This window comes from Ambystoma mexicanum, chromosome 7q (assembly GCF_040938575.1).
Source record: "Ambystoma mexicanum isolate Mex_15411 chromosome 7q, UKY_AmexF1_1, whole genome shotgun sequence".
Taxonomy (NCBI): Eukaryota; Metazoa; Chordata; class Amphibia; order Caudata; family Ambystomatidae; genus Ambystoma; species Ambystoma mexicanum.
Window position 1 is genome coordinate 772,882,045 of NC_090941.1, and position 144,179 is coordinate 773,026,223.

Sequence of the window (144,179 nt, forward strand, 5' to 3'; positions counted from 1 at the left end):
CTGGTTTCTGCGCCATCCCTGCATTGGACCGTGACAACCTGTACTTGAGAAATGGCCTGACAAATGGACACCTAACCGGGAGCCCAGTGGGCCAAGCCACTCCCCTGTGTTCTACCAGCTCAAAGGGCCGGACAACAGGGGTAGCACATTTAACATGCTGCCAGCCCTGGAGCACTACAGGGGGCAGCTTGGTTTCAAAACCTTGTCATGAAGTTGTCCTCCATCCCATGTTACGATCGAGGGCTCTGACGGATATCACAGGGCATGTAAATGCCCAAACTTCTTTTGCAGGTTCAGGGGTGAAGGACCAGGTATTATCAGTGTCTTCAGACACATACTTCCACTGGTTTAGGGGTGAAATCTGGATTTTAAAGTGTACAACCACAGGACAGACTGGCGTTGAAACAGGGGTTTGTGTTACGCTCACCTGGTTCCCACAGGGGAGTCGATCGGACCCGGACAGCTGCGGTCTCCACCAACGTGATGCGTAGTGAAGAGATGACAGTCTGGACTGGCCCGCCTAATCTTGTCTGCTGGACTCGTAGAAGTATTCTCCTGCAAGTGGAGAAAGGGATTTAGCCACCCGTGGACTTTAGTGATGGCCCCCCCAACTGTTCTCGTTCTCCCCACTAATCACCTCCGAAATCCCCTCTTGGTAACCTCACCTTATGTTTTTAAATGATGAGCTCTCCATCCTGCATGGCATGCAGGGGCGCGTAGATACCAGTTACTTCACTGGTTTGAAGGTACTAAAGGAGTTCCGGAGGAATATTGACTCAGTTCAAAGAGTTCAATATGTCCGATGTTCACTCTTGTTCCATTCCCTCGTTAGGTTGCAGCTGGGTCCAAAAGAATATTGCCTGGAGGCAGCTGATGGCGTTCAGGTAAGAGTCTTTATTACCAAACACTGTCCGGTAAAAGTTGCATGAGTTTAACTTGCTGTTTTCTCTCCCTTTATAGGTGCAGCATAGAAAGATGCAGCGAATTAAAGGATAATACCTCCGGTGGTAAAGCAGGTAAGCCTATAGTGGCAAAGAGATTGTCTTTGTCGGTTTTCTTGGCTCACCTTGTTATTCCTTTTGTTTTCCCCCCAGGTGCTGGGTTTCGACGAAGAAAATGATGGAGGCAGCGCCGAGTTGAAAGATGCGGTGGACTGGTGAGTATAACGCGGCGCTGCTGCTGGCGAAGCGATGCATGCTGAAATAATGTCCTTTCCAGGCTCGGAGATGTGCTGGGTCCGGAATCAGGTAAGGAATCAAATAATGTCCGTGATCTAACCTCTTGTCCTTTCTTTTCCTTTTGTCTAGGAGCTCCGGATTCGAGGCGGGTGTGGCAGAAGAATGGATGCTGACTTGCAGACACGGTGAGCGCTACGCTGCTGGATGCAGAATAACACGAAGCATGAGCTGCTGTTCGGGCGTGGTTTAAATAGCCTGCAAAGTAGTCCCAGGTAAGAAGTTCCCCAGAACCACACCCGAGTAAAAAATAGTCCCTGTAATAAAATAGTCCCATCCAGGCCTCACGTTGGCTTGGACTCATTTGCAGCATGGTCTGCATAAGGTAAGTAAAGTCTATGAGCCTGGCGCGTGTGGCGCCAGGACTGATTTCTATGATGAGCCTGGCGCCTAAGGCGCCAGGACTGAATCCAAACAGCCCCCAGCCGGGGCTGTTGGGGTTTTAATGAATATCTGAATGCCTGCTCCCGGGGCTCACGGACTCGATCCGGGTGCCCGGGGGTAGGCATCATGACAGCACTCCCCCCCAAGGCCCCTCCTAAAGTTGTTCTTCCCCTTGGCCCTGGCTTGTCTGGGAAGTCCCGATGGAATTTTTTCACAAATCGAGGAGCATGAACGTGGTCACTAGGTTTCAATGACCTTTCTTGTGGTCCGTAACCCTTCCAGTCGATTAAATAAAATAGTCTTGATTTAACCATTTTAGAGTCCAGGATGTTTTTTACCTCGAATTCAGGTTCTCCATCTATTAGGATGGGGTCAGGTTGTTTGGTTAATCTTGTCCCGGGTTGAACTGGTTTTAGAAGTGAAACATGAAAGACAGGATGAATCCGCATATTAGAGGGTAATTCTAATTTGACGGCCACCGGGTTGATAATGGCCTTAATGGTGTAAGGTCCCAAATATCTAGGATTAAAAGTCTGAGTTCCTTTCAGAGGTATATGTCTTGTAGCCAGCCAAACTTGGTCTCCGATTCGATATGGTGGGGTCTCACTTCTATGTTGATCAGCATGTTTCTTGTATTTCTCTTTTGCTTGTTTCAAATGTTTTGCTGCCTCTTTAAAAGCTTGTGTAATAGTATAATGCAGATGAGTTACTGCCGTCATTTCTAAATGCTGGGGCGAATCGAGTTCTGAGGTTCGAGGATGATGTCCATATATGGTATAAAAGGGGCTTTGTCCGGTTCCTGAATGTGCAGAGTTATTGTATGCGTATTCAGGAATCCATAAAATGTCCTCCCAATTACTTTTGGTTTGGTGGAGCATACAACGTAGGTATTGTTCAAGAGTCTGGTTGGTTCTCTCCGTCTGACCATCGGTTTGGGGATGGTGACTGGTTGATAACCTTACGTCGATTTGTGCCAACTGACAACACTTCTGCCAAAATTGCTAAATGAACTGACTACCTCGGTCAGAGATCAATACGGAAGGAAATCCATGTATTCAAACAATATTTTCGAGAAATTCCTTGGCCAAGATTGAAGCAGAAGGCAATCCTTTTAAAGGAATAAAGTGGGCCATCTTGGAAAAAAGATCCACAATAACTAGAATGGTGTTGAGTCCATTATATGGCGGCAGATCTGTAATAAAGTCTAAAGACAAAGTGTGCCATGGTGTGGGTGGAATATCTTAAGGTTGTAAAAGACAAGTTGGTTTCTTCTTTTGACTTTTGTTCTGGGCGCAGATGCCACAAGACAGTACAAATGACTTTACATCTTTCGCCAGGTGGGCCACCAGAATTGTCTTTTAATTTTAGCTTTAGTTTTTGCAATACCTGGGTGCCCTTCCATCAGAGCTTCATGGTAATTGGAGATGACTTGTTCTTTTAGATCCTTGTATGGTAGAAATAGACGCCCTTGATAGTAAAATAGGTCATTGACAACTGAATAATCTGGGCCCTTTTTAACCCAGTCCTGCAGGGCTGCTGAATCGAAAAGTTGTTGGATTTTTAAATGAATATCTTCTAAGGTCTGTAGAGTAGTTATCCCAAGAATTCTTTGTTCAGGAATTATAGGCACCGGTTCCGGGTTCGAATATGCTTCTCCCATCCCAATTCGGGATAAAGCGTCTGCCTTACCATTCTTACAACCTGGTCGATAAGTGATCACGAAATCGAATTCGGCAAGGAATAAGGCCCATTGAAGTTGACGCGATGATTGGGCCTTAGCTGTTTTTAAATACTGCAAGTTCCTGTGATCGGTGATTACAGTAATGGTATGCCTGGCACCGAGAAGATAATGCCGCCAAGCCTTGAAGGCGGATTTGATGGCTAACAACTCTTTATCGGTAACCGCATAGTTTAATTCGGGGGCCGAGAATTTTCTGGACCAAAATGCTACTGGATGAAGTTGACCGGTTTCCGGATCCTTCTGGGACAGGACAGCCCCCATGGCTAAACTGGATGCATCGGTTTCAACTATGTATGGGAGCTCGGGGCGTGGATGCTTTAAGACAGGTGCCGATGTGAATTTCAATTTCAGTTCTTGGAAGGCTTTTTCAGCCTCTTTGGTCCACAAGAAACGTTTGTTTTTTCGCAAAAGTGCTGTGATGGGGTGTACAACATATGAGAAGTCAGGAATAAATCGGCGGTAGAAATGAAAAAAATCCAAGCATGCTTTGCACCCCTTTAACTGAACTGGGTGATGGCCACTTGAGAATTGCATCCACCTTTCGAGCATCCATTCGGACTCCTTTTGGAGTCAGGATAAATCCAAGGAATTCAACTTCTGTAGCATGAAAAAAACATTTTTCCCATTTTGCATATAACTTGTGCTGGCGTAGTTTCTCAAGGACTGCACAAACGTGCTTAACATGGTCTGATTCTGAGGAGGAGTACACTAGAATATCGTCTATGTATATGACAACACAGATGTCAATGAGTTCACGAAGGACATCGTTCATAAAATACTGGAAGGCTGCTGGTGCATTGCACAACCCGAAGGGCATCACCTGATATTCGAATAATCCGTACTTGGTGCGAAAAGCAGTCTTCCATTTGTCACCCTTCTTTACACGTACCAGATGATATGCCCCTCGGAGATCTAATGACTTGGTCTAGTAGTTCGGGGATCAGAGGCAATGGATATCGGTTCTTCACCGTGATCTGGTTTAATGCGCGGTAGTCTATGCACGTTCTGAGGTCACCTTCCTTTTTGGGCACGAAGAATAAAGCTGAAGATGCGAGGGACTTAGATGGACGAATGAAGCCATTAGCAAGGTATTGGTCTAAGTAGTGTCGTAGGTGATGGTTTTCAGGTTCCGTAAGGGCGTAGATCCTACTGCATGGAGGTTGTGCACTGGGTATGAGGTCGATTTGACAATCGTATGATCTATGAGGTGGTAAGGTGTTTGCCTGTTCTTTTTGGAAAACATCCTGGAATTCTTGATATTCCTGAGGTAACTGAAAGACTGGATTAGCGACTGTGGCCAGGTGTTTGTTCAAGGTTTTTTCCGGGTAACAGGTGTGTGCACACTCCGGGAAGGTTACTCTCTTCTCTCGCCAATCAATACAAGGATTATGTGTTTCCAACCAAGGTATCCCCAGTATTATTTGGAACTGCAGGGCTTTGATTAAGTCAAACACAATAGTCTCTCGATGCCCATCTTGACCCAACAGTGTCATCTCTGTGGTGGAATGAGTTACAGGCCCAGAGGCAATTTCAGTTCCATCGACTGATAACATCCGACGTGGTCTTTTTGCAGAGAGGTAGATTCATCCTAGAAGCCAATTCGTGGTCCACATCGTTTCCTACGGCCTCGCTATCAATGTATGCCCTAACTGCATGCATACGTGATGGCTGCCTTGGATCAATAAGGACCATTGGTATGATTAGGTGCGAGGTCAGAGTGTTCTTCTTTAAGCTCAGCAAGCGGACCTCTACGCTTGTCGGGAGTGGTCATTTCCTTTCTCTTTCTTTTTGAGTTAAGGGTCCCTTAACCCCCCTGATCTGCATTGGTTCTGATGCATCTGTTCCTTTGGGAGTGACATTGGGTTTAACCAATACCCGATTCTCGAACTTAGCTCGATCAGCTTTTCTATTCTGAAGTCAGTGGTCTAGCTGGACCACTAAGTCTATATATTCTGCGCAATCCTGAGGTGGGTTCACAACTTGGGCCAAAACATCTTTGAGTTCACCCCGAAGTCCACGATGAAATAATGTAATTGGCTTTACCTCTGGCCATCCGGTTTCCACCACCAACCTATTGAAGGTTGCGATACAAGATAGCAGGTCCTGGTTTCCTTGTCGGAGGGATAGAGGTTCGTTATCCAGGGCCTGTCCCGGTGAATGTCTGGCGAATAGTCTTTCCATGCTCAATTGAAAACCCTGAAAATCCCGAAGAAGAGGGTCATCCTGGTTGACTAATGGAATTGACCAATCCGCTGCGCTGCCACTAAGGTATGACAGTACAAAGGCTACTTTGGCTTGGTCGTTTGGAAAAGCTCCTGGTCTGCATAAAAATTGCAAGCAGCATTGGTTCATGAACACAGCAAACCTTTTCGGGTCCCCAGCAAAGCGTTCGGGTGGGGCTAAAGGAATGCTTCCTGGTAGAACCACTTGCACAGGGCTGCTCGATGAAACAGGGGTTGAATTCCCCCCAAGTCCAGGTAGTGGTGTTTGCCCGGCTTGGTTTTGCAGCAGTTGTCTGGCAAGATCATCAGTGCGCTCCTTTGACACAATCAGTTCTCTCCTGAGGACATTAGTTTCTTGGCGCGCAGAGTGCACTTCTGCCCTAAGTTCTCCTAACAATTGGGCTAGTTGGTCGGTTTCTGAGGTCTCCATTACACCCGGGTGGGGATTTGTAGATAGGCTTCGTGTTCTGTTACGCTCACCTGGTTCCCACAGGGGCGTCCATCGGACCCGGACAGCTGTGGTCTCCACCAACGTGATGCGTAGTGAAGTGATGACAGTTTGGACTGGCCCGCCTAATCTTGTCTGCTGGACTCGTAGAAGTATTTTCCTGAAAGTGGAGAAAGGGATTAAGCCACCCGTGGACTTTAGTGATGGCCCCCCCCAAACTGTTCTCGTTCTCCCCACTAATCACCTCCGAAATCCCCTCTTGGTAACCTCACCTTATGTTTTTAAATGATGAGCTCTCCATCCTGCATGGCATGCAGGGGCACGTAGATACCAGTTACTTCACTGGTTTGAAGGTACTGAAGGAGTTCCGGAGGAATATTGACTCCAGTGTCTATAAAGTTCAAAGAGTTCAATATGTCCGATGTTCACTCTTGTTCTATTCCCTCGTTAGGTTGCAGCTGGGTCCAAAAGAATATTGCCTGGAGGCAGCTGATGGCGTTCAGGTAAGAGTCTGTATTACCAAACACTGTCCGGTAAAAGTTGCATGAGTTTAACTTGCTGTTTTCTCTCCCTTTATAGGTGCGGCATAGAAAGATGCAGCAAATTAAAGGATAATACCTCCGGTGGTAAAGCAGGTAAGCCTATGGTGGAAAAGATATTTTCTTTGTCGGTTTTCTCGGCTCACTCTGTTTTCCCCCCAGGTGCTGGGTTTCGACGAAGAAAATGATGGAGGCAGCGCCGAGTTGAAAGATGCCGTGGACTGGTGAGTATAACGTGGAGCTGCTGCTGGCGAAGCAACACGTGCTGAAATTATGTCCTTTCCAGGCTCGGAGATGTGCTGGGTCCGGAATCAGGTAAGGAATCAAATAATGTCTGTGATCTAACCTCTTCTCCTTTCTTTTCCTTTTGTCTAGGAGCTCCGGATTCGAGGCGGGCGTGGCAGAAGACTGGATGCTGACTTGCAGACACGGTGAGCGTACACTGCTGGATGCAGAATAACACGAAGCATGAGCTGCTGTTCGGGCATGGTTTAAATAGCCTGCAAAGTAGTCCCAGGTAAGGAGTTCCCCAGAACCACACCCGAGTAAAAAATAGTCCCTGTAAAAAAATAGTCCCATCCAGGCTTCACGTTGGCTTGGACTCATTTGCAGGATGGTCTGCATAAGGTAAGTAAAGTCTATGAGCCTGGCGCCTATGGCGCCAGGACTGATTTCTATGATGAGCCTGGCGCCTAAGGTGCCAGGACTGAATCCAAACAGCCCCCAGCCGGGGCTGTTGGGGTTTTAATGAGTATCTGGATGCCTGCTCCCAGGGCTCATGGACTCGATCCGGATGCCCGGGGGTAGGCATCATGACAGTTTGATAATGTAAATTCTGGATGCTCCAAGGGGCAAAAGTCACAGCACAATGTTGAGAATAATTTTGACATCGTGAGACAGGCCCGTTGTCGTGGGTCCCCATTGCAGCTCAGAAAAAAAATGGTCCCAAGCGCGAGACATGCGGTGTTACACCTGAGCAGGAGGGGGCGGTAACTACAAACAAGTGTGCAGCGTTGGGGGCTGTGTTGAGCGATGCACTTGGGATTAGTGACGACGATGAAGGTGCTGCACCAATAATTAATTCAGGGTTCCAATTCCAGTGGAGCCCTATGGGACTCCACGGGAATGGGAATTTACCGTTCCTTCGTGGCCTGTAACATCCTGGGAGCATCGGGATATCAGGCAGTGGAAACGGTAAGGCGAGTCTGCCAGTAACTCGTAATGAGGGCCCATGTCTACTAGCTGTTATATATCCCTTGAGCGGCTTCTTAAGGATGCTGACATTGTTAACATTGTTAATACCAGTGAAACAGGTGCAGGTATCGATACTGCTGAAACTCAAGATGCTGGTGTTGTTAATATTGCTCCTGTTGATACTCAAGAGGGGGGTTTGAATATTGATGGGGGATACAATGCTGGTGTTATTATTTTTGCAAATGACCAGGTGGTGTGTGTAGGTATTCCAACTGATGCGTTTGATGTTCCCCTGAGCTTGCATCAACATCACACACTAACCAGAATACAGCCTTTAAAACACCTCTTAACAAATCCCTCCCAATTCTACGTAGTGATAGTGATGGCACGCCTGAAAAGTTGAGATATGTTACAGTGCCTGTATTCAATGTTCACCAGTCGGGTCAAACGTATACTCAAAACCCAGGGGTCAGTAATATTAGCAGCAAAACAAGTGCATATATGGTTGCAATGCAGACACTCAAAACGGCGGTACTAATGATGTGGGAATGGCACACAATGGTTTGTATCGTTAACATTTCAAACACTGTCAGCTCCAATAATATTACCACTTGTACATGTAGGTGTGTATCGGATATTAAAAAGAATACGAAAAAAAAACACTTTAAAACAAAGTTATAAGAAAATGCTCACTGTTGTCAAAAGTACCATCTGTTGTTTGGGGTGCTTTTGAAGATGTGGAAGGGCCGTTTTTTAGACTAATAAGAAATGTGATGGGTGATCCTATTGCCTTATTAGTGGGGACTTGTGAGTCAGCCATAGGTGTGCAGACCGACATCACGGTAGCCAGCAGGTCAGTTGTTGAACATAACACACCACTCATAGGGGGTCTTGTAATGCATCTTGTGAAACATCCACAGGGGTGCAGCCTGACACAAGACTAGAAAAGTCCCAACCTGTGGAACACAGTGCACTAATGCCTGAGAATCGCAGGGATTCAGGGGATCGCACCACAACCGATGTTCCACAGATACCCGTTGTTCCTAGTACAGCCAGCTCCCTGTCAACACCCATTCCGGGAATATCCTAGTGTTTTTTTGTTTTCTAATAGTGCCGGTTTAAGGTGTCACTAGTTGCTAGTAACAAGTATTTGTGGTCGCCTGATATGTTTGATATTTGGCATATTCCCGGAATGGGTGTTGAGAGTGGGCTGGCTGTACTAGGAACAATGGGTATCTGTGGAATATTGGTTGTTTTGTGATCCCCCAAATCCCTGGGATTCTTGGGGGTGAGTGCTTTGTGGGGCAATAGCTTGAACTTTTGTATAGGCTGTGGGAAACACACTTTGCTTATAAAAGTGAAATGCTTTCATTATTTCAAAGAAACACACATTGTCAAAAGCCATAGTTTGGACTTTTGCATTAGCACTATAAACCACACATTGCTTATAAAGTCAATTGCTTTCATTGTTTCAAAGAAACATGCATTGTCAAAGGACATAGTTTGGTGTCTTTTGTATTAGCACTATACACCACACGTTGCATATAAAGCAAATTGCTTTCATTGTTTATGAAATCATGGCGTCATCTATACTATATACATAATTTATATCTGCTTCCTATAACCTTGGGGTAGAACCCTTCTCCTGCGCCATCACCACATAATTCTGCAAAACCCTAGGTTCGCAGTCCCCGTCATCAGCGCTCACTTCGCCCTCAATACTCGTACAGGCAGCACTACCACTCGCTGCTCCAATGTTTACATCGTTTTCATAACTTTTTTATACCTACTTTATATCAAATATAATTTTTTAATATCAATTGTATATCAAATTTATATTCACTTTATATCAAATCCATATCAAAAGGGGGAGGGACCAAGATCGGAAACATAGGGCATGCCCACCTGTCAACCTTTTGATGTGCATGAAAGGGGGACCCATACACTACTGTCCTACACTCTCCTGGCAGTAGTTGTCCCTGATTTGGCAAGCTAGTTCAACACTTATCAGGTTGAGGCAGAGCCCTCTGTTCCATTACAGGCTGCTCCGGTTGGGACTGTTGAAGTGGTAAGGAATAACTACCTCTATGCTCATGGCAAACTGCTGTTGTAGTATACCATTTATCACCCTCCTGCTGTGGCGGCTGAGTAATCTCGCTGAGGTCAGATATAGGTGCTTGCAAAATAGGTGGATTAGATGTTTTAAGGCCTTTAAATGCAACGTAGTCTGAATACCATCTGCAATACCCTTAGATATTCTATAGCCATTACTATGTATAGGATGGCTTTTATGTTTATGCTGCGTTTTACAACAAAAAAATCCTTGGGTATGAATATCTTTACCTGTTTCATTATTAACCAGTCTTCTAAAATGGCCTCTATTTCATGAATTGATAAAGTAGCATCAACTATCAGTGTCATTCATTTGGCTGTTTTTCTTCTCTCTCCATCTGGGGAAATCACAGATGTTGCTGTGGTGCTAATTTGAAGTGCTATGGACAAACGTGCTTGAGTGGGATGAGAACTCCTAAAGTGCAAATGCAAATTGTAGGAAACAAATGATTAATTGCATCAAAGAAATACAATATACCACTATGGTTATATTATATAACAACACACTGTAAGTGAAAACACAACCTAAACATAATCTAAAAGTATGGGATATTTAGTGAAAAAAAAAGGCATATCAGAACCCCTGATCGTTGGTAATTGTACAGTACCACCTATTTAAAAATCATTAGGTTGTTAGTACAAGCAGGATCCCAAAAGAGTTCAACAAATACGGACAAGAAATTGGCTAGGGAAACCTGCAGAACAGAAAGGGCTAATAAAACAGACAAAAGTGACCCTGCTTTCAGCTCCTTCCTGGGGTTCACACAATATAAAAGCTGAGAGGGGAACACAAGATTGGCTTGAGGGGCTGCCTTGCTCCATCTCCCCTCACTCTAAACACGGTCCTGTATAGCAGGCCAGGTGTTCTTTAGCGGGCAGCCCGTACTGGCTCTAGAAACCAGCAGAAGCTTGCAAGAGAGAATGTGCTATAAACAAATAAAATAACATATACAATTACAGCCCTTCTCGCAGCTCCTTATTGCCCCACTGATAATGTTTTTAAGCCATCGGAGGAATGCCCAATTGGCACAAGTGGCCACCTTCATCCATCTCCCCCCTCTGTCCTAGATTCTGCCGAAAATACCCTAGTTATCTCAGCAAGCTTCAACCACTCATAGGTATGCCTCAGGGTGATGTTATCCAGGATCTGCCCAGGTTGATAAGTCAGGCAACAGCGGACACTTCTCATTAATTATATTTACCGAGGTTCATACCAAGCGTGGTAATGGAGCCTGTGGGCCTCTTCCTATGATAGGGCCAACAATCAAAATAATGCAGGAAAGCTGTTTGCCTCGAGCCGTACTGAGAGTAAAACTCCTGTGTTCCGTTAAATCGTTCACCTTGCCGAACATGCCAAACAGCACCACTTGAACGCTGACTTAGGTGCGGCGTTGGCGCGATATGGAAGCCCCTTTGAAATGCCAGGCTGGGGCGGTAAAAACAAGGGCCGCGGCCTCAAGAACCTAACACGCAGTCCTCTGGTGTCCAGCCCCACAGTGTGGCTTGAGGATAGGGTTGATGAATACGTTATGTGGGAGAAAAAGAATTATCCAGAGAAAAGAAGAAGAAAGATATGGCACTCTGGGAGGTGAAAAGGTGCATGATGGGAACCCCTAGGGAATGGGGAGGAGACGGAACATCCAGAAAAAGGATGATTAAAATCATCAAAGAAATGGAGCACGTTTGACCAAGCCTACAAAAAGAGGGAAAGATTGAGACAACACTAAGGGCCCAGTCATGGTGCAGACCCAGAATGGCAGGTAAATTGGGAGATGTAGAAAGTGACACAGTAGTGCAGATGGGGGAGACAGTAAGAATGAAGAATGGTTATGCTCTCTGATAAACAGAGAGAGTGAGGGAGCATGCAGGACTCGTTTTTGAAGGATGAAGGCACAGTGTGTGAGGTGGGAAGGGGAAGAGAGAAATTGAGAGAAATGGCTGGTTTCAATCAGTGGGGCAGCAAACAGGTGGAAGTTGGATATGGTACAGGAAGGGAGTGATGTGCTCACCAGTCCAACTGATAGCGAGGCAGTGCAGTTAAGAGAGTCCTTGAATGTGAGGACTAATGAATGAAAAAGGGGAATCGAGGAAGATGATAAGGGGGTGGACAAGAAGAATGATGAGCTGACCAAGACAGGTAAAACGGATGTTATGCTAAGATGCTTACCCACTTGCATCTAAAATTAGATTGTGAACTCCATTCCAATGGTTCAGATCAAACTCAAATAGGAAGCTGATTATCCCTAGGTATCGGAAGGTGGCCATACTTTGGTAGTTCAAGCCCCAGACTTTGGAATACTATTCCAGCCCAATTTCCGAAGAGAGGGTAATCTTTTGCACTTTCGGAAACATCTCAAGACCTTTCTATTTAATAAGCCTTAACATTGAATTCATATTGTTTCAACCTCCAGAGCCTTATTCTAGCCTCTATAGCGCCTTGACACCCGCAGGTATAGACACATTAACATAACAAGCTGCCTTATATTGGCACAGATGACACAGGTAACTAATGGAAGAATATGTGCGGGGGAATTTGTGGACATATTCAAGCTGCTACACAAGGGAACGTGAAAAGGAGTGCGAGAAGTTCCCTGAGTGTTCTATAGCATCAATTTAGTATATCGCTTTTCTTTACTATGATGAAGAAGTGAGATCCAGAATGAGCAACAATCAAAGTGGAGCCGGGGTGAGATTGATTCAGAATTGGCTGCAATGGATGGCACCAATGAGACCTGTAGCAGGCCTGCACATGGGTAGTCAGCTGCTGGTGCCATATTTGTTGTTTCTGGCCCGTCCAATCCAGAGAAGGATGGGGGACCAGATGAGAATTGGGTCAGGGAAAGGATAAGTGTGCTGGGCTTTCAAAAGGGGATCATGTACAGGTGCTGCATATAGGTACAAACACAAATGGACTTTGCAGGTAGGCATCCGTTGGTTTTGTGCTACAGACTATGGGATGGAGTAGGTAAGTGGGCTAAGGGCAATCAGGGGATGTTTGGAAAAGGGAAGTACAACAGTTAACATTGAAGGGCTGAGGGAGTGACTGGACCACAACCTAAACAGATTGGCAGCATATTAGTTTAAAATATGTTTTTCTGAAAGCTTCAGGGTCCCTGATAAAGCCCCTGAGAAAGGTGATGTTTAAAAGTTAAGACAATCCAGTATTGGTGAGAGGAAAGTCAAATATAGAAATATGGCACAGCAGAATGGCGGGGCTAATTACCAATGAAGCCTTGATTATATCACCCATGCGGATTGTGTCAAATAAAGAAAACAGTGAGTACAGGCTGATTCACCATCTGTCATCGCCAGAAGGGGAATCCATTAATGACTACATTGACTAAGAAGATTGTACGTTGACATACTCTACTGTGAATGAGGCAATTGAAAAAGTGGAGACATGCAAGGACAGGGCACAAACAGAAAAATGCAGTGCAAAATCTGCCTTCAGGCTGTTGCCAGTTCCCCCAGACGAATTTCAGCTTTTGCGTTGGCAGTTTGAGAAGAAGATATTCTTGGACAAGGCATTGTGGATGGGTTTCTCCATCGCCTGCACTTGTAAATGTTTCAGTACGTTTATCTAATGGACCTTCTCATAGTTGCCTGGCTCAAGACAAATATTGCACTACTTAGACGATTGTCTGTGAGTGGGTTGTTAGAGGTGTGTGGGGTCAGAAATGGGAGGCAGACACAAAGTTGTAATATTCTCAACATCATCCGTTTTTATGAACAGAAAGGGGTTTGGATAAAGGCCCACCTTTCCCTATCCTAAGGAGATTCTCCCTTCCTATTGAACTAAAACTAAATTTCAATTCCACAAAATTTTACAAAAACCTAAACATATAACTCCAACAAAATAATCCTTGTGTCTAGGGTTGGCTACCTTCCCCTGAATTGGTTCAGGAAAATTCTTCAAAATGTTCTGTTTCAACAATAGTCTATTAAAGGGAATGAAAATGTCTCTTTCACCTAATACCGCAGGATGGCAAAACAGACATCTCTTCCACAACACTGGTTGGAATATAGCAAAAGAAAGTCTTCCCTAGATTTTCAGGATGACAATGCTGTATGTCTTTTCCACAATACATATTGCAGGCAAAGGAAAGTATTTCCTAATTTTCAGGATGGTTAAACAAATGTCTTTTCTCTAATATTGGTTGAAGTATGCCAAAAGGCAAGTCTCTTGTAATTCTCTGGTTGACAAAATGTTCAGTTTAAACAACAATTTGATATGACAACGTTTTTCTTTAACACGCCAGTTCAAAATTGGGTTCCCGGTATACTTTCCTGCCAGGAAACATCTCAACTAAATCTCTAGGTATACTGGTATACTCCCCTGCCAGGAATATCTCCCTTTTGGTTCATGCAGATCGCCTGGTGTACTCTCCTGCCAGGTATCGGTTCCCAAAAAGGTTCACTACATGATGTGTATCTCTCATCAGGTCTTTCTGTAACATTCACATTCCTCTTAGATATAACATAGTTGCACTTCTTCAATAATAAGACTTTGTTGACTTCAGGTATTACTTGTTCCAACTTCCCCCATATGGACATCCCATATGTAAGGGTTGGTTCAAGCTCTGTCTGTCAACCTTTCTCTCAGTATTGCTTGGCTCTTGGCAATGCTTGTTCCAGGTTTCCCCAAATCGACATCTCATATTAGAAGAATTGTACCACGTTTGCCTGTTTGTTTCTTCTGTAATGTCTTTTGGCTCATGGCATTGCTGGTTCCAAGTTTCCCCAAATTGACATTGCATATTAGGAGAATTGTATCACTTTTGCCCTTGCTTTTCAATTTAACTTGGTCGGTTTTCAAAAATGCTGCCCAAGAGTTCATTAACGTGTTGCCACGTCCCAAGGCCCCCTACTCTTTTAGGCTGACTCACCGGGGTAACATGCAGCTGCAGCAAAAAGCTTTTGTTGGGCGGTGTGAGAATTCTGAGGGCAATCTCCAATTTAACCCTCTGAGGGCCCCTTGTCAAATGACTCAGAAAAGGGTGTAGCCACCAGATCTTGACGTCACGGGTAAATTCACAAGGGAGGAATCACCCGAGTAGAGGGTTCTCAGGAACTACAGAAGGAATACCCAAGGATGAGTCATGGCATCCCTCTTTCTCTAGCATTGACCTATCTGAACCCCCCTTAGCCTTCATGGGATACTACAAGTCCCAGAACATCTACTTCCCCCAGTACCACTCAAGGACTGAGACGAAGAAGAGGGAGTCAGAAAGAATGCCAACTTCCTGTGAGAAACACCATTATAGTACTGAGAAGAAAAAGATGTAGATCAAGGCACATCAACCTATTCACTTTCTATGTCCCACTAACAAGGCCAGGCAAAGTCAGGCACTTGAAGTTGATCGTGCCCACCTGCACCTTGTTACTAATACAAAACAGTTTAAAAGGAAGAATCACAGAAAGCAAGTCAAAAGAGTAGGAGAGTGGATGGAAATCACAGCTGAGCCGGAGCAACACCGGACCACAAGGCAGAAAGCGGGATGCCAAGACGCTTGCCCTTGCAGAGTAAGGCAGGGAGGAGGTGGCGAGGCGAGGGAGCCGTGTCTCCAATGAACCAAAGTCCAAGAGTGAAAGATGAGGCAATTCCTAGAATATCCAGAAAGTTACTCATTCCCCTGGGCAGCAAGGAAGAGCCCAGGAGTGTCTGAGGGGCAGGAAACGAGACCCTGACCTCACTCAGCCATAGAAGTAGAAGCCAGCCAAAGCAACAGCGTGACCAGTGAGTTTCACTGGATGAGAGAAACCCGGTACGCATGTAAAAGTTGCTATCGTTACAGTGTATCCAAGCGAACGCGTGCAGGCAGCACACTAATGAAAATCTCTTAGTTGAAGTGAAGCGAATGAGTAAAGAAACAGACAATTGAAGTAGGAAACTTTGTGTCAGAGGGGTCATGCTTGGGGAAAAGCATTCTTGAAAGCCTCTGACCTTTAAGGATAATCAGAATGTATCCACATTCTAAAGCCACAATGAATCGAAGGGATTAAGAGAGACTGACAGTATGAAACAGCAGATGGGGAGCTGTGCAAGGAAAACGAAGTGTGAGCAAAATCCCTGAAAGGTGGTTTAAAGTGGTAACTAAGTAAATAAGAAGTGTGGAAAAACGTGAATAAGCGTTGGGCTGGCCTCCAGGCGGGAGATTGATCCAGGAGGGCTGTAGAGACCTCACCATAAAGAAGGGATAAAAAGACATGTGTGAAATTTGTGACAAGTTGATAACAAGTATCTGAGGAGCAGGTGGTGAGACACTGACCTCAGAGGAAGTTGAATATGGGGAAGGGAACCCCGGAAGAAACCAGTTGAACTTTGGTGTGTGATAAAGTGCAACATTGTGAAACCAAAGAGGGGCTTAAAGCTTGGGCAAGGGAATCCAGAGAAGCTCATTGTCTCGGGAGGATAGCTCAGGGGCAACGCGCTCGCTTTGAAGCAGGACAATGCGGAGCAACACAGGTTTGGTCCCCGGGTCCGCGCTTAGAAACCTCTGTGTATTCATCGCGTTATAAATACCTAATTACAATTACAATGATCCAATGACTTTTGAATGCAGGAAAGGGGAATCTGTAGAAACCCAAGCAACTTTGGGGCTGATTCATGGAATTTGTGCGCCGAAAAATGGGGATTTGTCCGCCATTCTGCCCGCAAATCCCCATTTGTTAAACAGGGATTTGCGGGCAGAATGGCGCACAAATCCCAGTTTTTCGGCACACAAATTCCATGAATCAGCCCTTTGTGTAAAGTGAACTTTGTGACACTAAGAGGGGTCTGACCTGGGAAAGGGAAGCATGAGAGACCCACTGTGAGAAATAAGGTACTGTGAACTTTTGAGACCTGAAAAGCCTGTTGAACTTTGTGATCCTGAGTGCCTTGAACTTGGGGAACGAAACTATAGAGGAGGTCCATGGTCAAGCTAACTTTACTTTTAACACTACCTGAGGGTCTTGAACTTGGGAAGGGGGGCTATGGAAGAGCTTCATTGTCACATTAACTTTATTTTGAACACTATTGAGTTTATTCAGTCCCCTACACATTGTTGTCATATAGAAGTGAGGGCAAGCATAGGTTTTGATACAGACAGTATTTTATTTTGACAGACAAACCTAGACATCCCTTAGTTTACCTTCAGGTAGGGAGCATTCGCTCCTTAGAGTTAGGGCAAGTTAGGCATTAGACCATCCTGGTAACAAAATAAAGGTTTTTGAACTGTATCACTTGTGTCTGTGTCATCTCTTAATACCACGCCTTTCTCATAGCAGGCATTGCCTTTTTGGCAGAGTCTCCTTCGGTTCCTGTGTCGGTCTTTCATTCTTTCACCGATGGAACCATTGCCGCTCTACAGGAGTGTGTCTCCTCTAGTCATTTTGTGCACAGTTCACCTACAGCGGTCCCTCCAGGGCACCCGCTATGACTTCAGTTCCTCTCAACGGGTCCGAAACACCTTAAGACTTTTACCGGCAAACGTTTCCTGCTCTCCCAACAGCTCGTCTCTGTAAGTCTGGCTATGCCTCTGGGTTCGCTTCCTGCTCCGCGCACTTTACAGATTCTCTTCTCTCTCTCTCCGATCTGATACTTGCAGGTGATTTCCAAATTTAAATGTCCCGCACAGCTGACTTTTATCCTGACAACTAGACTGCACTTTGTACTTGATGTCACATTCACTTCATATTGACTCCTTGCTCCTTTTCCTTGTCTCAGTACTTGAGGCTTTCTGGGACATTTCATATGATTTTACGTCACATTGTTGGACAGTTTTATTTAAATAACAATCCTCATAAGCATTAAATGTTAAATGTGTTTTAGACTTATTATGCCCATATGAGGAGTGAGCAGAGTTTTGTTTGAAATACTTGACAAAAGTAGGTTTAAGGTCTTTATAATTAAATGGTTCTGAATAATGACAACATGCCATCAAAAACTTCAGAATCAAGTGATATTTCTCACAAGAAAGGGAAGAACACCGTTTCTCTGCTGTTGTAGTCACAACTCCCTCTTGACAACCATCTCCTCCCACATGATCCGCCCTCGAAATACCACCCCCAGGGTCAGAATCAGGTAGCAGCTGCCTTTTCCTGGCCACATGGGAGGAGACTTTAGGCTTGGGATCAGTGATGACTCTGCAGGATTCATCACAGTGGGTGGAAGGCAAATGTGTCAAAATACTGAAGGATTTAAAAATGCTGGCAGAGGACCTAGGCATCCCATTGGCTCCAGAAAAGACAGGAGGACTGGCAAAGGTGTTGACATATTTAGGTATTCAACTGGATTCTGTGGACATGGAATTGAGACTACCTTAAGACAAATGGCAGACGTTGAGATATCTGATTGATGAAGTGTTGAAACTTAAGAAATATGAGGTGAAAAAATGTAACAACTGGCCACTTGAACTTTGTTTGAGGGTGATAACGCCACACAGGGTATTTTGTAGGCAACTGGCTCTGACTTTACCTGGAGCCAGAAGGCCCCGCCATAGAATTAGAATGACGGCAAGAATCAGGGATGATTTATTACTGGGGTGCAAGTTGTTGAGAGACTGTAATGAAGTGCCAATGTGGATGATAGCAGAGTTGAAACTTTGGAATATCAACATGATTTGAAACAGCGCAGGTGGCAGGTGTTGATGTCTGCAGGACTGAAAGCAGTGTGCAGCTGGATGGCTGCTTCAGTGGTTGTCAGAAAGACACAGCATAGCATTTTTGGAATTCTTCCAAGTGTGGTGACATTGCAGCTGTGGGGGTAGTGTTAGCAAAACTAGATAGTTATATTCAGTATTAACAGCAGAAGAGTGACAGCTGTGGTTAACAGGCAGTCAAGATAAGGATAAATGTGTCCTGAAGTTGCTCTGGAAAAAGATGTTGACGTACCTGAAATGGAATATCGTATTTAGAGCAAATCACATAGTCTTTGAGAGTGCATTACAGAAATGCTTCGGAAGGTTTAAAGGAATGTGGAGTCAGGCCTGGAAAGGGTAAAGAACAGATATGTGGGAAAGGTGCAAGACTTTTGAGACTTATTGAAAGAAATTGTCAGGAGTGAAAAAAGCATGGATTGATTTCTACGAGAAGTGGTTTTGGGGATACAAGCCGTCAGCTGGTGAACTGGGAAGGAGACAGAAGGTTGAGCCAAACAAAGGGGTGCACAGAGAAACTGGTGCAGGCATTTAACAGTGACACGGTTGCATGAGTTGATTGGCGTTACCAAGAATTTGTGCTATTAAGGTTAAAGGTCTAAGGTCAAGCAGCCTGTTTTATGGTGCTTTTCGAGTTTCTGAGTTGGTGGGGAGAGCAGATGTGCATGGGTTACAAGCTTGTGACATGGAATGGTAGAGGGACTAAAGGTGGTGATGGTGGTGTTATATAGGTCTGGAGAGCAGTTGTCTTGCCCAGGGAGGGGATTGGGAGGCTATTGGGCTAGAGTGTTTGTGCTGAATATTCATTGGATGATTTACATGACTCTGTACACACTGCAAATCAAAATAAATAAGGAATGGACTTATAAAGCACAAGAGAACTCTGTTCACCATATCCAGTAACATGTTCACATGACTTCCACATTTGTTTTATTGCTATGTTACATTTCATCTGCAACAGAAATGGTCCTCCATTTGGAGAAGTAGAACAAGAAACCTTTTTCACGGTTTAGTGACTTTGGCCCTCATTACAAGTTTTCCGGTCTGGGCAAAATACTGGTAAAAGTGCTGGTAATTCCGTAACTGGCACTTTTCCCAGACCGGCAAACTTCAGGTTTGCCAGTGGGGGTTCCCCGTTGCCGGAATCCCCTCCATGGAGTCCTATCGAATGCGGATGTACTGCCCTTTCCTCTCCCTGTAATATCATGATATCAGGAGGTAGGAATGGTAGGTCAGTTTGCCAGTATCCTGCTGGAATTACCGACGGGATACCGGCAAACTTGTAATGAGGGTCTTTATCTTTAAAATACATCTATTTAGAAGATTTGTTCAATGGAGAAATGTCTCATGACCTACCATCTGCTTATACAACAATCCATTCCCAACCCAAAATTCTGGGATGAGAAACAGAGTGTTTTTATTCTGAACATTCTGTTTTATTTAAAATGCACCAAATGCCCCTCTCATCAGGAAACCTCTGGAAAAAGTCATACATTTTCAACTCTAGGATTTCATCAAAACAAACCACTTCCTGAATGAGGCACAGCATGGATTTTAGACTTTATAGGAGTACAGAATTGGTTCTGTGCTACATCTAGGATACATTTAGAAACAATGCAGGTGTAAACTCAGAGTGCGCTCCTCCTGCTAGACATCCCAGTCACTTTTGACACCATCCATCACAAGATGCTCATAAAAAGACTGGAAGATATTGGCAAAACAGAATTACACTGGATCAGCTCCTCATGGGTAGAGCAGAAACTGCTATCTCTCGACCCCTACAATTCCCACCCTTACCCACTTACCTCTGGAGTACTCCATAAATCCACACTCTTACCTTTACTTTTCAACAGCTACATGACACCCCTCCAAGACATCATTAATAGATCTGATATCTCCTGCTTCAACTACATGACTGACACACAGATAATCTACAAATGTGTGAGACAACCATCACCAAATGCTCTAGACATTAATAACTGCCTTGGTAGACACATGGGTGACAGCAAACAGACTAACATTCAATCCTAGCAAAGCAGAACTGATGATCTGCAACCCTACAGCTTCTAACTCCACCACAAGCCTTTGGCCTAACAAGATGGTCCCTTGCCCAAACCCTTTGACCACAGTAAGGAATCTTGGAACCACAATAGGCAACACTGTAACTCTTGATCCACACATTAGAGCAATCGTCAGAATCTCGACACTTCCCAGCAGTGCATGGTATGCCACATTTTACCTTACTTAACATTCCCTTACAAGGCTATGGCCATACTTTCTCTAATACTATCCAAAATAGACCATGCCAACAACCTCTATCTCAGTCTCTCATGTTACCCAATGGGGAAACTTCAAAGAGTTAAAAATGCAACAGCAAGTCTACTTCTCATGATGAAGCGATTTGATCATATCACACCAGCATTACATATTACCCACTGGTTAACCACTGTATTGTATTGTAGTCGTCATTTATGTAGCGCCATTTCCTAATTTTTATGGTCTAAATGCGCTTTGTGGTTGGAATGCTCTCGTGAAGCGAAGTCCATGCATGTGAAAATTCGAAGAGTTTACTTCAAGATGCGGGTATGCATTCTGACAGGTTATTTATTTTATTCATTTGATATTTATAAGGTGCCTATACAACAAAAGGTGTATCAAGGCACTGCAAGCCAAAAAGGGGCAGAACAAGGGAGAAAGATACAATAATGGTCCTACTAGGCCATGTGACATTCGGAGCATGCAAGTGCAGAAAAAGTAGTTTGAGGGGGGTGGGTTTGGGGGGAGTGTCGGTCTGCACAAACAGTGCTAAGGTGGGAAGGGAAAAGGGTGAAGAGGCGAAGTGCAAGTGCTAAGGGGAGGACAGCGGGCAAGTGCCATGGAATGCTGGTAAGTGCAGGGAAAGGGGTACTGGGAGGGGGGTCTGGAGCCCTGTAGTACTTAGAGGGAACCAGGTAGCCAGTCAATGGAACAGAAGAATGTGTTAGCACAGGAGAGGGAGAGTGAACGAGGAGAAGAAAAGGAGGGTCTTGAGGAGCTTCCGTAACTTAAGGAGATCTGGATCAAGCCTGAGAAGGGCAGGGAGACCTTTCCAGAGGGAGGCTCCTGCAGAGGAGAGACATCTATCCCCCAACTCTTTGCTTAAAGAAGCATCTGATTCGCAGAGAGTTGGAGCTAGCAGACTGAAGGGCTCTAGCGGGGAGGTATTTAGGGAGAGAGAGTTGGATGGAGCAGGGTCCCAGGCCCCAGAAAGCCCTGCAGATGATGCAGAGGGTCTTGAATTTGATGCTAGCAGCAACCGGGAGCCAGTGGAGAGAAATTAGGGCTGGAGAGATGTGGTCCTTGGGCGTGAGGCCAAGATTAAGTCTTGCAGTTCTATTCTGGATTAGTTGAAGGGGACGAAGGGAGGAAGAAGGCAGATTGAGGAAAAGGCTGGTAGAGTAGTCAAGCCTAGAGAGGACCAGAGCTCTGGAGACATTGAGTTTCTGGGGGAAGGTGAGGAAAGGGAGAATACCTCTAAGAAGGTGCAGCTGATAGTGGGCCTTATTGGCAAGGTCCACGATGTGAGGAAAGAAGGTGAGAGAGAAGTCAAAGATGACACCAAGGTTTTTTGTCTCACAAGAGGGTGAGGAGAGGCGACCCATAGAGGGCGACCTGAGGGAGGGAGGGAAGGTGGGAGCTGGGGTCCCAATGAGAAGGCTCTCATTCTTACTGACATTAAGGCAGAGGTCATTGGCAGCACAGCATGACTGAATAGCAATCAGACAGTCAGGGATGAAAGAAGAGGAAGCAGAGGGAAGCTTGAAGGAGAGCTGTGTGTCATCTGCATAACACTGAAAGTGAGGAGAGAAAGAAGAGATCAAATGGGCCAAAGAAGCAAGGTAGATGTTGAAAGGCCATGGTGAGAAGATAGAGCCTTGATGGACGCCACAGATGGAGAGTGATAGGGGAGAGAAAAGAGCAAAGTTGAACCTGTGAAGGTCAGATGGAGAGGAAGGAGATCAACCAGTCCAGTGCTAGGCCCATGATGCCCACGGTGTCACAGAGCCGATTTGTCAGGATGGCATGATTGACCGTCTCAAAGACAGAGGAAAGATCCAGGAGGATAAGAATGAATGGGGAGTAAGAGTCAAAATTAGATAGCAACTCAACATGGGTGTTAGGACTTAGGTGGGCTTGTTGGGCCCTGGTAAGCAACCCAGAGATCAGACACATGGGCGGTGCTGTCAGTGGTTTAAGATAGAGTGCTATTGTAGGAGATTCGATGTGTGCCCAGCTAGACCGAATTTTTACATAGTTTGTCACTATATACTAATGGCAGGGGTGTTGGGCCACGGCAGGGGTTTCCATGCGGATGGCTATGCGAGCTGCTAAACCGGATTGGTCGTAGCCGTAGATGCATTCTAGACTGCATGGATGGGGAGCAGTGGCTGCGGCGTGGTGCGATTTATACATACCTTAGACTCGGATGGATTTTATCTGTGGTGTCGTTTTCTGAGGTCTCTCATGGCGACAGACTGGTCGTTCGAGTGCATCTTCTGGTCGGGTTAGCATACTACCTTCGGACAGACCTAGCTCGTGGCATTTTGAGTGCAATAGGTAAATAAATTATATAGATCTGCCACCTTTGGCCTGATATCAGTGTTATAGTTTTCCGTCCTCTGCAGAAAGAACGTCTAAGTGCGGTCATTGGCAGCACACCATGACTGAATAGCAATCAGACAGTCAGGGATGAAAGAGGAGGAAGCAGAGGGAAGCTTGAAGGAGAGCTGTGTGTCATCTGCATAACACTGAAAGTGAGGAGAGAAGGAATAAGTCAAATGGGCCAAAGAAGCAAGGTAGATGTTGAAAGGCTGTGGTGAGAAGATAGAGCCTTGATGGACGCTGCAGATGGAGAGTGATAGTTGAGAGAAAAGAGCAAAGTTGAACCTGGGAAGGTCAGATGGAGAGGAAGGAGATCAACCAGTCCAGTGCTAGGCCCATGATGCCCACGGTGTCACAGAGCTGATTTGTCAGGATGGCATGATTGACCGTGTCGGAGACAGAGGAAAGATCCAGGAGGGTAAGAATGAATGGGGAGTAAGAGTCAAGATTAGAGAGCAAGTCAACATGGGTGTTAGGACGTAGATGGGCTGGTTGGGCCCTGGTAAGCAACCCGGAGATCAGGCAGGGGCGGTGCTGTCAGTGGATTAAGATAGAGTGCTAGTGTAGGAGATTCGATGTGTGCCCAGCTAGACTGAATTTTTACATAGGTTGTCACTGTATACTAATGGCAGGGGTGTTGAGCCACGGCAGGGGATTCCGTGTGGATGGCTATGCGAGCTGTTTAACGGGATTAGTCGTAGCCGTAGCTGCATTCTAGACTGCATGGATGGTGAGCCGTGGCTGCGGCTTGGTGCGATTTATACATACCTTAGACTCGGATGGATTTTATCAGTGGTATCGTTTTCTGAGGTCTCTCATGGCGACAGACTGGTTGTTCGAGTGCATCTTCTGGTGGGGTTAGCATACTGCCTTCGGACAGAACTGGCTTGTGGCATTTTGAGTGCAATAGGTAAATAAATTATATAGATCTGCCACCTTTGGCCTGATATCAGTGGTATAGTTTCCCGTCCTCTGCAGAAAGAACGTCTAAGTGCGTCTTAGTGCATCTCTATTCCTACCCCCAAACGCCATTAAAATGCGTTCCATGCCCAGTAGCCCCAGTCGAATTAGCACATTTCCTTTCTACCCCTAGTGAAGCCTATGAGTGAAGCACTCTGAGTGCTTGGGTAAGCCCTTTGATAATTAGGTAGGGTCATCCAACTGAATGCGTGACCAAGCCTGTCCTTATTCCAAACTGATCCCGCTACCGTCGCTGCCTCTAGCCATCTAATTGAATGAGCATTCCATCCAAGGCATGAGCAGATGTGTAGGTGTAGTATGGAAACTACATACTACGGTGCGGACGAGGAGGGAATGGGCCGGTGGGGGTTGGGATGTATGATAGTCAGTAGGGAAGGAGCAGAGCAAGTTTATCATGGTGTACCGCTGCGAAAGCTGTGGGCGTCCATTGTGGTATGAAGGTGTAGGTGTTTTGTTAGGTCTGGGCCAGAATGAAAGCATAGAGTGGGAGAGGAATTTCAAGCGAGGAAGGAAAATGCCAGGTTTTGAGGGCCTTTCTGAATGTGAGGTGGTTGTCAATGCTGAGGATGTGGAGAGGCAGAGTGTTCCAGATGGTTGGAGCTTGGATGAAGAAGGAAGATCCACCCAGTTTTCTAAAGTTATATGGGGGGATAACTAGGTGAAAAGCTACGCTGCATTTGAGTGTCCTGGAGGGTTGGTAGCATGTGAGTTTGTCTTGGAGGACTTTGGGGCAGGTTTTGTGGATGGCACAGTGAATAATGCACATGGCTTTGAAGGTAGTTCATCAACCAATAGAGATCCAGGGAAGGACTCTCAGTGTAGGGTTGGTGTGATCTCTCGGAGGGAGGGCAATGAGCAGATGGCTGCAGCATTTTGGATTCTTTGGAGTTTCTCAAGTGTGCACCTAGATAGAGGCAGTTTGAATAGACTACATGGGAGAGGATGATGGTGAGTATAGCAGAGATTCATTGTGGATAGGTGAGCTAAGGGAAGATACGCCGCAGGGTGCGTAGGTGAATGAAGCAAGTTATGGCCACAGGGTTGAAGTGTTTGGAAAGGGATAGATTTGTATTCAGTGTGCATCTAAGGTTTTTCACTGAAATGGAGGTTGTCGGGGGTGGGCCTAGAAAGTGCAGCCAGGGTGTGGGTTATGATATGATATGGCATTTATCGCACGCCTATACAAAAGTGTTTCAAGACGCAACGAGGCAAGGGAGGGGGAACAGAGAGAAGACAAAGACAACAATCTTACTAGGCCATGTGACATTGAGATCGTGCAAGTGCAGGGGAGGGGGGAAAGGGAAACGGAAAAGTGTGCGGGGATGGAGGAAGGGGCAGTGCAAAACATAGGATCAACAGTAAATAATTAAAATAAATAAGAACAGTAGGTAAAAAGTGCAGTCAGCTTGTGGCAAGTGCAGGGGTAAGTGCAGAAATCAAGTGTCAAGAGCTAGGGGATTGTGGGGATACAGAAACAGCCCCAAAGTGCAGGTGTTGCCCGGGAGGCAGTGCAGGTGTGCAACTGGCAGGGGAGGGGACCTGGGCCCAAGAAAAGGTTGGGGAAGGGTTAAAAACAGGGTTAATTTCAAAACAGTAGACATCACCCATTGTTCATTCAATGGAGTGACCCCTTTGTCCTTCAGAAGTAAGTTTCAACACTACACTCCCCTCGCCCCATAATATTTAGGTCCAGCAATGCTGCACTAGCGAAGAGGGGTAGATTCTCCTTCTCTCTGGTAATAGACAGGTGAAAATGTCATTCAGAGCATGTGCCCCGCCTTCCTGTTCTACATAAAAATTAGAAGCATTGTCCATTGAGGCAGCCAGGCTGCCTTTATTATAGGCAGGTACATTAGAAAATAGGTGACACTGCACACATTTATTTAGGACAACATAAAACATAAAGACATGCATACATTGCGAACAACATAATCAACACAGAGTATAGATTTCTGATATAGAATATAAATCAGCAAAAGGCAGCCATTTTTCCCAAAATGAATGTCACATCATGTATTACAAATAAACTGCAGGACTTAAATCTACTGAACATGTAGAAATGTTGAGCAAACAGAAAATATAGTGCTGTGTACCAACTCAGGAAGGGAGTGCTTGAGCAGATGCTAATATGCAGTGATTCAGCAGTTTAAATAGCAGAATATATTAATTTTCAACAGTGTTGCTCACAAAACAAAACTGGCAAAGAGTCAGAAATAGATAAGGAAGAGGGTTTAGCCAATAAGAAACTAGACAGCTTAATATGTGACCTTGCCAGTTGTCTGGAGCATGTGTCAATTCCAAAACCTGCTTTTTCCAGTTTTAAAGTTGAAACACACGTCTTGTGATCTAGAAGATGTGGAAAAACAACCAGTCATGCTAAATTAGCATAATATGAGGTCATTGAATTATTGTGCAAAACTTTATTTTCTACAAAAGGGTGTTCAAAATGTACAAGCTCTGAGTCTTGCCGTGTTATTTGACATCTCTGGCATAGGAAACTGCTACCAGCTGGTTGAATAATAAATGTTTTGCTCTATGCACAATTCGGTCTCTTAAAGCGCTGTCATTGAGTTATGACTGAGAAGACACCTTCTCAACATTAGTAATAGACTGCAACTTCAACAAGAAACCGCAAGGAGGATACTCTTTTTCAGTTCTGGACACAAAACTATAGAACACTGTACCCAAACCTCTCCACCTCAAAGTGAACCACCGACCTTTCAGGAAACAGCTCAAGACTTAGCTTTTGATCAACCAATTTGAAAGAAATGAAAGATAATAACAACCAACGTAAGACTGTACAACAGAAACATGGACTACTTTAAAATGAGCCGAAGTGAAACTCTTCTTACTACCATCTCTTGAATGATGGATACTCTACTGTGTGACGCTTGTCCGCACCTGAATCTCAGTGAAATCTACAACCAAGAGCCAGGAGCAACACTCTAACTCCCCTCCCCAATCCATCCCCTTTCATCCATTGTCATGATCTCTGCTTCCAAAAGGTCAGGGTTTTCCCAACTCCCTTGGAAGCAGATCCATAACCCAGGTTCCGAGTGCCAACCAGTCCCAATTGGGACCTTTTGGACCCAGTCCTGGCGCCAGTGGCACCAGGCTCATAAATATGCCCAGTCCCAGCGCTGGAAGCGCCGGGCTCATAATGCTTGGGTGGACTTACCTTCAGCAGACCATGCTGCTTACTTGCCTGCCAGTTGAGCCTCTGATCCTCTTCTGTTTGGAACTACTTTTCCTGTTGGGTGGGGCTGGAGCCACTCCCTAGATTCAGAACACTGGAACTCTTCTGGAAGGCAGGAACTCTTTTCTTACCAGGAACTCTTTTCTTACTTGGGCGTGGCTGTGGAAGGAGACACCTAAGCACTACAGGAGGCTATTTAAACCACACCCGGTGGATGAATCTTGCTTTGCGTTATTCTGCAACCTCTGCAGCAGAACGCTCATCGTGTCTTCTGCATCCGGTCCTGGGCCTAAGGAAAAAGGCTTACCATCCTGAATCCAGTCTTCAGCAACACCTATAAAGACAAGAAAGAACAGGTTAGCATTCCGGCATCTGAAAGGCAAAGGCTTACCATCCTGAATCCAGTCTTCAGCAACACCTATAAAGACAAGAAAGAACAGGTTAGCATTCCGGCATCTGAAAGGCAAAGGCTTACCTACTCTTCGTGCGCTCCGGAGGTCTTCACACTGCATTCCGGCATCTGAAAGACAAAAGTTTACCAACTCTTCGCACGCTCCGGAGGCCTTCGGCGCTGCATCCCGCATCTGAAAGACAAAACAAGGTGCGTTTAAAGACATTGGGGAACTTTAATACTCACGTGCCATTACTCCTTTCCACATCTAATCCAGTGGGTATTCCGGCACCCTGCAGCCGCTCCGAACTCGTACCTGCAAAATAAAAAGACAGTTAGAGCGCATAGTGAAGCAGGCAACAAGCGCTTACTTACGTGCTTCCAGGCGCTTCTATTCATCACACGGGCTCCATCTTCAACTCACTTCAGCCCGTCATCCGCCATCGCCGGAACCCTGCAAAACAAGAGACATCATTACTAAAGACTTTAAAGACATTTGAATGACTCGAAACTTACCGTTCGTGCAGTAAACGACGGACAGCAGTCCTCTGAAGTCAAGAGGCCTGCGCTACCTATCCAGTGAAGAAACTGGTTACAGCACCCTGCCCTGAGGCAGATGGAGAGCTCGGCATTCACTTACCTAAGGTGAGAGCGTTAACCTTTGGGGGTCTACAGGAGAGGAGAAGAGGAAAGAGATAGGGACACCCCAATAACCCCAGTTCATTAACCCCATATTTTCTATCTGCAGACATCTTACTCTACACGTCAGGCATACAGTGCACAGAGGTCCAGCCCAAAGAGCCAACCGGGTGCTACACATCACCTTTGAAGATACGGTAGTCACCCAGTCAAGACCGGCGCCTCTGCGAGAATCAGGTGAGCGTTCCAGAACGCAAAGCCTACCGCAAAACTCTCGCCCAGGCGCTATGGAAACCTCGGATACTGACCCCCTAGCCCGGTTACTTGGGGAACTAAGGGCAGAAGTGCATGCAGCTCGTCAGGAAACGAATGCTCTAAGAAGGGAACTAATTATTTCCAAGGAGAGAACAGACAATCTTGCTAGACAAGTGCTACAGTCACAAGCCGGACAGACCCCGTTACCCGCATCAGGGGCAAATCTTCCTTCAACATCCTCTATGAATCCAGTGCAGATCAACCTACCTGGGAATGTACCTCTGGCTCCGCCCGAACGATTTTCTGGTGACCCAAAGAGGTTTGCAGTATTTATCAATCAGTGCCGGTTGCACTTCTTATGCCGGCCAGCAGCCTTTCCAACTGATCAAGCAAAAGTAGCTTTTGTACTTTCGTACCTTAGTGGCAATGCGGCAGACTGGTCGATCCCTCTAGTTAATCAAGATGATCCGGTTCTCCATGATTTTCAAGCCTTTCAGCTTAGTATGAAAAAACTGTTCGCAAGACATTCACAGGGGCAGGCCTTGGACAATGAGCTTCTTTCGTTGCGACAGGGTAATCAAGACCTTTTGGCTTATATTGCATCTTTCAATAGACTAATAGTGGAAACTCAATGGCCTGAGGACAAAAGGATTACGCTGTTTTATAGAGGTCTACGTGGAGAGCTCAAAGACGTTTTAGCCCAAGTAGTGAATCCCCCACAAGACTGTTCGGATTATATAGACTTGGTCGTTCAAATAGATCACAGGCTGCAGAACAGGAAGGCCGATCGTTCCAAGTTTGATGCTCGAGTATTTTCCAAACCGCCAACTCCTTCCAAAGGAGTAGACTCCGGGGAACCCATGCAAATAGGGGGTCTGAAAGGTCCTCTAACACAAAGGGAGCGGGAAAGGAGGAAACAGTTGCAATTATGCCTATATTGCGGAAACTCAGGGCACTTTCTTCGAGACTGTCCGGTGAAACCTGCCAAGAAGGCAGTAGGAGCTGCAGTTACCAAAGTTACAAACTCTGAGCAGGGAAACGACCTCGCCCGACAAGAATAGAGGTCCTCTTGCCGAGCGTGAAAACCAGTTCCGTGACCTCGCATTAACATGCAATTGAAGCTTACGTCGACAGCGGTGCCATCGGCAATTATGTGGATCATGAAATGGTTTTGAGGATGAATCTAACTCTTTGTCCCAAGGCTGTAAAGGACGTCATTACTACGGTGGATGGTACGGAGATAGCCTCCGGGCCAGTAACGCATACCACTCAAGAGGTGACGCTAGTAAGTCAAGATGGACACCATGAGAAGATCGTGTTCGATGTGATCAAGGCCCCTCAGTTTCAGATTATTCTAGGAATACCTTGGTTAGAGAAACACAATCCTCTGATCGATTGGCGAGCAAGAACGGTCCAGTTTCCAGAATGTGTCTCTACTTGTCACCCTCCACCTGGTGTTGCACTGGCCGCAATTTCTTCAGAGACTCCCCAGTTACCTCCCGAATACCTAGAATACCAAGATGTTTTCCGGAAGGATCAGGCTAACTCTCTACCTCCTCATAGGTCTTATGACTGCCAGATAGACCTGATACCTGGATCTACTCCTCCTTGTAGTAGAATTTATGCCCTCACCGAGCCTGAGAACCTTCACCTTCGACAATACCTGGATCAATACCTGGCAAATGGGTTTATTCGTCCTTCCAAGTCCCCTGCTTCTTCAGCTTTGTTCTTCGTTCCAAAAAAGGAAGGAGACCTTAGAACTTGTATCGATTATCGCTCCCTGAACCAGATCACCGTTAAGAATAGATATCCGTTACCTTTGATCCCTGAACTCCTGGACCAAGTCAGAAAAGCATGCATATATACAAAGCTGGATCTTAGAGGAGCTTACCACTTGGTACGAGTAAAAGAGGGCGATGAATGGAAGACGGCCTTCCGCACCAAGTATGGGCTATTTGAATATCAGGTCATGCCCTTCGGACTTTGCAATGCACCGGCCGCCTTTCAATATTTTATGAACGATGTCCTCAGAGAGCTCATAGATGTATGTGTTGTTGTTTACATTGACGACATCCTCGTTTATTCTTCATCGGAATCTGAACATCGGAAACACGTGAAAATGGTCCTCGAAAGATTGCGTCAACACAAACTTTTCGCTAAGTTGGAAAAATGTGTTTTCAACGTGACTGAAGTTGAATTCTTGGGATTCATATTATCACCTGGCGGAGTGCGTATGGATTCAAAGAAGGTCGATGCAGTTCTCAAATGGCCATCACCATCCTCCGTAAAAGGTGTGCAAAGCATGTTAGGCTTCGCTAACTTTTACCGCAGGTTTATCCCCGAATTCTCTCGAATAGTCCAGCCCATCACTGCCTTGTTAAAGAAAAACAAACGTTTTGAATGGTCTACCGAGGCGGAACAAGCTTTCCAGGATTTGAAGACTAAATTTATCTCTGCACCAATCTTAAAACACCCTCGCCCCGAACTCCCCTACATCGTGGAAACTGATGCTTCAAGCCTTGCCATGGGGGCAGTTCTATCACAAAAGGACCCGGTAACCAATCAGTTGCATCCCGTGGCATTTTGGTCCCGCAAATTCTCGCCTCCTGAAATCAATTACACGATTACTGACAAGGAACTTCTGGCTATCAAGTCTGCCTTTAAGGCTTGGCGGCATTATCTGCTGGGGGCCCGACACACCGTTACTGTGATTACGGATCACCGAAACCTGCAATATTTGAAGACCGCAAAAGCCCAATCCTCTAGACAACTCCGTTGGGCATTATTCTTTGCCGAGTTTGACTTCATAATTACCTATCGACCTGGTACAAAGAACGGTAAAGCCGATGCCCTTTCTCGGATGGGAGTGGAAGAACACTTGGTCAACCCTAAACCTGTACCAATCATTCCCGAACAAAGAATTCTGGGTGTAATCGCCACAGAATCCATAGAGGAAGTTAAGGATAAAGCCAGGCAACTTGTAACTCCAGCAGACATACAGAATTGGCATCTGCAGGGAAAGGACTTTGCAGTAAAGGACAACTTATTGTATTTCCAAGAACGATTATACCTACCCAGCACAGATTTACAGAAAAAAGTAATCTCTTGTTATCACGACTCTTTAATGGAAGGTCATCCCGGTATAGCCAAGACCTCAGAAAAGATCAAGCGCTACTTCTGGTGGCCGTCTTGGAAAAAAGATATCAGAGACTTTATAATGTCCTGTGGAGTATGCGCCCAAAACAAGAGTCAAAAGGAAAGACCAGCAGGCCTCTTACGCCCTATTGACATCCCACCTCGCCCTTGGCATACGCTTTCTATGGACTTCATCACCGATCTACCTCTATGCTCTGGATACAATACGATTCTAGTAATCGTGGACTTATTCTCCAAGATGGCGCATTTCATTCCGCTCAAAGGCTTGCCAACAGCAGCAACTCTGGCCCGAGAATTTCTCGAAAACATCGTCCGACTGCACGGTTTTCCTTCGGTTCTAATTTCGGATCGAGGTAGTCAATTTATTTCTAATTTTTGGCGAAGTTGCTGTCGGTCGGCTCAAATTGATGTGAGACTATCGACCAGTCACCACCCTCAGACCGACGGACAAACCGAGAGGACCAATCAAACTCTGGAACAGTATTTACGCTGCATGCTGCAACAAACTGAAAAAACTTGGAAAGATATCCTTTGGATAGCCGAGTATGCCTACAATAACTCTGTCCATTCGGGAACTGGGAAAACACCGTTTTTTCTTTTGTACGGCAGTCACCCTCGAACCTCGGAGTTGGATCCCCTCCAAGATCTTGAAACACCAGCAGTAGACTACCTGCATTCTACAATCACCCAAGCCTTTAAGGAAGCTGTTTCTCACCTTCAAAGGGCTAAAGAACAATACAAGAAAGGAGCAGATCAACATCGGAAGGAAGCCCCTCACTATCAAGTAGGGGATCAAGTCTGGTTATCCACCAAATATCTATCTCTAAAAGGGCCACGCACATTCAACCCAAGATACCTTGGTCCCTATTCCATCACTACCATAGTAAACCCAGTAGCGGTCAAGTTGGACTTGCCCCCGCACATGAAGATACATCCGGTCTTCCACGTCTCTCTATTAAAACCCGTGCAACCTCAAACCCGACTAACCAAATCTCCAAAACCTATCCTAGTGGATGGAGAACTCGAGTTTGAAGTCAAAAGCATTCTGGACTCCAAGATCTCCAAATCTAAACTATTCTACCTAATTGACTGGAAAGGCTACGGCCCCCAAGAGAGATCCTGGGAACCTGCTGAATATGTCCACGCTCCTCGCCTAATCAAAAGATTTCACCGAACATTTCCTGACAAGCCAAAACCCCCGGAGAAGCCCGGTTTGGGAGGGGCCTTGAGGGGGGGTACTGTCATGATCTCTGCTTCCAAAAGGTCAGGGTTTTCCCAACTCCCTTGGAAGCAGATCCATAACCCAGGTTCCGAGTGCCAACCAGTCCCAATTGGGACCTTTTGGACCCAGTCCTGGCGCCAGTGGCACCAGGCTCATAAATATGCCCAGTCCCAGCGCTGGAAGCGCCGGCTCATAATGCTTGGGTGGACTTACCTTCAGCAGACCATGCTGCTTACTTGCCTGCCAGTTGAGCCTCTGATCCTCTTCTGTTTGGAACTACTTTTCCTGTTGGGTGGGGCTGGAGCCACTCCCTAGATTCAGAACACTGGAACTCTTCTGGAAGGCAGGAACTCTTTTCTTACCAGGAACTCTTTTCTTACTTGGGCGTGGCTGTGGAAGGAGACACCTAAGCACTACAGGAGGCTATTTAAACCACACCCGGTGGATGAATCTTGCTTTGCGTTATTCTGCAACCTCTGCAGCAGAACGCTCATCGTGTCTTCTGCATCCGGTCCTGGGCCTAAGGAAAAAGGCTTACCATCCTGAATCCAGTCTTCAGCAACACCTATAAAGACAAGAAAGAACAGGTTAGCATTCCGGCATCTGAAAGGCAAAGGCTTACCATCCTGAATCCAGTCTTCAGCAACACCTATAAAGAAAAGAAAGAACAGGTTAGCATTCCGGCATCTGAAAGGCAAAGGCTTACCTACTCTTCGTGCGCTCCGGAGGTCTTCACACTGCATTCCGGCATCTGAAAGACAAAAGTTTACCAACTCTTCGCACGCTCCGGAGGCCTTCGGCGCTGCATCCCGCATCTGAAAGACAAAACAAGGTGCGTTTAAAGACATTGGGGAACTTTAATACTCACGTGCCATTACTCCTTTCCACATCTAATCCAGTGGGTATTCCGGCACCCTGCAGCCGCTCCGAACTCGTACCTGCAAAATAAAAAGACAGTTAGAGCGCATAGTGAAGCAGGCAACAAGCGCTTACTTACGTGCTTCCAGGCGCTTCTATTCATCACACGGGCTCCATCTTCAACTCACTTCAGCCCGTCATCCGCCATCGCCGGAACCCTGCAAAACAAGAGACATCATTACTAAAGACTTTAAAGACATTTGAATGACTCGAAACTTACCGTTCGTGCAGTAAACGACGGACAGCAGTCCTCTGAAGTCAAGAGGCCTGCGCTACCTATCCAGTGAAGAAACTGGTTACAGCACCCTGCCCTGAGGCAGATGGAGAGCTCGGCATTCACTTACCTAAGGTGAGAGCGTTAACCTTTGGGGGTCTACAGGAGAGGAGAAGAGGAAAGAGATAGGGACACCCCAATAACCCCAGTTCATTAACCCCATATTTTCTATCTGCAGACATCTTACTCTACACGTCAGGCATACAGTGCACAGAGGTCCAGCCCAAAGAGCCAACCGGGTGCTACACATCACCATTGAAGATACGGTAGTCGCCCAGTCAAGACCGGCGCCTCTGCGAGAATCAGGTGAGCGTTACATCCATCAACTGTCTCCTCACTGCTGAAATCTTGCATTCTTACACTACCCACACTCCTTTAGATGACCACACAGGTCTGGTGCACTTAACAGACTCAGACTCTATCCATCTTTTATCAACAAACATTCTGTCAATTTTTGCACTTTACAATCTGAGGACTGCCCAGATGGGGACACGGCCTAGTCCGTGCCAACCACAAACGATCTAGAGATGTACTAACTACTGGCATCCATCAACACCACATGTTTATGTATCTAACTTCCCGATATCTAACTAACATACCCTGCCATCCTTTCTTACAGAACCATGTGCAGCAAGGCCAACATTATTGGCAGAAGAGCACTATAGAAGACAACTTTACATTACATTGGACAGGATTTACTATAGGTTCTCTTCAGATACCGACTCTCCCAATTATTCTCCCCTTTATTTTGATTGGTACACTGTATTTTGCCATGTGACAATGGGAAGTTTTTCTCTCCTCCCATCCAGAGTTATGATCAAATTGGACTGAAATCTATTTTTCTATCATGATTTCTGTTATGGGGCTGAACCATTATTGAGGCCTGCATATTCAAAATAGCTAGAAAAATCTCAATTATTAGACATTCTTCATGCTCTAATACCTGGTAATAGGAAAGTTATTGAAATATGTAAATGTATTAGTAATTCACGCCTATTCATAGATTGTGTTTATTAGTGTAAGTGAATGATGGAAGTGCTCTACTGAATTGAAATCTGTTGTCTTTTTAATTATTATTCTATTAACCATTTTGATTGTAAGTCATCACTTAAAAAAGAGAAAGGTACCTTATTAAAATAATGATATGAGATGTACATGTCCTGTTCCCATTCCCCCCTTTTTCCCCTTCTCCACTTACACATGTATCTTAAACAAAATTAATGTATGGGCGTATATATTTTTCAAAATCTCTTATTTCTGGTGCTTGTTACTCTGGTGTTAATATGCCTGGATAATCATCTAGTCGAATTATAGAAAGCAAATTCTCTGTGGGTGACAGCACATCCTCCTTTTACATTCCTTAATATAATTAGCATTAGATAATATAATATTATATATAATATTATATTGTAGGAGTGCCTGTGCCTGGACTGCCTGAGATGCCGTAGCGATGTTACACTAAGCCCTGACAACTTAAATGTTTTAAACAAGCTTTTCATCAACGAGGGCTGAAGCCTGCGGGGGATTAAGGGCACGGGTGTTTGAACCCATAGGGTGTTCGAACACAGAGGAGCAACCCTAAGCTGACATTGCCCCTACATATCTGAGAGGTTGCTCACCAGCTGGGACTCAAGATTGAACATGGATAAAAGAAGAATTAATACTGTGGTGGTGCTCGGCATCATAGCCTCCCCATTCATCATGCTTCTTCTTGTTGCAAACTCCATGGAGCAGTGCAGCTTTTGGCAGTTTACAGAGCTTGTGTGGCAGCCTATGGAGGATACTGTGCAACCCGGAGTGGAAATATTGCAGATGACCTTTCACCCCAATGGTAACAGTAACTCTCTTGGTATTCAAAAGGAACGCTCTGGAGAGCTAAGGGCTAAAGAGTGGAGTACTGTTGTCGAGCTCCTTGTTCAAGTACCCTGGTTTGTGTGACTTGGTAAGGGGATGGGGGAGACTCAGACTAAGTGGGCTCCTTGAGCTGTCGGGCGTGCCTCCCCTGCCTCTATGAGGACAGCATTTCTTTTATCTTGGAATTACGGGGAAGCCAGCATATGTGTTTACTCTGTTGTTAGCCGTGCTGGCCTGTGGCTCGCGGCTCGCACATGGCTGCTGTGCAATAAACTTTTAATTAGATGCTTTGGCTACCATATTGAGCAGAAGAGAACAGCAGAGTTGAACCTTGAGGTCCCAGGTGGCATTACCCAAGGCCCTTAGCTGTCTCTTTGCTGAGGTCTTAATTGTGGACTGAATTTTATCGTATTACATGGTATTATATCATGAACTGTTTTTAAGAATTGTATTGTATGATTGATGCATTTTATATTTTTTATAACACTCTATAGTATTTTAATAGATATCTTATAATAGCAGTTATATTATTTTTGTAGCACTGAAACGGTGAAAAGCAAAGCAGTACAGCCTATCTCCCCAAAGAGAAGGAGTAAGAAGGCCTATAAATTGTTGAGCCCATACAGGATGTTAATCTCCTCATAGTAGAAATCGAGGACTTACTCCATAGTATTGAAGGCCCCAGGGGCAGTAGACCAGATGTCGTGGGCCCCATGAAATAACTGCAGCATCTAACTGTGTGCCCAGGATTGAGGACTGTGAAATTCTTTCTGAAAGTGTAGCACCGGTCCTAAAACTATCGCAACAACTGATTACGAGCAGGAGGGATGAGAAATGACAAAACCCCATGGATATATTTGAGATAGGGAAATATGTGTGGCAAGAAGGGGGATGGAACTATGCACTACAGCCGGAGATTAGTAGGTCTAATGGGGTTCAGATTATTGAATTACATCCTAAGGGAGGTGACCTATTATTATTGGGTAGTCCACCCTGGATACCTAAGGAATCTGAAACCACTAAAGAGTTGGAGATGGAGGCTCAACCCATGGCACCAGAAAAACCTGCTGAAATTGCGGTACCTACATCAATTATCAATTATTGGGTGAAGTGGAAATCTGGGATGGGAGAGAGGAACTAAGCCCAGATATCCAGATATATATATATATATATATATATATATATATATATATATATATATATATATATATATATATATATATATATATATATATCAAAAAGACATTAGGATCGAATAAGCAACCCACCCACCCTTCAATATGTCAGATTGGTAGCAAAGGGTTTAGTAGAGGCACACAAGCAGATTTAGTGGATGGAAGGAGCTCTCAAGAGAAGGAGAATGGAATGGGGGAATACCCTGGGGATACTAAGGTAAGAGCTCCACTCACTGATGTTGTTATGTGGCTAACTGGAGAAAGTGATCAAGGTAAATCTTGATGAGTTTGGAAACAAATTGATGGGCATTAAGGAGAAACTGGTTTCCACCTCCACACTAGGGGATCCCCATGGTGACCAGGATAGAGGATCTAAGTATGCAGACCTTAGGTATGACACTACCTCAATTGTTTCCCCACAGCAGGTCCATTCAGCACCTCCTAAAGAGGGCCCTCAGGCTGCGATTGTGGCATGTAATGATGCCACAAATATGATACGTGCGGGTGTGATGCCGGTGTGTGGATCTATCATGTCCTACTGTTATGGTGGATCTTGGCAAGTATCGATCCTAAATCCTGACGCACGCAGAAGACACGTGCCCTGGCTGAGCTCACCGAACTTGACCCCCCTGGGTTGGGGGATAACAGAGAGCGAGAGAGTGCCCATAGCATCTGCCCACGGAGTCAGCCATATGGCCAAGCACATGGGTATTCTGGAGTGGGGGGCCCAATTAACCACTCAGTAACACTACATAATGTGACCAGGGTGGGAAACGGCACACGAAATACAAGAATCGTTAAATACATGCATTCAGTATATAAGACACATAAGGCGATGTAAGTCAGTAAGTCAGTAATACAAAGTGATGTAATATATTGTGAAATACAAAGTCCCCCCATAACCATGATGATGAGATTGTGATCTACTTGAGAAGTGCTTACCTTGCGGAAGGCCTACTGTCCATTCAGTACCAGACATATCCCCCTCTTGGGTCAAGCATACAAATCAGGCCAAAAATAAATAAAACACCACAGAGAACCACAAGGAATAATCAATCACAAAACCTAGAGATCAGGAGGCCTGTGGCTCCTAGACAGCTAACCATAAATAGCCGGTCTAAGGAAAGATCTCATAGACCCGACTTGGTGTAGTCTGATACGGGGCTATGATGTAATATGTTTCCAGGAAACCTGGAAGTACAATCGCTTTCATTCCAGGGAAATTCCAGGGAAATGACATAGATGAAATTCCTGAAGTAAAAGGGAAAAAAGGTAGACCTTTGTGTGGGCTGTGCACATGGATTAAAACCAATCTCGATTGGAAAATGCTACAATTGGAATCTAGTTTCCCTGACATTCAGATCTTGGAGTGTAGTTCACGGGGTGGCGAGTCACTAACCCTGGTCAATGTATATAATCGGGTCTCCAATAAACAATCATGTAATAAGAATGACTAGATAAGAAGATGTATAGAATCTCAGGAAATTAGGGCTTATGTTGATGAGGCGTGGCACATTCCTGATCTGGAAGTCCAAAGGCCAGGGAGGGAGCATCACCAGGTAGTGGTTTCTGCAACAATACTTCTAGGAATGGGTTTGAGGTCTTGTAATGGGCGGTTTGTGGAGGACCAGCCGGACAGAAATACCCATGTAGGAATTTATAGAGCCACGCACATAGATTATGTACTTTTATCCACGAGGCTGTGGCTATTTGCCATAACCTTTAAAGTTCTTGATATCCAGGGTGGTGACTACGATTGATATATGGGCATGTGCGAGAGATCTTTCTAGCACAGGCCCAGTAACCTGATACAAATCCATGGCCAGGTGAACAGAAGGATTAAGTGGATTGTCCTTGATTTACCAGTCTTAAACCCGGGACCTACAAATCAATTCTCATTGACCTTGAATATTTTGTATCCCTAGACACTCCAGATGTCAAAGTGCTTCTTGCATATCATAGATTCACCTTGAACATAATGCCCTTCATAACCAAACCATGCAAAAAGATTAAAAAAACACGATATTTAAGGGGTTTGCTGGTTTGATGCTGAGTGTAAGGCAGCCAAGCTCGACCTCTTGGCTTGTCTCAAGAACGGTCTAGGTGTGGATCGGGACGAGGTAAAGTCCTGTAGAGCGCACTATAGACAAATTATAAAAACTAAAAAGGATAAGTCATTTTGTCAAGTGGGAGGAACGCCAGGAAGCAGCGAACCAGGGGGACTCTAAACTGTTCTGGGGGATTGTCAGTGGGAGCCCCTGGGGGAGCACCGGATACCCAAAGTGATAGCCACGGCAGGCAGAAACACAACGCGGTTGTGTTTGAAAACGCTGCGGTTTTTCTTTCCGAGTTTCTCAGGCTTCTCCGAGCCGGAGGAGCCTGAGAAACTTGGAAAGAAAAACCGCTGCGTTTTCAAACACAACGTTGTATTTATGTTTGCGGTCGCTTCAAAAGCGACCGCAAACATAAATACAACGTTTTTAAAGCTGCGGTTTTATTTCTAAGTTTTCCGGGCTCCTCCAGAAACTGCAGCTAGTGCTTATTTTTTTTTTTAAATAAATAGCACTTACTGAGATTCAGCTGCAGCTTTCCTGCTCTGGTCTCCGGTCCCCGTCTCCGCGTACAGCACCAATGAAGGAAAAGCCACCCAGCGGTAACTTTTGTTTACTACAGCTGGCTGGCTTTTCCTTCATTAGTGCCGCAAAAGCAAAAGCCAGCACAGGCGGGCATCCCTTTCACAAAATGGATGCGCCCATGTGCTTGCTTTTGCGAATTTCGAGCTTGAATAGCTCAAAATTTTACATAGGAAGTTTTAAAAAAAAAGTGCTCGTATTTTTTTTTTAATGTTGCCTATCTATTTTTTAAATAAAATTTTTTACTGGACTATCCCTTTAATTCCCCTAAAACCCTCCCCCATAAGATGTATTCTATAAACAGAGTGAATTAATTAATGTTAAACTTAAAGCCTTTGATATAAATAGGAACCAGAACATTAGGGACTTCAAGTCCCATAATGCTCTAAGTACTGGGGCAAGGAAGAGGGGTTCAGAGGTACAGAACTGCAGTGTGCAGTCTAGTAGTTCTAAGGACCCACATCTCAGTAGGATTTTAGAAGCCCATTAGAAGAAGAAGCAGCTAGCAGCAGTGGGAGCAGCCGAGGCAGAGAAACAAAGATACCGAAGCTGCTGTTGTGTCTGTAGCGGATTACGGTCCAGAGAGAGTCGTAGGAGTCGCAAACCTGAAGTGCCGAGGTCACGCAGCGGAAAGAGGTGCTGTGACAGGTTGTCCTGTTGGAGAGAGAAGCACCGTACTCCACTGGCTAGCAAGCACTGGAGTACGCAAGGTGCAAGACAGGCTCCCTTTCCGAAAGTTACGGACCGAGGGAGTGCGACCGGAGTTGTCAGAGGCTCAGGACCCGATAAGAGAAGAACTTGCTGCGGCAACGGTTTGAGCGGACACGCAGTGAGAGACCAGTGAGTTGGCCTTCGTTAGGTGACCCCAGGGCACTCCGCAGTAGACCGCTGGCCGTTCCCAAGTATTTCGAATACCTTGAATACCGAACTAATGAAAGAAAGCAATGTTGTCATGATACTCATATTGGAGAAAGTGAGAGGACTAAGTTTACAACTATCATTGCCAAAGTAAAGAGGGGGCAATATTTAAGAAAGACTGTAACCATCATTGCCAAGGTAAAGAGGGGGCAATATTGCAGAAAGACTATAACCATCATTTCCAAAGTAAGGAGGATTCAATATTTCAGCAAGACAATAACTAGCATTGCCTAAGCCAAAGAAGGCAATTAGAAATAGAAGAGGATACCGTTTACCTAATAATTTACAAAAAAGGAGACTACCTTAAAGGGAAGACGACAACCAGTATTGCCTAAACCAAAGAAGAGCAGTTATAAATAAAAGGGGAAACAGTTTTCCTAAAGAGAGAAACTGGAATAAGAGACATTACCAGCAGTTAACTGGTGTGATAGTGGGAACCCAAAGGTGGCAGGAGAGAAGCCCTCCTTGTAGAAAGTATCAAGGGAGAGAGGAACATAACCTGCATTGCATGTGGCAAACAAATCAGTGGAACAAACAGCATCAATGTGTCTTGTATCCTTATGGAAGAAGTTGTTCATCTTAATGTTGTTAAAAGTCAAAAACATTTCTAAAGTGAAACAAGTCACCACAGAGTACCTGTAGTAATGGTAGGAGTTTTTATTCTGGCAGGCGAGTATACCAGGAAAGGGATTATTAGTGGTAGTCCTGGCAGGTTAGTGGACCAAGAAGAAGATATTGAAGTACTGCATTTTGGTGCAAGCTGTGGTGGAAAGAAAGTGGCAGGTCCACTACTGTGTTTATGATGAACTGTGGTACAACCATCCTGACAAAACATTGTTGTTTATGAAGACGAAATATGTGAAAGTAGTTGTTCTTCACACAGGAGAAGTTATATTGAAATATTGACTAGAAGTGTGAAGACAAAGACTTTTTGGTTTATCAAGCAAGAGCTTGTGGAAACCTTGGACAATTATTTTTGAAGATGAATATATCTTGTTTAGTAATAAGACAATCCAAGTGCCAAGTCAAAAACGTATGGAGTGAAAGACACTTCATGTGGCACGTAAAGCAGAACCTGGATATTGAAAGGAATGTTCTTATTTGGAACTTTGATTTGGAAAATCCTGCATTACTCCTGTGGAAGGGGATATGGCCCTGGTTACAAGGTTACTTGGTTATAAAGTTTATGTTTGAATATAATTGTTGTTTTGTTGAGTTTGAACAGCGATATGAAACCTGTATGGTTTTGTTGTATGTATAAGCATGAGGGACAGATAGCTTTGGATATTAGAGTGGTTTCCTTTAGTCTTAGTTTGACAGGCAGGGAAATCCTCATTAGGTCAGGGAAAGCAAGGCGTTTGTCATACCTTTATTATTTAATAAAATTGCTACCGATACCAAGGAAGCCATGGACAGTAAGGTATCCATTCAGAAAGTCATATCAACAAATAAAACGAAATGAAGTTCGTCTGAGTACAGTCCCTGAAGAAACCAAAAAGGTCTTAATGGAAGACGAATGATGACATCACAAGAACCTGGACTGACTCACATATAGAAGATATAAAGACCAGAGAATGACATAAAGAGATGAAACACCATGGGCCAGGGATATTGTGAACCTAAAGTGAAAGGACGATGTCAAACGTAAGAAGCTTAAGCCACGAGCATGATGAAGATAGTCGACCATTTTGCACATGTACATATGCTTGAAACCGCAAGAAAGGTAAGAAAATGCCGCGGCTTGCTATACTTAGTAGAAGGATAGTATGCAAGCGCCACCTATACATATCTACCTCAAAAGAAGCATCTTATATAAGTATATTTTCACTTTGCACAAGAAGCAGAATCAACCAAAAGGTTACTAAAGGCCACACAAGAAGAGCTTCATATTTTTGCTTCATATTTAGCAAAATCAAGAATAAAGCGGCAGAAACGAAACTCAGCAGAGGCAAATCGTGCCAGGAGAACCAAAGTCGTATCTGCCAAGATGGACGAACAGTAGCTAAAATTAATTGAAGCAAAGGACAGAATATCCCGCTCTGAAAACTCAAGATAAGAAGCCGAAGGCAGGTGGTGGGTGAAACGAAAATCAAATACACGAATTGATGAAGAAAAGCCAAATTCACGGTGTCTGAATCACGTCACCAGCCGAGCGAGCACAAGTAAGACCTTCACACCTACGCATGGCAACAGGCCAGGAGAAGATATCAGAACTTTTCCAGACAGGAGATGCAGTCTTGAGGCCAACCACAGTGAAATAATTGACACATGGCCACTAAAGTGATGATTGATTGTAACAATAATTGGAGGAAGGCCGGGGGAACTAAGGGGCTAAGCAAAGTGAAAAAGTATGAGTAGGGTTGGTGCCAACCCAATCACAATGGACCAAGTAATCTAGGGTCCTATAGTTAGCAGAAGCAATGGGACGTCGTACTCTTAGTGACGTCTATAGTAGCCAGTTTGAAGGTAAGTCTTAAATGCCCCACCTGACAGTGTTTACCCAATCCCCTTACTCCATTACCATATACAGATATAGTACCTATAGTAAAGTTATCTTTTCCAAACCAATAGAATTGTATGCCAACTTTTAAGCGTTAAACTTCAGTGAGGACAAGTTTTTAGTATAAATGATGTGTTTTTTATGTAGTTCGTTCATGTCATGAAGCGAGAAGGAAGATCACGCATCCGCTGATATTCAGGAGACTCTCTGTTTTTTGTACTTGTCATTAAACGGACTCCCTTTGCCAAACCGTCGAGTTGTCATTATTGATTTGGTGTTGGAGTATTAATCTGCACCCCATCCATCTCACGGGTGCTGCTATCTTGTTTTAAAGTGCTTCTGAGCAAACCCCGACTCTATGGGCCGGTTGGGGGCTCAGAGCACACCCTGTATTGCTGTGCACAGTGATAGGAATGATAACAAATGTGTCATATTGGCAATTATATCCTAATCTTCAAATATTCCTCAAGTTCCTCTCGTAATCTTGTTTAGATATAAACCAGCATTGTCCAATTCCAGGCCTCGAAGGCAAGAGTCCTGATGGTTTTTCAGAATATAAATGTGTATATATTTAAATTAAGTGTATGCAAAATCATCTCATGAATATTAATGAGAGGTATCCTTAAAATCTGACATGTTTCTGGCTCTCAAGACCTGGAGTTGGATGAGCCTGATATAGACCATTCGATCATTGCCATTTATTAAGCCATGGTTATTTCCATTAAACCCTAAGGATGATGATGGAGGTGTCCCTGGGGGATGAGGCCCAGGTGAATTACTTGCATAAAAACAATTTGTATTACCTTCAGCCATTCGCCCACTCCTAAGAGAGAACAATTCTGCTACCATTGCAATGCCAATCATCCTATCACGCCTAGCCTATGGCAATTCATTGCTGTTCGGGGCCTCTAAGAAGGGTTTACAGAGATGTCAGATCATGCAAAACAACACGGTATGTGTCATCAAAGGAATGAACAAGAGAGATCACATATCTGAGGGTAGGAGAGCTTTGCACTGGCTTAGGATAGAAGAGTCAAATCATTGACACTGGTGCATAGATGCCTGTATGACTATGCCCCGGTTTATCTTAAGAACAAACTCGTAAGATATACCCCTAATCGGACACTGAGGTCAGAAGCTCAGGCCACGATCCAAGTACGCTCTTTCCAGCGAGTACAGGGTGCAGGCAGAGCTTTCCCGGCGGCTCAGCATTGGAACAGGCTGCCGGATCATTTGCGCATGGAACTGAATAATAGAACCTTTAGGAAGCACTTTAAACCTCATTTGTTCAAATAAATTTGCCTATGAGCGTTGCTCCAACCTGTTATCAATGATGTTCTTGTCCCGTTCTGTTGTATGTTTTATGATTAAGCGCCCTGATGCCCGCAGGCTGCCAGCGCTATATAAGCATACAAATAAATAAATAAATATCTACATTGCCCCACTACAGCTTGCTCTAATATCACCCAATGTTTTTCAGACTCAACTTGCATCCGTTCTGCCTATACCATAACTTGGGACACCAGATCATATTTAAAGATGTGCCAGTGTTCCTTTTCTCTTCAGTGTCATTAAGTACTTTTTACTAATGCTATGCTTTGACCTGCCCTGTATAAAAGACAAAAGATTCACATTACTTTTCTTGAGTGTATATTTAGGCTACACTAATGGCACATTTTGTAATAGGTAGGGCAGTCTGGGGAGTATTTTCATTTTTGCAATGGCCATTCTTCCAAGCCATGACACATACATATTCCTCCATCTGCCCGAGTCTGTTTTGATAGGCTTCAAGACCTCTGCACAATTAGCTTGTTTTTGTGCCTTGGGATTGAGAGATTTAAAACATCTATGTTTACTTTTCATTCATTAGTCCCCATTCTCCTTCACCACTCCCTTCTGTCTTCAGAGGACCTACAAGCTACCATTGACTGATGCAACACATCAGGATCTCCTAAGAGTCAATTTGAAATTCCTTGACTTTTTGCTGCTGCTCCAATTGATCGCTTGGGAATCACCATTTAATGTTCTTCTGTGATGGGTAGTGCTAGTTTCACACCTTCTCTAAAGAAATTTAAGAGTGCTGTCAGTGCTTGTACCAGAACCAGAGCCATCCTTTTCTTAAAAGGCCAATGTCAGGCCATCTGGCCCTGGGCTTTTCCCTGGTGTTAGCCTCCTGATTGCCTCCACACCTCTTCTGTTCCTTCTTTTGCGGGGGCTAGCCACTGTCTCCCTTGAGAACAGAGTTTGATAGAATTTCCAAGAAGCTTTTCTCTTGCGCCCCTCTTCCCCACTTTCTATTGCACTACTTAACCTCTGAATAAAAGCTGTATTGTCCTTAGCTTGCAACATATTAGACAACATTCAACCAGCTTTGTCTTTTTGTACATAGAAGGTTTGCCAGGTTATCAGTAATACCTGTTCCACTTTGTCCACTCTGACTGCATTAAGTTTCCCCCTTAACAATATTATATTCTACAGATACCCCTAGTGGAATTTACTTTATGATCTCTCTCTAACAGTTACAGTGCCTTTGCCAGGTACCCATCTTTTCGTTTTGACAAATGCACTTCAATGCAGTAGCTTTGCTTGTCAATCTCCCCCTCACTAGCACTTTCAAAGTATACCATTGATTCTACGGAGAAGTATCCCCTACACTATAGCTAAGTAGTCCCTATGGTGCCTTTCAGTTCTTCCCAAACTGCTACGTCTCTCACCATCCAAAGTTAATCTACCCTTTGATTTTGAGTCCCTTCCGACAGCTATGGTCAATAGTAGAGCCAAGTAGTCAGATAATTTGCTGTGATGAATCCTACAAAGTCATCATTGATCCTCAGCGTAAAGTCTCCTCCCATGTGGCAAGAGGAAGGCAGCCGCTACCTGATCCTGACCCAGTGGCTCATATTCTGAGCGTGGATCACATGGGAGGATATGGCTGTCGAGGGAGAGTTGTGACTCCAGCAGAGGAGAAGCAATATTCTTCTCTTTCTTGCGAGGAAGATCCCCTAATTCCAGAGTTTTTGATGGCCTGTTGTCATTATTCAGAATCATTTAACTATACAAAATCTGAAAACTACTTTGTTCAAACAAAGCCCTATTCAGTCTTCATGTGTAAATGATAAGCCTAAAAGATAACCAACATCAAATGTTTATGGTGATTGTTATTTAAACAAAACTGTCCAACAATGTAACCTAAAATCATTTGAAACTTCCTTGGACTCTAAGTCCCAGAAAGGCTCAAGCACTGAGATGAGGAAGAGAAGCAAGGAGTCAATGTGGAGGGAAGGTGACACCAAGTACAAAGGGCAGTCTAGTTGTCAAGATTCAAGTCAGCTGCGCAGGACATTTAAACCTGGAAATCGCCTGTGGCTGACAGACCGGAGAAGGAGAGAGGTGAAAGGCTGCAGAGTGCGCAGAGTCGGACGCAAGTCCGGAGGCAGAGGCAAACTCACGTAGAACAACTGTCGTAAGAGCGGGAAACATCTGCGGTAATGGACTGGAGGCGTTCAGGACCAGAAGAGAAACTCTGGTGAAGTCAAGGTAAACTTTTCGCAGCAGGACCAGGTGAGACCCGTTCCTGCAAAGCAGCAGTGATTCCATCAGCGAAGGGCTGACACGTCGATGCAGTTGCCAAAAGAGACTGTCAAGAAGAGGGAGCTTGCCCAATGGAACCTCCTTGCAGCAGCCGCGCAGTAAATCAGTGAGTCAACCTAAACGAGTGGAGTGCCCAGGACCAAATAGAATTGAAAAGCAAAGGCAAATATGGTAAAATTCTCCTGATATGAGATGTCAGTTGGGGGAAACCTGGAAACATCATTGCCATAAGCCAAAAGACATTACAGAAAGAACAAAAGGGCAAATATGTTACAATTCTCCTTATATGAGATGTCAGTTGGGGGAAACCTGGAACAAGCATTGCCAAAAGCCATGAGATGTTGAAAGAAAGGTTGACAGACAGCTTGAACAAACCCTCATATATGGGATGTCAGTATAGGGGAAATCGGTACAAGTAATAACTGAAGTCAACAAAGTTTTACTATTGAAGAAGTACAATTGTGTGATTCCTAAGAGGAATGTGAATGTTGCAGAGAGACCTGATAAGAACATCAGGTAGTGAACCTTTTTGGAAAGAGATACCTGGCAGGAGAGTACACCAGGGGAGCTGCATGAGCCAAAGGGAAATATTCCTCACAGGCAAGTAAACCAAGATGTCAAGAGATTCAGTTGGGAAGTTTCCTGGCAGGACAGTATACCAGGAAACCCATTTTGAACTAGCGTGTTAAAGAGAAACTTTGTCATATTAAGTTGCTGTTTCAAATGAACATTATGTTCAATTACAATTAGAAAAGACATGCCTTTTGCCATACTTTACCCCATATTGGAGAAAGGATATTTGTTTAACCATCCTGGCTGTTTAAGCTTTCCCTGCATTTGCATTAATTTCTTATTGGGGTTCGGGTTGGCATTCTGCCCTTTTAATTCACAAACAATCTTCTTATTATTCAACTTTGAGTTCAAATTCTCTATGGTGTATTGGCTAAAAAGCCCCAGGGTCTCCACTCTGCTCGGGCTGACTCACTGGCTCTGTGAAGCATCTTCAGTCTTGCTTGCGCTTACGTGGAGTGCCTTTGCTACTTGCTTCCCACTCTCGGTGGCTTTGACGTCTCTCCAGCTTCTCTCACCGCTCCGCTCCTGCACGCCGGTTTCCCTTCAGCTCCCAGTAAGGATAATGCTGCTTCTCCCAGCCGCCGGACGTCCAGAAATCTGTGCGCCACTCCTGGCATCTCATTGGCATACCTTACTCGAACACGTTACTTTCCTTCTCTGCTGCAAAGCTCCTTTGTGCCGCCACACCAGCTCATGGTTCCAGCTTCCGCAAACCATTGTGCCTCCAGCTTCTGTCCACCTTCAATAGAAATGCCACGTCTTCTCCTGAGCTCTCTCTCATAGTTTGTTTACCATTTTTAAGGGTCCTGTGCACAAGTGTTTTCACCCAACAACTAGCACCACATTAAGCTTGACGCTCCTGCTGCTCGGTATCGATTCCATCTTCCTCCTCGTCACAGTGCTTAGGTGGTTGTGGGAATTGAAGTCCATTGATGGTTTCTGATGCATTGTACTTGGAGAGTCTTTCTCAATGATTCTATATGGAAGACCATTCTACATGAAGGAAAACTAGAACTGAAAAGTGGTTTCTTGGAGCTTTTACTCTTCAGTTTATGGATGGGAGTTTGGCCTAAGGGGTGTATTTATTTTCCCTATAGGGGAGAACATATGCATGGCAATAGGCCATTAGGGTATTGGGTAACAGGGGGTCTTCCTTATGAGAAAATGGGGGATATTGCGCCTCATCCAATGAAGCCATGACATCTCCCTGGGGGCTGTCTCCTCCCATGTGATCCCCCCTCATATAGCCTTCCGCAGGGTCAGGATCAGAAAGCACCTGCCATCTCCTGGCCACATGGGAGGAGGTTACTGATGGGGAATCTGTGATGACTCTATTGAATTCATCACAGCGGACACTGTGAGGACATTTCCAGAGCTTATTTATTAAATAATAAGTATAAGGCCTATCTCTCCTTATTAATATGTACCCATTCCGCCCCACGGGGTAAAAGGCAGCACATGAGATACCATGCCTGTCAGAATTCCCCTCATATAGGTAACCTAGCATAGGCATAGGCCGGATAAGGACTGTTAGTAGAAGATAGTTTTCGAATGTAGCACCTAGATACATGTGATGGACTACACACTTGAAGAGCAATCTTTACTGCAATAGTACACTGTGAAGGGGTTAACCAGGAGTTGAGCCCTGAGGGACAAAAGGGCAACACAGAGCATCACAGCAGGCAAAGGGTGCGAGGATGAATGCAGGAAAGAGGGACAATGAAGATTGAAGGAGGGTTGTTAAAGCGAATCAGAAAGGGCATCTGAAACTAAGGGGCTTTCCTCTAACACAGCTGTTTGTCCGTTGACAGGGTGCTGGTGTTGAAGAGTGTAAAGACTGGAGGGGGTATCTGTACTCCTGCTCTCTATATGGCAGAGTAGAAGCACAGAGCACCCCAGCCAAGGTTCTCTATTTGGTAGCTTGGACGAGCAACCAAGGTTGAATCTCTCAGGAGGTAATGCAGGCTGGTTCTTAAGTGCAGCGTAGCCCCCAAGCCCCCACAAAGGAATGTCTACACACTATGTTAGTGAAAACACAGTTCTTCATATAAATATAGCTTTGATTATGTACGCATACAATAACTCACTTTTGTGCTCAGGCAATTCTATAATGATAAATATATGCAGTCTCTATGTGGTACCACAATTACTTCTTAGATTCCATTAAAATGCATCAACTGTTGATAGTTTCAAATGACATACAAATCAATTAATAATGTGAACCAACAATAGACTTGAGGAGGAAAACAAGTTGGTTAAACAGTTGGCAGAATACTGGCCCTGTTACCTAGACACAGTTCTGTGTGAGGATCCCCCCACCTGGGCAACCTGTGAAAAGGATTAAACAAGCCCAGTCCATATATTGTTCAGCAGAGTCTTATTTCCTTCTATAAATGTTCTACTACCCCAATGTACCTGGTTTAGCAGATTCCAGCGACGGGTCATCAACAAATCCTTCTTTGAATGGTCTACTACCCCAATGTACTTGGTTTGCATATACCGACGACAGGTCCTTCTTGAGTGAACTCCCTTTAAGGCAGGAGCCACAGATCATCGAGATTCCTCGTCGGAAGGGTGAACAATGGCATGGAGGCGGCAGCTTCGGTCCTGGCGGTGCTTGTCGACGATCAGTCGTGGATGTCCTGCGAAGATGAGGCATGCGGTGAACCTTGATGATGATATTTTGTTGCCGCAAAGAGTCATTTAAGAACTTTGGCCCAGCAAGGGCATCAGGTCATCGCTGTCAGCGATCAGGACTCGACTACGGCTGGTTTTCGGGTGGTGGGAAACCCACCAGCGGATTCTCCTCAGTTCTCCTCAGTTCGTCGGCGACCATGACTTGGTCCTCGGCAGTCCCCGTCTCCGGTCGACAGTTGTTCGCAGGCTGACTTCCAGAGAGCCTTGGTCAAGGTTAGCTGGTGCACAATGGTCCCTCATAGCTTGAAAAGAGGTCTCCTAGCCAGGTCCTCTATTGGATCAGTTCTTGGCGACGACAGATTGCGACGAAGAAAAGCAGCAGCAAAGCCTTCTTCTTCCAGCTGGACTTCAAAATCAAGCATCAAGTTTCGACTTCAGCTTCTGAATGATTTCCATCAGTGAGAGGTCCCCAGATATACTTTTTGGTCTCTCACTCTGCTGGGTCACACTCAGGCAACCAATCATTCAGGGGGGCATTCAGGCAGACAGGCAGCCAATCAGGCTCACAGTGCATTCAGGCCATTCTTCTCCATCCAGACACTCACATCAAGGACAAGTACCAGCCATTCAGCACCCCACACTGCATTCATACCAGTTTCGGGCAGGGCTGTCTCAGTCTTTGTGTCACATACCAGAAACCAGACACCCATAACATGAAATGCATATTGGTCACACAACCAGGTCCCACCCCGATGGTGTACCCACAACATACAGTCATTGGGAAGGCTCCAGCCAGTCTGGCCTGGACTTCCCTACAATACCATATATGGAACTTCCACCCAACAGCCAGTCAGGGGAAGAGACAGAGTCAGGGCTTCCCAGGACTTTGGGAAAACAAGGTAACAGACAAAAGAAAACAAGAGGCCACAGGGGCCATCTTGTCTCCTATCAGGAATCACTGATTCCAATGGCAGGGCCTGGGTATCCCAAAATGGAGGATACTCAGAGCACCTGTAAAATTCAGCATGGAGCTGTCAAAAGCCCATACCCTGCTCTGTGGGCCACACACAGGTGCCCAAAACATAGACTACGGGTACAGGGTTGTACCCCCACCCTTGTCTGCCATGAGGGTATCCCAAGGGTATGTACACCAAACCAAAAAGAGGAAGAGCTGCACTGCCAGGAGTCCTACATAGACCCCTGTGCAGAAGATAACACAGAACACACATGATAAAACGAGTACAGGACAAGGACATGGAGTCCCTGTCCCTCCAATGCCTTTCTAGCATCACAAAGAGGAAGGAGTTTTTGAATGGGCATACTGAGGCCCAAGTGGAGTGAAGTAATCCGTGTTGTATAAGTTGATATAAACTTCAGCCACGTTAGGCTGAAGTGAGAGAAGCAACGAAGTTCAACCGAGACGCCAGCAGAGTGAAGTAGCGGAGCAGATTGTTTGAAGAATGTTGTCACAGGAGACTGGAGTGAAACTGACACGCTCGTGATTGGAGCCGTGTGACTGAACTGAGGGAGAAGCAGTTTCATCCGACACCTCTACTGCCTGAGAGATAAGTGGCCGTAAAGTGTAATGCCTGAAATTCAATTAGAAGTCAATGCAGGTGAAACTGACATGCTTGCGCTCTGAGCCGTGTCAAGGAGCCGGACCGTGAAATGACACAAACATAAACAAACACTGAGAAGCAGCTGTGAAGCGTACTACCCGAGAATTCCATTAGGAGTTAATGGAAGTGATACTGACAGGGTCATGCTCCCAGCCGTGTCACGGAGTGTCAAGCTCACCTTCAATATCAAGGCTTGGCTCAGAGTCCTCACCTGAGGTAGTGGAAAGTTGAACCTTCGGTTCTTTTCTTCATTTGCCTTTGATGTTTGTTTTCTTTTTGTAGAGGTAGGGTCTGCCGCTGGACAACGACACAGTGGTCTGTATGAAGCCAGACGAGTGATGGCCCCGGGTCCCGCGACAGCCAAGAAGGGGAAAAAAGCCTTGTGGCAAAAAAAAACCTAGAACTGTCCAGCGGTCCAATGCTGGTAAGGTGCCAAGTCCGTCGGTAGAAGTATCTCTGGCAGAGGAATATGAAATCACAGCGATGAGAGATGGCCGTGAGACGGCAAGTAGCGAAAATCAACAGGGAGCGTGTCCGAAGACCAGAGAGCGGAAAGGAGCGGAGCCAGCCGCAGGCGAGAGGAAAGCGGAAAAAGATAGAGAGACGGAACCGCGGAGCGGAGCACAGAGGTAAGGGAAGAGTAATGGTTGGAAGGAAGAGAGAGTCTGCAAATAGTGAAAGAAACCGAGCAGGCACAGAGGGATAGCGAAAGCGAAACTAAGAGAAAGGGAGGAAAAGAAAAGAAAGTGAGGCAGAGGTCGCGAAAAGCCGTTGGCTGAAAAAAAAGTCAGGAAAGGTAGCAAAATGCCCAACAGGAAAACTATGGAGCGTGTACAACAAAGCGGAACAAAAACACACACAGTTGCAACGCGGCGGCCGTCGGGAGTGGGAGGGCTAAGAGCTCCCAGCAGCAGCCATGTTCGAAAAGACTAGACCGGTAACAGAGAAAAGCGGACAAAAACAATGGAAAATTCTAATGGCGCCGGATCCTGCATCGATCCCAGGTCCTCCAAAGGGGAGAGCGCATTACAGTATAACCCCTTCGATTCCGGGGGAAACCGGGCTTGCCTGGATGAGCACAGTGAAACTTTCAAACCAAAACGGGGGCATGAACAAAAGAACTCGGCTCCCAAAAGTTCTCAGATGAGGGGTATCCCTTCCAGGAAACCAATTACTCCAGTCTTCCCCTGCGGAACCATGAATCAAGGATATGAGCAACCTCATTTGCTTCCGAGTCCATGTCCTGCTGCAGTCTGTGTCTGTGTACTGGTGTAGTAGTAAAGTTTCCTTCCGCTGGTTTTAATAGAGAAGAATGAAACACCGGGTGAATGCGACTAAGACTCTTGGGGAGTCTTAAACGGAATGCTACAGGATTGATTTGGCTCATGATCTCGTAGGGTCCCAAAAAGTGGGGAGACAATTTGGAGGGGTGTACCCATCAAGGTAGGTATTTTGTGGGGAGCCAGGCTTTTGATCCAACCGCCAATAAAGGGTTAGCCCTGCGATTGCGGTCAGCCGACCGTTTATATATCTGTCTTGCTTCTTCTAGACTAGCCTTGGCTGTCTTAGGGGCTTTGGCGATTTCTTGGAATTTATTTTCAATGGATGGAAAGTTGGTACAAGGGGAAGTTTCCGGAAGAATGCCTCTGGCCATAAGTGCAATAGAAGGGTCTGAGACCCAATGCAGAGTGGATTGAGTTGTTGTAAGCATATTCTGCAGTGGGAAGGAGGGAAACCCAGTTATCCTGTTGGTTATTGATATAACATCCTAGGTACTGCTCCAACGTACCATTCAGCCTTTCCGTTTGCCCATTGGTCTGAGGGTGGAACCCTGAGGATAAGGCCCATTCAATACCAAGTCTCTGGCACAACGCTGTCCAAAACTTCGATGTTTCTTCGAGTTCGCTTTCCGTGGCTTCCTTGATCTGAGAGAGGAAGGCTGAGACCACCGTCATTATTTGAATTCTTGTCAAGAACAGCCTTTCTGGAAGGCTGTCCGTAGAAACATCGGAAAGGTACCTGCGGGAGAGAGCATTAGTGACTATGTTTTGGCTTCTAGGTATATGACTGATTTCAAAATCGTACTGAGAAAAGAAATGGGCCCAGCGTGCCTGACGGGTGTTTACGCAATCCATGTTGCGTAGGACTTTAAGGTTCTTATGATCTGTTCTGAGAATAAAGGGTTGGTTCCCTCCTTGGAGTAAGTGCCTCCACTCCTCACATGCAGTCTTTATAGCCAGTAACTCTCTCTCAATAACCGACTAATTACTCTGACTTGATGTGAGGGTCATGGAAAGATAGGCCACTGGGTACTCAGGTCTTCGTGCTTCGAAGCAGAACGGCTCCGATGGCATTGGCAGAAGCATCAGTTTCCAATATAAAGCCTTTCAACTGGTCGGGTTCTTTAAACGTCTGCTTCAAAAGTTCCGAAAAAAGAGTAAAAATCCCTTAATACCTGGTTATTGCTGGTCACTAAAGGCGTCGGCCAAGCCAGGGCATTGCCGATCAGATTGGAAATCATGAACCCCACCTTACTCAGGCCTGAAGCGTACATCTTAGGGCGGAAGGCAAAATATACCATGCAGGCTTCTATGAATTCTTTAAGGCGCTTTGGTGACCCATCATACTTCCCAGAAGAGAGCGACATGGGGGTAAGTCAGTTGCTTGTGGGTCCCGGTTAGACATCATCTAGCGTAAAACCGTATTTTCTGCCTTAATGTTTTGTACCTCAAGATTCAAAGATTGAACCGCAGCAACCAACTCTTGAATTTGTTCAGCCGTTGCTATTGTTGGTGTGGGTGGGCATTGCAAGCTAAGAAGCTCACCTTCAATATCAAGGCTTGACTCTGAGTCCTCACCTGAGGTAATGGAAAGTTGAACCTTCGGTTCTTTTCTTCCTTTGCCTTTGATGTTTGTTTTCTTTTTGTAGAGGTAGGGTCTGCCGCGGAACGACACCAAAGTGGTCTGTATGAAGCCAGACGAGCCATGGCCCCGGTCGCATGACAGCCAAGAAGGGGAAAAAAGCCTTGCAGCAAAAGAAAAAAAACTAGAAAGGTCCAGCGGTCAGCAGCCAGGTGGAAGGTCCAATGCAGGTAAGGTGCCAAGTCTGTGGGTAGAAGTATCTCTGGCGGAGGAATATGTAATCACAGCGATGAGAGATGGACGTGAGACGGCAAGTAGCGAAAATCAACAAGGAGCAGGTTCGAAGACCAGAGAGCGGAAAGGAGCGGAGCCAGCCGCAGGCGAGAGGAAAGCGGAAAGAGATAGAGAGACAGAACCACAGAGCACAGAGGTAAGGGAAGAGTAATGGCTGGAACGAAGAGAGAGTCCGCAAACAGGGAAAGAAACAGAGCGGATACGGAGGGATAGCGAAATCGAAACTAAGAGAAAGGAAGGAAATGAAAAGAAAGCGAGGTAGAGGGCACGAAAAGCCATTGCTTGAAGAAAAAGTCAGGAAAGGCAGCAAAACTTTGGAGCGTGTACAACAAAGCGGAACAGAAATACACACAGTTGCAACGCGGTGGCTGTCGGGAGTGGGAGGGTTAAGAGCTCCCGGCGGTGGCCATGTTGGAAAAGACTAGACCGGTGACAGAGAAAAGCGGACAAAAACAATGGAACATTCTAATGGCGCCGGATCTTCCATCGATACCAGGTCCTCCAAAGGGAAGAACGCATTACACGGAGGCTGAATGTGAAATGACAGAATAAACAAACACCGCCGGAGAAGCGGCGTAAGATTTCCCACGCATATAATTGTTTTGAAGAGAAGTTCCTCAATTGAAACTGACTTTACTCTCGACCCGGGTTATTTCAATGATGATATAATCTGCCAGAGGTTAAAATAGAGAGAAGCTATGCCTGCAGGGGACTCCTTTACCCTGCATGTGGAGAACTCCCTGTATCAGAGCTGGAAACACGTTTAATGAGTTTTCTTTCTCCTCGTTAATTGATGAGGTCCAGGAAGAACTGAGAAGGGCCAAGCCTCTCACCAAGCATCAGGATAAAGACAATAATAAATCAGATTAATGTTGGGCACAGGAAGGGGAAGTGAACCTACAGAGACTCTAAGTAGAGAAAAGTAAGAACTGCACAGCATTACCCAGCAGACCTTTACTATAACCCCAGCCATTAACTCGTTGAACAGTTTAAAGGAATACGAGTTTCCCACTCAGTAATCAGTGACATACATGTAGTAATGTGAACAGCAGGAAGTGCTCATATCACTAGAAGCCTTTATTAACCTGTATTTGCTTTACATTTGCAAAGCAGCCTCTTAGTGAAGTGTGTGTTTTTATGTTACTTTTCACCTATGAACATATGTAACCACTTACTATAGAATCGCACATAGAAGCTTGATTGCTTACTCAAACATACATGCATGCAAACATGCTTACATATTTGGTTCTGCGTAGTCTGCATATGCCTACATATTTAACTAGCAAGTCATGCAAGCAACTTCATTTTTTATTCCCTCTTAAAAAGGATCAGACAGCAGTCGGATGAGGAAGCCAGAGCACCATGCAAAAAGGCCTTGACTATATATCACAACGCACAATGCTGTTTTGAGCATCTTGCTTTTTCATGATAACATGATAACGTGGCTAGACACCCAGAGCACCTTGCTGATGATTGATAACAAGACGAGACGCTTCGAGCGACTTGCGAACAGCTGATATGTTGCCAGACACTAGGATTTATTACTGTAGCCCCATGTAAAGGGGGAGTGCTATTGTAGGATGTTTACCCGCATCACACATGTGGAGCAGGGTTTAAGGTCCATGTAACATAGGTTTGCATTAGAAGCTGATGTACTCCCTACTGACTGACGTATACATTTAATAATTAGGGGGGTTTCCATTTAGACCACATATAAACACCACAAAAGCCTGGCTGGCTGGCTGGATGAGTAGATGAGTCAATCTGCATTGGGGTTTTGCTTGAATGTACTCTGTGCCCTAGTGCTGGTCTTTTTCTGATTGCTACATTGAATAATGTGTTCTAATTTTTTGCATTTAATTTAATTGATGCTTTCTTGATATACGGTTTTTGGTTTAGTTTGTAACTTTGAATTGACAAGTATCTTTGAGTTTACGTGATGTTGAAGCATGGATGGGGCTTTGGGCCTTTCTCAAATAGAATTGTGCTGAGCAGGGCTTTAGGTTTTGAAGAGATGTTTTGAAGCCCATATTTATAAATATTGATTGGTTTGAATACAGAACTATGACTTGTGACCTATAAGAGGGTTGATTTGTTGAAACTATATAAATCACTAGAAATAGTGTATTGAGGGCTGTCATATTTGTAAAAATAAATGTTTCTTCTTTACAACGTTAGTCATTTTTGACTCAGGTACATATATACAGTGCTAACTAATGAGAAAGTGTTATGTTAAGCATTATGCCTCTCTTTCAATGAAACCTTTCTGTTTTATTCTTTTCCCCATCCCTTTATATATATATATGTGTGCTATTGTGAACTTTCCAGTGAGTACATTTTGAGGTAACACCTACCTGGTGAGATGTAAGGGTTGTATTTGTATGTTTTTGTGTATGTGTGTTGGGGAGGGACACACTCTTTGATCCCCCACAAGCTGACCAAATGAACCCAATTAAACCATGCAGCAGAGCATAAATCGGCATTGTAATCAAACGAGAAAAGACATTTTCTGTGCTCTGAACCAGTGTACGATAGCTACCCTGTTGCGTTAGAGGAGCGCTGTATTTTACTACCAGCTAAGCTGGGAGGAGGGGGAGGTTTCCTCCTCCCGTTAAAATCAGAGCTCTTATACTAGCCCTGGTGGTCCTTTTTAGAGCCTGTGACAGTTCCCTGCCTATGTAAATAACTACGATGCTCGTCAGTCATCAGAAAGCCTCAAATGAATTACTCCACTGTCCAAAATGAGTTCTAACTGACCCTAACACTGTTCTAGCCAATTTAAATAATAACAAGAGAATGTCTCCCTTCTCCTGAATGTATTATGGCAATGTCTCTTCTTCTCTTCACAAGTTCTGGTTAGCAGGCTATTCCAAAATAGTCTCTTGTCACTTCCTCTATCAACAATTGGTGCCCAACGTGCTGTTTGATAAGCCTCTGAATTAAATCCATCTATCCTTTCTGGGGCTCAAGCAATGTACCTCAATCCACATTAGCTCACAGCACATATAAACGTGTTTTGCCATGCTGATGCAGAGCGTGCGGTTCAGCTTAATTCATTATTTTTCCTTTCGTTCAGTGAAGAGCGACAGCGGTTTTTGTTAAAAGGCCTTTTACTAGTAAATTCTTTAGAAAGAAAGAATTAATTAAAAAAAGACACATAAGATAAGCAGCCGAGAAATAAGCAGGACTTATGTTAGCTAGGACAAGCAACGTTCAAATACATCTCTGTGGTAGATTTATTTTTTCTAGCATGTTGAAGCAGTAAGCAGGACAGGAACAACAGTTTTAAACTGTTCATACTATGAGTGCTTCAACTTCAGAAATGTGCACAATTGCAGGTACTCCTCGCTCTGTAAGTGGCGCATCAGGAGGGCTTTTAGAAATAATGGCTGATGGAATGTATTTTTCAATTCGCAAATGACAAATACATTCCCTTGCTGTGCATTGGTCAGGTACATTCTTGGCTGTTTGCGCACACCATATATAAAATTAATCAGGACTTTATCATAAAGGTACAACAACCAAGAACATGGGTTTCTTAAGCTACAGAAATACTTTATGCATATGTTAAGACTGCCTCAATGAGAATTAGGGGTAACTTTAGATGTCTGATTTACTGTGCCCACCAAGCTGTTCTTACGTATGTGCCACATTCTGACACAGAACTCTGGTTGTCCAGAGAGAGATAGATATCCGGATTTCAGTTCCTGCCAGGAATTGCCTAGCATGGGCATACAGTGCACAGTTGGCAGCCCTATGAGAAAGCTTTGGGGTTTCATCCCATTGACCGTAAAGATAGGAGCTAGTAAATAACTTATTTTAAAATACCAGTTTGACAATTTGAACAGATGGACATTAAAGCAGAAGCAGAAGTGATGAATACTTCTATGATGACATCCCACAATCAGGAAAGAACATGAATTCAGAAAGGCTCATCTAGGCTTAGAGACATCACTGTCAAGGGAAGGGGGCCAAGTCTCTTCTAAGTGGTTCACACATGAGCTACAAAATGCGCAGGGAGCAGTATCTAACATTGTTTCATTAATGATAAAGGAAACTGCCAAACAGATGTCAGACAAGACTAAAAAGCCAGCACAGGCAGAACATAGGAGGCAGAGAAATTCCTGTTTTACTTTAAACGATACTCTAGGAGAATGCCTACGTCATCATTCGATGGGTGGTGCGAGAAGTCAGAGATGAAAACCGGACACAAAATTGTCATGTTTTGGTTAAAGACTTTTATTTAAATGGAATTGGGTTGGGAAAATGCCTCTCTGATCATATGGTAAAGAGGATTTTCCCTACCTATAAACCAAAAAAATGAAGGATCTGTCTGTGTAAGGATGTCAATAGCTAAAAAGCTGTCCTTGTATTCAGAACGTCCTACCCTAACCCTCACACTACAAACAAAACTATAAAGGGTGCAAGGAAATATCTTCAACCTGATATTGGCAAAAAGGTGTACACAACTAAAGATTAGAATAACTCCTACAAACACATTCTCCAAGGTGAAAGACCTTCAAACGTGAAGGTGGTTCCCTTCCCCTGGATTCGAAATGGATGGCAATGTCTCTTTTACTAAAAGGTCTTTGTGTGTGTCTCCTGGATTCACAATGTTCCTGTTAGGCAACGGGTTCTGCAACAGTGATGGTAATGTTTCTTTTACTAACAGTTCCTTGCATGTTTCTTTTACTAACAGTTCCTTGCATGTCTCTCCTGGATTCACAATGTGTCTGTTAGGCAACAAGCTCTGCAACAGTCTTTCTTTAACACAGATATCTCTTTTGTCTAGCCAACAATGTTCCTCTTTTAGCACTTCTTGTCTGTGCAACTCTCCTGGTATACTCCCCTGCCAGGATTCTTTGTGCAATACCAACTGCCTTCCTTTAACACAAGTGTCTCATTTGTCAAGCAAATACTGTTCATCTTTTAGTATTTCTTATAGCTTTGCAACTCTCCTGGTATACTCCCCTGCCAGGATTCTTTGTGCAATTACAACTGCCTGGTGTACTCTCCTGCCAGAAGTTCTTTTGTGGTTTCTCTTGCCTGGCATACTCCCTTGTCAGAACTTCTCTTGTGGTTTCACTTGCCTGGTATACTTCCCTGCCAGGACTTCTTATTTGTTTCAATGGCTTGCCATCTTTCTCTTGCCAGGACTTCTTATGTGCTTCAATGGCCTGATATCTTTTGTAGCACCAAAACTGTATATATCGTGGTGTACTCGGTATATCTGTCTGCAGTAATAATTGTTAAAACTTTGTCCCACACTTGCATATCTGTCATACCTCAAGGAACCTGGCGGCTGTGGACTAAATGGAAGCTTCGTCCTCCATTACTGGTTCCTTCACATACAACGAAGCGCATAGTACGAGTCTAGACTTTTTTACGCATTCCGACGCCCGTTTATAAGCCACTCACTTCCGGGGTCGGATTCGTTGCAACGAACAGTTTTCCTGATCGCCTGCGCTTCCGTACTCCTTGTACTCGCTCTTCAGAGTTTTGCCCTCTCTTTCTCGCCTCGTTTTCCTCCCGTCCTTGCTCTTTGTATTTCCACAATATCTCTTCGCCTCCGTCCCTTTTACCCTTCTCCTTCTACCTTCCGCTCCCTTCTTCCTCCTGTCCCGTCCTCCCGTCTGGTGTTCTTTTACTTCAGCCTTACCTTCTTTCATTTCCTCCTTCCAGTCTTACCTACAAGTTTACTTCCCGTGTATCGACCATTTTCTGTGTAACGGACTGCCCTGCCTTATCCCAGTGACTTTGTTGTTCTTCCTGTGCACCGACTCCTGCTTGCCTACGGACTGCCTGCCTTTTCCTGTACATTGTTGTGGCGATCCAAACTTACTACTACTGGACCTACTCGGGTTAATCCGGATATTCCGAGTTCACTCATCTCTTCAGTTGAAGCATTCCTTTCTGGGGTTTTTTATGCCGCCGGCTTTTTCCCCACAGTATTACGGCTGAGGAGGGTAGCCACAGTTCACCCATTGGGTGTCACTGTGGCGTCCTTTCACGGTCGTCCTTCCCTGAAAAAAAAAAAGGGAAAGAATTGAACACAAGACAATCCGAAGCTTGCTTCACATCGAAAGATCAGAGGTGAGGAGGAAGGGGAGGACAGGGGATCAGACTCTTCACAAGCAGAGGAAGATATCTCTGACAGATTGCAACGCCCGCAAATCCCTATGGCTACTCCACAACAGGTGCAGGAGTTAGTGGCAGCTGTCCAGAACTTGAACTTAGAAGTTCAAAATCTTAAGGGCGCTAATGCCGCCTTACAGCAGAGGGTGGCGGAACGGGACCCACCTACCTCGGATCTTCCTCCCTTACCCTTAGTCTCGGGGAAGTTTGAAGGGACGCCCAAGAATTTGAAGGAGTTCTTGGATGCTTGTAACTTACATTTTTCATTCCGTTCTCATGCATTTGCTTCTGGACACGCTAAGGTCGGATTCATGGTTACTCGCATGTCAGGCAATGCTCTGGCCTGGGCTACCCCGCTGGTCAACAGAGCAGATCCCGTGTTACAAGACTATGAAGCATTCAAGACATTGATGAAGCAGACCTTCCTACGTACTGAGAGTACGTATTTGGCCTCGGAGGACCTGTTGGACATTAGACAAGGGAACTCCGACTTAATGTCCTACATCACGTTGTTTAAACAAATAGCCGCTGAGGCGGGCTGGCAAGAACAGGCACAATACGCCATATTCCGGAGAGGTCTGCGAGAAGAACTCAAAGACGAACTAGCACGCATAGAAAGACCTCTCACCTTTACAGATCTCATCACAGCTACATTGCGAATAGATTTCCGATTAACTGAACGACGAGCAGAGCATCGAAAGACAAAGATGGGGATGCCTATACCTCCTGTTTCCCTCCCTCTGACATCACCTTCCTCGACACGCTCCACGCGAGAAGAACCTATGCAGATAGGCACGACCCGTGCCCCTCTCACGGTTGAAGAACGCAGAAGAAGACGAGAAGGAAGTCTATGTATGTACTGTGGATCTTCGACGCATTTACTTCGAGACTGCCCAGATGTACCCCCGAGACGCTCGGGAAACGGGCACCCTCGGTAAGTTTGGGGACTCACTACCGAGGGATGAGTCCTAGTCCCTTTGTGACCCTTTCAATCACTACATTGGAAGGAAGTAATGATGACCGACTCATGGTGATGGCAGTTACCCTACTTATCGGCAAGACCTCCATTCAGACCCAGGCTCTTCTGGATTGTGGGGCCGCTGGCAATTTCATAGACACTCAGTGGGCAGAAAGCCACGGACTCATCCGAGTAGCCAAGACCGAAGATCAGAAAGTAGAAGGTGTTGATGGAGAACCTTTAAGCTCAAGCCTGATTACTCATTCCACAGAGATCCTCACTGTGTGCATCATGGAACATTCTGAACGTCTATCCTTTGACATTATCCGAGCAGCACACTTCCCTCTCATTCTGGGCATAGGTTGGCTCCGTCGACACAACCCTTCTATAGATTGGACCAGAAACCTTTTAAGTTTTCACTCAACCTTCTGTAAAAAGAACTGTCTGCCCAAACCTACCTTTACTACTATCCAAACCACCAACGGTACAGAATCGAAGACAATACATTGTTTACCGTCCTTTCTCAATGAATACACTGATGTAGTGACAGAGAAGATACCTCTTGAGCTTCCTCCTCACAGACCTGAAGATTGCAAAATTGATCTGCATCCCGGGGCTTTGGTCCCTTTTTGTCGTATGTTTTCTTTGACACTCCAAGAAAGAAGATATCTGCGAGAATACCTTGATAAGAATCTGGCCAATGACTTGATCAGGCCTTCTAGATCTCCTGCAGGTGCCTCTTTATTTTTTATTCCCAAGAAAGACACACTAGAACTGCGTCCGTGTATCGATTACAGGGGACTAAACAAGGTAACTACAAAGGACAGGTATCCCATGCCTCTAATCTCAGAAATCATTCACGCCGTTCAGTCGGCCACGATATTTACTAAACTAGATCTACGGAACGCTTATCATTTGCTTCGTATTCACTCTGGAGATGAGTGGAAGACTGCATTTAGGACCCCCTTTGGACTTTATGAATATCAAGTAATGCCATTTGGCCTTGTCAATGCCCCTTCCATTTTCCAACGCTTCATGGACAGACTCTTTTCTGATCTCTTGGGTCATTCAGTACTCATCTACTTAGATGATATCCTTGTTTTCTCTCGCACCCAAGAAGAACATTTTGCCCACGTCCTGGAGGTATTCCACAGGTTGCAAAAAAACCATCTTTCGGTTAAACTTGAAAAATGTGTCTTTTCGGCTAAATCCATTTCCTACTTAGGTTACATCCTTTCCTCTGAGGGCATTGCAATGGACCCTCAAAAAGTCAATTCCATCCTTGACTGGCCATCCCCTAAGACGGTTAAGGACATTCAGAGATTTCTTGGCCTTTCTAACTTCTATCGAAAATTCATCCCAAATTTCTCTCTACAGGTACTTCCTATGACCATTCTTCTGAAGAAATCCTCCTCTCCATTTCAATGGTCTCCTCAGGCGGAGAAGAGTTTTCAACAACTAAAACAGACCTTTTGTTCAGCTCCTGTCCTAAGACAACCCGATCAGCACAGCCCTTTCATCGTGGAAACTGACGCCTCTTCAGCCGCTGTAGGAGCGGTCTTGCTACAAGAACACCATGGTAAGGAACACCCGGTGTCCTATTTCTCCAAAACCCTGAACATCAGTCAACGGAATTACTCGGTTATAGAGCGAGAGTTACTCGCAATGAAATTAGCCTGTGCTGAATGGCGTCACCTCCTCCAAGGTGGGGAACATCCTTTTACCCTTCGGACTGATCACAAAAATCTGCAAGTGTTACGTCAATTTGAGTGCTATAACACTAGGCAGGCAAGATGGGCACATTTCTTCGCCCAGTTTGACTTCGAGATCACCTATATCCCAGGCGAACAAAACCTGGTAGCTGATGCCCTGTCCCGGCGCAGTGATTATCTGTCTGAATCGGAATCCACGAAGGAGTTGATGTTTCCTAGAACACAAAGAATTGGAGTTATTTCTACCTTTTTACAACGCGTCAGGGACAATTCAAGAGGAAGATTCGAGAATGAAATGCATGACAACCGGTCGGAGTATGTCATTAAAGACAGACTTTATCTGGTAAAAGATAAATTGTACGTACCCACGCCAGCTTTAAGGAAGACGGCGTTATCCTGGTGTCATGACTCAAAGTTTGCCGGACATCGTGGTATTCGTTGTACACATGATTTTCTAATACGACACTTCTTCTGGCCCAACATGAGAGAAGATACCAAACAATATGTACAATCTTGTACCACGTGCCTTTGGAACAAATCCACCACGCAACGACCTCTGGGATTGTTGGAACCCTGTGCCATTCCTACGGGTCCTTGGTCCACTATATCTACTGATTTCATCGTTGACTTACCAGAGTCACAAGGTTGTACCTGTATCATGGTGGTGATTGATTCTTTCACAAAGTTGGCACATTTCTCACCCTTGCCCAAAGTACCTTCTGCATTCAGTATGGCGGAATTATTCTTGAAGGACATATTCAGGTTACACGGTCTACCCACTAAGATCATTTCGGACAGAGGCAGCCAGTATACATCCCATTTCTGGTCCGCTCTCTGTAAAGGCTTGGGTATAGAGAGAGCTCTCACCTCGGGATTCCATCCACAATCCAACGGACAGACGGAACGCCTTAACGGGACATTAGAACAGTATCTCCGGTGTTTCGTTAACCAACAGCAAGACAATTGGGTCCAGATACTTCCTATGGCAGAATTTTCTTATAATCACGCCAAACACTCTGCCCTCGGAATCAGCCCTTTTTTCTGCACTTATGGTTACCATCCCCGCACCTTACTTCCATTAGTAGACATAGAGAGTTCTGTTCCTTCGGCCGAAGTCTCATTGGCAACTATCCGAGAGGCACATAACCAAGCTAGGCTGGGATTGAAGGAGGCCCAAGAAAGAAACAGGACCCAAGCAGATAAACGCCGTAGACCAGTTCCAGAATGGGGTGTTGGTTCTAAAGTACTCCTGTCAACCAAATTCCTACCACGTTGGGTACATCCTTTAAAACTATCCCCGAGATATATTGGGCCCTACAAAATCTCTCGGGTCATAAACCCTGTGGCCTTTCGTCTTCAGCTACCATCAAGCTTACGCCGTGTTCATCCGGTATTTCACACTTCTCAACTAAAATCTTTTTTTGAAGATAGATGGACCCGTAAGACAAGCCGCAACTCTGTACCCAACGACCCTTCTAAAGATATCTATGAGGTGGCCCAGATATGTGACTCCCGGTATCATAGAGGACGCTTAGAATACTTGATTCGTTGGAAAGGATACCCTATTTCAGAAAACACCTGGGAACCTAGATCACATTTGAATACCCCCTTGCTGTTGTACAAGTTCCATCGTAATAATCCGAGCAAGCCAGGAGGCGTGGACCTTAGGAGGGGGAATACTGTCATACCTCAAGGAACCTGGCGGCTGTGGACTAAATGGAAGCTGCGTCCTCCATTACTGGTTCCTTCACATACAACGAAGCGCAGAGTACGAGTCTAGTCTTTTTTACGCATTCCGACGCCCGTTTATAAGCCACTCACTTCCGGGGTCGGATGCGTTGCAACGAACAGTTTTCCTGATCGCCTGCGCTTCCGTACTCCTTGTACTCGCTCTTCAGAGTTTTGCCCTCTCTTTCTCGCCTCGTTTTCCTCCCGTCCTTGCTCTTTGTATTTCCACAATATCTCTTCGCCTCCGTCCCTTTTACCCTTCTCCTTCTACCTTCCGCTCCCTTCTTCCTCCTGTCCCGTCTTCCCGTCTGGTGTTCTTTTACTTCAGCCTTACCTTCTTTCATTTCCTCCTTCCAGTCTTACCTACAAGTTTACTTCCCGTGTATCGACCATTTTCTGTGTAACGGACTGCCCTGCCTTATCCCAGTGACTTTGTTGTTCTTCCTGTGCACCGACTCCTGCTTGCCTACGGACTGCCTGCCTTTTCCTGTACATTGTTGTGGCGATCCAAACTTACTACTACTGGACCTACTCGGGTTAATCCGGATATTCCGAGTTCACTCATCTCTTCAGTTGAAGCATTCCTTTCTGGGGTTTTTTATGCCGCCGGCTTTTTCCCCACAGTATTACGGCTGAGGTGGGTAGCCACAGTTCACCCATTGGGTGTCACTGTGGCGTCCTTTCCCGGTCGTCCTTCCCTGCAAAAAAAAAAGGGAAAGAATCGAACACAAGACAATCCGAAGCTTGCTTCACATCGAAAGATCAGAGGTGAGGAGGAAGGGGAGGACAGGGGATCAGACTCTTCACAAGCAGAGGAAGATATCTCTGACAATATCAGGCACTTGTATCTGATTGGAGCTTGACTCTGCACTTTGCCTTTTCTGCATTCAAATAAACTTGTATTTTCGGTATCCGTAATCTCAAAATGCTCAAACTGTTGTTGGCATGGTTGCCAGAATGCACTCGGGTCCCTGCTTGCTTTGGGTCGACTCACCAGTTCTCTCCAGTGTCTCTAGTCCTGCTTGCACTTCAGCAGTGGGGCTATGCGGCTGACTTCCCACTCTGGATGCTGCAGACTTCCTTCCGGCTCCCTTTGCGACTCCGCAGTCACACACCTGCTTCCCTTCAGGTCCCGGTCTGGAGAACGCTGCATCTTCAATCTGCAGAGCAGCCAGGAACTCTCTTGCAGCTCCCAGAATCTCCACAGCACTTCCTGCTCTCGCTCTGCATTTATCCTTCTGCTTCTGCAGACGACTCTGCTTTGCAATACCAATACGTGTCTCCCGCATTTTGGAGCTGACATCTTCTTCTATGCTGCCTCTGTCTGTAGTGTGGTTGGCAGCTTTCAATGTTCTGCGCAAAGGTACTTCTGTTTTATTTATTTCTTTCATTTGTTTATAGTGCCCAAGACCGTGAGGTATCACGTTAGAGAGGTTACATTTCAGTCTGTGCATTTTTGACAAGTAGGTTATAGAATAGTGTCAGATAACAGTTATTGTTAAAGGCAATGCATTACAGGCAATAGTTTTGGCATATTTGTTAAAGAGAGCTGTTTTGATATGTTTGCAAAAGATCTGGTAGGAGGGTTCTTCTATGATGTTGGATGGGAGCGTGTTTCAAAGGGTGGGGCGATAATGGTGAAGCTTGTTCCTCCAGATCTTTTTTCTGGTGAATCTCGGGGTAACTAACGAGGTGGAGGAGGATCGCAGGTTGGATTGTTTAGAGATGCGGTGGGTGAGGTATAGACGGGCAGTGTTGTGGAGGCAGCGATGAGTAATGGAAAGGATTTTGAACTTGATTGGTAAACAATGTGCTTCACCTCTCACTCTGGAGATGTAATTAGATCACTTCAAGCCCCAGCCTGCTCTGAGGGCGTTGGTTTGGGTCAACTGCAGTTTATTGAGGTTTTTTGTGGAGGTTCCTGCAAGGATGGAATTGCAGAAATCTAATTTACTGCCAATAATGCCCCTCGCTAGTGTGAGGCAATCATTGTGGGTGAGGAACTTCCTGGATAAGTTCATAAGTTTGGTGGAGTAGGAAGCGGACGAGGCAACAGCCTTGACATGTTTATGCATGTTTAGCTCAGAGTCAAGATATACTCCCAGTGTTTTGACTTTGGTGGAGACATGGGTGATGTTCTTGTAGATGCGAAATGAGGCGAAAGCATGGTCAAGATGTTTGAGGTGGTGCAGTGAGCCAATAATGAGCAATTCTGTCTTGTCATCATTCAGGCAGAGATGGTGATTAGCCATCCAGGTCTGGATGATGCTGTAAACCTGGTTGATATTGGCAGAGTCAAGTTCGTTTTTGGTGGTGAGGTCCTCCTGTGTGTCGTCACAAAGTTAGTGTACGGAATGTTTAGACTGTCCGTGTGATCAAAGAGCGGCTTGGTGTACATATTGTACAGAGTAGGTGAGAGACAGGATCCTTGAAAAGCCACATAGGAGAGCGGAATGGTAGGCTGATTCGGCCCCGGCAAAGACCCTAGAGGTTTGTTCACTCTGGAAGGACTTGATCGAGTTTGCCGCTTTGAGGGATATGTTGAACGTGACAGTGAGGTGGTGAAACAGGATGTTGTGGTCGATGAGATTGAAGGCCACCGAGAGGTCAAGTAGTAGGAGGATTGCGAGGTCCCCAGCGTCATGGATATTATCAAGCTGAATCTTTAGTTCGAGGAGGGCAGATCCAGTGCTGTGTCTGGGCCTGAAAACGGATTGTCCAGTGCCAAGTAGATTGTTGGTTTCCAGATGGGTTTAGAGTTGGGAGTAAGCAGTATGTTTGACAACTTTCAGGAGGTAGGGCACCGTTCTGATTGGGCGCTAGTTGGTAGGAAGGGTGGGGTGAAGGGAGGCTTTTTTCAAGAGAGGCGTGGCCCAGGCTTTTTGATGGAGCTGGGCACTGTGCGGGAGTTGAAGGAAGTGTTGATAAATTTAGCAATGCTGGGAGTGAGGGGGTCTGCACACATCTTGATGAGGTTGGCAGGGCAGATGTCCCCTGCGCAGTTGGAGGCTTTGAAGCATTGGATGGTGGTGAGCACGTCAGTTGAGGAGACAGGGGAGAAATGGAAGGGAGGGTCTTGGGGGCTGGGGAGGTGATGGCTGTGGGGGTAGCTGTAGAACATCTAGACTGCATATTGAGCTACAGGCTTCTATTACCTTGTGCCAACTCCTCGCCTCAGTACTTCAGGGTTTATGGGAGTTGGAGTCCATAGATGCCATCAGATTTATAGCATTTAGGTAGTTTTTCTCAGTAGTTTTATACAAGCTGACATCTTCATACAAAGGGGTATTAGAAGCAAATAAGGTTCTGTTGGATCTATGTGTGTCTACATCAAAGATGGAGTTTTGGCCGAAGGAAAAATGAGAAGAGGTTTCTTTACTTCTTCTGGAAGGGGGAACAAGCAGCTGACAATAGGCCATTGAGTTCTTGGGAATAAGAGGGCCTTCCTCATGGAAAAGGGGGGGATACTGAGTTTCATCCAATGTAGTCATGACATCTCCCCGGTAGTGGTCTCCTCCCATGTAATCCTCCCTCATAAAGCCGCCCCCAGGGTCAGGATCAGGTAGCAGCTGCCATCCCCTGGCCACATGGGAGGAGGTCAACACCGGGCAATCCGTGATGACTCATCACATACCCTTTCCCTAAAGACTTGGCTTCCCGCTCTAGGGCTATTACCTAGATGATAATCAGCAGTCTCTCCTAAATGAGGAAGAGGCTCCTAAGTCTGGGTTTTGCATTCCCAAACAGTGCCGTCTGAAGAAAAAACATCTTCCTTCCATGAATTAACCCGGGGAATAAGGAAGGGGTGTCCTATTGGCATTCTTTTGTATCTTTTCAAAGTTGGGAAAGTTTGTGCCAATTATTGTTTGTTCCAGCAACCCTGAAACGACAGCAGTATTAATTTCAGTGGACCCCCTTGAATCCTGAGGATAATTGGGGTACTACGATATATCTCTTCATCTCCATGTACAAGGTAACTTTTATTGGGGTTCCCCTTCTAAGGTCCCTGGCAGATATTAGATTAGATCTTACTGCTGTTTGTTTACTTCCTGAATCAATTAGGACTCTCACGGGGACTTAATTTCTTATAGCAGAATCATGGGTTTTAAATGGAGTACTGGAACAAAATAAATTACTGGTGGTCTCAACATCTTCTTCAGGTAAATTATTTTCCTCCCAATCCTCTCCTACCATATAACCAATCTTCACGGGTTCCTCTTTCTTATTGGAAGCGCACTTTCAGGCCAGATGTCCCGATTGCCCGCATGAGAAACATACCAAGGAGATGGATCTTGGGATTCAACCCTCTTAGGGTTTTACCTCTCCCCTTTCTCTAATTACCATAGGCTTTCTTTCTCCCTTTGATTGATCTCTCACGATGGGTTTATGAGGATTTCCTTGGTTTCTATCTTTAATTGGAAGGCGTGGATGGAAAAATGCTCTTGTTTCCTTTTTAGGTTCCTCAACTTTATGAAGGCTCCTTATATGTCGATTGACCGCTGAATAATTCTGCACTGTCTCTATGGCTAATGTTAGACTGAGTCTGTTCAGTTGAAGAACTGCCCTCTGTAGATAGGGAGGTAGTGAATTTACAAATTGAATTGCTCTATGATAAGTGTTTCTAACACTTTAGGTAAAGACTTCTTTTCTAACCATACAGTCAAGGTGCTTTGTACTCTAGCCCCTAGTTCTACTGGTGTTTCATCAGGATGCACTTTAATACTCTTGAGTTTCGTTTTAAAATAAATTGTCTGTTTGGCCTACCCTTTTCAGCAACCCGCTGTTTCATTTCATCATAGGATGTGGTCCCTAGAAGATTTAATAGCTAACAGGAGTTCTGTAACTTTCCTTTCAATAGGATAGTGTGAGACAGGTATGGTATCAAGAGAGACACAGACGAAAAAGTAACAGTTTGAAAACCTTTATTGAAGAACTTTGTTGGACTGGTGTAATGCCTACCTGGCCCTAACTCCAAGGGGTGTGTTCCCTCAACTGACTGATGTTTCTTAGGGCTGTCGATGTCTGTAAATCCAAAACCAAAATCTGTCTGTGTCCCAACCTATGCTTGCCTTCACTCTTAGATAAAATGTGATCAGGGGTCTTCCTAAAGAAAAGATGGTGTCTCAAAAGAAAATGCAAACCAAGACTAGTTTCAGGTAGCCTTACCATCAGGTGCAGTTATGCTAGTTTCAAAAATAGTTCAACTTAAAAGGGTTGCCCTTGGAACCTTCCACATAGGGCTCTTGCAAGAGGTCAATAACGTTCCCAAGGTCTCTGGGTCTCTTGGGGTTCCCTTCCCCAAGTGGAGGCCTCAAACAAAACAAGAAAGACACTGTTTATGTTAGGCCTCTAAGGGTTCCCTTCCCCAAGTCTAGGCCTCAAACAAAAAAAGGTCACAGTTTCTGTTAGGCCGCTCAGGGTTTCCTTCTCCAAGTCTAGGCCTCTCCTGCAGAGTTCAAAAGGTCTTTGTGGGCCTCTCAGTGTTCCCTTTCCCAAGCTTAGTTCCCTCTGGTCTCAAACAAAAGTCCACATTGTCAGGATGTACCTTTAAATACATGGTTCTTTCATAGGGCAGTGTCAGAGACTTTCGAAACCGCCAGGCTTTTTGCTCCTGTGCAATCACTCTGACTTCTGGCCCCTCTCTTTACACTTTGAATCTTTCTTCTGGCACCTTTTTCACTCTGCTCTTGTTTCCCTTCCATCTTTCTTTACTTTTGCTTGTGCACCCTTGCACCATCATTTGAATCTTTCCAATTTGCTGTGCACCTTCTCTTTCCTTATTTCAGGTTGCTCATTGCCTCTTTCCGATTTCGGGTTGCTTGCACCCTTTTCCTACTTTCAGATTGCTTGTACCCTCTCTGTGCTTTCCAGTCTCGTTTATCCTGCTTTCAGGTTGCTCGCACCCGCTTTCCTGCTTTTAGGTCGCTCACACCCTTTTCATTCACTCTTTCTTTCTTTGTCTTTGTACCACCAGCGCACTGTTTCTCTGGTCTTTCTCACTTTTTTCTGCTTTCCAATTAACACGCTGCTTACATCTTTCATTATTTTTTCACTCCCGCTCCAGCCACCCGCACGCTACTGAGTTTCTCTCTCATGCGGTCTGAAACTCACCACGGTAGCATGGCACTGGCAAGCAGGTCTTTGGGATCTGTAAATTGAGGTCAGGGTCTCATCACCTGCCCCTCAGGCACCCCTGGGACTGGCCCACGTCCCATAGGAACGAGCACTGGCCGGGACACAGGCCAACAGTCTGCACCATGCCTCACTCCGGCTCCCTGGAGAAACAGCTCCCTCCCCACGCTGTTAATGACTCCAATCAAGCATTCCCACTAAGTCAGTGCCTTGTCTGGGATTGCTCAAGGGAAGCCCTTATTTATATATTTTTATGACAAGTTATAATCTGGATGATGAACCCTTGTATAACGCCCCTCTCTTAGAATCCCCCTGACCCCACTGAGCCAAGAAGTAGGTTCGTTTTGCAAATTAAAAAGGTTTATTTGAAAAATTAAACAATAGATATATATCACACTTTTATAATAAATTAATATTTGATATCACACTTAGACATATGACAGTGATCAACAATGGATGATGTTATACTAGCACACTGGTTTAATTACTTAGGAGTAGTATAGAGGATAAGGTAGCTGAGAATGCTTTATGGTTTCAAGGAGATGCAAAGATGAATAAAAGGCAGTGCAGAAATAAACTTGATATGATTTCAGCAAAAGATAATATGATCACTTTTTCTCTGACAATTCACTCCCCCCCTATGCAATGTAAGGAGGTGGAAGTAACACACACAGTCTTCAGGAATACAATCACAGTACAATATGAATTCAGTTCCCCCCTAGCAAGCTTATAGCACCAGGGATGATTTTGAAACACAGGCGAAAGACTTTCAGGTGATTTGCAAGGGAGTGAAATATACTAAAATTGATTTTAATTCCCTCTAGAGGTTCAGGGTGAGTGAGAGATACTTTAAATCAGTTCAGGTCCACACTAACAATGATTAATGTGGGATTATCAGGTTGAAAACGGATTTCAGTAATGGAAGCAAAGGGCAGATTTTTTACACGGGAGTGAAATGAAGCAAAATGTCAAATCGCAGCTCTTTTTTCCGAGTGCGTCGATCGCGATTACGGAGGCACTGTAAGGAGTAGCAAGTCGGTTTGAAGCTTGTTGGAAAGATTATAATCTTAGCTTTAAATTGAAGTTAAACCACGTTCCTAGCATGCACGGTTACAAAGATACGGGCGATTTTGTGAAGGTAGTTTTTCAGAAATGAAATTACAGTTTCAGAATGACAGATGCGCTTTGGAAGGTTTGAATCAACAGGAGGAGCACACGATTCCTATGATGCAGCTCTGGACAGGTTAAAATGGTTTGAATCAGATTATTTTAGACTAAGAGATGGGTTCTGCACAGTTCTAGCTGGGTACTCACACTATAAATTTGAAAGGAATGGCCTCGTCATGGATTTGGTCAACAAGTTTAGCTGCGGTTCTCTCTGCTCGGCGGGTCAATCAGGCACTGGTTCTGTTCACAGCGGTCTGGTCTGGGTCTCTGGTTCTGCTGGTCGGGATGAAGTGGATTCTGGATACCACACTGCTTTCTGGGTACTGGTTCTGTTCTGGATACACAGGACTCTTAGCAAGCAGCAAACCGCACAGCCCGGCGGTTGAATAGTTTGCAAAAGATTTTGAGGCCTGCTGAAGAGTTCAGCTCTTTGGAGTTTTTGTTCTGGAGTTAGTCTGGATCTCTGGAGTTCTGGATCCTGGAGTTCTCCGTCAGCGTGCTGCACAGGAATTCAGTTGATGGTTGGAAAATGAATGTCCCTGTCCGGCTTCCAGTGGCTCTTTTTATGTCTTTTGAAATTGGGTGTGGATGCTAACTTTCTATGCCCAACCCACTCATGATTTGATAGGTCAAGGATTGCTCTTTGACATGATTTGAGAAGGGAGCAGTGAGTCATCCTATGTCATCAGGTGTCATGTTTATGGCTCCAAAGAAAGAACACTCCCCTTTGCTTTTACCTTAGAAAATCATTTTCATAACTAAACATATTTCCCAAATACACAAGTGGTTGACATTACATGTACATATCATATATTACTTCGGGTAGGTCTCTGTTCCAACTCTGATGTTTCTAAGAGCCAGGGTTCAAAAATGGCAACTTATTTTCGTTTTTAGTTGGTTTACCAATATTGGATTTTTACCAAAAATTACACCGATGTACACCGCCTTTCTACACATATTCCAGTAAATTTTCATTTTTCTAGCGTGAGCCCCGTGTCTGCAATCTCCATAATTCATGGGGTTTTGCCTCGGAACATGGTACAGAGTCCTAACACCTCTTAAAATGTGCACAGAAAAATCACAAGAATAATGATATTAATTATATAATTTTGACAAGTCCGTACTATGAATTATCCATCTTTTTAAAATTATGCTCTGGCCCAGAGGGGTGTGGTTTCCCAAAGCACATGGTGGAATTTCTGGTTTGTCCACTTCCTCCAACTCAAGTTGCTCAAAGAGGCACAGCCCCTCCCCGTTTCTCTCAAGAGGAAGCCATTTACGATCCCCCCTAATTTAACATTTGCCTGAGCCAAGGAAGGCTCATTGTTCAGTTTCCTGCAGTCCCCAGCTGCTCCTCCCCTAATCCAATCAGAGAGGTGTCCTCTCCCTTTGGTGAGGGCAGGAGAATGCAGGCCAGGCCTGGGAAGAGTGGCTGAGCAAGTTTCAACTCCTGTCGGGGGAAGTTGCCAGGCAGAATTCAATCTCTTTAAGCCAGGCTTCAGCTAAATGTCACTTTTGTTCCCAGTTTTTCTTCATCCAAATTAAACTTACAATTTTTACACATGCAGCTAGAATGCTGATTCTAAGTTCAAAACTATGACATTTAACAGTTGCAAACTATGTGACACTCAACATGAGGTCACTCATTTGTTTTAAAAATTTCGATTTTAGTGGCTTTAAGTCCAATTTCACTTCAGCTGTTGACATCCACAGCTCAGCCAGTTTCATTATGAACATTATTTTGGGCTCTTTCTCTTTCCAGATTTTGTATGGACACAAGTCTATCTTCTGCCAAATGTCTGCTGGTGTTCATTGAGATTTTTGAATATCTTGCAATGTTTAAAATAGGCATTTTTAGCTTGCATTTCAGAGAAACAAAGGTGATTTCAAAGCGCTTTCTGAGCTAACAGGCACTGCTGTTTTTCCCTTTGGCACCACGCTTCACTCATGGCACTTCTGGCCCATCACGCTCGCACTGGTGGGTGGCAGGTCAGGGGAACATTTTGGTGTGCGCCAAAACTGCGCGGTTTTCCTGGATTCTGGCGCAATGTGGGCTTTTTCGGCCATTTTGGATTTTCTAAGCCCACAGCACCAAATGTTGCAGCATAATAGTCCAAACGTGGGTCAGGACACCCAACAACGCTGCAACCCCTCCGACACAACAGGTCAGCATATTGGCGTCCCGCTCTCTTCCGGAACTTTCAGGCTTCTCTGGCTGCACCCTCCTGCTCCTTGGCTTCCACGTTCCAACCAGAAACCCAGCTCGCTCATTTTTCTTGGCAGAACCACTCCTTTTATATCTGAATTGAGAGTCAATCCGAGTCAGGTGTGCGCGGTTAAGGTGGAGTGCCTGACGCTGCCTGACTTCATTAGTGGGACAGCCTAATGTTTAAGTGTAGTAATCCTCTTCCTGCCTTCTAATGTTATTCCTATGGATAATCCTTACTACTCTTGATTGCCTCTTCCTCATCCCAGTACATGTTGGAAATGGAGAAGGGAGAAAGGGCAAGATGGAAATTGATACTTCGGGGCAAAACCATTATAAGGTGAATGACAGAGGAAGGGGGGGAATCCCCTGCCTCTGTTTTTATATAACTGGGATGATTCCCTTTCTCTATGGTCTAAACCAGGGGGAGAAAAGTAGGTGTTGAGGTTAAAGCTATGTGTTTGTCTCATCTGGCCCTCCTCCTTGTCTGTTTTTGTTCTGATATGTTATTTCCGCCTCCCACTTGGATTAGGAAGAATGGTACCTGTATATCCCATGAAGGCTGGAATACTGCGTCTCACCTGGGGTACTCCCACGGGAATAACCCCGGACTTCTCTACCCAGGTGATCCTCTCTCGCTCGTCCACCCCTAGAGTTGGGATCCAAGTGTGATGGCCCTTCCCTTGGCCACCTGAATAGCGGATTCTCTGGGTTTAAATGGGAGAATACCCCTAGGTTTCTCACAGTATCCAAATAACAGGTCTTCAGTTCGTCCTCCCAGTGACACTGATAGGATAATCTTTCAAAGTTGAGCAAAAAATTCCCCAGATATTCCCCTCCTTTATAGGGCTGTAAGACCCCATGTGGTAGTTTGGGTCTCTGATGAGAGGCAGCCATTCTATCAAGTCCAGCTTGGAATATGTTCTCAGCCTATATTTGATGGGCAGTTAGCTGAGCTAACAGATCTTCTAGGGTTGCCATCTCAATACTGCTTTCAGGACTTTCTGCCTCCACAAAACGAATACCTTGTTCCAAATGGGGTGTATCAGGGTCTCTGGCTTGTTGGTCTACAAAGGAAAATACCTCTTCCTCAGGAAGTCGGTCCACCAGTATGAGTTCACTTATTCCTAGTGGAGGAATGCATTCTGGTGATTCCTTCCACTCTGCAAGGACTGAGGCGGGTCTCATAGTGCTACAGGTGATGCCTATAGAAGGTCCTGGGGTAGATCTATCTCAGCTCTAACTATCAGGTTTAATTTACTATGTGGTTTTATGTTGTGGTCTGATATTTTGAAAGTATCTAATACGGGACAACCGTGGAAAAGGAGCTTTTGATGATGGATGGGAAAAGCACATTTTGTAAAGATCTTTGGTTTAACCCCAAAGATAGTCGCATGGGAACTAACATCAATTGTGAAATCGTTTTCCCCTAACTGTCGGATAGTAAGCTATATTTAGGGGCTAAAGAATATTATTTGTAACAAGTTTTTGGTAGTGGTGTATATCATGGCCAGGCTCCTCTAGCAGTCACCCCAGATAAAAGCAGAGTACACTTGGGCCCATCAGAACCTCCCAGCCACAAGAACGGAAGACTCAGCCATAGGGCAAAGTTACTGTTGTTTATTAACATATAAACAAAACAGGGATTACACCAGAAAAACAAAGTTTGTCTAGAGCTCTCCGCTTCTAAGCCTGTGTCACCAGGTTTTATTCCGGTATGACGTCACAAATCCAGGTTCCCTTGCGAAATCCTATCAGACATTTGTATTGGTCAGTTTGGGCTAGAAATATACAATGAATGTATAGGTTAGTTAGAAGATTGACAAGCCATGTTTAGTTGCAGGGTCGCCGAAAGACCATTGGCCATTGCAACAAATGATATCCCCTTGCTAAAGGTGCATTAGGATTGGACAAAGTGTGTCCCCTCAACCCTGGGATCCTAGACAGTTCTCAGACTGAATGTACCTCTTCAAGGTAATGAGAAAGAACATGGAGGTGCAAGTGTTCCCTAATGTTGCTATTCTCTAATTACCCAAGCCTGTGAGAGAGCAGTCAGTTGAAGATTTGTAGGCAACACTTGTATCTTCTCTCTGGTTCTCTGGGAACAGTTTTCACCATCTGGGTCACCTGTGTTGAGACCACGGAATGAAGCCCTTTCATCTGTAATTATGAGGATTTTAGCCTGAATTTCTGCAGGTGGCTCACTATCTCTGTATATGATATGATAGGTTATTTATAACGCGCTTAATACCCAGAGGTTTCTAAGCACGGACCTGGGGATCGAACCTGAGTTGCTCCATGTCGCCTTGCTTCCAAGGCGAGCACGTTGCCCCTGGGCTATCCTACCAAGACCCCAGCTCCCAAGCAGGAATTTCACCTGCTTTCACTTTGTCCTTGGCTGGGTGACTTGTTTCTGCTCGCCTCAAGCAGCGGCGATCCTGTCAGCTTGTCTGTGTTTGTCAAACCTATCTTCTTTCTTGCTGGATCTATCGCCTATAACTTCTATAGTATTCCTTATGGCTTCTCTATGTTAACAGCAGTCAAGCATATGCAAGCTAAATATATATATTCTGTGCATCTTGCGACTTCAGCTTTGGCAAAAAATATGAATATAGCAATATGTAGTTTTGTCTGTCCTCTGCCTAAGTGGGTCATAAGCATGTGCTGTGCACCTTCTCTTTCCTTATTTCAGGTTGCTCATTGCCTCTTTCCGATTTCGGGTTGCTTGCACCCTTTTCCTACTTTCAGATTGCTTGTACCCTCTCTGTGCTTTCCAGTCTCGTTTATCCTGCTTTCAGGTTGCTCGCACCCGCTTTCCTGCTTTCAGGTTGCTCACACCCTTTTCATTCACTCTTTCTTTCTTTCTTTCTTTCTTTCTTTCTTTGTCTTTGTACCACCAGCGCACCGTTTCTCTGGTCTTTCTCACTTTTTTCTGCTTTCCAATTAACACGCTGCTTGCATCTTTCATTATTTTTTCACTCCCGCTCCAGCCACCCGCACGCTACTGAGTTTCTCTCTCATGCGGTCTGAAACTCACCACGGTAGCATGGCACTGGCAAGCAGGTCTTTGGGATCTGTAAATTGAGGTCAGGGTCTCATCACCTGCCCCTCAGGCACCCCTGGGACTGGCCCACGTCCCATAGGAACGAGCACTGGCCGGGACACAGACCAACAGTCTGCACCATGCCTCACTCCGGCTCCCTGGAGATACAGCTCCCTCCCCACGCTGTTAATGACTCCAATCAAGCATTCCCACTAAGTCAGTGCCTTGTCTGGGATTGCTCAAGGGAAGCCCTTATTTATATATTTTTATGACAAGTTATAATCTGGATGATGAACCCTTGTATAACGCCCCTCTCTTAGAATCCCCCTGACCCCACTGAGCCAAGAAGTAGGTTCGTTTTGCAAATTAAAAAGGTTTATTTGAAAAATTAAACAATAGATATATATCACACTTTTATAATAAATTAATATTTGATATCACACTTAGACATATGACAGTGATCAACAATGGATGATGTTATACTAGCACACTGGTTTAATTACTTAGGAGTAGTATAGAGGATAAGGTAGCTGAGAATGCTTTATGGTTTCAAGGAGATGCAAAGATGAATAAAAGGCAGTGCAGAAATAAACTTGATATGATTTCAGCAAAAGATAATATGATCACTTTTTCTCTGACAATTCACTCCCCCCCTATGCAATGTAAGGAGGTGGAAGTAACACACACAGTCTTCAGGAATACAATCACAGTACAATACGATTTCAGTTCCCCCCTAGCAAGCTTATAGCACCAGGGATGATTTTGAAACACAGGCGAAAGACTTTCAGGTGATTTGCAAGGGAGTGAAATATACTAAAATTGATTTTAATTCCCTCTAGAGGTTCAGGGTGAGTGAGAGATACTTTAAATCAGTTCAGGTCCACACTAACAATGATTAATGTGGGATTATCAGGTTGAAAACGGATTTCAGTAATGGAAGCAAAGGGCAGATTTTTTACACGGGAGTGAAATGAAGCAAAATGTCAAATCGCGGCACTTTTTTCGAGTGCGTCGATCGCGATTACGGAGGCACTGTAAGGAGTAGCAAGTCGGTTTAAAGCTTGTTGGAAAGATTATAATCTTAGCTTTAAATTGAAGTTAAACCACGTTCCTAGCATGCACGGTTACAAAGATACGGGCGATTTTGTGAAGGTAGTTTTTCAGAAATTAAATTACAGTTTCAGAATGACAGATGCGCTTTGGAAGGTTTGAATCAACAGGAGGAACACACGATTCCTATGATGCAGCTCTGGACAGGTTAAAATGGTTTGAATCAGATTATTTTAGACTAAGAGATGGGTTCTGCACAGTTCTAGCTGGGTACTCACACTATAAATTTGAAAGGAATGGCCTTGTCATGGATTTGGTCAACAAGTTTAGCTGCGGTTCTCTCTGCTCGGCGGGTCAATCAGGCACTGGTTCTGTTCACAGCGGTCTGGTCTGGGTCTCTGGTTCTGCTGGTCGGGATGAAGTGGATTCTGGATACCACACTGCTTTCTGGGTACTGGTTCTGTTCTGGATACACAGGACTCTTAGCAAGCAGCAAACCGCACAGCCCGGCGGTTGAATAGTTTGCAAAAGATTTTGTGGCCTGCTGAAGAGTTCAGCTCTTTGGAGTTTTTGTTCTGGAGTTAGTCTGGATCTCTGGAGTTCTGGATCCTGGAGTTCTCCGTCAGCGTGCTGCACAGGAATTCAGTTGAAGGTTGGAAAATGAATGTCCCTGTCCGGCTTCCAGTGGCTCTTTTTATGTCTTTTGAAAATGGGTGTGGATGCTAACTTTCTATGCCCAACCCACTCATGATTTGATAGGTCAAGGATTGCTCTTTGACCTGATTTGAGAAGGGAGCAGTGAGTCATCCTATGTCATCAGGTGTCATGTTTATGGCTCCAAAGAAAGAACACTCCCCTTTGCTTTTACCTTAGAAAATCATTTTCATAACTAAACAAATTTTCCCAAATACACAAGTGGTAGACATTACATGTACATATCATATATTACTTCGGGTAGGTCTCTGTTCCAACTCTGATGTTTATAAGAGCCAGGGTTCAAAAATGACAACTTATTTTCGTTTTTAGTTGGTTTACCAATATTGGATTTTTACCAAAAATTACACCGATGTACACCGCCTTTCTACACATATTCCAGTAAACTTTCATTTTTCTAGCGTGAGCCCCGTGTCTGCAATCTCCATAATTCATGGGGTTTTGCCTCGGAACATGGTACAGAGTCCTAACACCTCTTAAAATGTGCACAGAAAAATCACAAGAATAATGATATTAATTATATAATTTTGACAAGTCCGTACTATGAATTATCCATCTTTTTAAAATTATGCTCTGGCCCAGAGGGGTGTGGTTTCCCAAAGCACATGGTGGAATTTCTGGTTTGTCCACTTCCTCCAACTCAAGTTCCTCAAAGAGGCACAGCCCCTCCCCGTTTCTCTCAAGAGGAAGCCATTTACGATCCCCCCTAATTTAACATTTGCCTGAGCCAAGGAAGGCTCATTGTTCAGTTTCCTGCAGTCCCCAGCTGCTCCTCCCCTAATCCAATCAGAGAGGTGTCATCTCCCTTTGGTGAGGGCAGGAGAATGCAGGCCAGGCCTGGGAAGAGTGGCTGAGCAAGTTTCAACTCCTGTCGGGGGTAGTTGCCAGGCAGAATTCAATCTCTTTAAGCCAGGCTTCAGCTAAATGTCACTTTTGTTCCCAGTTTTTCTTCATCCAAATTAAACTTACAATTTTTACACATGCAGCTAGAATGCTGATTCTAAGTTCAAAACTATGACATTTAACAGTTGCAAACTATGTGACACTCAACAGGAGGTCACTCATTTGTTTTAAAAATTTCGATTTTAGTGGCTTTAAGTCCAATTTCACTTCAGCTGCTGACATCCACAGCTCAGCCAGTTTCATTATGAACATTATTTTGGGCTCTTTCTCTTTCCAGATTTTGTATGCACACAAGTCTATCTTCTGCCAAATGTCTGCTGGTGTTCATTGAGATTTTTGAATATCTTGCAATGTTTAAAATAGGCATTTTTAGCTTGCATTTCAGAGAAACAAAGGTGATTTCAAAGCGCTTTCTGAGCTAACAGGCACTGCTGTTTTTCCCTTTGGCACCACGCTTCACTCATGGCACTTCTGGCCCATCACGCTCGCACTGGTGGGTGGCAGGTCAGGGGAACATTTTGGTGTGCGCCAAAACTGTGCGGTTTTCCTGGATTCTGGCGCAATGTGGGCTTTTTCGGCCATTTTGGATTTTCTAAGCCCACAGCACCAAATGTTGCAGCATAATAGTCCAAACGTGGGTCAGGACACCCAACAACGCTGCAACCCCTCCGACACAACAGGTCAGCATATTGGCGTCCCGCTCTCTTCCGGAACTTTCAGGCTTCTCTGGCTGCACCTTCCTGCTCCTTGGCTTCCACGTTCCAACCAGAAACCCAGCTCGCTCATTTTTCTTGGCAGAACCACTCCTTTTATATCTGAATTGAGAGTCAATCCGAGTCAGGTGTGCGCAGTTCAGGTGGAGTGCCTGACGCTGCCTGACTTCATTAGTGGGACAGCCTAATGTTTAAGTGTAGTAATCCTCTTCCTGCCTTCTAATGTTATTCCTGTGGATAATCCTTACTACTCTTGATTGCCTCTTCCTCATCCCAGTACATGTTGGAAATGGAGAAGGGAGAAAGGGCAAGATGGAAATTGATACTTCGGGGCAAAACCATTATAAGGTGAATGACAGAGGAAGGAGGGGAATCCCCTGCCTCTGTTTTTATATAACTGGGGTGATTCCCTTTCTCTATGGTCTAAACCAGGGGGAGAAAAGTAGGTGTTGAGGTTAAAGCTATGTGTTTGTCTCATCTGGCCCTCCTCCTTGTCTGTTTTTGTTTTGTTCTGATATGTTATTTCTGCCTCCCTCTTGGATTAGGAAGAATGGTACCTGTATATCCCATGAAGGCTGGAATACTGCGTCTCACCTGGGGTACTCCCACGGGAATAACCCCAGAATTCTCTACTCAGGTGATCCTGTCTCGCTCGTCCACCCCTAGAGTTGGGATCCAAGTGTGATGGCCCTTCCCTTGGCCACCTGAATAGCGGATTCTCTGGGTTTAAATGGGAGAATACCCCTAGGTTTCTCACAGTATCCAAATAACAGGTCTTCAGTTCGTCCTCCCAGTGAAACTGACAGGATAATCTTTCAAAGTTGAGCAAAAAATTCCCCAGATATTCCCCTCCTTTATAGGGCTGTAAGACCCCATGTGGTAGTTTGGGTCTCTGATGAGAGGCAGCCATTCTATCAAGTCCACCTTGGAATATGTTCTCAGCCTATATTTGATGGGCAGTTAGCTGAGCTAACAGATCTTCTAGCGTTGCCATCTCAATACTGCTTTCAGGACTTTCTGCCTCCACAAAACGAATACCTTGTTCCAAATGGGGTGTATCGGGGTCTCTGGCTTGTTGGTCTACAAAGGAAAATACCTCTTCCTCAGGAAGTCGGTCCACCAGTATGAGTTCACTTATTCCTAGTGGAGGAATGCATTCTGGTGATTCCTTCCACTCTGCAAGGACTGAGGCGGGTCTCATAGTGCTACAGGTGATGCCTATAGAAGGTCCGGGGGTAGATCTATCTCAGCTCTAACTATCAGGTTTAATTTACTATGTGGTTTTATGTTGTGGTCTGATATTTTGAAAGTATCTAGTACGGGACAACCGTGGAAAAGGAGCTTTTGATGATGGATGGGAAAAGCACATTTTGTAAAGAACTTTGGTTTAACCCCAAAGATAGTCGCATGGGAACTAACATCAATTGTGAAATCGTTTTCCCCTAACTGTCGGATAGTAAGCTATATTTAGGGGCTAAAGAATATTGTTTGTAACAAGTTTTTGGTAGTGGTGTATATCATGGCCAGGCTCCTCTAGCAGTCACCCCAGATAAAAGCAGAGTACACTTGGGCCCATCAGAACCTCCCAGCCACAAGAACGGAAGACTCAGCCATAGGGCAAAGTTACTGTTGTTTATTAACATATAAACAAAACAGGGATTACACCAGAAAAACAAAGTTTGTCTAGAGCTCTCAGCTTCTAAGCCTGTGTCACCAGGTTTTATTCCGGTATGACGTCACAAATCTAGGTGCTCTTGCAAAATCCTATCAGACATTTGTATTGGTCAGTTTGGGCAAGAAATATACAATGAATGTATAGGTTAGTTAGAAGATTGACAAGCCATGTTTAGTTGCAGGGTCGCCGAAAGACCATTGGCCATTGCAACAAATGATATCCCCTTGCTAAAGGTGCATTAGGATTGGACAAAGTATGTCCCCTCAACCCTGGGATCCTAGACAGTTCTCAGACTGAATGTACCTCTTCAAGGTAATGAGAAAGAACATGGAGGTGCAAGTGTTCCCTAATGTTGCAATTCTCTAATTACCCAAGCCTGTGAGAGAGCAGTCAGTTGAAGATTTGTAGGCAACACTTGTATCTTCTCTCTGGTTCTCTGGGAACAGTTTTCACCATCTGGGTCACCTGTGTTGAGACCACGGAATGAAGCCCTTTCATCTGTAATTATGAGGATTTTAGCCTGAATTTCTGCAGGTGGCTCACTATCTCTGTATATAATATGATAGGTTATTTATAACGCGCTTAATACCCAGAGGTTTCTAAGCACGGACCTGGGGATCGAACCTGAGTTGCTCCATGTCGCCTTGCTTCCAAGGCGAGCACGTTGCCCCTGAGCTATCCTACCAAGTCCCCAGCTCCCAAGCTGGAATTTCACCTGCTTTCACTTTGTCCTTGGCTGAGTGACTTGTTTCTGCTCGCCTCAAGCAGCGGCGATCCTGTCAGCTTCTCTGTGTTTGTCAAACCTATCTTCTTTCTTGCTGGATCTATCGCCTATAACTTCTATAGTATTCCTTATGGCTTCTCTATGTTAACAGCAGTCAAGCATATGCAAGCTAAATATATATATTCTGTGCATCTTGCGACTTCAGCTTTGGCAAAAAATATGAATATAGCAATATGTAGTTTTGTCTGTCCTCTGCCTAAGTGGGTCATAAGCATGTACTTAGTGCCTATATGCAATAAACTAGTGCAGGTCCGTGTACCTTCATGAATGGATGAATATGTACTTCATATATAAGCGCGGCTGCGTCATGATGTCAGTGATGATGTCATTGGTTTCTGGTTTTCCAGTCAGTCGACCTGATCGATCAGTGTCAATTCCATGTCGTCGATTGGGTATGGTTTGAACGGTTGTCTAAGATAATATCATTTTTCACACCCGTAATACATCAATGATTGCACTTATGGGCCTAAGAGTGAGGCACATCTATTGTTTCTTTGCCTTTGCGTCAAGGGTTGTGCAGGTGGGTTGAGGGTCAGATTTGGCCCCTCATCTACAATCCCCCTCTTGTCAAACCGACCACCCTGCCTACACAACCCTTCCTGTTCATTTGCAGTTTTGGGAGCCACATCTTCGTTATTCCTCCAAAATGTCCATAGTGCTTGGCATGGTCATCTAAGCTCCACGTGATGTAACCGCAGTCTCCATCTGGGGTGCATCAAACTCACTTTCCCCAATAGTCACGTGTGTTGTATGGGTACTCGAACATTGCTCCCGTACGGAACAGAGGACACTGTGTCATTTGTGTTTTTAATGCATTCTGTGTTTTCGTCTCCTTATATTCTTCTGTCCCTATGTCAATCAACACCTTCATTACTAAAGTCTTCTTCTTTGTTTTACAACACTGTGCTATTATTATCCTTATGACACAAGGTGCTATCAAAACTAGTAGTAATGCTCTTGCCAGCACTTTCAGTTGATCTTCCACCCATGTTGGCATCCATGAGAATATGTATGACAGACAACCTTCATCTTTTCCACTATTTTTCGCTTCTGAATCCATATTTGTGTGTACTTCAGAAAGCCTGGTGATGGCCTCTGTCAGTGTCCCATTATCTTCATCATTGGAAGGAATGAATGTACAGCAAGAAGACCCAATCTTGGCGCAAACGCCTCCTTCCATGGCCGTGAGTAGATCCAGATCATATCTGTTCTGGAGGGCTATCAGCCTCACCACTCTTAGCTCTTCCTTGATGGCGTTGAATCCCTTGATGGTCGAGTTTATTGTCTGCATCAGCTCCCAACAGGTAATATGCAGCCACTTGCCATTCATGCTCATCTGTACTACTGGAAAAATAGATGCAAAAATCATCTGTCCTGCTGAACAGCGTGTGTTCTGGTGGTATTGCATCTAATGCTTTTTCCATGTCTGACGAGACATAGTTCCCTCTTTTTATTCTTGTCAGTTCTACAGAGCTTTTCTTTCTTTTGTTGTTATCTATCTTAGGAAACGCTTACATTTTTATGTCCTTCTGGGGTACTACCAATGCTGGGGTATTCAGATGTCTGAGTGAGTATATGCTCCCCACTTGGGTGGCAGCTGCAGTTATGCTTTTGACCCATAGGCCCAGTAGTGGCCAATGAGCACTGCTGTTCCAACCTTAATTCCTGGTATCTTCAATATCTGTTTGCAGTCTTCATTCTCCCCAACCTCTACATCTCCATCATTCTGGAAACATAGAGCAGCTCCCTTGAGTGTTATAATGGGCATGGGTCCTGCTTCGGTAATTTGTTTCCCCACCTTAGCCATGTGGCCATTCCACATGTTATTCGATATATGGGCTGAATTAGTTATATAGGAATTTACCTGATAGAAATTGACCTCTGCACTGCGCCTAACTCTTTTTCCTTTTTTAGCAGAGTTTACCTCCCGCCTGGTCATGGCTGCCATGACAGCATGGACTGCGGTTACGTTAGTAGGGGTCAAAGTTTGTTCATTTGCAAACAACAATCTTCTTAGGACAAGGAGTGTTAAGCAGTAGAAACAGCAGAAAGCACAAAACATTATCACAACAGTCTGTTTCGCATTCCCCATCTTGTTGCCTTGCGATGCTCCAGGTGTCTGTTGGTTGATACTGAAAAGCCTAAAAAATGCATTCTTATTGTGTTAATGTGTGTTACTTCAAGCTCTATGCCGGTAGTACTGGGCAACTGCTGCATAAAATAGGCATTCACACACTATACACATTTTTGGGTCCCCAAGTAAAGTGATAATGGACGGGTCTCCACTTGTCAATTTTGGGTACGTGTGGGCTACATATAATAGGAATCCATGGAAAAAGTCTTGGAGGGATCATGCGCTCTGATTCTTTTTGTATTACAAAATTTATAAAACATTGTTAAAATGAGTTGCGTCATTGAAAGATCGTAAGGAAAAGCAGTCTTTTTATTTTCTTGATGAATACTGTTTTTAAGAAAAGGACAGTGTATCTATTTTATGTGTGCTTATTATCTTTTTCTAGCTCTTGTTCTGGATCTAGTCACGGCTGTTGTACTTCTTCTTTGGCGCTGTCTTCTTCTTGCATCAAATCATCTTCTTTTTTGTAGTCGGAAAGAGGCCTCACCTCGGCAGGGCTTGACACCTCCAATATAGTTCCAAGCCTTCTTCCCTCGCAGTTTACTGCCCTGTCAGTCGCCTTTTCAACAATAAAGGGTCCATCAAAATACAGTTTTAACCATGGACACACAAAACTAAATAGCAAAACAGAGTATCCCCATATACAACAATGATTTCCTTAACAATCTCTCAAGGTTGTCGGTGCTGTTGTCTTCTTCACTGTTCTTCGACCTCTCCCCCTGTGCCTGCAGTTGACGAGAAATAAAAGATGTACTAGCCATCAAAGAAGCCACATATTCGTACATTTCATCTCCACAAACATTGGGTGTGGCATTTGCATCCCTTAGTGCCCTAGTGGGAGGAGCCAGGGGAGGTCACATGCGTTGTCCTGTCACCACCTCATGGGGTGTTAGATGGTGGTCGGACCCAGGCTGATTACACAATGCGAACAGTGCTAAAGGTAGGCCGTGAAGACATCCCTTTTTCAAGCTTGCCTTTATTTTTGTTATTTTTTCTTTGAGCAGGCCATTTAGGCGCTCACACTTCCCATGTGCTTGCAGGTGATAAAAACAGAAGAATTTGTGCTGTATCCCCAGTAGGTTGTGATATGGCCAAATGTCTCATTTACAAAATGAGGTCCACTGTTGGATCACAGAACATCGCACGCCCCCCTGCCCCATCTTGGGAAGACTTCTCTACCAAGCAATTTTGCAGCCCTAAATGTGTCGGGGTGTGAACAGGGACCAGCTTCGATCCAACGGGAAAACAGGCATACAACCACTATCATGTAGCGGTAGCCCTGGCATGCCTGGATCATATCAACATAGTCTATATGGAGATGTTGGAAGGGACCAGTCGGACATGGTATGGCTACTCTCACTACATGTAAAGTATGTCCAGCAGAACATTTCCTACACGTTATACAATTTTCTGTAAGTGTGGCTATATGCTCTGCTATATTCGGACAGAACCACTCTTCCCCTATGTGTGCAGCAAGTACCTCTTTACCCATGTGAGTAGGGTAATGCAATTGTGTGAGTACAATCTGCAATAATGCCATTGGGAGTACGGGTTTGCCTGTGCTTTCCTGTCACCAAAAGGCATCAGTGGGACATATTGAACATCCCCTTCTCAGCCACAACTTCTGTTCCTCTGCCGGGGCCCTCCCTTGAAGTTCCTTTATTTGCATAGCTGGTAATGTGTTGTGTTGTACCCATCCTTTAAAATCATGTTGCGCACATGAATATGTGTTTGCAAGGGTATATCAAAGTCTGATATCCCTATGCTGTGCGCTTTGCTTCTGCATCCGCTGCTTCACTGCCCTGGAAAACTGCGTCCTCCCCCCTCCTGTAAGCCTGCCACTTCACGACCGCTATGGCTGATGGGAGTTGAAGCATGTCTATGAGCCTGCCCAACAGGGTCACGTGCTGCACTGTTGTGTCGGAAGCCCTGCCTCAGCCATCATGATAGTACAGAATGTACTGTAGACATCATGTACGTCAGATCTGAGTACACAGTAACATCCTGGTCCCTGCGCCGTTCTAATGCCAATATAAGTGCTACTAATTCTGCTGCTTGCGCTGAAAAAAGTGAAGGCAATCTCGCACTTCCTATCGTTTCTGCTGCACCATCTGCTTTTAATGTCACTACTACTGTCCCCATGTCTCCTTCCCCTGTTGTCTGCTCTATTGTTGATGACCTGTCAACATAGAGCACTTATCCCCCCTCAAGACGCTTCTACCGCACCTTGGGAATATCATTGTATTGCTCCAGATACGTAATACAGTCATGTAAATAGTCTCCTTCCTCCGTTGCTTGTACTATAAATGTCTCTGGGTTTACAGTCTTGCATCTTACTATTTTGATTGCTGGATTCGAGATAATCACCTCGTATGCAGATGCTCTGTGTGTTGTCAACGCACACTTGGGCATTTTGAGAATCACAAAAAGGGATGCTCCACATAAAGTGTGGTATAACACCCCATATTAATTCTTGCTGACTTTGCTACTGCAAATGCATCAGCAGCCAGAGCTTGCACACAAGGATAATGTTCTCTCATTAACGGTCTAAACATCCACTATTATAAGTTAATGGTTTGTGTCCTGGGGTAGTCTTCTGCTTGAGTATCGCAGTCATCACTACTGCATTGGAGTGTGAAAACAGGAGGAATTTGTCACAATAATCTGCAATCCCTAACACTGGAGCTTTCTTCAGCTCTTCGAATACGTCAGTCATTTCGTGTGTCCATAACAGCTTACCAATCCCCTTCTCTGGTTCTTTGAGTCTGCTTAACAGCGGCCATAGTCAAATACCCATGCTCTGCAATAATTATAGAGGCCTAGAAACTGCTGCATTTCCCTCACTGTCTTTGGCATCAGCGTTCTGCGGATCGCCTCAGCCCTCTCTGGCATCACCCTTCCTTGGTCCTGGTATATCAATTGTCCTAGTTATAGCACTTCCTTTTGGCAATATTGTAATTTTGCCTTGTCCACCTTATATCCCTGTTCTGCTAATACTGTCAACAAATACACTTAGTCATTTTTACACTGGTCTTCTGTCTTGCTGCATATCAGAATGTCATCTACTTACTGTATGACGGTGAATTCTATCTGTAGGTTGCCTAGAACCATTTGAAGGACCTCATTAAAGATAGATGGGGACACACAGTACCCCTGTGGTAGACTTTTATGTTTCCACTTCCGGTTTCTATAGAGGAAGGAAGTCAGATCCTGAGCTTCTTCGTGAAGCGGTATAGAAAAGAAGGCATTCTTCAGGTCTATAGCCATGAAACGCCTAGCTTCTATTGGGATGCTGCACAGAATTGTTGCTGGGTTTGGAACTGATGGAAATTCTGTCTCAAATATTTCGTTCAAACGGTGCAAGTCCTGGATAAAACGCCAGACTCTCCTATCGCCTTTTTCACACGGTACGCTGACGTATTACACTGTGATTCTGATAGCTTTAAAATTCCCTGTTTCACTGATGCAGAAATTGTCTCATAAATACTCTTGCCTGCTTCCCTTAATATGGGATACTGCCTTGCCCTTGGTAGGATAGCTCTGAGATTTGTCTTGACTGCCCCAATCCCTTTTAACCCACGTCATAGGGACTAGAGGCTGCCCTAAGTTTTCTCTGAGAAATGGCAGAGGTTTCTTTTGCAACACTGCCATTCGATGTGGTACTTCTCTATAATGTATTGCCACCCAATGTGTAACACTTGTGTCAAATATTACTTCATTGTCTGATCGATCATCTTGGAATAGTTCCTCATCTGTCATGTCACTCAGTCTATATCCTTCCCCTACAGTGATCACTGTCCTCCAGGATCATCCTACGTTGTCCATCCCATTCAATAATATCCTCTTGTCTCTTCCTATGACTGCCTCAATTTCTATTGGTACCACCTTTCCCTCCTTCTCGTCTAAGGTAATCTCTGGTCTAAATAAAATCTGTAACAACCTTCCCTGTATTCCTGGAAGCCATGCGATTAATACTTCCACCCCATATGAAAACAGTTCAGTGTCGACTGGCATCCCTATCTGTACTGTCTGGCACACAATAGGCCACAATAGGCTTGTATGAGCTCCCTCACATTCACATAGTGCATCCCTGGCATTGAACACACTATCCCCTTGTCGGTGAACGAAATGGTCATATTCAGTCGGCTCATCAAGTCTCTAACCATTATATTTACTGGTGTCTGTCGGGAACATAATGGTGGCATAGTCATGTTGTGCTCTCCTTCAGAAAGTGATAATTTCATCAGTAAAAGGAACCAAATCAGACACCCCAGAAATTCACTGCACGTTCATGGCAATGCCTGATAGAGGACCTAGTCACCCCGTATCCACGAGAAAGGAAAAGGTTTTGTCACCTATGGTCACCCCTATACGTGGTTCCTCTGCCGGATTAGGTGTAACGGATATGATTGAACACATCAGGTCTGTCTGTGGGCTGTCCTATTGTGTATAGTGACATTCCCGTCCCTGGGAATGGATTGCCACCTATAACAGTCGCCCTTCCCAGTTTTCGCACAGGAGTCTGCATCTGCATTGTGGAGTCCACACGTGTCGCTGCTATGGTGTTCTACTGCATTGGTGCTTGCTGCTTGTTACTTTTCTTGTGGCTGTTGCATGTGTCCCTGTGTCTGTACCGCTTACATCATGGGCTGATATTGCTGTGTTTGCATGTCCTGGGTTTGCATCTGTTGTTGTGCGTATGTCTGCACTTTCATGTTGTCTTGAGTGAACTGTTCATTCTGCTCAGTCTGATACATGAGTTGTTGTTGCATACCCCCATTTTGATGCACCAGTCCTCTATTCCTGCAGCCCCGTGCTATGTGTCCTTGTCGTCCACAGAGCCAACATACTATGGGAACCCCATTGGTCTTTGTTATCGCCCTTGAAACCCTCCCCCATTTTGCAGCATTGGTTTTCAAAACTCTATTCCCTTTCTTGTCCTCTTGACCATTGGTTCATATCTCCTCATGCTGCAAAGCCTCCCCCTGCCACCTGTGGTCTGTTCTGCATGTGCTGAGTAACTACTCCTTCTACACTTGTTAGCACCGCCCCTTCCAATGTATATGTAGATCAATTTGTCTACACTAATTTTGCTTCCTCTCCTCCTGCTTCTTTCTAGCGTTCTCTTGCATTAGTCTACAATAGTGTACTATGGTTAGTTGAATTTCTGACCACGGTTTAGCTTCCACCCCCATTAGCTTCTTACGCAGATTCTGCGCTTGGTCTGGTAGTCCTTGATATAATATGTGATAAAATAACCCCACTGTTTTGTCCCACTGTTCTCTCATCTCAAGAAGCCATCTCTCTTGAATCTGTTGAATGCATTGAAGTGGATCTTTGTCTTCACGCATGTTGCATGCCATGTTTGCGCTTATGTCCGAAGTGTCTGGACTGTACTCTCAGAGCTTGCCATACGGCCACTCAGCAGTTATTGAAAGGCGCACCATTTTGTGCTGTGTTCTGTGCTGTTACTCTAGGATACTGTGCTCTTTTTCCATACGTCGCCATATACCTCTCCAACAATGGCAGATAGTAGGCTTTTCATGTCTCCTACATCTAATGTAATCCCTGCTGTCAGTCTTTCTATCTCATAGATACACTTGCCCACCCCAGCCATCAATGACGGTAGCTTGCATCTTAAATTGTCTTTGTCCATTTGTTGCAATGGAATATGTTGGTGTCACCCACCTCCCTTCTCCAATAGTGGGAACTGTGTCAGTCTCCCTTCTCCGTCCTGTTCTTCTATATTTTTAGTGGCCGTGAATGCCCTTGCCATCCCTGTGCTTTTTCATCCTGGCCAGCCCCTAAGCCACTGCACATAGAGAGTAATATTGTCTGTGCTCGCCACCCCCCGGAACCCTTGTGGGGTGCGACAGTCACCGTTCCAGGTATCCCCCTTCTCTGCCCATGCCTTCTACATCTCCCCATGCTGTGCCTCGGTCCAAGCTCACTTCTCTGGAGCGGCAAAAGTGTTTTCCTTCCTTGTTGTTCTCACTCCACTGTGAGTCTTCGTCTGACCCATTGGTGCTGATGATACTGTCACTGTCTTCTTGTCTGTCATCACTGAAACCAAGCCTTCTTAAAATTATGTCATCCCACTGTTTCTCCTTCGTTTGCTCAGCAACTTCATGTTCCCATCTCACTGAGGGTACAGCACTTCCTTCTGCTCGTGAGGCAGCTGTGCTGTTCCTCCTGCTCCTATATAGTTCTCCTATCCATCTCTGTATACCTTACCCACCCTCATCATTTAAGCGTGCCAAATCCGTTTTAATCCCTACTACTTTAGTAGAGTTCCTGCTCTGGTACCCGGAGGCACAGCCAGGATTGTCTAGTAAATGGGGCATGAAGCTAATGTAGTTGGGCCCACTGCACTGACACAAATATCTGTAAATGCTCACACAGAGCTGCTGAGTGGGCATTTACAGATTTTGGGTGGGCCTTGCCCCTCAGGCCCTACCCTGCCTACGCCTCTGCTGGTACCTGTTTCTTTTGTTTCTGCACTCTTCCTCTTACTTGTGTCAGCGTTCTTTAAGGATCTGCTTGACTTCTAACCTCCTCTTCTCTTTCTTTAGCTGCACTTGTCTTTCACGCTCTTCTTCTGCCTTTTTCCTTGCTATGTTATCTAGCTGTCTGTTTCCTTTGCTCCTTCTCTTCTTTTTCTCCCACTTCTGCTTGCTCTTTTTCTTTTCATACTCTTTCAGCATCCTCCTTTTCATCGCTTTCCCTCCTATGCACTTCCTCCATTATTTCTGCCCATTGCCTAGCTTCCTACTCCTTGTCTTTTACTGTTTAATGCTTCCTTTTCCATGCTCCCTATTTCACTTGCCAGTTTCCCATCTAATTTGAGTAATATTTAGCCACCTATAGATTTGTTTGATGTAACTAACTCTTGGTTCGTAGCAAGTCCTATCTTCCCTGTGTCATTCTCCTGTAATTTCGCTTGCTTCTCGCTGCGCTCTTTGTATTCGCCGCTATTGTCTTGTGCCATCTTACTCACTTGTGTTGCGCTATCGAGTACGTCCATGCTACTATATGCTGGTGGTGCGAAAGTGGTATTTGTGTATCCTGCCACTGATTTTATTTCTTTCATGGGGTAAAATCCCTTGCTCTCTGTTGCTGCATCTGCGTCTAAAGTTTGAAGAGGAGGAGGAGGCAGAAGGGGGAGCCGAGGGCTGTTCGCTCTCCGTATCCCGTTGGCTCAGCATCCAATGCCACTGAGCCCAATCTCTGTCCTCATCCTGAAACATTTTCCACAACTCTAATATTGCTAATCATTTGCTTACTTTACTCCACTTATATGATGTCTGTGGCTAGGTGACCATTTGTTGCTGCACACAATTGTAAAAACATCCATCTTTGGACCATGGCTTCACCAACTTGCCCTCTGTGTCATGCGTCCATTCCGAGCTATACTTGCAGATTTTGTCTTGATATCCTAGAAGGGACTTGCATAAGTGTTGGAGAGGCGTATCCCCCATCACCTTACTTCACACAATATTTTGTCAAATACTTACTTGACCTCAAATTGAGGTTTACAACACATCTGATTTTAATAAAAACAGTATAATTTATTTTTTCTCAGTCTCTGCGGCTCAATACCATAAACAAAGGCGTGCTCCACCCCTTTGCGGCTCTCCGCCTTGAAAGATAAACTTACAATTCCACTTGCGTGCACCTCACACTCTGCCCCAATGGCACAACACTGGTTCTGAACCACGATCGAAAAACTGTCTACCAAACTTCATGATGTTTCACACATTTCAAGTCCTATTAAACAACCTCATCAGTGGTGTCACCAGTGCAAGAGAGGAAGAATTGTCACAACACAACATAACATATACATGGGCACCTTCCTGCTTCTTCCAACAGGGTAAACCAACCAAGCTTGTGGTCCATCTTCTGTAGCATTGCCTTACAGGATTACACATAAAACATAGGAAACCACCTTGCATAATATAAGCTCACCTTTTCCGCTAACCAAAATATCCAGGTAAACCACCATATACCATTTTCTTTCAACGATTTCTTCTTCCGTAAGCTAAGATAACTGCCAAGCATACCTCCCAAACTGACTGCTCACCAAACAGGTATCCTTACACCACCCCAAATACTTCACCCGAATCATTTAAACAGATCTGTTCTCCCCACATTCGCTGTATAGCTGGGTCTATACTTGCATTCTGTGATCCGCTGAGGTCTCTCTGGCACCAGCTCTCCCACAACCTGCCACTCTGCCATCTGGTCTGATAGATGTCCCACAGGAAGCAGGCAGGAATGTTTCAAAGATGGCTCCTGTCGGCCTCTTCTTGCTTTCATGCGTGAATTCAGACGTTGGTTTTCGCGGGTCACCACACAGCCCCTCGGGCATGCGGCGGGACGAGGCAGTTTCTTGCTGAAAGAACCTAGAAACCATCCTCTGCTACCACTTTGTAGGGCGTGGCCAGGCTCCCCTAGCAGTCACCCCAGATAAATGCAGAGTACGCTCTGGCCCATCAGAAACTCCCAGACAGAAGTACGGAAGACTCAGCCATAGGGCAAAGTTACTGTTGTTTATTAGCATATAAACAAAACAGGGATTACACCACAAAAACAAAGTTTGTCTAGAGCTCTCAGCATCTAAGTGTGTGTCAACCAGTTTTATTCCGGTATGACGTCACAAATCCAGGTTCCCTCCCGAAAAACTATCAGGCATTTGTATTGGTCAGTTTGGGCAAGAAATATATAAAGAATGTATAGGTTAGTTAGAAGGTTGACTAGCCATGTTCAGTTGAATGTCACCGAAAGACCATTGGCACTTGCAACAAATTAAATCCCCACAAAGGTGAGTTTGGATTGGACAAAGTGCGTCCCCCCCAACCCTGGGAGCCTAGACAGTTCTCAGACTGCAAGTACTAGGTAATGAGAAACAACATGAGGTGCAAATCATTCCCTAACGTTGCTATTCTTAGATCACCAAGCCTGTGAGAGAGCAGTCAGTTGACGATTTGTAGGCAACACTTATATCTTCTTCTCTTTGGTGCTCTGGGAACAGTTTTCACCGTCTGGGTCACATGTGTCGAGACCACGAAATGAAGCCATTTCATTGGTAATTATGAGGGATTTAGTCTGAATTTCTGCAGGTGGCTCACTATCTCGGTAGCTGGAATGTTCCTGCTTTTACTTTGTCCTTGGCTGGTGTTAAGATGGATTTCTGAACTCTGACCTGGTGGGCAGAGGTTCAGAAGGCCAGCCTAGTTTCTTGGAACAGGGTACCTTCTGGACAAGCCAGACCAATCAAGGTAGCTTGGCGGCGGTCAAACTAGGTCTCAGGAGGAGGGAGGGTGACTGAAAGACCTCAATGAGCACACAGAGCAAAGGACACTTACAAATCACTCCCAGTCAGGTGTATATATATTTAAAATACAAATACATTTATTTCAAGGCCTTTGAGTTTCAACACACAAATCAAATCACAGTATTACTATTAAGCCAACATAATCCTATCTATATACAAGACCAATGGGGTCTAAAGGATTAATGCACGAAATGGGTCCACAACCTAAAAGGGGAAGGAAACAGACAGTGCAAATAGTCTTTAGTCCCTTCTTTTTTCTTTTTTTTCTTTTTTTTTTATTCAAAATTTGTTTAGTTGAAAAATCAACTTTTTCAATATTTACATCAAGATTATATTTCATCTTTTTACATAGTCGAATGCAGAATATCATCTGTTTTAATACAATAAGCAATCCAACATAAGAAGTGAAAATCCCAGAGAGACAGAAGGTTACATGTGATATGATACATTATCGGAGGATCCCCACCATTACATATTGGAATTTTTATATTACTTCCCCAGTAGATTCAAGGCATTCAAATATTGCACTGTAGCTATAATTAGAGAAACATTTGTTGTATTAAATATTTCATACCACAGTTGTTCTTTTGTGAGTGACAATTTAAGTTTAAAGAACTTGAAGAAATGTTTTATCCTTAGATCAAGGAGAGAAGAACATTCCGATATTAGATGGCATGTAGATTCTTCTTTCCTAGGGTTTTTACAGAATCTACAAGTAATGTTTAACATTGTAGTTTTAGAGAATTTTGCCAGTTTGACCTTCGTTGGAACTAGGTCCAATCTGAAGCGCAAATAAGAATCTGCATATGATCTATCAGGGAAGGATGAGATGTATTTCGGAATATCGTTCAATGCTTTTATCATGAAGGGACCTGCTTTAAAAGCTGAATAATGTAGGCATAGTTCCCTAGTTGAGATCCAGTCAGATCTAAGGAGCTTAATTTTTGCCTTATCCGGGAAAAGAGCAAGGTTATTGAAAGAAATATCAGCTCTATCAAGAGTCTTTTTACACTCCTCGAGCCAAGGGGAGATCGAATTGTTGGTTGAGGATTTCATCCAGTCTCTTACCGCCGGAAATGCGTTTTTAGCATTATCTGCTGTAAGAAGGGCTTTCCGATAAAGTGCTAACCTTGCCCAAGTGACTGCCACAGCTAGAGAGGATAGCCCAAGTTCATATCGAATTATGGCTATTGGGAAACTTTGGGGGACCGGCAATATTGTTTTCCAATATAGACCTTCAATGTAGTCCCAATTTATTTGTTTATTCATAATCTTGGTGTGACTCAATAGATTATAATGGGAACTGCTTTTTGTAAATGAAACATACGAGCAGGTATTAAGGAGAACCTCCCGTATTTCCTTTGTAGGGCTTTTGCTTGGGTTGCCAGGAGTTTCATTCTGTTAGAAATCTCTTCTTTGTATGGAGTATCAGCTAAGCTTGTATTGATGTTAACTCCTAGGTATTTATACTGGTACAGTATGTCAAGGGGGGAGTTGGAGATATACCACTTGAATTTGGTTGTGGATTTTTTTGAGGACGTTTGAACAGTTAAGATTTTCGTTTTCTTAATATTAATTTCCAATGTGTTTGTTCTGCATATTTTGATAGTGCACCTAGTTTCCTCTGTAGTCCTATTGGTGTTTTATCAAACAGGACCATATCATCTGCATATAATATGTAGGGGATTGTTAGCGTGCCTATCCGGGGTGAGAACGACCGAATGGTCAGCATTTGTTTAAAAAAATCACTAATATAAAAGTTAAAAAGAATAGCAGCAAACGGACATCCCTGTTTTAGACCTGTATTTGTTCTTATTGTATCGGATAGGAGTCTGTCAGTAGTGAGTTTGACTCTTACACTTGTGTTCGAGTAGAACAATAAGAGTAAGTTAATAATGTAGGCAGGGTAATTAGCAGCATCAAGTTTCTCCCATAGCAAGGAGCGAGAGATGGAGTCGAAGGCTTGTTTGAAGTCGACTAAGGCAATATATAATGGTTGTTTTAGCCGAATGGCTTCAGCTTTCAGTATGGCAATAATAATTAAATTTAGTGAGGTGCCTATGCACGGATTGGTAATGATCCGTTAGGTCCTGATCGCAGAGCCATTTTGTAAAATCTCGGAGTACAAGTCTTGTTAAAATTTTCCCTGGCACGTCTAAGAGTGCTATGGGGCGGAAGTTCAAGAGGGAAGATCTGTCTCCAGATTTAAAAATGGGTATTATAATTGCCGTTTGCCATGAAGGTGGAAATTTATTTTGGTTTATAACATTTTTAAAAATCAGGAATAAAACCTCTGCCCAAGCTTCAGGGTTTTCTTTTAAAACAGCATTTGTAATCATGTCCGGGCCCGGGGCACGAGAGTTATTTAGTTTTTTGATAATAATGACTATATCCAGATGGTCGAAGTCCAAAGCTTTGGTGACAAAACTGCTTTGGTTTACAGGAGCATTCACTTCTTGCTGTTTAAATAGAAGACTTTCGTAGTGTTTTACCCATGCCTTTTGGTCAATGCAATTTAAAAGTATTAATTTTTCAGCTGTTTTATCAGATCTGTTTATTATCTCCCATATTTCACCCGCCTTTTTCAATAAAATTGCTTTTAGCATAGCCTCTGCGTTGCTTTGTTTTGCGGACGCTATTATTTGCTTAATTTGATTTCTGTATTTATTTTTCAATTTTTGTTTTAATGCTATGTTGTTTACAGCCGCATGTGATCGTAAATCCAGCCTTAATTTAGCATTGAGTGCAGTTATATCAGGGCTCCATTTGTATTTATGGTTAAAGGTCGGCTTAGTGTATTTATTACTCGATTCCTGTATGATTTGAATTAAATCATTATAATAAGTGTGGTTCGGGAGCTCTTGTTTTTGGTGTAAGAGTTGAGATAGATAATTTATACGAAATGGAGTCCACCGGAGTCTTGTTCTTGCTTTATTAATTGCGAGCGGTACTTTATAGTAATCTGTGTTTGATTTGGGGTGTGGTCTCCATGAGGTTACCACCAAATTGTGATTGCTTGAAGTAGTTTCCAGGATTTGGAAGTTGGTTATTTATTTCGTTGAGTTATTAGAAATGAAAACGTAGTCTAAGGTTGATTGGAGATTACCTCTTTTCCGCGTTGCTCTCGGGGGGACATCCATAGGGAATGTACCATTTAATAGTGTGAAATTTCTGGTTTTCATTAAAGATAGCCATTTATTTGGTCTAGTGTTGGTTATTTTTTCCAAGGGGAGTAACAGATTTATATTAAAGTCGCCAGCAATTATTGTATTGGTTATGTCATTTTCAAGAAGAATTTGATCGAGGATAGACTCTATTTTCTCCGCAAATTGTAGTGCATTCGCCGAGAGCGGGTTCCAATAGATATTGATAACCATGGTTTTAGGGTAGAAAGGATGGTTTTTGTTCTCTGTCGTGAAGAGGGCTGGTTGGATTCCAGGGTCTGGACTTTTCCATGAAGATATAGTTAATTGAGAATCAGTTCTTACTGCAATAAGCATACCCGCTATAGGTCTCCCTTTAGTTGGTTTAGAAGCATTAATTGCTAAGAGTTGGTGATCTGGCCATAGCGGGGTGCTGGACATCCATGTCTCTTGTAGTAGAATAACATCATAGTTATTGAGTAATAGAGACTTGGAGTTCAGTAAGTGGGAAAACCCCCGAGTATTCCAGGATATGAGTGTAAGTTGACGGAGGGAAGGCCTAGTTTGCTAGTGCTTATTCCTCTCTAAGTCATTGGCAGGGGAAACCCAGGCCCATTTAGATTGTTGCACAGGGGGTTGGGTTTTGATAGCTGGATTACACTTGGTACATGAGGAGTTCGGAGAAGGTTGGAGCGGAATTTGATTTTTTGAGCTCGGTAGTTTCTGAAGGTCAGGAGTCGGGGGAACTATAGGTTCCAGAAGGAGACCTTTTTCAAAGAGTAATTGGCGTTGGTCCCAAATATAGTTTTTAACAATTAAAGATCGAATTTTGAGGTCCACAGTGTCTTGGTGAGCTGGTAATGGGTAGGAGACACCGTCAATGTCATCTGAGTTAATATGTTTTAACTGAGGTAGGGAGTGGAATATTGTAAATATAGTAGATCTGTTTAGGAAGGGATCTGAGAATAGTCTATCTATCATGATGAGTCTGAGGGGTTCATTTGATAGGGTTCTAGGCAGCCATTCTGCTTGTTGGTAGTCAGTCGCATCATAAAGGCTTTGGTCGGTCTGCTCAACCGGAAGGGGTGTACTACTAGGATCATCTACATTTGAAATTTCAACAGGGGGGGCCTGAGGAACATCTTTCTGGGCAGTATGTTCTCGTACTCTCACTGGAGAGTCTTTGGGAAAAGGGGCTCTTTTCACCAGTTTTCTTCTTTTTTGTTCCAGGGTCATGAAGGGATTTGCTTCATGATCTAGTACAATGCAGAACATTGGGTCTCGAGGTTTGTTTCTATCACTGTCATGGTGGAGGCTTTGGTGTACTGTTTCCGTGATAGATATATTGTTTGGGTAAACTGATAAATTAATTAGATCTTCATTTGTCATATCCTTGAGTAAGGAATCTGTATCACAGGGCGTTAAAGCAGGTACAGTACATGCAGAAGTAGAAACAGGCTCCTTACCTGCGAGAGGCATCACACCATCAGAGGGCAGCGCGGGATTCACGGAGGGCTCTTTAAGAGGAAGAGCAGGTATCACTTTATCCCCAGTCACCCCGGGCTGGACGTTTTGTTCAGGCGGTAGGGAAATATTTTCTACAAACTTTTTAGCTTTAGAAGCAGGTAGTTTGTTTTTTTTGGTCAAGGGTTGATTCTTAGTTTTTTTTTTTTGTATTTGTTTGCGAAATTTCCACTGTCGGGTCTGCAATGTCATTCAGACTTTGGTGGAGTGTTGAGTTATTATGTTTTTTGCGTTTGCGTCTCTTGTTCTGTGAGCGCCGCTTAAATATCTCATATATTGGACTTTGGACTGGTGGTGGAGAGGGAGGAGATACGGACTCCGAGCACAAATCAACCACTGGAACGAACAATGTCCCAGGGAGGTCTGAAATCAGAGGGGTTGTTCTTTGGGCTAGCAGCCCTTTTGGCTCCTCGGCAGGTGTAATGTCTCTCACAGGGGTAAAGGTTGAGCATAGAGTGTTTAACTCGGTTTTCAGAAATGCTGGAAAGTTTATTGCCATCCAGTCCATTTTTCCAATTAGGTTGTTTAACAGAACATCCTGGGAGCCTACACGGGAGTCTAAAAGTTCGAAGAGTTTTGTGAATGCTAGTATCGAGGTGTTTATGGCCATAAGGGCTGGTTCTGTATTGAAGTTGGGGAGTGAGGGGAAACCAAAAGATGGGTGAGGAGTTGGTTTCACAAATGATGGAACATCGGTGTTACCTGATGAAACAGACTCCGGTGAAGAGATAATATCATTAGGGCAGTCTGTTGGAAACAATTCCGGGGAATTGGAAAGCCTTGAGTCAGTGAGGTCGTTCAAGGTTACCTTTTTGCTTGGTAGAGCAGTAACAGCAACATTTGCTGGTGAGTTGTATTGTGTTGAGTGTGCAATTGGGTAGTTACAGGGGGGGCTCAGGGTTGTTTTTTTTTTTTTATCATTATCATTTCTTGCCCTTGCCGCATTCAAATCAATTTTCTCAGCAGCAGAGGTATGAGCCGTTCTTTGACCCACTCACTACCTCTGCATAGAGAGGGGGCTGGCAGGGATTTAAGTCATGAACCGGGATAAGTAGGGATTGGGTGTCATGACATGAGGTGTAAAAAGCACGTTCATCAAAAGCAGAGGGGTGGTTCTCATAACACTCTTGGATAGTTTTGTCAGACATGCAAATTGCTGGGGGGGTATCAATTAAATATTCAGGCAGAGTTATGAAAGGTTTAGCGGTCTCCTCTAAAGGAGGGGTCAAAGCCGGGGCAGCTTCAAGCGCTTTTACAAGGCCATGGGTTGAAGAGCCACTTATCAGTTTAGAAACTTGAGGGCCCGGGCGTAAATGGACCGAAAATCGGGGCATAGCATGGGGGAGGCGGGGGCATACCCGTTGTTAATCTAAACATGTCGGGCGAGGCACTGCTCACTAGCTGAGTTCCCAATATTTGGCTCGCAAGTGCCACGCTGTGAATCAATTTCTACTTTCGGTTTCTATCTCAGGGAATTAGGAGAGTGGCGCTGTTTGATTTTCTTCAGCGCCGCGCCTTCTCACAGGACAGACGTCCGGTAATCGCCTAGTGATCGTTGAATACGGCTAGGGTCGGGTGGCGAGTGCTCCGCTACGCGACTACCTAGAAAAAGCTAACACAATTGGGTGTCTATCGGATCAAGCTGTGGGGCACGGGTTTGTCAACAGAAGGGCAGTTTACGAGCTGCATATGGAGATTGTGGAGAAGGTAACACAGCAGCCATGTGGGCTGGGACAGGAAGAGAACTTGTTTGCCCCGCTTAGCTGTTGCTGGGTTGATTACGTAGAAGGCAGCGAGGGTTACATGCAGGCCTGCATATGGCAGCAGCTCAGAGAAAGAGAATTTAAGGAGGGAAGGGTTGAATAAAGGAATAAGGAAGTAGAAAATTGGGGCAGAGTGCTACGGCAAACCGCAACACCGCGGACAGCCGACAGTACTTGATTTGTACTTGCGGTGGTGCGCTCGCGCGGGTGCGCGCGACCGGCACGTTTTCAAGGCACGCAGGGTTGGGGGCATGTCTAGTACTGCAGATAAAGAAATACACAAAATTAGAAGTTGTGGACATGTTAAAAGTCCATATTAAAGTCTGTGAGTGTCAGAGCATGGAAGGTATATATATATATATATATACCCGGGACACAGTCTTTGATGTTTCCAATGAAGCAGGAAAGAATAATCCGTTAAGGGCAGCAGCGACAGCAGGACCCGCCGTACAGCCGACAGTACTTGATTGGTACGTGCGGTGGTGCGCGCGCGCTGGTGCGTGCGGCCGGCACGTTTTCAAGGCACGCAGGGTTGGGGGCGTGTCTAGTACCGAGACACAGTCTTTGATGTTTCCAATGAAGCAGGAAAGAATAATCCGTTAAGGGCAGCAGCGACAGCAGGACCCGCCGTACAGCCGACAGTACTTGATTGGTAGTCCCTTCTACATCCAACACACTCCTAACTAAGAGGCAGTCCAATCCCTAAGAAGAGTGGAGCCTATAGCTCAAATGTACTTGCAATGCTAGCGCACGCGGTAATGCAGATGGGCAAAACGGGGTCTGTTCAAGGGTCTGTAGCAGCTCAGGAAGGTGGGTGAGGTGATGAAGAATAGGTTCCCACTATTTGAGGAGGGCCTCCACTTGAGGGCAGAGTCGATTCCAAGAGTTGGGAATAGTTTGCTAGTTCGCACTACCAGTGGAAAGGAGACGGGCCGTCAGTGGCCTCTCGTGCGTAAAAATGGATGGAGGCACTAGGGGCCACCGGTTAGGGTTGCGATTACTCACCGACCCGAGGGGCACTCCGGACCAAACTTCAGCAGTCGAGTCCACTTCGGTTGCAGGTTCAAGTGCAGCAATTTGGCGGCTTTGCAGCTTTCAGAGACGAATATACAGCATTGATTCCCAAATGGGACAGTGGTGATTTCACTGCTCCTGGTGGATGGATCAGGCCAGTTTCACTGCAGCAGGCTTCAGAGCCAAGAGGGGCACAAATGCAGCGCACCTGCAAAGTTTGTCACCACGTCTGGGCGACACGGTAACCGTGTATACTTTGATTCGGGCGCACTCACTTTACTCCAGACCTAGGAATGCCAAGTGTATGAATTTCAGTGTGAGGGTGCCTTGAACAGAGAGCTAGCGATGTACCAAGTTTCAAGGACCTCCTTGAAATGGCGGCGGTATCAGGGCAAAGAGTCTGCGTAAGCTGGTCAGCCCACTGGTTGGCCTAGGGAAACTTCCGAGAAGGCTTACTTGCAGGGTTTGATGAAGGTGCCGAGAATAGTTGGTCCCACTATTCCAATGGGTCGAAGTGTCTTCGCAGACCTTCTAAGACGACCAGATGCAGAGGGGACCCACGGGATGACAGCGGACTCAGGGTGACAAACCTTCCAGCGGGTCACCAGCTGTTCCTCGACTCGGCTTCTTAGTTTCAGGATACTTGGATCCTATCCTTCCATTCAGTGATAACTCCAGAGATCGACATGGTATGGCTATGTGGGCCCTTCTTTTATCCAGAATCTCCTTCGCGCCAAAACACAGAGCACCCAATGGGAGATCTGCTCACATTCAGGCACACCATATGTTGACCAATCACGGACCACGGTGGTCCCAGGCATTCACAGCCCTCTATAATCTCTGGCACCCAGGATGTGTATTGGAACCAGATGTTCCAGCTCACATCCTAGAGGCACACACACAAGGCATGCAGAAGCCTGCGAAAGCTTGGCGTTTTGCAGGTGAATGCATGCCCTAATAAGGACTGACCCGGGTCGGCTCGACCTGGGGAAGGTAAAGGGGCAAGATGGACACAGGACAGGACAAAGAACCTTGTCGCCTATCCATTTTGGATCGAGGCCACATAACCGTTCCAAACATGGTAATCACGGTTTACCTGGCAAGAAAGGGATAAAAATATGCAAAATGATAAGCTGCCACCAGCCCTGTTCAAGGCATATCTGCACTTCTCCTAAAATATCCTTCGAGATTATCTAAGGCCTTTGGAAATGACTAGACCCACTAGACTGTACTGTAAGGTACATTGTACACTTGTTACATGTTGCAGAAAAGTAGCAACATTGGAAATGACTAAGGGAAACAGAGTCTCCCAGTACTGACTGTCTTAAGGGCATGTCAGTTTCCCCATGAAAAGTGAGCGAAAAGCCCATAGGAGTGCAGCAGAAGGCTGGGCTCCTCTGGTAAAGTCAGACTATGGTGTTTAGACACCAGCAACAAGGTGGGGGTACACAACTGGAGGGAAAATTACCTATGAAATGGAACACTCGCACCTCCCAGACCATGGACAGGGGGAATTAATCCCCGCCGTGGATGAGTCTCATGTTCAGGTTGGTTAAACATTCTGGACAACCCATCAGCATTGCTATGTTGGACACTTGGCCTATGCTCAATAGTAAAGTCAAAGCCTTGCAGACTTGTGGACCACCTGAGCAACTTTGGATGCTCTCGCATCATGTTCATTAGCCACTTTAAGGGCTTATGGTCAGTTTGCAGAGTGAAGTGGGTCCCACAGAGGTAGGGCCTCAGCTTCCTTAGGCCCCACACAACAGATAAACATTCTTTCCCTACTGTGGACCATCTGAGCTCTCTGTCCTTAAGCTGGCATTGAATGAAGCCAATAGGGTGTTCCTCACCCATCTCATCTACTTTATGATAGTACAGCTCCTATCCCATTGTCAGAGGCATCTGTCTGCACAATAAAAGGTATTTCGTAATCAGGGGTCCTGAGAACAGGGGCCTGGCACAAGGAGTCTTTTAAGCCATTGAAGGCCTTCCCACACTCTTCAGACCAAGTTACCTTCTTGGGTTTCTTAGGAGTTGTGAGAGCAGTCAGAGGGGCGGCTATGGTGCCATAGTCTGCCATGAACTTCCTGTAGTACCCATTGAGTCCTAAAAAAGCTCTCACTTGGGTTTGAATAGTAGGGGTAGGCAAGTCTTGTACTGCTTCTACTTTACTGGGTAGAGGCTGTATCCTCCCTCCACCTACTTCATGTCCAAGGTAGACCAGTGATCCGTGTCCAATCTGTGACTTGCTGGCCTTTATGGTCAAGTGGGCCTTCTGAAGGGCCTGAAACACAATGTGGAGTTGCTTCACATGATCCTCCTAGGTGGCACTGAAAACTGCTATATCATCCAGATATGCCAGACAGAATTCATCTAAACCATTAAGGACATGATTCACAAGCCTCTGGAAAGTGGCTGGGGGATTCTTCAACCCAAAAGGCATTACTCTGAACTGGTAAAGGCCCTATGGTGTTGAAAAAGCTGTCTTCTCCTTGGCATGTTCTGCAAGTGCTATTTGCCAATAGCCTGCAGTGAGGTCAAATGTGCTGAGCTATTTGGTGGCACCCAAAGTATCCACCAGCTCATCTGTTCAAGGCAAGGGGTCTGCATCTGTCTTGGTGACAGCATTCAGAGCCCAGTAATCCACACAGAACCTCAACTCGGAGATGTCTGCCTTTGGAACCAAAACCACAGGGCTGGACGACTACTATGACTACTAGAGGGTTCAATCACCCCAAGATCTAACATTTTGTTGACCGCTGTCTTAATGTAAGACCTTACTTTGTCTGACATCCTGTATCCACTAATTTTTTTGATTGATTGATTGATATTTTATTTCTATCGCGCTCGTACACAAGTGTTTCAGAGCACGCAATTTTGGTAGGTGCACTATCTCCAGTGTCAATGTCATGTTTGCACCAAGGTGTCAAACCTGGCGACTGTGAGAACAAGGGGGAAAATTGCCTCAGCAAACTTTTCACCTCAGCTTGCTGATCAGAAGTCAGGTCAGGGGCCACTTGGACACCCTCAATGGAGCTATCTGAAGGACTGCCCTGGAACAGGTCAGGGAGGGGTTCTGACTCCTCCTCCTCAACATCTGAAACCAGCAGCAGTGCAGCGATTTCAACTCTTGGAAGTAAAGCCTTCAGTCTATTCACATGAAACACTTTTGGACCCTGACCAGCCCCTCCAAGGTCCACTAAATAGTTTACCTCACCCAGTGACTCCACCACTGTGTAAGGGCCTGACCATTTGCCCTGTAAAGCCACAGGCCTTATAGGATTCATGATCAGGACTTGCTGGCCAGGTGTGAAATTGATGAGGGCAGCCTTCTGGTCATACCAATGTTTCACCAGTGCTTGTCCTGCCTTCAATTTTTCACTAGCCAGACCCATCAGGAGTATCATCTGTTTTCTGAGCCCTAGCACATAGTCTACTACATTGGTAGTTACTGGGGGAGTAGGCATCTCCCACCCCTCCTTGACTATGGCTAAGGGACCCTCATAGGGTGACCAAACAGAAGCTCGAAGGGGCTGAAGTCAAGCCCCTCATGCGGTACTGCTCTGTAGGCAAACGGTAAGCATGGTAACAAAAGATCCCATTTTCTTCTTTGGGGTTCTTCCAGAGCCCCAATCATGCTTTTTAAGGTCCTGTTAAACCTTTCCACTAGACGATTGGTTTGTGGGTGATATGTGGATGAAAACTTATAGGTGACACCACATTCCTTCCACATGGCCTGCATATACTTTGACATAAAGTTGCTGCCCCATCAGACACAACTTCTTCAGGGAAGTCAACCCTAGTAAATATGCCAAGTAAAGCTTTTGCAACTGACTTGGCAGTTACAGTCTTCAATGGGATGGCCTCAGGATACCTGGTGGCATCGTCGACCAGCACCAGGATGAACCTATTGCTTGAGGATGTTTGGGGGCTAAGGGGACCAACAATTTTGATCCCTACCCTCTCAAATGGTACCCCCACAACTGGGAGTGGTACCAATGGAGCTTGGATTGTTGTGCCACTCTTACCAAATAACTGGCAGGTGGCACAACTCCTGCAGTGACTTTGTACTTGCACACCTTCAATACTAGCTCAGTACCCAGCAGCCTAAAGGAGACTTGGGTCATGCCTTTCCTAAAGAAAACACCCTGGACCCGAACAACCCCACCAACTATAGGTCGATTACTACTGTTCCATACATCCGTAAGATTTTAGACAGAGTGGCCTATCTACAAATCCAAAAACACCTGGAAGATAACAACCTCCTGGGCCTCAGACAATCGGGCTTCAGGCCAAGGCACGGTACAGAAACTGCCCTTCTGGACCTCAAAATCCATATGGACGAGGCGAAGGACAAAGGCAAACTAGCCATACTTCTGCTGCTCGACCTCTCAGAAGCCTTCAACCTCGTCGACCACCGAATCCTCACTGAACACCTGGTGTCAGCAGCCGCCTTCTCTAGCGAGGCCACTGCCTGGGTACAGTCCTTCCTCTCTAACCGTACTGTGCCTCAGCTGACCCTATCCCCATCTACTGTAGAGTCCCTCAAGGTTTGTGTGTATCGTCAACCTTATACAATATCTTTACGAAGCTCCTATTTGACCGCCATGACAATCTGTGTGTCACATACACAAATTATGCTGATGATACCCAGGTCCTCATCACGTTGTCAGGATGCTACGAAAAGGATTCCAAATTGATTAACAACCTATACCTTGAAATCCAGGAGTGGATGGCTGAACACAGCCTATTCCTCAATGATGAGAAAACTGAGCTTCTTCTCGTCGGCTCCCAATTACGCCTTAACAAACTTGACCCGTGCTATGCCTCCATCAACATTGATGGAAATCTGATCAAAGTGGCCAAAGAGATCAAACTCCTGGACTCTACCCTCTCCTTTAAAAAACGAGTGAATGCCACTGCATCGTCCACAGCCTACTCAAACAAGCTTATCAATGCCTGTAAAGCATTCCCCTCGCCTATGAGCTGCATCACCTTAGCCAGGGCACTTGTACTATCAAAAACTGATTACTGTAACACCCTCTTCTTAGGCACCTTTGAGCGTAACCTAAACAAACTCCAGGTTCTTCAGAATAACGCCCTCAGAGCTGCACTAAGCATCCCTCGCCATGCCCACATCTCTAGCTTCAGACAGGATACCTACTGGCTCCCAGTATGGGACAGAACCACCTTGAGATCACTTGTCATCATCCACAAAAGCCTATCGAACACTGCCCCTAAGTACTTGGCAGATAAATTCAACTTACGGCTATCAAATAGACCAACCAGGTCAATTTACATGCACTGCCTCACCATTCCTAAATTCAACCTCAAAAAAGCGGGTGGCTCCAGCTTCCCATTCCTAGCAGCCAAACAATGGAATGCTGTACCCCTGACCTTAAGAATGGAACCTTCGTTCTGGACCTTAAGAGCAAAACCGAAGTCTTAGCTTGCTAGCAAGAATTGCTCACGTGTTTGACCAATCTCTGTATCTCACTTGTACTGTATGTCACCATGTATCTTCTCTGCGACCATCTTGTAACCCTGGTCACTGGCACTTACCGCTATTATCCATGCCTGCATAACATGTAACTGCATGTAACTTGTTGATCTTGTCTAAGTCTCTGGCGCCCAGTTACCTCAGGGTTCGACACGCGGTATAAATAAAGAAACTAAACTAAACTAAACCCCCATCTTGGGCCGGTAGAAATGCATGGATAACCTTTGCTTGGTTCTCTTGATAGCAAGGTGACCAGCAAGGGGCACTTCATGCGCCAACTGCAAGAGGAAGGGTTTTACAGCAAGGGGAACCACCAACCTCCTATGGTCTCCTTCTGTAGACTCTGTAGACTCACTGTAGAGGAGCCCACCTTCCCGATAAATCCTATGCTTCCCAGGAGGCTCACCCTCAAGCTGGGAGCAGGCCTGTCTCCTTAGTCCTTCCAGAGATGGGCACTCACGTTGGCCCTTACGGAACTCAACCCTGTCAGGACCACCTTCCACTAACAAACTTTGTAGTTCAGGATGATCATGGGGATTGAGAATTTCAGGCAACACCTCTTCCTCGACAGGTTCAGGTGTTTGACCAGCTACCTCCACCTCAGTGGTAGGTGAGTTTGGGGGAATATTTTCTTTCCCGCTGTTACTTTTTCTGACTCCTTTAGCCTTTGGTTCCCCTTTCTCTTGGGCTGGGCATTGGACTTGGCCAAGGCAGCCCTTGTTTGTGACCTTGTGCAGGGTCTTTCTTCTGTGTCTCCCACAAGCCCTAAAGCTCTGAGATCATTCCCCAGCAAGACCTTTCCTGGGACATCTCTCTGAATGCTCACTGGAATCCTGACCACTGTACCATTTATAGTAAGATTTACAGGCATAACTGGGAACTTGAGAGGTGGGCCATCAGCTAACTTAGTGGAGGACAGAGGAGCTCTGGCAACTCCCTCTGGGTCTACCAAGGTAGAATCCACCACAGTTCTGCTGCACCCACTATCCCTAAGGGCAGGTGTATCTACTCCACTAATCAGCACACTGTCCTTAAAGTAGTGTCTGGTATTATCAGGAATCCTAGCATAGGCCTCTGAGACTTTAGGCTCCCAGGAACCCAGGGAAATAAAACTACTTCAGAATCTATCCCACTGGGGAAGGAATCGGAGGAGAAGGATGCCCCTGTAATCTCTTCTTCCTCATAAGAGGAGAAGGCCAGATTAGCAGAGTGGACCCCAAGGTTTTGACCTTACATCTGGGGTCCCCCTTCACATGGTCACTTGCTCCACAAGCCACACAAGATCCACTGGGTCTTGTGACATAGGGAGGATTACTGTAACCAGAGTTCTGTTTTGGAGGATAACCTCTACTACCCTGTGTGTTCTCTTGTGACTTACCCCTGGATTTATTTTAGTGGCTCTTTTGGGAGGAAATATTATCAGATCCCCCACCCTCTTTATCTTTGGACTTTTCCCCTCCTCCTGCTTACCAGGATAAGTCTTGTCCTTATGGGACACTCTATATGACACCCACAAATCTGCCGCAATGGCCAGCTTGTTAGGATCTAACTCCTTTGAATCTGCCAAATGCTGCTTAAGCTCAGGGGAACAAGATGCAAAAATATGTTCAATCATGACAAGACATATCATACCCTCAACGGTGGAGACCTTATAGCCTTGAACCCAGCCAGTCAAGTTCTTTAAAGAATCAGTCACATATGACACCCAAGTACTTCCTTCTTTCTTTTTGTTGTACTCTCTAAACCTCTTCAAGCATTGGGCAGGAGTCTTCACAAACTTTAAGATGAGAGTTTGCTTTAACATTGCAAAATCTACTCTTTCAGCTTTTCACATTTCCATAATAGCCAGAATGGGGTAGTCCACTGAGCAACCATGCAATCTTATCAGCATTTACAATATCTTGAACTTCACATGCATACTCAAATGCATTCAACCAGTCCATAATGTCATTCTTCTCATCACACACACTGAGCAGATCTTTAGGAAATCTTGCATGAGAGGAGGACCCAGACCCATGTCCAGATCCCTTGGATCCATTTGAAACTTGAAGCTTGGCCAGTTCCAACTTGTGATCCCTGTCCTTTGCCTGCTCTATCTTCAGCTTAGCCATGTGGAATTCAAGCTCCTTCTGCCTAGACAGCAGCTCTTGCTTCTTGAATTCCAGCATGGCTTCAGCATCAGCACTTGCAGCGGAAACATTGGACATTACTTTATCCAGATCCTCATGGGCACCATGGATGAGGGCAGCAACAGAACTGTCAGTACTGCCAGTGGGAGCAGCCCCACCTCCTTCTGCACCTTCATCAGAAGCTATGGCACTGAGTTGCAACTCTTTCCATTCCATGACTCTCTGGATCATTCCCAATTTTGTACCTTGAGCAGGTAAACCCCTCTCAGTCCACATCTTTCTCAATGTTTCTGATCTAGAAGCATTTAAGGTTACTCCTTTCTCCAGGTATTTGAGAGCTCTCATTTCAACTTTAGTTTTATTTTGGCTCTCTTCTGTTGGTCTATGAGTTTATATCTGCCACTGGTACGAGGAATATTTCCTTGGATGTTTGGTTCTCTTCTGTTGGGGTCCCAGGCCCTTCTCTGTTGAGTGGGCTAATCGCTGCCATTGGTACGAGGAGGATTTCCTCGGATGCTTGTCTCTCTTCTTTTGGGGTCCCAGACCCTTCCCTGGTGGTCAGTGGGTTTATATCCATCATTGGTAGGAGGAAGATTTCCACAGGTGCACTCTTCGTAGTAATTAGGGTCCCCGACCCTTGGCGACCCTCCAATAAGCCTTAAGCTTGCGCTTTATGAAGTGGAGACATCTCTAGTCGCTGTGGGATATATTTTGGGGTTATACCTAACTTTGTGCTATTTTATTATGGCGGTAAAGTGTGGTATTTTATGGTGGTAATAATTCTTGTGGTAATTCGTTGGGGTATCTCTTTTTACATTTGTGAGACTAACTTCAGAATATCGCCTAAAAACTGTTTTTCCCAGGGCCACTTACCACAACAGGTTACTGGACTTAGTACACGTACGCCAACTGTTTAGATTTCTGTGTGGGATCTTATGTACGATGCCACCAATATGCCCTTTTGGCTGATTTTCAACAGGCAAATTGAAATACTGCTCACTCATTCACTTTCTAGCTAGAGAGTTCACAGCAGATACCTCACTTGGAAACATTTATTACTGCACACTTGTCTGTATGTGCAGATCAAATAAAATGACGACACAAACAAAAATGCACCAGAACACCAAGTAATTTGTGATGTGTGCTTTTTTCCAAAATTGATTTTATTGTTTTTGATACAACAAGCTTTGCAGATATTCAAGTGTTATATGCTTTTGGGGCTTGTAATGACACACAAGAAAAACAAACTGCAAATGAAATAACTAAATCAAAACAAATAATGAACTTTCTCTAAGAGCGGGGCAAATAATAAAGGAAGCTGGGGAGGGGGGCAAGATCCAAGGCAGAAACGGGAAGATTGCTTCTTTCACAGTTGGCTTCTTGTGAAGTTGTCGGTATGTCTCGGTGCTCGGGCCCGGGATGGGTTCTTTCAGGGGACGCTTCTGCGGATTTGTGTAACCTAGTTCGCCAGGTATTCAGCGATTCGGTTGGAAACAGGCGGCCCTGGGTTCAACGGCTGTTTGTTATGCCCCTTTCCTTTAAGTCCTGGGTTTCCATCCAACGCAGCGCCGCGGGTTGTCTTGCCATGCCAGGAAATTGTAGTCCAGGAAGAGGACCCAGATGCCCTAGAATTTGGCTCTGTTGCCGAGTCTGATGGCTGTAACTTTTTCGGCTGCTAAGATTTCCCAACATTTGGACCACCACATTTGTGTGGATGGGCCTTCCGGATTTTTCCAAAGTCTGGCGATGGAAAATTTTGCGGCTGTCAGGAAGTGGGAGCAGAGGTCCGCCATGCAGCCTGTTAGGGGGACTTGGCCGTCCCTGGTCGCCCCCAACAACACAATTCCCGGGCCCAGGGGATGGTAAACCCAGTTATTGCTTTGATCTGTTCGAGGGTGTCCCTCCAGAATTGGGTGGCCTTCGGGCAAGTCCAAAAGAGATGGAACAGGGTTCCTCGGTCCGGGAAGCCCCTCCAACACTGTGCAGGGATGGCCGGGTTGCATTTGTTTAGGATCTCAGGGGTGCGGTACCACCTGCAGCAAACTTTAAACGCCCTTTCTTTGTCACACATTTTGAGCTTTTGTGCGCCCGGGCCCAGATATGATTCCATTCCTCTGGCTCGATCGTTCTACCTATGTCGTCTTCCCATTTAAGTATGTATGGCTCTTTTTTGGTTGGATCTGTCCTGTCCAATAGTTTATATAATGTGGAGATTTTCCCCCTCGGAGGGTTGGCAGTGAGTGTTTGTTCTAGTGCTGTCAGTTCTCTGCTGCCATGTTTCTTGGCTAGTTCACTCGAGAGCCAGTGCTTCAACTGCATGTCACGGAACCTTTCCGTCTCCAGGACCTGAAATTTGGCTTTGCACTCCTCGAAATTTAGTGACCGTCCATTCTCAAAGAAGTCTTTCATGGTCTCCAAACCCCCATCTCTCCATTTCGTAAAATGATTTGGTGCGGTTCCTGGGGAAAAGTCTGGGTTGTCCCAGATTGGTGTGAGGGTCCCATTGTGCTCTGCACTTCCATGGGCGGGCTGCCTTTTTCCAGCTAGCTACTGTATTTCTCGTCGAGGGCAGAGGGCCCGGGTCTTGGGTGCCCTTTGGTTCTTTCATGTGGGGCTGTGCCTCAATCGGGGTCTTGCTCCAATCTTCTTCAATTTGTAGCCACCGGGGTTGATTAGTGAGAAGTTTCCATGTGAAAGCCGAGGCCAGCTGGGCTGCAAGGCAGTACCTGGTCACGTCCGGGACCCCTAGGCCGCCTGTCGCGGCACTGCAGAGCATGATGCATTTCGGGATGCGTGACTTCTTGCCTTCCCACACGTGGTGCAGTATGTCCCTTTGCAGCTTTTGGAGGGCTTTTTCCCAGACGGTCACTGAAAGGGCGTGTGCAAAGTATAGCAACCTTGGGATTAAGTTAATTCTTACAGCCGTAATCCGACCAAACCATGAGATTTCTTGTTTACCCCAGCGTTTAAGGTCGTTTTGGAACTCTTTGAGAAGCACGGGGAAGTTTATCTTGTACAGCTTCTCCATTTTGCTGGGTATCAGGACTCCCAGGTAGCTTACACTCCCCTTTGCCCATGGGATGCCCAACGCTGCAGATTTTGAGATGTTTATTGTGAACCCCGAGGCTGTTCGGAACCCTTACAAGGTTTGCCATAGGGCCCCTATGGATTCTTTCGCTTGGGTGAGTGTTAGTAGCACATCATCCGCGTTTAGGGCCACTTTGTAGGATTCCCCCTTGATTGTGAGACCATGTATCGCCGGGTTGAGGCGGAAGCTGTTAGCAAATGGCTCCATTGACAAGGCAAATATGAGTGGGGAATAGGGGACATCCCTGCCTTGTGCCTCTGGTTATGTTGATTCTGTCTGATTTGTCTCCGTTTAGGTGTAGTCTCGTGGAAGGACTCTGGTAATTAGCTCGGACCCATTTTACAAAGTTCCTGCCAAAGCCGAAGTGCAGCAGGGTTTCCCTTATATATCCCCAGTCGAGCATGTCAAATGCCTTGTGCGCATCCAGGAAGAGGACTGTCAGCTTCGAGCCCATCCTATTTGCCAATTCTATTATGTTGATAGTTCTGCTGATGTTATCCTGAGTGATCCGCCCTGGGATGAAGCCCGTTTGGTCTGGATGAATGATGTCTGGGAGGAGCGGAGCCAGTCTGTTTGCCAATATTTTTGCAAATATTTTAGCGTCATTGTTTAGGAGTGTTATTGGTCTGTATGATGCGCATTGCGTCCGGTCCTTCCCCGGTTCCGGGATAAGCACCGTTAGGGATTCACTCATGGCCGCCATGGTGGAGCCAGTAGAAAGAAATAAGTTATATAGGTTCGCCAGTTGGGGTGCTAAGATGTGATCACATTTCTTGTAAAATTTTGAGGTCAACCCGTCCGGCCCGGGGGTTGTGTTTTTCAGGAAGCGGATCGTCTCGCTTACCTCTTCCACTGAGACTGGCTGCTCTAGGTCCAACATTCAGGGATGCGGGTGCTTCTTTGGGACCAGGGCAAGGAATTATGTGATGGCCTGGCTCGGTGTCAGGGGCCCTGCCATGATTTCCTTATGATGCTGAACCATTGTCTCGAGCTTTTCTGCTTCCATATGGCACGGGATGCCATTTTTAATCGACCAGACATTGGATGTAGTTCCTTGTTTGCAGTTTTTTCAGCTTATGCGCTAGGAGGCGGTTAGCTTTATTGCTGTTGAGGTAGTAGAATTGCTTAGTGTAGGTTAATGCTCTGCCGGCCCGGTCCGCTAGGTGAATTTCCAGTTCCCTTTTTGCTCTTTTTAGGTCTCGGTTTGTTGTTTTCGTGTTGCGCTTCTTGAGCTTGTTTTCCAGTTCTACTACCCTCTCCTCCAGCTTTCGTTGTTTTAGAAGATTTTGTCGTCTGTGTCTGGCTGTTGTATCCATTGCCACCCCTGGATTACAGATTTCATGTTGTCCCACGCCATTGCAATTGGAGAGTCTGGGGTTGTGTTTTCTTTGAAATAGTTCTGAAGTGCCTCACCGAGGTCAGAGCTGGTGGCTGCGTCAGACAATATGTGGTCCTGCATTTTCCATTGCCGTTGGGCAGGTTCCGGAACTCCCTGCAGAAACAGATGCATCGTGACCGGTGCATGGTCTGAGATTGCTATGTGCCCAATTTAGACTTCCTCCACATAAGGGGCCATCGTGTTTGCGACAAGAGGTCGATCCTAAAATATCCTCTGTGGACGTGGGAAAAGAAAGTATAGTCCCTTTCTCCCTGGTTGCGCAGTCTCCAGATGTCGATCGTTTCGGATTCCCATAGGAATTCGGCCTTGGCCAGGGCTTTGACAAAGTCGTCTCTTGAGGGTGGCAGGGTCTTGTCGGTGCTCGGGTCTGGTGAAAGATTAAAGTCTCCTCCAATTAGTAGATGGCCAGCGGTGAAAGTTGTGATGATCGGAAGGAGGTTGTGGATAAACTGGTCCTGCTCTTTGTTTGGACTGTAGATTGCCACTAGGGTGACTGGGAGTTCAACCAGGAAGCCTTTCAGGAGCAAGTATCTCCCTTCTGGGTCTCTTTTGGTAGTGATCTTGGTCAATGGTAGATTTTGACTAAGCAGTATCGCAGCTCCTCTTTTTTTTGGGATGGCGGAGGCAAAGTAACACTATGGGTAGCGTTGAAACCTTATCTGCTTTTCGTCCTCTGCTATTAGGTGGGTTTCCTGAAAGTAGAGTATGTCGGCTGCTAACTGGTCCAGTCTATGTTCCACCGATTTCCGCTTTCTTGGGGCATTGAGGCCCTGCACATTCCATGTCGTGATGGAAAGTGTTTTATCTAGCGAACCCATCTCTTGAGCCCATAATAGTTCAGTTTGTTGTCTTCCCTGGTGGTAACTTGTTCACTCCTTGTCGGTTTCTTTTTCCACAGTGCCACCCCCTCCACATGGACCCCCCCTCCTCTAGCCCGTACCACCCCATCCCTCCTTCCCCCTCCCACCCCAAAATAACAGGTTTTCCGGACCAGCCTTCAACCAACAGGGCATTTGGCCGGACCGGCGTGTTAACGCTGATGGAGGCAACTGTGCCTCTTTTGCTACACAGTAAAGTTTTGAGAATATTCGGCATTGTAGTCCTGGATGCAACTGTTACCAGGCTTCTGGAGGTGTTCAGGCCTCCTCCCCCGAGCTAGGCGCCCTTTTGAGTCGTTTAAGAGGATTAGCCTGAGAGTCCCAGGAAGATAGAGAGGACCGTGGTTTAGGTCAAGGCACAACTATCTCGGATTCACTTCCTGCCAGGTTAGCGTTTGGAGGCCTGGGGGGCATGATGACGCCCTTAAAGTGAGGTTGTAGTTGAAGGGGCTACTTTCCTATAGATTGTTATTTCTCTTACTTTTGGTAGGGGGGCCTTGAGGTCTGCGGCGCCCCCCACCCTAGTCCAGAATTTGGTGGAGTCCCTTTGAGGTCTTTCCTTGTTGTCTGCGGGCCCCCCGAGGTCACCCGTCTCCTTGTCCGGGTTCATGAGGCGCTCGGCTTCCCTGGGGGAGGGGATGAGTCATGGTTTACCATCCCATGTGAAGATGAGAGCTGTAGAGATCCCCCACCGATAGGTTGTTTTCCTCTCCCGCAGCCATTCGGTCAGTGGTTTAAGGGCTTTTCTTTTTGCGAGGGTGGCCACTGCTACGTCTTGGTAGAGGGATATTGAGGCGTCTCGGAAGCCAATTCGGGTCAAGCTTCTAGATTTGTGCATGATTTCTTCCTTGACTCTGTAGAAGTGGACTCTCGCAAGGACATCTGGTGGAGAGGTTCCATTCTGTTTGGCTCTGACCCTGTGGACACGGTCCAGTTCTAGGGGGGGCTTCATCTGGGAGCGTTAGAATGAAGCGAAATAAGTCGTTGACATATGCGCTTAGTTCTTCATCGGGGATAGAGCTCGGAATTCCTCTCAGGCGGATGTTATTGCGCCTTGACCTGTTTTCCGCTTCTTCCTGCTTGTTTTCGAGGGCCTCACATCTGGCCTCTAGTGCAGTTAGTCTGTCGACCCCTTCTCCGATATCAAAGTTTTGCTCGTAGTGGGTTGTTTCAATTTCTTCTGTTCTGGCTTCAATTTCGCCAACTCTGTTATCTAGAGACGAAATTTTGCTTTTTAGTTCTTCTGTGCCTTTTTGATATTCCCTAGTTATGGCGGAGAGGAGCTCTTGCAGATCTGCTTTTGTAACTGCTTGGGTTGGCAACTCAGGATTGGGTTCCAAGGGTGCGCTGGAGTGTGCACTGTCGTTGCGTTCCACTTTCTTCGACTTCTCCCCCATGGTAGTAGATAACAGGATAGATATGCCGGCTTGTTTGGCAGGTTTAGGATTTCTGGACATTGTTCTGTGCTATCGTGGTGGAGATCTGGTCCTACCCTTCACGTTTGATGTGCAAACGTAGTTGTCAGGAGGTGCACTTCTAGCTTAGACTCCCGCTTTGCGCCTTGGAAATTTTGTGGGGTTGGTGTGTGTTGATTAGCTGCTCTGTTGTGGGTTGCAAGAGAGCGACAGCCCCCGGCGCCCCTATATTGTTGTGAGTAAGGGGGGATCTCGGGCTCCCACCCAGGGTGCGATGTAGGTGCTGTCAGCGCCCAGTTGAGTCCCCTCTCGTAGCGAATTGGGTGGAGTCATTGGGGGGGATGTGCAACCCGGCGGCCCGCGAGCCATCCGTTGCCGCCGGCAGCCCGCCGACCAAGACAGGGAGCACCGCCCTGACTATGGTTCTTCCCGGCGGGAGCTGAGGTGGGGGGTAAGACCGGGGCTCTCTCCCCTGGATTCGCCTGGGCCTGCTGATTCCTTTCGGGGCGCCCTCCTGATGGGACCCGGGACCCGCTGGGACCTCCTTGTCAACTGCCGAGAGGTGGGCCAGTAGGACCCGCTTGCAGGGCCACGGGCCCCTGGATGTTGCGACAGGTGCCGCCCTACCTCCGTCTGGTTGTGGGTGCCGTGGCCAGGATGCAGGGGCACTGAGGTCCACCGCTGCTTGCCGCTCCGGGCACTTGCTGAGGAGGAGCCGCAGGACGCTCGGATTCACCGGGGCTGCTCCTGGAGTCGGCCACGCTGGATTGTCCGTAGGGGCTGGTCGAAGGCCACCAGGCCCGTAGATCTAGACAGAGGAAGGCCGGTTAAGGGACCAGGGGGATGCCTTCACTGCGCCACTCCGTGGTGGGTCCCCACAAGCCGCGACTGGCCGCCTTCAGTCCAAGGAGGAGCCGCGGCAGCAGAGCACCCTGATTCCCCGCAGCTGCTCCAGGCACCGGCTGCACTGGGCTGTCGGCGGAGGCCAGGCAGAGGCTGCCGCGCCCGGAGGAAGGTTGGTTGGGGGGGACCAAAGGGTTGCCTTCACTGCTCTAATTTGTAGTGGGTCCCCCTGCGCTGTTATTGGCTGTCTGCGGGTGTGCTTGGCTTGGCGTTCTGCTGGTCAGGGTGGCTTAGTCTGCCGGGTCTCTGGTCCGTGGCGCGGCTGTATCCGATCAACCCCACTGGCTGCCGCTTATCGGTGAGTGCCCCCCTAGAGGTTGCTCGCAAAGTAGTCCGGATTCAGGGAAGGGATCTCACTGCCGCTGTCTTCTACAGTTATCTCTCATCCCGATGTTAGTGTCGGAGCTGAGCGGGCTGTAGGGATCGGTTTAGGTGCTGATACTGTCCGCCATTTTGGGAGATCGTCCGGGGCGCCAAGCCACTCTGTTGGGAACTCGGCAGAGCTCCGTCTCCCCAGGGCCAGGAACGTTGAGAGCGTAGCACGAGCTGCCTCAGCCTTCCGGCTTTTCGGGGTGCCGAATTTTTTGGCAGAAGCTTCAACTTTACTGGGGCATTTTTATCAGACACGCGGTCTCGGGCCAGGAGCTCTCACCGGGCCAGACCATCTGTCATGGCGCCAAGCCACGCCCCTCGTGATGTGTGGTTTTATCGTAACAGATAAACTTACCAATTACACATGGCACCAATTATGACCAGGACAGATTGTTTAGTGGGAGTGTATTACAATGAGCAATGACACATTTCAATAATAGAATGATCTGTGACCAGTTTTACCAATCTGACCTTGAAAGCGAAGAACTTGACAAGAATTATACTTTGAGAAAAAAAAGAGAAAACCGCAAAGGCAGTCATGTAAATTCGAAATTGCATGCACTTTTAACAATGACAATATTACACATGAAATGACCTATTTCCCTGACTAACTAACCGACAGGCGATCCACACCCCTCACTTTCGACTTATATTTACCCCGAAGTTGGCGATATTTCTGTATCAGCTGAACATGGGATCCCCTCAGGGTATGCCACAGATAAGAACTGCTACAGCACAAGGAAGCCTGCCAGCACTGAACTCTGTCCTGCAATTCACCGTCCCTCTCAGCACAATGTCTCAGGATGTCTGCCTGCCAGGTCATCTCAGTTCAGCATTTGAGGATGTCTGACCAAGCTACACCCACTCAAAGCCTTTTTATTACTTCTTCCTGCAACTCAAGGGAAATCCTTCCCCTTGACCAGGTCATACCACTGAAGCCCACATGATCCCATTTTGCTTTTCCTGCCTTCACCAAATGCATTTCTGAAGTTAAATGGTACATTTATTTTTCTGCTTCTTGCGCTACAGCAGAGTAGAATTTCATACTTGTTCAACTTCACCAAGCTCATTCTGCACATTTTAAAAACACCATTCTAAACAGCATCATGCCTTTTCCACAACATTCCAGGCAATTTCCACATAGACTAATTTGCACTAAATGTTGTTAAGGGACAGATTACCTGTTACTCTATTCGGATTAGTACATCCATGTATATTAGTTACTAGGTTCAGTGCAATTCAGTCAATTGAAATATCATCCTGAAATAAAACAATTTTAAGCATTTGCTTTGCATTTCTGAACTCTGAACTGTGCAATTTACATCATTCGTGCGCCTGTTGCATTGGTAACATATGCCCTACATATATCTGTATTTCTGTCATAGACTCACACAACAGCTACATAAGCTACATGTGCATGCTAAACTAATAGGTCCCTGTAATTCACAGTCCCCCAGCTATTCAGAGCCCCCAGCTACAACTCCTACATCCCCCACGTCCCTACCTATCAACTCCTGCTTACCATTACCTTCTGGGATTTGCTTGCACTGCTCAATACAAAAGGTTTACCCCAGTGTGCAAAAAGCTCTCTTCCAACAACTTCCCTTCCTTTAGTGGCACCAGTCTCTTCAGGGACTGGGGTCCGTCTCCTTCCTGCAGCAGTCTGCTGTTGTAGCTCCTTGCAGTCTCGAAACCATTAGGGGGCAGCGCCGTGCACCTCCTCCTGCAGGTCGTGCCACTGCTTCAAATGCTTCCCGCTGGGCTTGGTCATGCATACGCAGGACCTGTCTCAGACTCACTCAGCTACATACTGGCGTCCCCTGAAGACCCTTCTCTTCGGGTCAAGTGCAAACTTTGACTTCCATGGGCTCTCCTCTTTGTAGGCCTTACTCTGCCCCAGCGTAACATCAACATCTGTTGACAATGGCTCCTTGGTATTCCTCATGACTCCTGTGAGCCACCTTGTCTCAGTACTAGCACAGTCAGTAATCCTTGTGTTTTCTGTGCTCTTCTTCGTCCTAGTATTGTCGGTCTTGGCTGTGCCCGAGGTACTACAGAAATACATCAGTCTACTCTCAATATAGTGGTTTGAAATGGAGGGGGAATTCACAGTATTCACCAGATTGCTACTATTAATAACATTTTCAAACCGCTTGTGCATTTTGGTGTAAATATACCTCCGTGAGGATTTCCTGTCCATCACCGGGTCAAGCGGGAGGTTACAGTCACCTTCTTCTATGAGGGGAACTCCTCTAAGGGTCTGTGTCATTTGTGGCAGGTCACAAATTGGGTAGAGGGTAGAGGTGCACTCAATGTTTTTGAGGATTCAATAATTAGATTCACGGGATAAGGGTTTTCTTTCAAAGAGATATTTTAGGTGCTCCTGATCAGATCTTGTCTACAAGATCATAGAACAGTATAAGGGAGTGGTCCTCCGTGGGAATCGGAGGGCAGAAATCAGGTACACTTTCAACAATACAATTGTCAAACAATTTAAATCAAAACATAGATTATTCAAGTTCTAAAGTGGAAAAACATAGAATTTTTATTTTACTAATTTGTTCAAAAAAGAAATAAATTAAATTGGTAAGGAATAACTTACATTTCATATTGTGGAAGTTAAGTAAACAAATATTGCAAGTCAGAAGCCAAGTTTCTTGGCATGAGAAATAAATAAGCTTCACATGACATGAATGAGGTTAACATATAGTAACAACAATTTCTAGTCTCAAAGCAATTAAGATTCGTTGATTCTTGCAAAGATCAGCTATCACGATAGGCACACATCTTTACAGTTCTTGGAGAGCAATAATCGCTCTGGCAGTTGTTGCCTATTAGTTTACTACACGTTTCGGGCAACTGTGCCCTTCTTCAGGTAAGAATATCTGCAAGAATAGTTGGATTTCTAGAGGGCATGGCCTGAGCTCATGGCGTGAGGAGGTTGCTGGGCAGAGCTCCCCCTGAGATCCTCAAATTGATCCTCATGCTACGGACACACGTAGAGAAGTGAAATAATACACACTTCCACGGGAAGGCGGAGCGTTTTCCCGGACCTCCAAAGAAAGTTGGATGAAAAATGGAGTCGGATTGCTGCAGATCTGAGCCTCGGAAAGAGAACCCCTAAGGCGAGCAAGATGGTGGCTGCTGCGGAGGCCCTGTGGCGGTGAGGAGGAGGGGCAGGAGCCGCCGTGATGCTCTCCAAGACCGCAAACTGCGAGCGAAGAACTGGGTTTTTCCCTCCACCAAAGGCGGCACAACTATCACTAAAGTGGCCGGCAAAGCAAGACAACTGAATTGGAGGTACAGCGACACTGCATAGTGAGGCGGCAGAGTGCTGCGTCCTGGATTACGGCGGCCGCGAGACAAAGAAGCTGGAACACGCCATTGGAGGAGGCAAGCACTACGCAACCTGGTACCTGAAAGAGGTCTGGGAGACGGAGTAGGGAGGCACCGTACGCTGCACACACGGACTAGATAACGCACGCTGGGAAACTAAGTGGAAAAGGCAGACCATGCCACAAGTAAGGAGGCATTGATCCTGCTGTTGGGGGAAGACCGGAAAAGCTGCCCCACTCTGCAGATGACCAATCTTGCCCACCAGGACGCACTTTTAGTGAAGCGGCGGTGGGTCATGTGTGCTACACTACCCAAGCAAGGTGCCCCGGAACCCCCCCTGGAAGCCGGCGACGGCAGCCACAAGCAAGGTAAACTGCACATGGCACGGCACTGCCAGCTGGCAGGGGTGTGCTGCTGCCCCCGATCAGAACTGGGGGGTAGACCATAACTAAAAGCACCACTCCAGACAGTAAGCAGCCCGCAAAGTTCCCGGCGGACGAAACCGTTTAAGGGGCCACGAGCGCATGGCCCATACTATGGGGTTGGAGTGGTGATATGCAACATGGCGGGGGACTACCCTGACACAGCAGAAAAACTCATCTCATTGCTGCAGCTGGGGGGCCACCACAAGCATTCAAGATATCTGGCCAGTGGCACAAGCCTGCAACACGATGATTGGGGCACGTGAAACGGACTGCTGACAGTGACCCAGTCCTACCCACAGCTGCTGGCATATGACCATCTAACGCCTGGGCACACCAACAAAGTGGCACTGAGTAGGTCACTGTGCTTACTTCAACCTTGCAAGTTGTGATCCCAGAGCTCTGCAAGCACCCAGAATGACCACGCAGCGGACCATCACCACAGAACTAGCAACAGCAAGCAAATCTCTGCTGTGTGAATGCTGGATCACATTACTTCTGAACAGGTGGAACTGAGAAACCTAGGGACAACGTTGGTAGGACTGCAGCGCCAACCCGAAGGGTAGAAAAACACGAGACACAGCCGCCAACATTGTCGCGCCCTGGCAAGACCCAGATAATGTACATTAAGAACAAGAAACACTGAAGGTGCCGACAAACCCAGACGCTAAACTAGACCCACAAGTGCAAATAGTCCTCTGGGGCGGGACGGAGCACAGCAGCTATCACTGGTACCTCATGATCTGAAAGAGGACAAAGCTGAAGTAAAGACAGAGCGGTGAGGACTGCGTGGCTTGGAGGCTGGGCTTGAATCGCACTAGAAGTGGCACACCACATGAGGGGCAGACAGACCCTTATGTGCTCATTGAGACACCCAATCACTCCTGGAAACAGAGCCATCACTGGTCAAGCAGACACCGTGTGGGCGCATAGAACCCTAGCCACCACAACCAACAAAGATACTGCCCCCCAGACAACCCAGGTCGACGCACATCTCCATCACTCTCAAGTCCTCAAGTCAAGGTTAAAGGAACAAAGTGCAAGGCTGGAGACCAACTAACGAAGCAGCCATGATCCCCACTAATGGGAAAGCAAAAATGACAATCATGGATTCCTTCGCCGCGACCCGGCCACGAGTACCAGCGCAAGATGGCACGGCTGTATCTAGTGAACAAAAGGCCCTGGAAGAAGACAACAGGTACGGACAAGTTCTGGAGGCTATAGCTGCATTAAGGTCGTTCATAGACATTAAAATCGAAGAGGTTAAGACGGACATGCAGCTGATGCGATGCAACAAGATGCACGTAACCTGGCAGAGAGGGTGATCACGAGCGGAGGCTGGGCTCCAGGAAACAGCGGAGACCAATGTAGACCTGAATGCAAGAGTGCAAGAACTAGAAAAAAGGGTTACGACACTCAAGGCAAATCTGAAGATGCTGAAGGGCGGGCCCGACACAATAATTTCCGCTTGCTGGGAATCCCTGAGGGAATGGAATGCCCGAACCCAGTGCTCCAGATAAGATTTTGAGGTGGGAGTATTTTACGCATGATTTTTCAAATTAGAGAGTAACTCCAATTTCAAGAGAGGAAAAATTTGTTTTTCTCCTCTGCAAGAGAGTAAAACGTATCCAACATACACCCAATGCATACGTAAAATCAGACCTGTAAAATTGGACCCGTAGACCAAAAGAGTTGTAGATCAAAGTTGTCTGGCAAATTCCGCGCATAGTCCAGTGGCCGTGGCCAGCGATCAAGGCGGAAGGTTGCGCCACGCAAAGTCAACCCAGCGCCCTGTAGGGATAAACTGCAGCGATTGAACGCCGGGCCCGCGCACCTGGAAGGTGAGAATTTGCTTGCAATACAAGGCTGCAGGTTTTATTTCCTAAGCAAAGCAAATATTTATGGACACGGATAAAAAAGCTGCACGTATGGGGCGAAAAGGCCTTTCTGTGGGTAGGGTGGTGCAAAGTCACGGGAGGGGGCGGGCCCCAGGGTGCATTGGCCTTCGGGTGTCGACAGGTACCCCTTGAGGGGTCTGCCCATGTAGGCATGTCAAGGCCCACCCACGCCTCTGCTCTTAGGCCCATTGTGCCCACCCAACACACATTTACTCTTTCAAGCCCATTGTGCCAAGGCCAACCGCAGAGGGCACAAACTCAATGGTGCCCGTCTAACCTTCCAAGGACCACCTGCACGGGGGCCAGGGCTCAGTGTCCCGACAACACTGGCCTCCTACCAGGCCTGGCCAGTGGCCCGTGGCCCGTGGGATCAGCTGCGATTCCCTCTTGCGTGTCAGGGCGAACAGAGGGGCCAGTATGGGGAACAGAGACCGCTTTCAGAGGCGGCCCAGGTAACGTCGCCCACCGAAGCTCGGCTCGGGGAGAGGGAGGCTGAAAGTAGCACCTGCTGCGTTGGCTGCAATAGCCGCCTGTCTCAACCGCCGAACGTTAGGTGTCTGTCCTTCTAGGCGCATCAGTTAGAACAGTGGGGATGCAGGCGACATGCCAGGTGGGCATGAGTTTGTCTCCTCTGTGGTGCTAGCCATTCTGTTCACCAAGGCCGACCCAGCCCCTCAACCTTCCCTGGTTAATAATCAATAGTACTAGTAAATAATATGAACTGGTTATTACAGCGCTTAGAAGCGGGGGGGGTGCTACATTATGCAAGCGCTGTCTGAACACCTGGTGATGTTGTGCTCTTCTCTGCCCTTCACTTAGCCGTTCATTCTCGTCTCTTCACTCACCCACGCACCATAACCCGAGCAAAGGCAGAACACAGCCCGTTCTCAACCAGGTGCATAACATATGTGCATAACATGTGTTCCAGCGCTTCGAGGTCGTACCAATGCCAGTTAAGCGCTTTACAAATTCTATAGAACATAAATGGCAGACAAGTATCAGGAGTGGGTAAGCGACCACCACCAGGAACGATCATCACACCCATGCAGAATACCCCCCTCTGCCCTTTAAACTGATCGGCCCCACACATTCCACCCACCCCTCATCCTTACTTCTGTACCTCGGTGCAGTAGCACTCCAACGTGACACAAAGCTGTACACTGCACAAGAAACCCACCAAATCGCCAGGTGAACTCGCGTCACCTTACCCGAGTATTAATCGTACTGACCAAGAAATACCAGGTGACCGCTGCAGCAGGTGCACAACCCACCGAGCAGCTTGGCTCATTTGTAGTGAATATATAGTCCCCAATGCGCCCCATGAACCTGCGCACGGGACACGCCCCCACTCTTTGAGCCTGCTGGGGGTGCCTGTCTGGGCTGCCACATGGGGGTAGCGCGTTGACTGCGGGAGCTCCACCCGCCCCCTTACAGGCTACAGAGGGTACCCAGATGGGCACCCGCTCTCCACATCCTAGGCACACGTGCCAACAAGATGTGCCCCCCCAAGACTGAAGCCTGAAAAATCACCACTGACGAAAACACCCTCCTGGCGCCCCCCCATCCCTCGCCACGTAATAGGACCAAAAACAATTTTAAATACAAAAAATAAATGCCTACCCTACCACGCGTTGTTTTATAATGTACAACGTTACCAGCCCATATCAGACTGGGCTAAGAATTCCAACAACGACTAAAGGGAACTTGCTTAAAATCAAACACACCCTGCACACGTCCGTGGATTTATCAGAAGGGATGTCCGACGTGTATTTCATTGCTCACACACCCTCTAAATCCAACATCTGCCAACACTAAGTGCAGCGCCGGGAACTAGTGCCGAGAGGCCAAAACCCAAGCGCACGGAGGACGAGGCAGGCGTGGCGTCTTACCTTCTGCGTTCAACGGGTTCCATATGTGTCCGCCGGGTTTCATCTGTAAAGGAAGGGCAGCCCGAGTCCCACGATCCAATCCCGATGACCACAAAGCACGCTCCCCTCCCGGCCTCTGCACCCTTGACTCGCTGTGTGTGTGTACGAGCTGCACGCAGCGCCTCCGTCCTTAAAGTCCAGCCTCACGCGCCCATCACAATGATGTCAGAAAGATGTTATATAATAAATATTATGATGTTGAAAACATTTTTTTTTTTTTTTTAATTATTTTATTGGCATAAAATGCCTTTAAAAGAGGAGATCAAATATTACACTACAGTTTATTCACTCTTCTCTCCTTAAATGGCCGGGTAGCTCTCGTCTGTTGACACCTTAACATCATGAGTTTGTAAGTCGCTTTCGATCCTTCGCCAGTTGAGAGCCTCTTTAATGCGATCTCACAGTTTTGCCCTTGTTTTAGGTGTTATATCAGTAGTTTTTTCAACAGGCTCAAAAAGCAAATTAACGCGTAATTCAGATGTTTTTCCCGACTGTCGAACAGAGCTTGCCACCAGTCGTCCGCACTTGGCATTTGAAATTTCGTTAATTGAGGCCCTAATGTCAATGTTCTCTCCCGATGTAGGCTTTTGCAATGGAGTGTTAGATGTTTTAAAGTTTCTTCCTTCTTATTGCAAAATCTACAGGCTGCATTGAGTTCTTCTGTTTTGCGTTGCTCTCTAGACCACTCTCTTGTTTTAAATGCATTTAGTCTGAAGTGTAGAAACAAGGCTCTGCTGCCGTTGTCTGGGGACAGTTCGATAACATTTGATTAGTGACTTAAAGCAACTTCATTTTTTTTGCGTGTCAATCTAGCAGACAGCATAGATATATGAAGCGCCCATTTAATGATGTATTAATATAAACACATAATTAAATGGGCGCTTTGGGTTGCTCACTTTAACTATCATACATATGAAAGGCTCTGCCACTGATAAAAGAAATGTGTTTGTTGGTGCAGATCCAAGACACCTTTTGCACTCTAGTGCCATCTAGTGGAGGAAAGTAGGCTTTTTAATGAAAATAAATAAAGCGTAAACGGTACGCAGAAGAAAATTAAATGCTGTGTAAAAGCCATAATTACATGCGTAAAATGGCCAATTACGCAGCTTATCTGGAGGGCGCCCAAACCCAACCGATTCGTGGAAACCTTGATACAACAGGAGATAGGCGCAGGCCGACTTTCACAGGGGTTTGCGGTGGAAAGGGCCCATAGATCTCTACAAAAGAAACCACCACTGCCGGATCACATCCCTGCCCGATGATCGCAAAGATCCTGAATTTCCAAGATAGAGAGATCATACTTAAGTACTCAAGGGAAGGCGGGGAGATAAAGAGAGACAATTCCAAAATAGCTATATACCCGGACTACACACCCACAGTACAACGTGCAAGAAACTCCTTTGTCCGGATCGAGGCCAAGCTCAGACAACTGAACCTAAAATACATGCTAATGTACCATCCAGACTGAAAGTGATCTACAAAGGGCGGGCTGTATTCCTGGAAAACCCCAGCAGTGGCCAATATGTGGATGGAGCACAGCAACCTGGCAGGCGGGGAGGAGGCAGTTACATGAACAATCCCAGAACGAATAAGAGGGCAGGCATCAGGGAAGAAGGCCGCCCACCAAGGACAGTGGCAAGTCAACCAAATACCGCTTTGTGTCCATTGTAGCATTGTTATAGAACCAAAATCGGACGGGGGGCTGTTTGGCTACTTGACCTGGCTTATAGGTCTAACCCACAGAACGATTAGTGCAGGCCTGTTGCTAGCACGACGATACTCGCACTTAATGGCCCGGACTGGTCTAGAAGGTGCAGGGGCTGCCGAGCGCTACGGGAGCAAAGCAGCAGCTGGCCGTAGTTATTTGGTTTTGTTTGTTGTAAGGTCTTCATATGAAGCAGTGGTAGCGAGGAAATGGTCATATGCGGCTATGGGATGTGAGGCGGAGCTGAGTGTGTTGAGATTAGGCGGGGGATGCAACAAGAGGACCTGAGGGGGCCAAGGGAAACACCACCAAGCGACCATGGCAGCTCAAATTAGGGTGTTTATGTGGAATATAAGGGGAATGGGTACTTATTTACGCAGGAACCGGGTCAAATTCTTCCTGAATAGGAAAAAGGTATCTATAGCCCTGCTGCAGGAAACCCATCTAACCGAGGATGCTACGTCCAAACTAAAGGAATGCTGGGGTGGGCAAGGGTATGGAGCGGCATACTCTAAGTATGCACGGGGCGTGTTTACGTGGATAAATCCTGAGATACCCTTCCGGTTACTGGGGGTGGAGGCAGAAGTTGAAGGCCGGTATTTGGTATTGTGGGGCTCTATTGAGCAAACAGAAATATGCATAATTAATTCCTACTTTCCCAACCACGGTATTCCTGCGCACCTCAAAACGCATTTGCCAGAATAACCCATCATAGGGAGGGCTTCTTCTTTTGGGGGTGGGGGGACTTCAATTGCCTGAGAGACTTGGACCTAGACAGGTCTGACCCACTGCTGAATCGGGCGGCTGCAGCCCCTCTGGCACTAAACACAAGCACTAGCCCAACTTGACCTAGTCGATGTTTGGAGAGAGCTACACCCCACAGACAGAGGATACTCCTATTTCTCCCCACTGCATGGTCTGTACACCAGAATAGACTACATATTCATGGGCAGAGTCCACCTGCCGCAGATCGAGTCCGCGCAATATCTGGGCAGGTCGATTTCTGATCACTCGCCGTTGATTATGACCTGGACAGTGCTAGGCCCCAGGCCCCCTATCGCAATATGGCGTATGCCCACAGAAGCGCTGACAGACCAGGCCTTTAGAGAAGACCTCAGGATTAAACTAAAGGAGTATATAGAAACAACGTGGGCAGTGTGGAGCACTGGGGCACAGTATGGGAAGCACTGAAAGTAGTGGTGCGAGGAGAGATCATAGCCGGGGCAGGGGGTATCAGGAAAACACTAAGGGCGGAATTGGAAACGGGAGGAGGAAACCAAGCAGATAGAGGCTAACACCCAGGGGACCAGGGAGGAGGAGGCAAAATTGGGGGAAGTGAGGCGCAACTGCCGGGATGCCTGGGGGAGGCTCTCCAAGTTTGACTACATAGCAAGAACCACCAAAGCACATATGGAGGGGGACAAACCCGGCAGCCTATTGTCATGGCTGTGTAGGAGGGAACATCCGAGACACTTAACAACAGCACTCAAGGATGATGAGGGCACTACCCATAGGACACAGCAGTCGATTAATGACACCTTTGCAACATTTCATTCCCACTTATATACCCATGACACTTTAGTGCCACAGGAATACATACTGGGTACACTGGAAGAGATAGGGCTGCCCAAATTAGGCAAAACTCAACGTGAGGCGCTAGATAGGGACATCTCTGCTAAAGATGTGAGCGAAGCGATTAGATCCCTAACCACTAGCAAGACCCCTGGCAGTGATGGGCTCCCCCCGGAGTTCTACAAAGCACATGAGTCGAACCTGACCCCAATGCTTCATGAGGTGTTCAAGGAAGCGTACAAAGTGGGGGCACTGCCGAAAAGTATGAGGGAGACACTGGTATTTCCAATACCCAAACCGGGTAAGCCCACGTACGATTGCGACTCATATCGCCCACTGGCGATGCTAAATTATGATGTCAAAATATTGACTAATATACTGGCCGAACATCTATCCAGGGTGGTGGGCGGGCTGGTGCACAGTGACCAGAATGGCTTTGTACCGGGCAGCAGCACAATGGCAAACCTGCGCAGACTACAACATGTAATGGCACAAACGGCGGAAGCAAGGGGGCACTTTTTACAATACTATCGTTGGACGCTATCAAAGCGTTCAATTCCATATACTGGGTGTGGCTACTTGCAGGGCTAAGGGAATTTGGGTTTGGGGAAAGATTGTTAGATGGATAAAGGTACTGTACACCACACCAATAGAAAGGGTGAAATCTGGGAGAACTGTGTCATCGGCCTGGGACATCCGAAGAGGCACCAGGCAGGGATGCCCATTATCACCCATGCTGTACATACTAGGGCTTGAACCAATTGCAATCTACTTTAGAAAACAATTTTTTGACTTAGGGATTCGGGTGGGGGAAACAAACCACATAATCTCATTATACTTCTGTATGTGAGGGACACACACTATAACATGCCAGTGATGCTGGAGGTACTGGACAACTATGCAAGAGTCTCAGGGATACACTTCAGCAGGCAGAAATCCTGTATTTTCCAGCTGGCGGGTCTGAGGGGAAGGGCATTGAGGACCTACAAGATGTGGGCGTCCAATGGCAATTGGATTCGTTCAGGTACTTAGGGGTCAACATACAGCAGACACCAAAGCTGATGCAGGAAAGCAACACCATAGCAGTGGTCAAAGAACTACAGACATCGAAGAGGTTCTGGTCCAAACTTCCTCTATCAATGATGTGCAGAGCGTCAATTGCTAAAATGATCATCCTCCCGAGATTTGTATACCACTTCCAAAATATACACCACTATATTAAGGTCTCCTTCTTTCGCACACTAGAAGTACTACTCCGGGAATTCCTATGGGGTACAGCCCGGCATAAACTGTCTCTAGCCACTCTGACCCTACCCTGCAGGGAAGGGGGCATACAACTCCCAGACCTAGAAAAATATTACTTAGCTGCGCAACTTAGCTTTGTAGCTCGATGGCTCTCGGATGAGGCCACCTTTGAGACGGAGCTACTACAGCACCTAGTGGCCCCTGTATGTTTCAAAGAAATATTGTGGGTCCCTCTGAGCTGCTTGGGGAACACCCCCATGATCGTAACACTGGGAAGACAGGTATGGAGCAGGGCCAAGGCACTGCTCCACCTCAAACACCTGTACTCACCTGAGACCCCAATTGCTGCGGATATATGCAAAGTAAGAACTGGTCTAGCAACGGTAAGGTATTGGGAAAGATGGGGCATATACACATGGGGGGACCTACACGGTGAGGGAGTCTTCAGGGAGTTTGACTCACTGCAGGAAAAAGAGGGGTTTCCAAAAGGGCAGTTCTTGTGGTATCAGAGGGCCAGACATGTGGCCAAAGGAAAGTGGGAAAAATGGCCAGAAGAGCCGACAGTGAATGCCCTGTTGACACTAATGCACAACCAACTTGAGCGATGGCTGGAAGCCAGTGTCTAAACTGTATGGTCAGTTGACGGGCAAACCCAACCCCCGGAGTGCATCATTAAAAGCGAGATGGGAGACGGATCTGGGAATAGACATCACGGAAAAAGAGTAGGAGAGAGTGCTAGTGTACCCCCCGGGAGGTGTCCAGAAATGCCAGATTCCGACCAATACAACTAAATGTTTTATACCGCACCTACAAGACCCCACATAGGGTGGCCGGATTCAACAGGCAGGCACGGTCTCAGTGCCCTTGTTGTGGCATGGGGGTGGCAGGAATGATACACATGTTTTGGGGATGTGTAAAGGTGCACCGTTTCTGGGCCAAGATAGAACAGGCTTGCAGGAAAACAGGAATAGTACGATATGACTGGTCCCCAAAGGAATGCCTCCTGGGCGCATACCCTAGAATAAGCAAGTTCAAACACGTAGTGAAATGTATGGATATGGTATGCATACTGGCTAAAAGATCCATCGCAATGGCTTGGAAATCAACAGGAGGTCCACAATATGCAATGTGGTATAGGGTGTTGGAACGCTGGGCAGAGGCAGAGACCAGGACATGAGGTGCGGGCGTCTCCAGGGCGGTGGAGGAGGTGAGCGTAACGTTTGAAGCATGGAAAACGTTGGTCTGGGACATGTTTCATCCCTCTGATGACAAACCCTGTTGAGAATATAATTCTCACCTAGTACAATCATAGTACACTGTGGAACAAGATAAAGAGGGAAAGTCCACCCACCCAACCACTCCACAATAGGAAGTTGCACACTGTAAACCATATCCCCACAGGTTTGTGAATAACTGTGATAATGGAAATACGAATGAAGACAGTTAATGTTAGTTTTTGTTGTGTCTGTTATTAGTTACTAAATCTGGTTTGTATATTTTGTAAATGGCAATACTTAAGCTGGTGGTCGGTCATTTTTTTGAAAAAATAATGACGAATGACAATTTTTTCGAAAAAAAATGCGAAAAAAAAAATGTCGAATTCCTTTTTTTTAATTATATATTTATTTTGGGTTTCGGGATAAAAAAAAAGCGGCTAAAACAAAAAAAATTTTAAAAAGGGGGGGTTGGAGGGAACCCCCCCATTTCGAAAAAAAAATGCCTTAAAAAAAATTCGACATTTTTTTTTTCGACATTTTTTTTCCGAAAAAATGACTTTCGACATTATTGGTTTCGACATTATGACTATAAACCACATAAGCTATTGATTTTTGTGATGTGATCTCACAAATGCCAATAAACACATTTTAAAATTAAATAGTTGGATTTCTAAAAGAAAGGATAATATGTGTCAGTGTCATATAAAACACTTCATTTTCAAAACACTCAATATTTAAATATAACAGATCAGTCATCATCTGTCACTGACTTTGAGGTGTGTGTGACCACAGTTAGTGGTGTGCTTCATACATAGTCCACAGTCCAATCGCCGTTTCTGTCAGTGAAAATTAAAAAGCCATGTGTATTGAGAGGTGACATCCAAGTTGTTCTCCTGTGGGACCAGTCGCTAAAAATTGTGGCAGGTCACCCCAGAACCTCAGATCTATTTGATTTGGGCCGTATATATTAAGAATAACAACAAAGATATAATTGACCAAGCATTACCCACCTTCCTTCCTGGTCTGCTAGAGTAGTCTTAATCTGGACTGATAGATTCTTACAGAAATTGATTGCCACCCCTCCTTCCTGGCCATTAGCTTTAGAACGAACCACATGCCCAAACCACTGCCCTCTGAGTTTTGCAGCATCCTTGCCCAATAGGTGCATTTCCTGGATGAGGGTGAGGTGCGCTTCTAGCCTCTTTAAGTGTGACAAGATCTGTGTTTCTTAATGGGGGATCTCCGGCCCTTTGTATTCCAAGTAACCAAGTTGAACACTTATCTTTGACTCACAAGATTTCATCACTTATCCCCAGAGGGGAGCCTTTCCTTGTGAGGCTAGGGATTTGAGCCCGCTATGCAATACCCTCCCTAGAGGTAGAGGCAAATGGTACCTCACCAGGAGAGACTACCACTAGGTGGACAAGGACTCCCATTCCCATGAGAAACTCCCTGTCCAACTCACTCAACCACCCAACTTGATAAATCCTGTTGCGAGAAGACAGAAAGAATCGTTATGAATCTGCTACTGTGATGTGCCATATGAAGAGAAATACCTCTATGGTACTGTGACGAAGAAAACCAAGGGAATAATAATGAGCACCAGCCCAACACAGAAGAAGGACTACAACGTTATACAGGGGAAGCCCTAGCGCAATGTCACAAGCATTGAAGAAAGAGACTTTGGAGAGCCAGAGGCCTGTCAAGTTCAAAGCCGCCGTGGCAGCCGAACGATTGAGAGAGGCTGAGAAGGCGACACAGCTTCCTACAAGCAAAGAAGGCTTACGCCCAACGGTCCACCTGAGCTGTACCAAATGGGAGAAAGGCCCTGAAAAATCAAGCAATTGAGTCCAGGCCGTGAGGAAGAGACATCCAGACCAGACAAGCTGAGAGAAGCCATTGGGGAACACTCCCCAGGCAGAGAAGCCAAACACGAAGTGACACCGCCACACGTGCCAAGGAGAGAGTAAGAGAATACCGAAGGTGCCCTCCTGACCCAGGGAGAAGAGTCTGTGAGATGGACTACCGACCCAGTGCCGCAGTCCCAAGGCCACAAAGGTAATGGGAAGAGCAGGAGACACAGGGAGGATAGAGAGTATAATGAATACAATACTCATTCTCATCTCATTAAGACGCGGAAGAACCAGAAAACTGAGAATCACTACTAGGCCCACCATATTCGTTCCAGTGGGAGGCAAAGTAGCGAGAAGAGTGAGAAGCTCTATTGTGTCAATCATACTCATCCCAGTGAGAGACAAAGTAACATGAAGAGTAGATTCATTACTGGGCACTTCATGCTCGTCCCAGTGGGAAACCAAGCACAGAGAAGAGTGAAAATCCTCACTGCGATCATCCTACTCATATCAGAGAAAAGAGTAGCGATAACAGGATTGAGAACTGTGACAATAGGAAGGTTGTTTATAATTCTCAAGATATAAATTGGGTATTAGAGAAAGAGAGACTTTCAAGTATATGTGAGAAAGACTGATTGAAAGCACCTCCAGGAAAAGGAGCACCCGTGAAGAGGATCTTACAAGGCATGGGGAAGAGGAAGCCAGGAAATTGAAAAAGTCCCCTAAGTGAACTGCACACACTGTTGCAGTTGATTGCCAAGAACTATTTAAAGATCTTATATTGAGAAGACCTTGCTTAGAAAGCAGCCCCAGGAGAAGGGGGTCATTCTCCTGTACTTTTGTTGTTTTGTATTAGTGGTAGGTACAAAGTAGCTTAGTTTTTGACAGAGGACAGACTATTATTTGGACTTCACAGCTGACGATGAGCACCCTATTTAGTTGTATTATGTAGGGAAACCCATAGCTTAGAAAAAGTGAGGTATTTTTCTTATGATTTCAATAAAACCTTGGTGAAGAAGTAAAAACCTAGTCTCCTTCTTCTGACCTCCACATAAAGAAGAAAACACATCATCATACACGTGGACATGGTATGGCACACAGAAACCGGCACACGTCCAACCGTCCAGGAAGGGAGGGATCTCTTTGCCCTGGGCTGCTAGATTATTGGTGACGCTGACTCTGTAGACCCATTATAAAATTGCAACTTAGGGTATAACCTAGGACCTGACCAGACAGCTAGGAAGCAGATAGAAAGCATTCAGCGCGACATTGTTACAGGTTGCAAAGATATTCCATTTCCAAAGAAATTAGATGATGCCAGGTCAACCTATCATCCCTACAACTCTGAGACTCATTTCAGCCTCAGAAGAGCTTGGGGCGTAGGCCAGCCAGGACAGCAGGTCACTCCCGTGAGCCCTGGCCCCACTTCAATGGGACAACAAGTAATATTGTAGAGCGGAAATCTAACGATTGGCTTTTCTTTTATTTGTATTTATTTATTGAACATTTGTATGGTACTTATACAGCAAAAAGTGTTTCCTAGTGCCACAAGACAAAGGGGGCTGGGGGGGACAGAGAAGAAAAATAACAAAAACGGTCCTACTAGGCCTTGTGACATTTGGCTCGTGCAAATGCAGTAAAAAGAAGTGCGGGGAAGGGGGAAGATCAGGGCAGGGGAAGGGGGGAGAGGGAGAAGTGCAGGGAGGTAGGGCGAGGAGGGCAAAGTGCAGGAGGGGGCAGGAGCTAGACAAGTGCTAAGGGGAGCCCAGGAGGGCAAGTGAGTGGGGAAACCAGGGGTGGGGGTCAACTAGTGCGAGGACAGGGGAGGACCGGACTCAGTTTGCTAGTCAAGGGAGGGTGCCAGAGGGCAAGTGCTGGTAAAAAGGGAAGACTGGTCGAATGAGGGCCTGACCCCAGCAAGGCTCATAGGGGACACAGGCAACCAGTCACAGCGGCAGGCGGAGAACTAGCAAGAGAGGGGGAGAGGGAAGGAGGGGGAGAAAAGGAAGGTCTTGACAATTTTCCAGAATTTAAGGAGATCTGGCTCAAGTCGGAGAGGGGTAGGGAGGCCATTCCAGAGGGAGGCTTCTCCCAATTAGAGAGATCTACCCCTCCACTCTCTGCTTGGAGAAACGTCTGATCTGCAGAGAGTTGGAACTAGCGGATTGAAGGACTCTAGCAGGGTGGTATTAAGGGAAAGAGTTGGATGTAGCGAGGTCCCAGGCTTATGTGGAAGATGCAGAGGGTCTTTAATTTGATCCTTGCAGCCACCATGAGCCAGTGCAGAGATGTTAGGGCTGGAGAGATGCAGTCCCTGGGCTTGAGGCCAAGGATAAGTCTCGCAATCCTATTCTGGATTAGTTGAAGAGGGTGGAAGGAGGCAAGATGAAGATTAAGGAAGAGGATTTTTCAGTAATCCAGCCTGGTGAGAACCAGAGCTCTGGAGACATTTGGCTTCATTACGAGTGTGGTGATCTAGAAACAAGGGTGCTGGTAAGCTTGCCAGCGCCCTTATTTCTGGTCTGCCACACTACAAGTATGCCTGCCGGAGTTGTCATGGACGCACCAGCACTGTCAGCAACAGTGACGGTGCTTCAGAGTCCACATTCTCATGGATTCCTATGGGACTCCATGGGAATGGGGACTTACATTTTCCGGCATCTGACTTCCCGGTGTAACGCTCACCTTGTATCCACAGGGACGCCACCCGACTGGTCCGGAGCGCTTCTGGAGCTGGTGCACCTTCCTCGGGGACTCACGCTGCCGTGGGCCTATCCTGGAAGACAGGAGTTCGGTTTTAGCTACAATCACCTCCTTCGGGGGCCCGCCTCCCAAGTGTTTCCCTTGCGACCCCCTCGGAGCCTCTCTCACCTTGTATTTCGTTAAGGTGCGCTCTCCGTCCTGCCATTCTGTGCAGGGGCACGTCGTGGTTGGGCACCTTTCGCCGAGTTACTTCACTGGCGTGGGCCCGGGAGTCCAGGCCGGCTGCGACTCCCCTCTTGAGGTAAGTCTTGAGTCTTTGAAGAATGAGTGTCCGCAATTGTTATTGCCATGTTGACCTTCTCCTTCTTTCATTGATGCAGAAGGATGATGGAGACGTCGAGCTGATGGCGAGGGCAGTGCTCGAGATGGTAAGAGAATGTGCAAAGCGCGGCTCTGTGAGCATCTATGAATAAGGCTAACCTGTGCTGTCCTTCCTTACAGGTCGCCGAGAAGTTCTGGAAGGTATGCGGCCAGATGAAAGCGGAGCGTAGGATGGAGGATGTCCGGGCGTCAGTCGAGCTTCCAGGAGCGCTTCGGTAAGTAGCAGAGTCTGGAGATGATGATGTCGGAAGACGAACGCTCACTAATTATTTCCCTTCTGGTCTCTCCTTTCTAGGATGTTGCTCGCGGAGGAAGACAAGGTCTAGTGAAGATTCCGGAGTGAGCGAGATGCTGGGTGCAGAACAGGTAAGGAAGAATAACAGTGTTCTTCTCCTTCCAGACGATGCAGGCCAAGGATGCTGCAAACAGGTTATGGTGAATGCCACGCTGCAAGTGCAGAACAACGAGAAGCGCATGCCTCAGCTTGGGCGTGGGTTAAATAGCCAGCAGGTATCCCAGGCGCCTCCAGGGCGGACCACACCCTGGATGCTAGACTGCATGATGCAGTTCCACATTGATCCTTGTGGGGGCAGCCATGTTGGTTCATTCCCCAATAGAAACTCCACATGCCATATGAGCTTGGCGCCAAAGGTGCCAGGACTGGCTCCAAGACAGCCGAGAGGGGCATGACTGGGCCCTTGGGGCCTTGCAGGAACACTGGGGCGAGGGCCAGAGGCCCTGAGTTCCCAGGCTAGGGGTTAAGTTTGTGACACCCGGGTCACTGGGACTTGTAATGTTGCATTGGCACCGGGAAGCTAGGTGCCGGAAACTGTGTTACGAGGTCAGCGACAACTCGCCATTCGCATCAGCGGGTTACCGCCGACCTCGTAATAAGGCCCATTGAGCTTCTGGGAGTAGGTGTGAAAAGGGAGAATGCCTCTGAATGTGTGAAGCTGGAAGTGGGCCTTCTTGGCAAGGTCAGCAATATGAGAAGAGAGGGTGAGAGAGGAGCGAAGATGACACCCACGCTTTTGGCCTCACACAAGGGTGATGAGAGGAGGCCTAGGAAGAGCACCAGAGAGTAGGAGGGAAGGAGGGGGCAGGAGTCCCAATGAGAAGGATCTCAGTCTTACTGGCATTAAGGCAAAGATCATTAGCAGCACGCCATGCCTGAATATCAGTTAGACAGTCGGGAATGAGAGAGGAAGGGGAGGAGGAAGAGGAGGGAAGCTTAAAGGAGGGCTTAGTGTCATTAGCATAAAACTGCAAATGAGGAGAGAAGGTGGAAATCAAGTGGGCAAGAGGGGCAAGGTAAATATTGAAAAGCCACGTGAGAGGATACAACCCTGAGGGACGTGAGATAGAGGAGAGAAAAGGGCCCTTTGAACTTGTGAGGGCCGATTTGAAAGGAAAGAGGACAACCAATCCAGTGCCCGGTCTGTGATGCCAAGGGTATCACAGAGCCGATTTATGAGGGTGGAATGTTTGACCATGTCAAAGGCAGAGGATAGATCGAGGTTTCAGAGCAAGTTCTCACGGGTGTTCAGGAGAGCAGTTTCCATGACTCTGGCTGCTCTGAAGCCAGACTAGTGGTCGTGGAGACAACAGATTTGGTGTGGAGGATTAGTTGGAAGATGACCAACTTCTCCAAGAGTTTGCCCAAGAAGGGGGTAATGGAGATAGGTGATAGTTAGCCAGGCAGGAAAGGTCTGCAGAAAGCTTTTTTTTAGTAGGGGGTGCACAAGGGAGTGCTTGAGGGGTAGTGGCAAGGTGCCAGTGGCAAAAGAGAGGTTGCAGCCAAGGAGGGAGCAAGAGAGGAAATGTTGTCCTTGATAGTTCTAGAGGAGCATGGAAGCACCTGTTTGGAGGAGACTTTCATAGAACAAACTGTCTTGGTGACCTCGTCAGGCGATATGGGAGAAAAGGACAAGAGAAGGGGGAAGGAGGGAGGGGGGCCAAGGGAGGCCTGGGTGTAGGAGGAAGAAGGGGGTAGAGGAGATAGAGGACAGGATGTCCTGAGTTTTAGTTGTGAAATGGGAGGCCAGAGCCGTGCAGAGGGCATGGGAAGGAAGAAGAGAAGTGGAGACTGCACTAGGATTGGCAAGTTCCTTACAGATTTTGAAAAGATCAGCTTTGTTGTTTGTGGCCCCAGAGATGCAGGCTTGGATATGGGCACATTTCTTGGAGTGGATGGAGAGTCTGTATTGCCTTTGGAGCAGGTGACAGGCCAGTTTGTCAGAGGATATGGTAGAAGCCTGCCACTTCCGTGACTTTGCACTTGCTTTTCAGCGAGGCTAGGTCAGAATCATACCAGCTATTGTACTTGGAAGCAGGCTTCATGTGGATCCTCATGACAGAGGCAAGGATATCAAGGGTGTTGGAGATGGAGAGGTGAATGTTAGCAAGGGAAGAGTCAGTGTGAGAGTCAATAGCGGGAATGGAGGGATGAAGGAGACAGCAAAGGCAACTACTGACACTTGCATCATCGGTCAAATGACAGAGGAGGAGACTGGCAGAGCATGAAGAGGCTTAGTCGGGGAGCCCAGAAGCTCAAGATGGGAGGAGAGAAGAGCATGGCCAGTCCTGGCTCCCGGTGGCTGCAAAGAACAAGTTTAAGACCCTCTGCATCTTCCACAAGGCTTTTTGGGGCAGTGGCTCTTACTACCTTCACCTCTCTCTTCCTAAGCACCTTCCTCCTACAGCTCTTCGCTCGTCTGCCTCTAACTCTCTGCAGGTGAGTCACTTCTCCAAGCAGGGACTGGGGGGTAGAACTCTCTCCACTGCAGTTACCTCTCCCTGGAATGGCCTCCCTGCCTCTCTCTGCCTTGAGCCGGAACTCCTTAAGTTTCCAGAAACTCCCCAAGACCTTCCTTTTCTATTTTATTTATTTATTTATTTTTGCATTGGTAAAGCGCCAAAACCCTGAGGCACGGTTGCAAGAGCAGTTACATGATAAAACCTTAGCGAATTAAATAGTACAAAGTCTCCTCTTCTTTCTCTCTCCCTCTACCCTGTTAGCCTTCTCTTGCTCCTTCTCCATCTGTTAATTGGCTGCATGGTTGTCCTCTGAGTCTTACAGGACACCATCCCCCCCACCCGATCCCTCTGCACTTGCCGCCTGGCCCTATTTGTACTGCCATCTGGATAACCGTGCTCTAACAGGCTGGGACTGCCCCTTGTATTACCAGCCACCCAGCACTTAACTCATGGGCTCTGCTGCTCTGGGTGAACTTCTCCCTGAACCCTCTACCCTGCACTTCTTGTTTGCGCATTTACACAATCTGACAAAAACCTAGTAAGATTGTTGTCTTGTACTCCCTCTGTTCCCCTTCCCTTGCACCTTGAACCAATTGCTTATAGGCACATAATAAATAACAAATCAAGCAATCAAGCAATCAGGCGAGAGGAGGAGTGAGAGAGTTAGAGAAAGAGATATCAGCTGAGATGAGCACATCCAAGGTGTGTGGGTTGGATCAAAGGGAAGAATGGTGAGGGAAAGAGAGTCACAGAGGTTGCAGAAGAGTAAAGTGGCTGCATCAGGGGTGTCGAAGTGAATATTGACGTCTCAGAGGAGGAGAAGCTTAGAGGTACAGGTCAGAAGCGAAGAGGCGAGGTCAGCCCACTCCGAGATGAAGAGGGCAATCGGCTAGGGGGCCTTTAGATGGTAGCGAGAGTGAGCGAGAGGGTAGGAGAGACGCAAAGCTTGCAGACAAGGAATTCAAAGGAAGAGCAGGATTGAGTTGGTATGATGGAAGCAGGGACCCATTCAGGGAAGACAAGGGCCACTCCGGCCCCAGTCCAGTTAGCCCTGGGCTTGGAGAGGATCTTGTAGCCCTCCGGAAGAAGAGTGTCAAAAGCAGCGACAGAGCTGGCATTGAACCACGTTTCAGTGAGAGCGAGGACATCGACATCAAAGTCTTCATGGAGGGGACAGCTGTCAGAGGAGTGTTTGACAGCAGAGCGATAATTGAGGGCAGCTAGGTGAAGCTGGTTGCCATCTTTAAAGGTCTTCTGAGGCAGAGTACAGGGGCGAGGTACACCCGTCAGTGGGGGCGAAGAGGGCAGGGGGTTGAAGAGGGTGGAGTGGCAGTAGAAAGGATGAAGGTAATAAGAGACAGAATACACCTGTCAAGAAGGAAGAGGTTTGGCTGGGAGCCCTTGGCCATGATAGTGCCATTCTGGTACACATTAATGATGCACCTAGATGATGGGAAGTGTGCCAATAGGACTTCCCTTCTGGTTCCACATTGATTGGCGAGGAGGAAAAAGGGGAGAGGATAGAGACCATATGGGGAGTCAATAGGTCAGGACAGGGGACAGCAAAGAGATTGTCAGTGAAAGTCTGCCTGGAATAAGTATTGAGGTGTGCAGTCAATAATTCGAAAACATAAAGTCGAAAGTCATAATCTTAAAAAAAATAAAGTCGAAAACAAAAAGTCATTTTTTTTTTTATTTATATATTTTTTTGGGGGTCCAGGGGTAAAAAAAAGTGGTAAAAAAAAATATATAAAAAAGGGGGTTGGGGGAACCCCCATTTCGAATAAAAAGCAACCTAAAAAAGAAATTAGAGATTTTTTTTCGACTATATTTTTCGAGATTATGACTTTCGACTTTATGTGTTTCGATTTTATGACTATAAACTAAGTATTGACATAGGTGTCAGCAATGGGCAATCCTGAGTTGGAAGCCAGGAGTACTTTCTTGAGTTTTTTCCTTCCATGCTTCGAGAGAGAGGCGGGAAAGGTCATAGAGTAGCAGTTAGGGTAGATAGTAGAAATGGAGAGAGCCATAGTTTGGGGGGTAGAGAGCGATATGGGGGATGGAGAGAGGATATAGGGAACTGCACAATGCACGAGGAACTCACCAGGCAGCCTAGCAACACATTAAGGGAGGGAGAGTCAGATGCAACGCATGAAAAAGTACATCAAAAGGGTAATCAGGGTTAAGTCCCAGGTTCCAAAAGGAGAGGGGAGCATGCATGTTTCACAATATGAAGGCGCAGCCAGTAAAGTGAGCATCCAGAATGATAGTCAAGGTTAAGGTAAAAGGCCTAGCAGTAGACAGAGCAGTATTTTAAACTAGTACTCAGATCTGAAGTTCGCAACTAAGAAAAGAAAAGCTAGCATTTTGGCACAGCCGGAGGATTTAGAGCAGCAGGATTCAATTTTCAAATCGATTCGAATTTCAACATGCATTCAAAAACAACTTTTAAGTAAAGCCTGCAGGTTCAAAAACATCTAGAATCAATTTTCAAATATACAGTCAGAATGCAACTTTAAGTATAGCCTGCGGATTTAGGAACAAGCTAGGTTAACAATCAAAATAGGGTTGAAAAGCATCAGACGTTAAATGGAGCAAGCAGTTAATGAGTACGCAGATGGAATAGGTGGATTCAGTAACAGAAGTACACGCTGAAATTAGCCAACTTCAGAGCTAGTCAACACAGACATATATAAGGAACCTAGAGTAAGCAGACAACAGGTAGCGTAGTGTGAAGAGAAATCAGGCCAGTGACCATGCCGAGTGAGGAGAGTTCAACATTGGTGCATAGGCGCACCCTAGACAGACGAGGACAGGTTGCAATTGAGTTGTGCAGGGTAATGAATCTGCACTGGTTAATGTAGATACAGTGTGTGTGCAACCTGGGCAGTGAGCGGAGCGAAGTGTGGCTGCAGAAACGTGTTAGTTCAATCAGACGCAGTTCAATCAGACGCATTTCGAGCTCATGAATGGAGAAACTTGAGCGATGCAGCAGCAGTGCCGAAGGGTGATAAGAAAAAAAGCAGTGATGCCATGGTTTCACAGACGCGGTAGTGGCCTCATCCAGAGTGGATGGGGGAGCGATTTGCACTGGGAATATTGTGTAGCCGCAGGGGTTCTGTAATATGCTGAGGCACAAGGAGATTGTGGGGTGTATCCGAATCCAGCGGGCGAATGGCAGGTGGAGGCTCAGGCATTCGGGTCGAAGCAGGGGGCCCTCCCACGCCCGGACAGCGGTAGCCCTGGCCCTTATAGGAGGCTCTTCGAAGGGGCTTGCGTTCATCTGCCAGTGTAACGTCACTTTTTCCTATCTGTTAGAAAATCCTAATGCTCAGTCAGTACTTAAAGGATATGATTTTTTGACAGCAGGAATGTGGTGTGCCTGTGTTTATGGGGTCCCAGGGGTGCCGTTTCTGTAACTTGATGTGAGGCAGGCTCACTGAAATAACAGAACACGGGCGAAGCCCTGTTAAGAGCAACTCGTAAATGTACTCAAACCTCACGAATCCACCGGACTCCAGAAGATAAACATAGCGGACACTGTGTTTCATAAAGTCCCAGGATTTTAATAAGCACTAAATGTGCAAAACATATGAAAGTATACATAACAAATATATATGTACCTGTATGTGAAGTAAGCGCATCATTATCACGTTAATAATGCACTTATTTCACATACACGTACATATTCATGATAAATCCGGCTGACTGCGCATACTCAGTCATGATGTATAGTTAAGCACTGGGGGCAGGGCCATAGAAGAGGCATCTTTCTACAGATGAAAGCAGTAGGGACAGGGGAAGTCGCGATCAGCCATCTGTTCACATTGCCCCCCCCCTCTTAATGAAGCCTTGTTACAGTGAGAAGTGTTGACACTGCATGGCTCAGTGAGTTCAGTGCTGTTGTTCCACTTGTTTTCCAGTCCCTGCTCGACTTGGCCACATTTACAAAAAAGAAAAAAAAATCCATATGAAACAACGCGAACATCCCGTCCTCCCATAAGCAGTTAAGCACACAATGTGAAGCTCGGGCTGATTGCCATTCTAATTCAAAGCCACACGCAGGGTCCTGGACGGGCTGTCTGCAGCCCCTTAATGACCTGCAAGGACTCCCAGCTCCCATTGTAGGTTGTGTGGAGGCATTTTGCATTGATGGGCTCTTTCAATATTAGAGACCCTTTGAAGACGCATTACCTAGCAAAGAGGTAAACAATTACAGGGTATTTACGGCAACACTTAGTTAAATCAAGACGGAAACAAGCAATGGCAATAGTTTGGGTTTTTGTGTAGGCATGGGAAAGGCCCTTGGTAGGCCCTGCTGTCTTTGATGGTATGAACGGTAGCAGGTGCAAGTACCTGGGCATCTAATGGCAATGCCTGGCAAATGCCTGATATGTTTTTAAAAGCCAAAAACTGTTAACAGGACTTCACTGAAGGGCACACACAGTGCTTATAAATTGATTGGCTGAAGGCAGACCAGGTTAAGACATTTTTATTACACCAGTAGCATTTACAGCTCAAATTAAGTCATTGTTGAGTGCAAAGTTTGATGTTAAGGCTTGGTTAAAGAGAGTTCCCATGAGAAGGTGTTTTGGGCGCTACTGGTCGGGTATGATTCTTATCTTCCCGCTTGTGCTTTTGTTCATATATTATTTTTCCTGTAGGTTTAAATTTTCCTTCTTGCTCAGTACATTGACAGGCCAACTCTAGCGTGAACCGGAGGACTGAGTCTGTTCACCAGTACTGCCACAGCACCTGGCTAGTTCACTTTGGGAGTACAAGTCGACACTTTGTAAA